The sequence below is a fragment of the Stenella coeruleoalba genome (genome assembly GCF_951394435.1).
Source record: "Stenella coeruleoalba genome assembly, chromosome: 5".
Lineage (NCBI taxonomy): Eukaryota > Metazoa > Chordata > Mammalia > Artiodactyla > Delphinidae > Stenella > Stenella coeruleoalba.
In genome coordinates, this window is record NC_137150.1 from 125,633,496 (window position 1) to 125,777,674 (window position 144,179).

At 38.1% G+C, this 144,179-nt stretch overlaps 3 protein-coding genes across 8 annotated transcripts; 2 read left to right on the top strand and 1 right to left on the bottom strand.

Annotated features, from left to right (window-relative positions):
* Positions 1 to 4,595: 4,595 nt before the first annotated feature.
* On the top strand, positions 4,596 to 72,067 carry JAM2 (junctional adhesion molecule 2). 2 transcript variants are annotated; one of them, XM_079921900.1, is made up of 10 exons: positions 4,596 to 5,088; positions 44,142 to 44,207; positions 50,695 to 50,802; positions 52,217 to 52,369; positions 55,329 to 55,531; positions 59,396 to 59,495; positions 63,692 to 63,799; positions 65,568 to 65,583; positions 68,305 to 68,347; positions 69,929 to 71,935. In XM_079921900.1, the coding sequence occupies exons 1-10, from the start codon at positions 4,866 to 4,868 to the stop codon at positions 69,959 to 69,961; spliced, it is 1,053 nt and encodes a 350-aa protein (XP_079778026.1). In that variant the 5' UTR covers positions 4,596 to 4,865; the 3' UTR covers positions 69,962 to 71,935. The 2 variants fall into 2 exon arrangements, with proteins under 2 accessions (XP_079778026.1, XP_079778027.1); XM_079921901.1 differs by lacking the exon at positions 65,568 to 65,583 and having other exon boundaries at positions 69,929 to 72,067.
* A 5,749-nt stretch (positions 72,068 to 77,816) lies between these two features.
* ATP5PF (ATP synthase peripheral stalk subunit F6) lies at positions 77,817 to 85,032 on the bottom strand. Of its 2 annotated transcripts, none has more exons than XM_079923427.1 (4): positions 84,901 to 85,032; positions 81,285 to 81,461; positions 78,504 to 78,628; positions 77,817 to 78,000 (listed from the first exon to the last, which is right to left on the bottom strand). In XM_079923427.1, the coding sequence occupies exons 2-4, from the start codon at positions 81,446 to 81,448 to the stop codon at positions 77,963 to 77,965; spliced, it is 327 nt and encodes a 108-aa protein (XP_079779553.1). In that variant the 5' UTR covers positions 81,449 to 81,461; positions 84,901 to 85,032; the 3' UTR covers positions 77,817 to 77,962. The 2 variants fall into 2 exon arrangements, with proteins under 2 accessions (XP_079779553.1, XP_079779554.1); XM_079923428.1 differs by lacking the exon at positions 84,901 to 85,032 and adding an exon at positions 84,754 to 84,826.
* Positions 84,878 to 121,132, top strand: GABPA (GA binding protein transcription factor subunit alpha). 4 transcript variants are annotated; one of them, XM_079923424.1, is made up of 10 exons: positions 84,878 to 84,982; positions 92,463 to 92,564; positions 96,029 to 96,173; positions 98,283 to 98,367; positions 100,451 to 100,696; positions 106,164 to 106,358; positions 110,132 to 110,185; positions 111,117 to 111,257; positions 111,500 to 111,692; positions 117,576 to 121,132. In XM_079923424.1, exons 2-10 carry the CDS (start codon positions 92,488 to 92,490, stop codon positions 117,802 to 117,804), a joined length of 1,365 nt encoding a protein of 454 aa, XP_079779550.1. In that variant the 5' UTR covers positions 84,878 to 84,982; positions 92,463 to 92,487; the 3' UTR covers positions 117,805 to 121,132. The 4 variants fall into 4 exon arrangements, with proteins under 4 accessions (XP_079779550.1, XP_079779549.1, XP_079779551.1 ...); XM_079923423.1 differs by lacking the exon at positions 84,878 to 84,982 and adding an exon at positions 85,389 to 85,496; XM_079923425.1 differs by lacking the exon at positions 84,878 to 84,982 and adding an exon at positions 85,402 to 87,746.
* The last annotated feature ends 23,047 nt before the right edge of the window (positions 121,133 to 144,179 follow it).

Sequence of the window (144,179 nt, forward strand, 5' to 3'; positions counted from 1 at the left end):
TACATTTTTTTGCAAATATTTTCTCCCAATCTGTGGCTTCTAATTCTCTTGAAATTGTCCTTCAAAGAGCAGAAGTTTTTAATTTTAAAAACTTTAATGAAGTCTAGTTTATCAATTCTTTCTTGCTTGAATCACGCCTTTGGTATTTTATCTAAAAAGTCACTACCAGGGACTTCCATGGTAGTCCAGTGCTCCCAGTGCAGGGGGCCTGGGTTCAATCTCTGGTCAGAGAACTAGATCCCACATGCTGCAACTAAGGATCTCTCATGCTGCAACTAAGATCTGGCGCATAGTAAACAAAAAAAGTCACCAACAAACCCAAGGTCCTCTAGATTTTGTCCTTTGTTATTGAAGGGGAGCAGAATCTGTCACCCCAAAATATGCCTCTTTGGCAGGAGGATTATTTTAGGCTGATACTTTTAAGAAACAGCAAACATAGGAAAAGCCCTGAAAACTGAGTAGAAGTACAAAAGCTCCTTTTGTAGGAGACATTTATATTTCTAAGGGAAATCTCTATTTGTATGGGTATCTCCCTCTCTGTACCTAGAAGAGAAGGGTGATTCTAAATCTCTGGAAACACTTATTGATGGAGAAGGCAGTGAATTAAATCTGCAGAACAACCTTACCCTTGGTTACTGTGCTTTTGCTGGTCACCTCCCATAACTGGCCTGGGTTGGGGGGTAGGGGGAGACCGCAACATCTTTTGTCTTTAACTACAGACGGCATCTAAGGTGGTGACTTGGGCCATTTTGGAGAGTTATTCAGTGTTCTTGGATATCTCCCTTGAATATAGAAGGTATACAATTTACTAAATGTGTTTGTTTTTCTCCCATTAACCTGTCTTTTCATTACGGAGGGATCTCAGCCAAGAACCTAAAAGGGGAGAGGAAAAATTATTTCTACTTCCCCACATTATCTTCTAGGAGTTTTGTAGTTTTGCAGTTTACATTTAGGTCTGTGATCCGTTTTGAGTTCATTTTTTGTGATAAAAATATAAGGTCTGTGTCTAGATTCACTTTTATTTTTTAACATGGATCTTCTTCCTACCTCTTATTGGATTTATTTCCTTAGATTTACCTCTAGATGAATATTCACTTCTTTTTCTGATTGATCTCATTCATTCACTCTCATGGCTTCTCCCATCTTCTAGAAAGGTTCTCAAATACCAGTCCATTGAATAGTTTCATCAGAGTCAACCAGGGTGCTTCTCAGTAATGCAGTCAGCCCTCTGTATCCACAGGTGTTGCGTCCTCAGATTCAACCAACCACAGATCAAAAATATTCGAAAAAAATTCCAGAAAATTCCAAAAAGCAAAATTTGAATTTGATGCGTGCTGGCAACTGTTTACATAGCGCTTCCATTGTATTAGGTATTATAAATAATCTAGAGGTGACTTAAAGTATATGGGAGGATTGCGCACGTTATATGCAAATACTAATGCCATTTTATATAAGTGACTTGAGCATCCTCAGATTTTGGTATCCATGGGGAGTCCCAAAACCAATCCCCCTCAGACACCAAGGACGAGACTGTACAGCTTCCCAGGTGCCCCTGAGATAGAAACTTCTGGGACTCAGAAAGAGAATCATATTTAAGGATCTCTAGGAGATTCCAAAGAGCAATCTTAGCGATCACTGTTCTAGGGGAAGCTGATGATATTTACATCTACTTCTTTTTTTAAAATAAATTTATTTATTTTATTTATTTATTTTTGGCTGTGTTGAGTCTTCATTGCTGCGTGCGGGCTTTCTCTAGTTGTGGTGAGCGGGGGCTACTCTTCGTGTGGTACGCAGGTGTCTCATTGCAGTGGTTTCTCTCGTTGCAGAGCACGGGCTCTAGGCGCACAGGCTTCAGTAGTTGTGGCACGCAGGCTCAGTAGTTGTGGCTCACGGGCTCTAGAGTGCAGGCTCGGTAGTGGCACTCTGGCTTTGTTGCTCTACGGCATGTGGGATCTTCCTGGACCAGGGCTCCAACCCGGGTCCCCTGCACTGGCAGGCGGATTCTTAACCACTCTACCACCAGGGAAGCCCTACATTTATTTCTTTATCAATTCTGAGGGCTTCCTGAATTCTAGCCCAATTTTTGTAATAGTTGCTGGTCATCTCACTAGATAACCCTTAGTCAACTCAACCCAATCCTGTTGGAACTATGTATGCTGCCTATGTTTCGTTTTCAGGTAATGATGCTATCTATAACCACATATAGCCACCCAGGCTAGAAATCTCCATTACTACAACTCCCCCGCTTTCTCACCTCTATAGCTGACACAATCATCTAGATAGATGACATAGTCCTGCTGTGGAATACCATTGGAATCTACCTGCCTCTTCACTTACTGTGACCATTTACTTCATGCCTCATCTCTTTCTCAGAACACTGCAATGGTTTTCAGACTTGTCTAACATTCTGATTCTCTTATCTCTAAACCATTCTCTACATTTCCATATGAATCATCATTCTAAGGCAACAATGTCTTATAGAACTTTCTGGAATGATGGCAATGCTACATATCTGCATTGTCCAGGAGGACAGACACTACTCGATGTGGCTATTGAGAACTTCAAACGTGACAAGTATGACCGGAGAATTGTATTTTAAATTTAATGGAATTCAAATTTATATAGCCACATGAATCTAGAGGCTACCATAATGGACAGAGCAGTTCTACTGTGGATTATTTTATATCCTACCCTAGTGCTTTCCAAAAGCTCTTTACCTACAGGATAAGGTCTAGAGTCTATAGTATGACATTGAATGACACTCATAATCCAAACGTCTTTTCAGTTTCTGCTACCTCCCCTGCCCCCATTCCACATGTTCTACTCTAGCACTGTAGAAACTTGCTTTTCCTAAACAAGCCATAATTTTTAGATCTCTCAGCTTTTGAGCCTGCTCTTTGCTCTGCCTAGAATGCCCTTCCCTTATTTCCTTCCTTTCAAAAGTTGCCCCAACTTTCCATGCCGATAAAGAGTGTATGGGAGGATGTGTGTAGGTTATATGTCCTGCATGCATCCCCAACATAGGAACCTCCCCTTAGCCTTGACCTTTGACCTTGAACAAGCTGTTTAGCATCTCTCTGCCTGGTTATCTCATCTGTAGAGTGGGGATGATAATATTTTCTCTCTAACAGAGTTGTTGGAGGATTAGATATTGCAGTATTCAGACTCCACTGCTGAGAAAGCACTCAATAAAAAACGTATTATTTTCTGTCCTCCCGTAACACTTATGACGTGGTATTTGAGGCCTTTCCAGGTGGGACTCATTCTCTCTTTCCTCAAGACTGTGAGCTCCTTAGCAGCAAAGACTTGATCTTGTTCATCATTGTCCTCCAGCAGCCGCATATTGTAGCTATTTGACAAATGCCTTGACTGGGGGACAGATAACTGAGTGAATCAATTATTCACATAGGGTGTCACAGAATTTTTTTTAAAAAGTACTCCTTTTGTGTGTGTGTATCTTTAGCAAGGAGCAAAAGAGGCAGATAGTTGGGGCAAGAATGAGAAAAGAGGGTGCCAACAACTTTTCTTGTAAAGCATTAAATCTTTCTTGTTACTCCCAGAAAAACTGGCGTTAAGCCTGTTGTTGAATCTGTATCCTTTCTCCTTGCTTGACTAGAGTATAGCTCTCACATTTTTGCCATTTTGACTTTCCTTTCTGGGTCCTCTGTCCCTCTCCCGCCATGGGCATTAAGCTTCCATCACTGTCACCAAGGAAACAGCAGGGATGCTTATTCCTCACAGCTCTGCATATCTGAACTCTGGTTGCCTTTGTCCACTGAGCTAACTAAATTCTTCGTGTGCACACCACTAAATCAACTGTCTTCTACACAGAACTTTAACATTATTCTACGTTAAAAAAAAAAAAAAAGTGTAACTATTTCTTCTCTTGGGAATGGTCTTTTTCCAGACCTGTCAGTACTGTTGAATGCAGCGGACATTTTCGGTCCCTAGGAGTAAATATAAAAATTGCCTGTTTAGCCCTTGCACTGTGTGCACTGTAAGTGCGGGTCAATTTTAAAGCACTGCAACAGAGCATTCATAATGGGTTTCGCTTTTAAAAGCACTGTAGACCAAAAATAAACCTGACAAAGGGCAGCTGTAGAGTTTTAACATGTGGAAAACTCCACAGGCGGCAGTTATATAACTGGAAAGAAACATGATAAATATTTCACACCGTTAGATGAACTTCTGACACGTGAAAAGCAAAGAACACAAAACACACCTCAACTCTCCAAAGAAGCAGAAAGCTTACACCGAGAAGAGGCCAAGGCGATTGCTAAAATCTGAGTCCTGCCTTCCAGCTCGAGTCTTGATTGCTTTTTCCCCCCTTCGCCTCCAAGGCGGAGCCGGCGAACCCCATCTCCCCGGAGCGCCTACCCCGCAGGTTCGCGGGTTGGCCAGAAATTTTCCAAAGATCTCCACCCTTAGGCTGAAAACCCCCAGAGAAGTTTTGTGCCAAGGTGGGGAAGAGAGGAGTCGGAGCAAGGCAGGCGCAGTCCCCCCTCCTCCGCGCCCCACCCCCAAGCCCTGCGGCCAGCGCCTCCCGCGCCCGGGCTCCTCGCCCTGGGGGACAGCTGGCAGCCCCGCGCCGGACCAGACACAAAGCCGATCAATCCCGGCGGCGCGGGGGCGGGGGCCGCCCGCCCCGCCAGGGCTTCCCTTCCGCCCGTCGCCTCCTCCGGCCCCCTCATTAGGACCCAGCCGATACCTCGTCCGGCTTCCTCGGCCCGCCCCGTCCCAACCTCCCCACACGCCCCACCCCGCGAAAGAAAAAGAACTGTCCAGACCCCCCCAGGTCCCCGGTTAGGCCAGACCCGCCTCTAGGGAGCCGGTTAAGAAGACGCCCCTGGAAGGGGGAAACTGACATGCCATCAGGCCCCGCCCCTCCCCTCCCCTGCAAGAGTGTCTCTGCTCCCGCCCCGAGAAGTTCAGTGCCCCCCCGGGCTGTCTCCCGCGCTTCCGCGCTCCCGCCGCCGGGACCCTCGGCTTCCGAGGAGTCGGCAGCTCCCGACCCCGCGAAGATGGCGAGGAGGAGCCGCCACCGCCTCCTCCTGTTGCTGCTGCGCTACCTGGTGGTCGCCCTGGACTGTAAGTTGCTGGGGTACCGCCACCCTCCCACCCACTCCTGCTGAGACCAGCTCCCCCAAACCTCCAGCCCCTACTACGCTCGGCGCTGGCGGAGGGCTTTCTCTGGGGTCCCGGACGGAAGGTCTGCCGCGGGGCAGCTGACTTGACACCCAGCGAGCCCAGAATTCGAGGGTGCCGTCTGCGGCGGGGGGCCGGAGGTCTTCAGTTTAGTGTAAATCTCATCTGATTTTGTTAGTTCTAGTTAGAGAAAGTTAAGGGTCCACACCAGCAGGTTCTCATCTTGCAAAGTTGGGTTGAGTTTTCAAAGACACGGAAACGTGTATAGAATGCAAAACTCACTAACTCCTTAGAAGATGCTAAGATCCCAAGATGGCATCACTCGGAGGCAGGCGCCGGCCACACGCTTAGCACTAGAGCAGGGGGCACTATTAGAATTGTCATGGCTTTTGAGGGTCCCAATTGTGCCGCTAATGTGCAGTGCACTTTTGGGACGCGTGGTGGGAGGGAATTCCTGGCTGTTGAGCCAGAATTACTTGTATCCTCTCCACCTGTACATCTACATTCAGTTAGAGGAGTCTGGTCTGGGCGCTCCAGCCAGCTGCTGTGTCCTCAGGGTACGTCAACGGGATTGTTAGAAAGATACAGAAGCTCTGATGCAGTAGCGGGAGACGTCCCAAAGCCAACTTCACGGGATGGTTCTAAACAGGATTTTCACGGATTCTGGGCTCATAAGATTTAAAATCCTGGGAATGTTTCCTATTATTTTGTTTTTCTCGCATTAACTTTTTAGAAAAAAATGGAGGAGATTACAATAGATCTTTAGCACACTTAAGAAACGAAGTTTTCCTTTTTCTTTCGTTTTTCCTTTTTTTCTTTTTACTTTCCTTTTATTTATTTTTAATAGAATGCATTATTGTTGTTGCTATTCAAGTTCTGATAATATAATACTTAAAATAACCTGCAGGTTGCGTGTCTAATAGCATAAAACAATGACTCTTTCTCGAGCTCTCATTGCCTGAGTATTGCTCAGCTCAACGTGGTGTGAGTTTTTGTCCCTGAGTGGGGAAAGAAGGTGCAAGTTGTCTCAGTGAAGGGGGCATGTGCTGACCTATATTATAGGAAATCAAACCAAGAAGTCAAGGCTTCACAATAAAAACCATTACGCAATTTTGACATATCAATTGGTATCATGTTGAACACACAGACAAAAAAATCACTAATGCCGAAAGGCAACAAAGAGGCAGACTGGAGGAATTGTAACAAAACTACTGGAAAAGTTATGTATTTCACTGACAGTCTTAAATTTGAAATAAAAAGGACTGACTTTAGTGTAGAATTATCACTAATTAAAAACAGAGAAAATTATTTTACTCTGGTATTCCTACACAGTAATCAAAATAGAAACAATACACCCTAAGTTTGAAACTGTAGCCAAGAATAACCCAGAGGCAAACACAGGCTTAGATGAATAGGCAGAATAAGCGCTTTTTCAAGCTTTGGGTAAAGCTAACACTTTGGCCCTCCTAACCCTGACTCCTACAGGGGATTAATTTGGAAGTGTGCAGGGATCTTTTCTGTATTGTTCCTGGGATGCCAAAAGGTCTGGTATTGCAAGAATGTTTTATTTGCTTTTTTAAAATTTTTATAACAGTTTAGACTTAAAGAAAAATTACAAAGATGGTATAGAGAGTTCCCATATACACCACACCCACTTTCCCCTATTATTAATATTTTACATTAGTGTGATACATTTGTCACAATTAAGGAACCAATACTGATACATTATTATTAACTGAAGTCCATACTTTTTTCAGATTTCCTTCATTCTTCCCTGATGTTCTTTTCTGCTCCAGGATCCCATCCAGGACACCACAGTACATTTAGTAATCCTGTATGTATCCTTAGGCTCCTCTTAGCTGTGACAGTTTCTCAGACTTCCCTTGTTTTGTTATTACCTTGGCAGGTTTGAGGCGTATTGGCAAAATATTTTGTAGAATGTCCCTCAATTGGTATTTCTCTGATATTTTTCTCATGACTAGACTGGGTTTATGGTTTTTTTTGGAGGGCGATCTCCGAGGTGAAGTATCATTTTCATCACATCATATCAAGGGTACATACTGTGACCATGACTTATCACTGTTGATGTTAAGCTTTATCACCTGGTCGGGTAGTGTATGCCAGGTATCTCCATGGGTTACCTTCCCCCCCACTTTCCATACTGTATTTTTTGGAAGGAAATCACTATGTACAACTCACACTTAAGGAAGAAGCGTTATACTCCACCTCCTTGAGAGTGGAGTAGCTCCATAAATTACTTGGAATTTCTCTGCTTGAGAGATGTCTCTCCCCCCACTTCATTCATTCATTCATTCATCTATTTTTTTTTATGTCAGCATAAGCTCATCAATATTTATTTTGCACTTTGGATAACAGTCCAATACTATTTTATTTATTTTAGATTGTCAGCTTTGGCCATTGGGAGTTCTTAAAATTGGTTCCTGTGTCCCTTTGACATCCCCCCATCATTGTGTATATATGTGTGTTTGTTTGTTTGTTTTTGGCACTTCCTTACTTTCTGGTTCCACAAAGTGCTCCAGGCTGATCCTATATATTTTCTGCTCCAGTTCCAGAATCAGCCACTGCTCCAAGGAGCCCTGGTTCCTTTGATTGGAGAATGGTATTAGAAACCAAGATCTGGGCACTAGGTACATTCATTGCTTTTAGGGTGTTGTTGAAAAAACAAGAATGTTCTTCGAGGCTAAGTTTCACCCCACCGTCCTATTTTTGATTTATCCACTCAGGTTTCACATCCAGATCCAAAAACTGTACTGAAGGCTTACCTATGTATCACACTGTTCCTAGGACTTTCCTGTATGTTTTCTCTTTTTAAGTTCTCAACAAATGCATGAGATAGAACATATCTTCAACTTACAGGTAGGGACCCTAAGGCTCAGGAAAGCTAAGTTACTTGTCTGGGCTCACTTATCTAGGCTGGAAAGAGGTGGCACTGGGATTTGAAGATCAGAGACTTTGTTGCATAGATAGCTGGCCTTCACTCTCATTTTTCTGAACACTTAACTCTTTTTATCATCTTCATTCAAGAAAAGACAGTGGATTCCTTATGCTCTAATTATATCTCATCTTCTTGATATTCATCCCAAATACGACTGTACCACTCTTTTGTCTCAATCCTAATATGTATAATATCATGCTCATTCCCATTCTTTCCTTTTACTTCTATCTGTCAATATTCTTTATTTCTTTTTGGTAGTCAGGAGGATTGCTTTTTGTTGTTGTTACTTAAATTATGATTTCAGTGTACCTGTTGATAGATGGACATTTATTTGTGTGTTTAGTTGAATTATATTTTTCTTTCCCACTAAAATAGAAGCTCCATGTGGGAAGAAATTTCTTGATGTTTGCTCACTACTGTATGTCCAGTGCTGAGCAAAGTGCTTGGTTAATAGTACGGGTAAATATACACCTGTCGAAGGGGAAGGGGATAAGGTGGAGTGGGTGGAAGAAATGTATGGATAGAGTTAATGATTGTATTATAAATCATGAAGCCCTAACTTATTCTGCGTAGGTGAGATGTCAGAAAAGGAGTTGAATGTGAATGAGAGCAGTGTGCTGTTCTTGGCAATACACATCTGGTGGCAGCTTGTCCTCAGATCTAGACTGGAACCCAAGCCAGGCAACTTGGCCTGAGTTTGTAATCTCTCATCAACTGTCAAGGACCGTGGAGGCAGAGAGAGGTTTGGATCTTCTGCAGAATTACAAGGTTCTGCCTCTATGATGGAATTGACCCAAAACAGCACTCCAGGAAACCGGTGCCAGGAAAATTCTGCCCTCTGTCAACATTGTTAAGAGCAAAGCATCATAATCAACTAGCTGAAGAGAACTGGTTCCATCTTGACATAGTCAAGATGAATGCAAAGGTCAAATTGTGCTTGCTGGTAGACCTGATAATCATTTTAAGACAGTAACAGACATGACATTAAAAAGGAAGATGTCAAAAGCAAAAATATCAGCATAAAGAGAACAGTGAGTTCCCTATGGCTGAGGACACTCATTTACCCCTCCACATGAGCAGTTCAATGAGAGAAGCCCATGTGTATTTACACACATTTGCTCTGCCCATGGTTTCTATCACACTGTCTTCCTCCAGTGGGCCTCTTTGGTGGAGAAGATGTATTAGACCATAGAGGCAAGAGCCACTGTGTTTGTTAAAGTCAGACCAGCAGAAATCTGTAAAAGCCATTGTTTAAAATAACATTTCTTTACATCCCATAACAATGTAGTGACACCACTGCTGAGCCGATACTACAGGCTACCTGTATTGCCAGATTGATGTTTTTTTAAAAATAAATTTATTTATTTTATTTTTGGATGGGTCTTCGTTGCTGCGCGTGGGCTTTCTCTGGTTGCAGCCAGCAGGGGCTACTCCTCGTTGCGTGCGCGCAGGCTTTTCACTGCAGTGGCTTCTCTTGTTGCGGAGCACGGCCTCTACGCACGCAGGCTTCAGTAGTTGTGGCACGTGGGCTCAGTAGTTGTGGCTCGTGGGCTCTAGAGTGCAGGCTCAGTAGTTGTGTCGCACGGGCTTAGTTGCTCTGCGGCATGTGGGATTTTCCCGGACCGGGGCTCGAACCCCTGCCCCCTGCACTGGCAGGCGGATTCTTAACCACTGCGCCACCAGGGAAGCCCTCCCAGATTGACGTTTCGAGGAAGATGAGGGTGAGTCAGAATCTGGGTCAAGTGCTTTCTTTGGCAAAAAAAGAAAAAGAAAACTTAAAACTGAGCACTACTTTCTTGGAAGGTGTTACTGAGGTTAGAACTCAGGGAAAAAAAGCCCAACTATATTAGTTTCCTATTGTCACAGTAACAAATTACGATAAATTTAATGCCGCACAAATTTATTATCTTAAATTTCTAGAGGTCAGAAGTGTGAAATAGGTCTCACTGGGCTAAAATCGAGGTATGGGAAGGGCAGTGTTCCTTCTGGAGGGTCTAGGGGAGAATCTGTTTCTGTGTGTTTTCCAGCTTCTAGAGGCCAGCCATGGCCCCATTCCTCCAGATGCAAAGCCAGCGATGCCAGGCTGCCATATCTCTGGTTCTCTCTCTTCTGCCTCCCTCTTCCACTTATAAGGACCACTAAAATTGCATCAGGCCCACCTGGGTAATCCAGAATAATCTACTCATCTCAAGATCAGCTGGTTAGCGACTCTAATTCCATCTGCAACCTTATTTCCTATTTACCATGTAAGGTAACATATTTATAGGTTCCTGGAATTAGGATGTGGACACCTTGCCGGGGGTGGGGGGGATTATTTTGCCTACCACAGGAACCAAAATTAGGATGTGGGTAATCGGTGTTGTGGCCAAGAACGTTCTAGAGCCTATGGAGCAACCATAACTCTTCCCTTTAAATTATACTTCATAGTGTTATAGATTTGCATTTTTTGAGCTGTATTTCAGATGGCATAGTGTAGTGGTAAAGAGGACGTACTCTGATGCTGAGCTCTGCTCACTTACTAGCTTTGTGACTTTGTACAAGTTATTTGACTTTTGTGTGGGTTAGTTGACCCATCTGTAATGGTGACAATCCCAATAACAGTACTTACCTCATAGAGGTTTAGGGAGAAAGAAATGTGTTCACATGTATAAAGCATTTAAAAAACTGTTACTGTTATTATTGTTAAAATTTGGGGGCAATGAAGTTAAACATTCATATTATCACTTATAATGGATTTCTGACATTTTTGAGAGTCATAGACAAAGAATAGGCTGTTTCATAAGTACTGTACTAGTTTAAACAGCCTGTTTTATTTACTTTTATTATTTTAAGAGTTTATTTTAGGGAATTCCCTGGCGGTCTAATGGTTAGGACTCCACGCTTCCACTGCAGTGGGCACTGGTTCAATCCCTGGTCGGGAATTAAGATTCCACAAGCCGTGCAGCATGGCCAAAAAGTAAAATAAAATAACTAAAATGTTAGATTAAAAACTTTAAAATGTTAAAAAAGAATTTTTTTAGAATGTGTTTTTTTAAGTTTTATTACAGAATACACACACATACATCTCTATCTATCTATGAAAAGATTATACTCGTAACCAGGTAAAGAAGATGAGGGAGACCATTTCTGATGGCGCCAGCAGCATGCACAGATGTCCCTGGGGGAGAGCGTTCAGGAAGAGGGTGAAGGAATAAAATAAGTTCTTTAAGGCCAGAGTATGGAGAGCAGGGGAGGGTGAGAGGCAGCAGCCAGGCGGTGGAGGGCTTTGTGAGACACAGTTAGGATTTTGAATTTATCCTAAAGTAAGGAGAAGCCATTGAAGGCTTTTAAATGCTGAATATCCGTCAGATTTGCATTTCAAAAAGGGAACCCAGTGGATGGAGGATAGAGAATGGGCAGAATGGGTAGGTGGGAAGTTGGAAGTGGGGAGACCAGTGATTGGAGTGGTCCAGGCAATTACGTCCTAAGTATGTCTTTTATATAGTTTACTGAAATATATACATACACAAACGTATATCATTAAACATATACATATACCCACAGAAAATTGTTTTATTATTTGAAATGTAGTTAATTAATCAGGGATTTGAGAAAAATTGTTCTTTGGTTTTTAAGGATTTTTTTTAAAAAATCATGTATACTGGAGGTGTTTCCAACTTTCTGTTCAGCTCCCAGCATATAAACGTAAAACAGTAGCTCTTTGGGTTACTATTTCTCTTCTTTCAGTGTTGTTCTCTTTTCCAATACCTGAGTTTGTCTTCCATCAGTATTGTTTTAAGTGTTTTTAGAGTTTCACCAAGTTGCCACCCTTTGGAGGGTGACTTGATTAGCTGTGATGGGAAGAAGAGTGGCCTTCTATATTACTAAGGGTATGAGTGTGTGCATGAGAGAGAGAGAGAGAGAGAGAGAGAGAGAGAAAGAGAGAGAGAGAGGATGTGTGTGCTCAAATGAATGCCTGCTGACAGGCCCACAGAACCTTACTGAGGATCTTCAAACCAATGAGTGGGTCAGCAGTGTTCTGCAGTTTGAATTGTTCTTATGTTTTATGAGGAGAGAAGCAGAACACTGTCCTGGACCTACCTAGTCCTGTGAAGTAGGTCAGGAACTGCTCTCTTAAAGGGAACCCTCCTACACTGTTGATGGGAATATAAATTGGTGCAGTCACTATGGAAGCAGTATGGAGGTTCCTTAAAAAACTAAAAATAGACTTACCATATGATCCAGCAATCCCATTCCTGGGCACAGATCCGGAAAAGACAAAACTCTAATTTGAAAAGATACAGGCATCCCAGTGTTCATTGAAGCTCTATTTACAATAGCCAAGACATGGAAGCAACCTAAATGTCCATTGACAGATGAATAGATAAAGAAGATGTGGTAAATATACACAGTGGAATATTACTCAGCCATAAAAAGAATGAAATAATGCAGTAAATCAGACAGAGAAATATAAATAGCATATAATATCACTTATATGTGGAATCTAAAATGAACTTATTTCCAAAACAGAAATAGACTTACAGACATAGAAAACAAACTTGTGGTTACTAAAAAGGAAGGGCGGGGAGGGGTAAATTAGGAGTTTGGGATTAATAGATTCACACTACTATATATAAAATAGATAAACAACAAGGACGTACCATGCAGCACAGGGAACTATATTCAATATCTTATAATAAGCCTATAATGGAAAAGAATCTGAAAAAGAATATATATATATATATATATATATATATATATACTTTGTTGTATACCTGAAACTAACACAACATTGTAAGTCAACTATACTTCAATAAAAAAATAATAATTTAAAAAATATATTTTTCGGAAACAATTTTGAACGGTTCCCGAAGTACAACCACTGAACTGTATAGTGTTCTAAAGGACAGAATTCGACGAGTACTGATTAAACCATAATTTTCCTCCCAGAAATTCTGTAAAACTATTGAAAATAGAGGTAAACACTTCATTTTGCTCTAAGTAAACGGGTCATTCATGCCTGTTCAACTGCGTTCTCCAGGTCTTCAAAGGATCTCCTACTGCTGTTGTTGACATTGCTAACAGCCCACTGGGAAAGAAACTTTGTGGAGAAAAATGTCAAATATTTCCTTCTAGAAACTGGAAGTGGGGAAACGTACAAGAGGGGACTCTATGTGAGTAAATAAAGTGCTCTTGAATGATTTAAAAAAGAAAAAGAGCTACTCTCTTAGCTTTCCACTGTCTGGGCTCCAAAAGCCCTGAGCAAGCATCCTCGTGAGCATAACTGACATGAGTTTTAGTCCTTAACTAAAGAGTCTTGTCTTTCTCTCTCTCTCATGTCATTGGACTCAAGATTTTATTTGTTTCGTTGGATTTTCTATTTTGTTTTAGTCTTCAAAGTGCCTCACAGGGACATTTTGGGACAAATTTGTCTTTATATTTGTACAGAGTGAAGAAGCCTAGCTGGTCTCTCTCCTTTATGCAAGGTGTTTCCGGTTTGCTGGCTCACATCTTGTGAAAAGAGTCACCTGCTGTTTTCAGTTTTAGCTTTTCTCACACTATGAAAACTTGCTCAATACTTTATGATGGACGTGATCAAAGACAAAAATAGATCACTGTTAAATGCATCTACTTACATGTTCAACTAGCATAATTTATGTATATGGTGAATTCGAACATCACAGAAAAGTCATCAAATGAGAACTGTCTCCTTTACAGTCCTCCTGATTTTTATTCCACTCCCACTCTTTTAATCTGATTGTTTAATTGAGGTATAGTTGATGTACAATATTATATAAGTTTCAGATATACGACATTCACAATTTTTAAAGGTTATACTCGGTTTATAGTTATTATACAATATTGGTTATATTCCCTGTGCTGTACAATATATCCTTGTAGCTTGTTTATCGTATGCATAGTAGGTTGTACCTCTTAATCTCCTACCCCTATGTTGTCCCTTTCCCTCACTCCCTCCGCTCGTAACCACTAGTTCATTCTCTATACCTGTGAGTCTGTTTCCTTTTTGTTATATTCACTAGTTTGTTTTATTTTTTAGATTCCACATATAAGTGATATTATACAGTATTTGTCTTTCTCTGATTTATTTCACTAAGCATAATACTCTCCAAGTCCACCCATGTTGTTGCAAATGACAAATTTTCATTCTCTTTTTATGGCTGAGTAATATTGCATTGTGTTTGTGTGTGTGTGTGTGTGTGTGTGTGTATGAGACATCTTCTTTATCCATTCATCTGTTGATAGACACTTAGGTTGCTTCTATATCTTGGCTACTGTAAATAATGCTGCTATGAACATCGGGGTGCATGTATCTTTTTGAATTAGTGTTTTTGTTTTCTTCAGATATATGCCCTGAAATGGAATTGCTGCATCACATGGTAGCTCTGTTTTTAGTTTTTTGAGGAACCCGCATGCTGTTTTTCACAGTGCTTGCACCAATTTACATTCCTACCAATAGTGTATAAGGGTTCTCTTTTCTCTACTTCCTCATCAATGAAGTAGCCCACTCTTAAGTTTCTTGCATGTGATTCCAGAAAAATCATGGGGCGGGGAATGTAGTTCCAGCATATATGAGCATACCTGTATAGTTTCTTTAAAAATAAAAATTACTGTGCTTAATGTTCTGCAACTTCCAACAGATCAAATCATATTGTGTATAATATTCTGTGCTTTCCTACAAAGTATCTATTTTTACCAGTAACTAAAGCCACAACCCAAAGCTGGGTCACCAAACAGGACTCATGATAACATCTTGAAGAGGCCTTTTTAAAACCCTATGCCAAGATGCAGTAGGGACGATCTTCTAGTTAAAACCACTAAATATAAGTAGTGAAACCAAGTGCTATAACAAAACAGAGGGAAATAAACTCCCAAACCAGTGATCAAAACTAGAAAGAGAAAAATTCCAACCGAGACCCAGTGAAAAAATCCAAAGGAGAAAAGAGTAAGGGCCAGAGAGGACAGAGACAGCAGCACCAGCTAGGATTTACAGACAAGTGAAAGCTGCTGCTATTTTTAAAGGAGAGGAAAGAAGTAATGACCATGAATAAAATTGGAACACGTTGAGCTACTGGGAAAGTGCTAAATTTGAAAAGAGAGAATTGTGTTTATATTTTAAAAAAATGCTCTAGAGTCACTTTAAAATAGGAGTGGATTCTAATCAAAAGTAGAATGGACATATGAAATAAACAATGACTCAAGTGTAAATAAACACTGATCTATTCAATCCAATAATTTAATTACTGGTTATTATTATTTAATCCAATAATCTAAACACAGTGAGCTCTGCCATAAAATATATAAAAGTTTTACATAAACTGATTGGAGCTATGGTATCATTGTACTATGACGCCATATAATGCTTTCGGTCCCAGAAGAAGTCAGGTTCTTTTGTGTTTGTGCCGTGTGTGTGTGTGTGTGTGTGTGTGTGTGTGTGTCTGTAAGGGAGTGAACCTCTATGGCATTTTATCTAGATACAATGTTTCTCCTCCCAGCCTCCATCTCTCCTACTGTCATTGTCCTCCTTGTTCAAATGTTCTCCATGTTGCCAAACGCAAGTCCTCTCTGAAGGTCTAAGTCCAAAATCCCTTACCTCTTCTTTTTTTTTTTTTTTTGCGGTACGCGGGCCTCTCACTGTTGTGGCCTCTCCCATTGCGGAGCACAGGCTCCGGACGTGCAGGCTCAGCGGCCATGGCTCATGGGCCCAGCCACTCCGCGGCATGTGGGATCTTCCCGGACCGGGGCACGAACCTGTGTCCCCTGCATCGGCAGGCGGACTCTCAACCACTGCGCCACCAGGGAAGCACTCAAACTTTTTTTTTTGATTCCATATTCTACTTTTTTTTTTTTAAAGAGCATATGCCCCAATGTAAGTTTTTGGTTATAAATTATATACATGTATTTTTGTATCAATATATTACATTAATTATAAAATATACATAAAATAAATATTATATTAGATGCAAACACTAATACCTTTGGGCAGAAATGAAGTGGTGGTAGCCCTATATTACAGAGTTTGATAAAGGCTCTGTAATTAAAACACTGTGGGACTGGTACATGAAGAGACTGACAGACCGATGGAACAGAATATAAAGTCCAGAAATTGGCGCAAGTTCATTTATAAATTTAGGATAGATAGGGATAAAAATAGAGATCTATCTATCTAAACCTACCTTTCTATATGTCTGTATTTATCTATCTATCTATTTATCCACATATAAAATGGTAGCATCTCAAACCATTGAGAATTCTTATTAAATGTTGTTACAACAGTTGTGCAGTGATTTAAGGTAAATTGGATCTGAACCTGATAGTGTACATAGGGATAAAGTCCAAATGAATCAGAGATCTAAATGTAAGTAAGTAAGCAAATAAATAAGACCATTGCCCACAAACAAAACAAAACAAACAAAACAAAACAAACAAAACAAAACAGAACAAAGCATGGTACGTTCTTCTATGAATTAGACTATATATCCAAAGAGCATCTGCATGAAAAAAATAAAACACTATACACAAATCAAAAGATAAATGTCTAATTGGGAAAATATATTTGTAGTTTAATCCTCAACCAAAGAGTATTATCACTGATATAACAAAGAGCCCATAAAAATGGGAAGAGAATAAAAATATAAAGAACAAAATAGAAAAATGGTACATGGGCATGCTAACACACACACACACACACACACACACACACACACACACACACACACACACACACACACACACACACACACACACACACAAGCAAACCCCAGAGAGTTCCCAGAAGAAAAATTCAAATGATTCTTCAAGTATGAAGCTCTTTGGAATTCACTGGCCGTCTAGTGATAGGACTCCTTGCTTTCACTGCCAAGGCTCCAGGGTTCAATCCCTGGTCAGGGAACTAAGATCCCACAAGCTGCGCAGCCAAAAAAAAAAAAAAAAACTGATAAGTATGAAGCTCTGCTCAACATAATTTGAAATGTTAATTATTAAACCTTCACAAAGACTGCATCTCTTGTCTACCAGATTAGCAAAAACATATAACTCATCTGCATGTTCCTTTACTGAGGTTGTATGGAAATAGGCACTTTCACACACTCTTGATGGGCAGTGTAATGAGGTGTCTGCTCTGGAGTGGAATTCAGCAGTGTGTAGAAGAATTACATATCTACCCTTTGACTCATCCACCCCACTACTGGGAGCTTGTTCCAGAGCTGTATAAAACAGGACATGATTCATGCATAATATTATTTATTTCAAAATTATTTATTAAAAAAAGACTGAAAACAATCAAATACCCATCAGTAGGGGGTTGGCTGAATAAATAAAATGGTGTGCAATGTAGTCATGAAAAGGAATGAGGGCAGTCTCCATGTATGGATATAGTAAGTGAAAAAACCAAGGTACAGAACTGTATAGCTTCACATGCTACATTTTTCGTAAGAAAGAAATGCTGGGAAGTTAAATGAAAACTATTCACAATGGGTAGAAGAGACAGGAATAGAACAGATTTCTCTTAATAACTTATTACATAGATTTGATTTTGAAAACTTAAAGGTTTTATTTAAAAGATAAAATTCATTAAAGCATCCATCTGTGAAAATTGAAAACAGATGGAAAGAGATGAACCTACTGTATATCAAATCAGTGATATAACCACATAGAGGAAAGAAGCTCCAGTCTGAGCTTAGAAAATAATATTCCCCTGAATAGTAGGATATACTTTAGGGATGAATAAAGCTACAAATACTTTGTAAACTAAAGTAATTTAAAATAGTGGTTTTGTTCTTTTGAAACTACTTTGTATTACAGGACAATTCAAATCAGTAATTATATCGATATAGAAAGATAAAGATTTTCATTGTAGGAAAAAAGAGATACATGTATAATGTTTTTTAAAAAGGTAAGTTAAAGCCCTATAATGGTATATTTGATTTGAAAAATCACTATGAACTCATGATGCTTTTTTCAGATGCAAGAATCTGAAAAGGAATATATATATACATAAACATATATATGTATATATATATACAGTAACTGAATCACCTTGCTGTATACCTGAAACTAACATTATAAATCAACTATATTTAAATTTTAAAAAATGAAAGAAAAAGAAAAATACAAAAAAAAAAAGAAAGAACGACACATTTTCTGTGTCTGTCTACTAAAAAGGCCTAGATGAAATCACAACCTGTATCAGTCAGCTCTTATGAAGTAACAAAACCCACCCAAATCTCAGTAGTTTGCAACTATATGCATCATTTTTGCTGCTTTTCAATTTTGGTGGCTCCAGGTCAGCTGCAAAATCTCTGCTTTACATGTCTCATTCCTGGCCCCAGGCTGAAAGAGCTGCCCCTATTTGGGAGAGACAGTCCTTGTGGCCAAGGGCAAAGGCAGGAGGCAGAGCTAAGTCATGCAACAGCTCTGAAAGCATCCACTTAACATGATGGATGTCCACTGGTCAAAGCACGTCACATGGCCAGACCTGGAACTGGGGTAGGGGAGTGTATTCTGTCTGCCAGGATGCCCTGGAAATCATGCGATAATAAGTGGGAAGGGAATGAGTAGTTGGGAATAATAATATAATCTATTCTACAACCCCATAAAAATGATCACAAACAGACTGTGATCTAGATACCATTCCACATTAGCAGTGACTCGGGATCTTTGGAGGAGCATCTGATTCCGTGTTTAGAGTTGGGCATATAGGAGTGTGGGACATTTTGTTGCACCAGAAAGCAAGTTAGAACTCTCCGAGCTACTGAGGTTGTGTCTAAAAGACACAGGAATCAACATAAAAGGGCTCCCTTTGGCCAAATTAGAGGCAATTTGAGAATCAAAAAAATTTTTTTAAATATTGAATGCAATTGATTTAAAGATGTTGAATATATTTTTTAATGTATTAATTATGCAGATACCAAAAAGAGAGAGAAAGTCAAATAGAAAAAAAAAAAAAAAAGACACAGTTACCACGCTTTGGTCACCATCTGAACTAAGTCAGTTTCTTCTTACTCTGATATCTGGCAGTCAATAATAAGGCTTTGTCCTGCTTTCCTTTATGTTTGCATATGTAACCACATCCTTAATTGACAAGGAAAAGTTCTTCTTTATAGAATTCAAGCTAATAAATGCGCAAAGATAATAGAAAAAAATAGAATCTAATTATCATTATCCTGAAACTTGTAATTGGCTTAGGATATGATTATTAATGGGTAAAAACAGAAAAAATGTTGATGGGAAACTTTACAATGGAGGGATCAGTCTCTTTATCACCTGAAACCACTATTTAGTCTTAACATCATTAAAAGTGGCACAACCAAACATTCAGTGATATAATAGGAAGCATATAACATTCCCTATGTAGTATTTTTGACCATCCCTCAAAAAAAATAGTGACCTTTCCTTGAATCAACCCTCTAGACAAGCTAACTTCTTTTTGAAGGAGAGTAGATACATAGATTAAATGACCCCACAAGGCCACACACAAACTCAGAAACTGGGCTTTTCTACAGAATAACTGACCAGGTTTCTGCAACAAGTCAATGGCATGAAAGGAAAAAATAAAAGGGAGGAAAGAGCAGGTTAGCTTTAGATTAGAACAAACCAAGACAAAAAGCCTACAAAGCAAATGTAATGTTGAGACATGGTTTGGATCCTGATTCAAATAAAACATCAAGCAAATTGGACTAGGGCTGGATATTAGATTATACCAAGGAAGTATTTTAAATTTTGTTAGTTGTTCTAATGGAGTTGTAGACATATGTCTTCAATTTGAGTTGATACCTACTTAAATATTTAATAAAGAAAAAAATTTTTATATATATGATTTGCTTGAAAATTCCTCAACAACAAAAAGGGGTAGATGAAGTAAATGTGGCAAAGTCTTTATAACTGTTGAATCCAAATGATGAAATATGGGGGTTATTGTTCTGTTCTCTCCACTTTTATGTCTATTTGGAAATTTTTCATAGTAAAAAACTACTTAAACCCATAAATACAAATAAAGAGAAGAATGTGACAAATATATAGAAATTCTAATATTTTTATTCACCCCTCTGGGTTTTCTTATACATTCTACCTTAGAGTCTACTGGTTTAAAGAGAAAATAAAAAGACCAAAGTGAGTCTACATAAGATATCTGAATTGTCTGTTTTCTTAAACTCCACATCTTAGCCAGGGTAGTCAATATAAGAAACCCACATTCTGTTTAAATAGCCCCCTTTTAAATCTAGTTTGTCTCTTTCACACTAATAAAATGCCTTCAGACAAACAAATGAACACCCTGCCACTAACTGGAACTCCATGATCCTGGGTTACACTGCAAAATCTGTTAGTAAATCCACTGCATAACAGCCGTTTTTCTTCATGATGTAGTGTGGATCTTTCGGTTCATTTATTTTGAAAGGAACTTTAATATTTTATTCCCTAAAATGTGAAAGGACCCATTAGATGAGTGCATGTCATATTCATAGACTGATGGCAAGAAAAGATGAATGTAAAAAGTGAGTTGATTAAATTCCTAAATATTTAAAATTTTTTCTCCTGCATTTATTTAATGCAGGCTGACTCAATCAGGCCTTTCTTATCAAGCATCTGGCTCTTCTGAACAACAAAAGAGAACACTTGCAGCCTTCTTATAGGGTAAGGGCATATCCAGCATTTGACATTATCAACTCTTTCAAAATTGCTCATACTTTCTAAAATATTTAATGTTCAAACCCATGTCATTAATAACTTAATGTCAAGTTCCAAATGAGTTCTTTTATTTATTTATTTATTTATTTATGGCTGCATTGGGTCGTTGTTGCTGCGAGCAGGCTTTCTCTAGTTGTGGCACATGGGCTCAGTAGTTGTGGCTCACAGGGTTAGTTGCTCCGTGGCGTGTGGGATCTTCCAGGACCAGGGATCAAACCTGTGTACCCTGCATTGGCAGGAGGATTCTTAACCACTGCGCCACCAAGGATGTCCCCGAAATGAGTTCTTTATATGATTTAATTTCCCATAGTTCCTCAAACCCTGAAGACTCCAAAGCTCTAAAGATTCTCTAGAGAAGACTCTGGTTGTGGGGAAAAAATGGAAGAAATAGAGGCGTTTGGAAGCAACCTAGAGCCTGTGTCAGCAGCTTATGCACACTAGCAATGTAGTCATTTATGTCAGAAGCTATTTTCAACACTTTCCCCCAATGCGCCATGAATTCATGAGCAAGAGAATGTAGATGTTAATAGAGGAAAGAGTTTCACTTCACCTTCCATTCTATTATTTCTTGGTTTTAGAGTGCAAGCAAGATTGCACCACAACCCTCTAATCGATTTTATATTTAGAGTCCTAATTATTTGAACAAACAAGTCATATCTCTCTAGCCTGTACCATTTTACACGTTCAGCTATTTATATGTTTAGTGGTGAGACACCCAAATCTGCTGAGGAATGATGAGAACAGTCAAAACTAGCCTTTTGCATTACATGGGCTAGAATAGCTGAAGAAATGTATTTTTCTAATTATTAGGGGAAAAAAGGACAAGTAATTTTGGAAGTGGGACACAGAGGTACTTTTTAATAAAGCTAAGTTACCTCACCAATGAGTGTGTAGAATAGTAATGTGTTTTTTCCCAGAGGACAGTGGATTCCCATCTTTTACTTGAAGGAATATCCATTACATTTTCCCTGACAGGGTGACTCTGGGGCATTTTCAAACTGACTGGGATGATGGGCAGAATCACCTTCACTTTTTAAATTAATTTTATGAATTATATTTCTAATGTATATTTGACAGTGATACATTATCAAATTTATAGGTTAAATATCCATGTGAAATGTCTCTACTGGATGGTTCAAAGAACCTCCTTATATTTTAAACCATAAATGTCACATTTGTTCACAAAGAAACAAAAAGTATGATGTAAATAAAATGGAGCTTGGGATCCAAGGAACTAAGATTGTGTCAGTTCTGCTCTTAGTAATGATGTGGCTTTAGAAAACGGCTTAATTTTATTCAGGTCTTATTTTCCTTATTTGTAAAATGAGGGAAGAGGTTTGATTTAGTGATGATAATGTTCTTTATAATTTAACGTTTTATATTTTTTAATGGGGGAAATGTACCATACTTAGCCTGTGATGATAAAATTATGTGGAGTTGTGAACATGTTTTAATTCTAAACTGCCTTTTTCAGAGTTCTTATTGGTTAAAACACAGAGTTTGTTTTGAAAAGAAGCAAGACATGGGCTCCAAAAGTGGCTTGGTATTCATGGAGCTCATATCTTCATGTATATTATGTTTAGTTTCTATTTGATGCAGTAGGCAACAGGAAGTTGCTGGAAGTTTTGATGAGTGAAACAATATGCCAGAAAATTGGTATTTGAAGTAAACAATAATTTTGACCCCTACATGTAGGATAGACAGGAGGAAAAAGGTAACTTTAGCCCAGGTATTAGGTAATAGAGTCCAAGATTAAAGTAGCTGTCAAAAAATTTGTTTAAAAAGAGTTAAATCCAGAAGACATTTAAAATAGAAATTGGTAAGTCTTAGTGCTTGATTAAATATAGGGGACATGAAAGAAATCAGAACAATACTTCTAAGTATTGTAAACATGAAGAACCATAGAAATCATAGTATTTAAATGGAAAAGGAGTGATTATTGTCTATAGTTCGGGAGGCAACAAAATAGCCAACTAAAGATGTCTGTATAGACTATTGGAAAGAGGGTGAGAAGTGACTACAAATAGAACTACCATAGGACCCAGCAATCCCACTACTGGGCATATACCCTGAGAAAACCATAATTCAAAAGAGTCATGTACCACAGTGTTCACTGCAGCTCTATTTACAATAGCCAGGACGTGGAAGCAACCTAAGTGTCCATCATCGGATGAATGGATAAAGAAGATGTGGCACATATATACAATGGAATATCACTCAGCCATAGAAGGAAACGAAATTGAGTTATTTATAGTGAGGTGGATGGACCTAGAGTCTGTCATACAGGGTGAAGTAAGTCAGAAAGAGAAAAACAAATACCGTATGCTAACACATATATATGGAATCTAAGAAAAAAAAAAAAAGGTCATGAGGAGCCTAGGGGTAAGATGGGAATAAAGACACAGACCTACTAGAGAATGGACTTGAGGATATGGGGAGGGGGAAGGGTAAGCTGTGACAAAGTGAGAGAGTGGCATGGACATATATACACTACCAAATGTAAAATAGGTAGCTAGTGGGAAGCAGCCGCATAGCACAGGGAGATCAGCTCGGTGCTTTGTGACCACCTAGAGGTGTGGGATAGGGAGGGTGGGAGGGAGGGAGACACAAGAGAGAAGAGATATGGGAACATAGGTATATGTATAACTGATTCACTTTGTTATAAAGCAGAAACTAACACACCATTGTAAAGCAATTATACTCCAATAAAGATGTTTAAAAAAAAAAAAAAAGAATGTAAAGGAGCAGAGACAATGAAGAAAAAGTGCCCAGGGAAATAATAGGCAAGCAACAGAACAGTGTCATGGATGAGGGGAGGAATTTTGCCAAGTCAGTTGTTATCTGGAGGCTAAGAAGGATGAAGAAGGGGAAAGATCAGAGTGAAGTAAGGGCAACCTGAGGGATTAAAAAGTAAAGAAAGAACAAAATTAGCATTTGAATAGAACTCTAGGATTAAAAAAATACTTTCACTGGAATTATGGTATTTAAGTCATGTTAACATCCCTTTGTGGTACCTAGAACTATTTTTATCACGGTTTCATAAATGAGAAACAGAGGCTTAGAATGTCTTTAGGGATACAGTACTTAGAGGCAGGACTTGAAGTTAGAACTGCTGACTCCAAATCTCATTTTTTTTCCTCTGTGGGTGACAAAGTATCAGGAAAGGTAGAAGGCTGAGGAGATTCGGGGGGAAATGAAGATACTCTTTCCTGGTGTTCACTTCAGCAACATGATGCACGAGGCAGGGAGAGAGGGAGCTTCCCTCCGTCTTGTTATGTACAGATTTAGAATCAGCACACAGTGGCCTGCAGGCGCAGTGCAAAAATGACTAATTGTTTCTATTGTAATAAGAAAATAATTTGAATATTCTATTTGGAATGTGGTTCATGGTTTAAATATCTTAATGAGTTAATAAATACTTTTTGATATTTTGTATATTTGCACTGTGGTTGTCTCAACATATATAAATGCCTTCCATGTTCACAACTCAAATTGAATTCAGAGCAATATTAACCCGAAGGGTAACCCATAAGCCTGCAATAAATATTTCATGATCTGAAAATCTTGTTTAAGTAAATGGGAAAAATATCCAAAAATGAGCATATTCAATATCATCAGGGATTTATTATCGAATTTAGTCAACCTAAGAGCATCACAGATCATTTTAAAGGGAAATGGAAAAAGTCCCCCTAATTTCTAGCCTTTTTTCTAAAAGTTAATATTATAAGATCTTTCAGAATGTTGAGTCCAGGATTTCTAATTAGGCTTCGGGCACTTATAGCTTAATTAATATGAGTCTCTGTGTTGTACCTTTTTTTAAAATAAATTTATTTTTATTTATTTTTGGCTGTGTTGGGTCTTTGTTGCTGCGCACGGGCTTTCTCTAGTTGCGGGGAGCGGGGGGCTACTCTTCGTTGTGGAGCGTGGTCTTCTCATTGCGGTGGCTTCTCTTGTTGCAGAGCACGGGCTCTAGGCACGCGGGCTTCAGTAGGTGTGGCTCATGGGCTCTAGAGCGCAGGCTCAGTAGTTGTGGCGCACAGACTTAGTTGTTCCGCGGCACGTGGGATCTTCGCGGACCAGGGCTCGAACCCGTGTCCCCTGCATTGGCAGGCAGATTCTTAACCACTGCGCCACCAGGGAAGCCCTGTGTTATATCTTTGAAGGTGGAGAAAACTGGGTTATGATTTCATAATATGCTTACCTTTTCAAAGATTTTTATTGAAGATGTGGATCAGAGATCTTAAAGATCATTTAAAAGGGTGATAGTACATGCCTGAAAAAGAATAAAATAGTTTTGGGCATACTGTTATTGAGAGATAAGAAGACTTAAGAGACATCAATTATCCCAGTTAAATTCATCAAAATTAGTTAAAGTTTTCGTAGCTGAAAATGTTATCCTTTGAAATACAGCATATTGTGAGTAGGAAGAATTATATTGGGCTTCAATTTGGAGCAGTGAGTAATTCAAAGTTGAAAGAGGTAAGATAGAAAGTAACAAAATTGAAAAGCCTCCAAACTGTGTAAAATAAGTCTTGAATAAATCCTGTATCCTCTCCGGTACCCCATTTGCAGTTTTGTTGTGAGGACAGGTACCACCAGTGTATCATGATACTGATTATAAGTTTCACTCTTGAAAAATTAACTTTATGGTTATGTTACATCAGCTGTATAAGTGGAGAACACTTTCAGTTTATTAAACAAAGCTTCCAAATTTCCGTTAGCTCAGTGTGTGTTCAAGGAATTCAATTGGGAACTAGCCCCAGGAGTGGTGTCCCTGCCCCAGGGGGTGTCATGGAGTTCTGTAGGACCTATTTAATTGTCACAGTGATGGGTGGTTTGTGGGGCAGGAACCAGGCTGATAAACATCTGTGTGCCAAGCCATGCTGCAAAATAATTTCCCTGTGTCCCTCACCTTTCATCCTCCATGACTTTCTCAGATTCCATTGCATGTTCATATAAGTGCAAACTTTTTACCTATGAACACAGTTTTTTTGTTGTTGCACAGCCTTAATATATATCTAAATATACAATTTTCTATTCTAATGTCCACAGTAACCCGGTTCTTTATTTTTCGGTACCATTTGGGATGGCTTCTGGTTTTCTTACTTCTCTTAAATGCAATTTAATGTTATTATTATTTTTTATGAGCTTTTTTTTTTTTTGGCTGCACACCATGGCATGCGGGATCTTAGTTCTACGACCAGGGATCAAACCTGCACCCCCTGCAGTGGAAGCATGGAGTCTTAACCACTGGACCACCAGGGAAGTCTGTTTTATGAGCTTTTTAAGAAATTTTATTTTTTTTAATATTCTACATATAAGGGAGGTCATATGGTATTTGTCTTTCTCTTTCTGACTTATTTCACATAGCATAAGGTCCATTTATGTTGCTGCAAGTGGCAAAATTTCACTCTTTTTTAATGGCTGAATAATATTTATTCAGCTTCTTTATGCATTTGCCCGTCGACAGTAGTTTGCATATCTTGGCTATTGTCAATAAGTGTAGATTAATATCTGACTTCTTCACTGTGTCTTCTAGTGTAGTCATGTACAAGCATTTATAAATTGAAATATATATTATGTTACTATAAATTGTTTTCCTTTTATTTGTCCTTAATATTAAAGGAATATTATATTTATATTTAGTTCATATAAATATTATATTTATATAATATATAAATATATTTATTATATATTATAAATATATAATATATTTATTATAAATATTATATTTAGTTTTCCAAATTCTGTATATATAATATAAATATATAATGTTAATTATCTATAAATTTTGTTTCAGGATAATAAAAGAGGCATCAAAATTTATTATGGGGCTTCCCTGGTGGCGCAGTGGTTGAGAGTCTGCCTGCCGATGCAGGGGACATGAGTTCGTGCCCCGGTCCAGGAAGATCCCACATGCGGCGGAGCGGCTGGGCCCATGAGCCATGGCCGCTGAGCCTGCGCGTCCGGAGCCTGTGCTCCGCAATGGGAGAGGCCACAACAGTGAGAGGCCTGCGTACCGCAAAAAAAAAAAAAAAAACTTTATTATGAAAAGAGATTCTGATAGTGCTGAGAACCAATGAGTTAAAATAAATAAGTGTAAATTACATGTATTTCATCATTGTACTAAATTCTTCAGTTTGTGGCAGCTGAAGGTAGGAAATTTATTATATATTCTATTTTTAGGGAGCCAACTTTTCCCTTTCCAAGGTCCATTTTTAGCTGACATGAGGAAAAAAAGTGAAATGGGAGAAAAATGTTAAAAATAATGACACTACAGAATGCACTGCAGGAAAACCATGTGTGCATATATGCACATTTCACCAAAATATGCTAAAGTAGTTTTTTCCTTTTATATGTAGTGAAGGTATTGCTAGTTTAGAGTTATGCAGTGTCAGTATTTTAGATTTTTGTAAAAAGAGGCTATAAACCTTTAATACAATCAAAAAATGTTAAAATATAACTAAAGCTTAATACTTTATTTTCATTCAGCTAGTTTTATTCATTGGTCTAGTATGTCAGGTATTGTGCTAGATTAAAAATATATATAGTTTAGGGACTTCCCTGGTGGCGCAGTGGTTAAGAATCCACTTGCTAATGCAAGGGACACGGGTTCAAACCCTGGTCTGGGAAGATCCCACATGCTGCAGAACAACTAAGCCTGTGCGCCACAACTACTGAGCCTGCACTCTAGAGCCTGGAAGCCACAACTACTGAAGCCTACGTGCCACAACTACTGAAGCCCACGCGCCTAGAGCCCATGCTTCTCAACAAGAGAAGCCACAAGAAGGAGAAGCCCGTGCACCACAATGAAGAGTAGCCCCTGCTCACCGCAACTAGAGAAAGCCTGCACTCAGCAATGAAGACCCAAAGCAGCCAAAAATAAATAAATAAAATTTAAAAAAATATATATATATAGTTTATAGTATATTTAAAATATGTTCTACATTAGGTATATAGTTTATAGTACATATAAAATACTGCAAAAGAATTTATAATACATCTGATTTGAAGACAAAACATGTTCAGTCTTGTCTACAACAGACATTTAATTATCTCCTTTTGTGTGTTAAGCACAATACAGGTACAGTTCCTAATATCACCATGTGCCAACACTACCCAATGGAAGAATCAGATATGTAAGAGACAGTTTGTAAAAATAAACAAATAAGGGCTCGTAAAAAGTGCTGTGTCATATAGGAGAATGGATGAGTATGTATAGAAGGACAGAGGGGCTGGTGAAGACTTTACCTTTCCTGATATTTCAGCGGTGTGTTGAATTATACAGAGAAATTCAGCATTTCTCAGGAGAGTATTGGGGAGCAGGGATTTGAGGCAGAGAGCCTTTGAGACTGCAAAGGCTTTTGGAGTGAAAAGAGCCCACGTGAGTGGGAGCCCCATGGTGGGTGACTTGAACATAGGGTATGGAGGGGGGCAGTGATTGAGGGGGAGATTGAAAGACAGGAGCTAGTTCTGAAAGGCCATTTGAAGGAATTTGGAATTCATCCTGAAGGCAAAGGGGAAGCCTCTGAAGGAAGCTAAATATGATCAGATTGTGTTTTCAGAATCTAACTCATGTAGGAGGGAGGCAGATGAATTGCAAACTTGTCCACATCTGTATTCGTACTTGGCTATTTCCCTCCTGAATCAAAGGAAGTGGAGTGTCTCCTGTCGAAAGCTAATTCCTTACTTGTGCTCATGATGCTCTTCTTCTAGTCTCATTGGGTCCTTTTCTTCAGCAGTTATTCCCTATCTCATATATCTTCAACTTATCTTCATTATCAACTCTTTTATCACAGGCTATAGACATGTTCAAGTCTGCAATTTCGAGAGGGAAAAAGATCCACCATGATTCTATAGTCAAACATCTTGAATTGATGCTCTACATTTATTTTCTCCATTTTTTACTGACCATTCAACCTGCGGTCAAACTGCCCTTCCCACGCCATTGAAATTGCTATCATTGTATCACCAGTAACTTATTAGTTCCTAAATTCACAGCTTACTTTCATCAAAACCTTACTTGACCTCTGAGACTTCAGACGTTGTTGATACTCCCTTCTTGCAAGTCTGCCCATCTTTGATTTCCATGACATCATTCTTTCCTGGTTTCTCTTACTTCTCTGATTGCCTTTTCTTAATCTTCTACATACTTTTCTCTTGGACTTTTTCTCTCTTATTCTACTATAAATTATATCCCCCCCTTGGAAAGTCACAATAATCCTTAGCATATTAAGAGCTCTGTAAAGTTCTACAGTAGATAACTTTGATTTAACTTGCTAACCCAATGTTTGTCAAATCTTTATGACCATGAAACCTTCATCTTCTATGAAATGCTAAAAGTCAATGGCCAATCTGAGGGATGGGAGACAGAAAAGGAGCATCAGAAAAAAAAAAAACAGGAGGGAAATGGTGTCACAAAAGCCACCAAATGAGCCAAATCATAAAATGCTATTTAATTTTATCAAAGTAGGTTGGAAAGGAAAGTTCCATGGGTAGTCAAAATATCATTCAGAGCTCTCACAGGAGAAGTTCCTAGAGGTGGTAAGACTTAAGAGGGACCTTGAAGATTGGAAAGAATTTTAGTGAAGAATTTTAATGCCCACACCTCCCCTCCAAGTGAAGACTTATGTGAAAATAATAAGGAAGATTAAATTAAACATGTCTTGAAGATATAGACATGGCTCTGAGAAGGGTGTTTGTTAAAGTTTAAAGAGGAGTGGTTGACTTTGTAAGTTTATTCTAGATGAGCTTTCTCAGAACATAAATGATTATGGAACATTTCTTAAAATTACAGTGTATTGCTGAACCTCCAGAAGGAACTCCTAAGATACAAAGAACACTTGTATTGGGCTTCCCTGGTGGTGCAGTGGTTGAGAGTCCGCCTGCCGATTCAGGAGACATGGGTTCGTACCCCGGTCCGGGAAGATTCCATATGCCATGGAGCGGCTGGGCCCTGTGAGCCATGACCGCTGAGCCTGTGCGTCCGGAGCCTGTGCTCCGCAATGGGAGAGGCCACAACAGTGAGAGGCCCATGTACCGCAAAAAAAAAAAAAAAAGAACACTTGTATTAAATTAGACACTCCAAAATTAATTTAGTACTGTAATTCATTATGATGCTTGTATTAGTCAGAATTCTCCAGAGAAACAGAACCAATAGGATATGTGTGTGTACATAGATATAAATATATAGATATCTAGATTTATTTTAAGGAATTGTCTCATGCGATTAAAAAGACAGGCAAGTCCAAAATCTGCAGAGTGGGCCAGCAGGCTGGAGATCAAGGAAGAGCCAACGCTGCAGTTCAAGTTCCAAGGGTGTCTGCTGGCATAATTCCTTCTTGCTTGAGGGAGCTCAGTCTTTTGTTCTATTCAGAACATCTACTGACTAGATGAGGCCCACCCACACTATGGAGGGCAATCTGCTTCACTCAAAGTCTACCAATTTAAATGTTAATCTCATCCAAAAACAGCCTCATGGAAACATCCAGAAAAATGTTTGACCACATATCTGGGCAATGTGGCACAGCCAAGTCAACACAAAATTAACCATCACAATGCTATTTTAAATCATACATCAAAACTTTTAAAAAGCAAGTAATTTTGTTTTAAAAGATAAAACTTCTCACCTTTGTGGTTATTAAAATCAGAAATTTTTATTAAATTTACTTTTAGGTGACAAAGATGTTTTTAAAACAAGAATGGTGATTTATGGCATTTAAAATCACATTTAAGGCAACTACTCAGAAAGATATTTTAGGAGTTGACTCATCATTTTTAGCATCAAATATGTTTAATTTTTTGTTGCAGCATAATATGAAAATTGATTCTCCACAGTGATGCACTAAGTGTTTTTAGTTTCAAATTGGCTGTTTCAAAATTTTTCATTGTTTAATCTTGTGCGTCTCATCCCTTAATTTAAAAAATTAAACATAGCTCTTTATATTCCATTTTCATTTTCTCCATAATTAAATTCATTTCCATTCATTTGGCAAATATTTATTGAGTATCTACTACACATCAAGCATTATTCTTAGCCCTTGGGCTATTGATAAAGAAATAAAGGCCCCTGCCCTCAATACATAAGTACATTATATACTATGTTAGAATGACAGGTTCAATGGAAAAAAGAGAAATCAAAGCAGGATTAAGGGAAGCAGGAGTTTGAAAGGGAAAAGGTCAGGTGCAGGTGAGATTGTGATATTAAACAGGGTCATCAGAGTAGACTTCATCAAGGAGGTATATTTTGAGAATAAACTTGAAAAAGTGAAGGATTTTGTAAACCTCTGAAGGAAGAGGCTTTCAGGGAGAGGAAATAGACAGAGCCTGGCCTGTTTTGAGGAAGAAGAAGGCCATTGTCCCTGGAGCAGAGCTCAGAGGGAAGAGTTAAGAAGGTCTGAAAGGCAATGAGGCCAAATTGTATAGAGCCATCTCGGCCAATGAAGGACTTTTACCCTTACTCTGGTGAAATAAAGAACTAATCCAAGGTGCCACGATCTGATTTAGCATTTCAAAGGATCACCTTAGTGTATGTGTTGAGATTAAATTCTGCAGGAGCAGGATAGCGTAGAAGGCCAGTCAGGAGTTTATTGCAGTGATCCAGGCAAGAGGCAGTGGTGCTCAGATCAGGTGGTAGCAATGGAATTAGTGAGAATGGACAGTTTCTGGATGCATTTTGAAGGTAGAGCTAATAGGGTTTGCTGATGAACTGGATATGGCATGGGTTTGGGGAAGTGGAATCATTAAAGATAACTGCAAGATTTTTGGCCAGAGCAACCAGAATAATCATCTGAGGTGGGGAAAGTGGAGCAGGTTCATAAATAAAGATGAGGTTTGGACGTAGTGTTTGAAATGTCTGTTAAACCTTCAAGGTTGAATAGGCGTTTGGATCTGAGTCCAGAGTTCAGCAGAGACACCTAGACTGGAGCTATGTATTTGGGAGTTGTTAACATCTGGGAGTGTTTAATGCCCTGAGTTTGGTTCACATCATTCAGGAAGGACGTATAGACAGAGAAGAGGAGATGTCCCAGGATAAGATCCATGAGAAGGAAACCTAGACAAGTGTATTGTCCTGGACGTTAAGTGCAAAAAGCATATAAAGGAGAAGGGAATGATGAATTCTGTGAGATTAAGGTAGTTAGGGAAGGTGTCATCATAAATCATGTATTACAAATGACAAAACACAATCCAAAGAGGCTATAACTGTCCCAAGTATGTCAAAGCAAGAATTTAAACCTAGGCCTTCCCTTCTCTAGGCAGCCACTGTAATGAAGAAGTCAAGCTAGTCATTTTAAAAAGGAAGAAAAATAGGAGTTCCCTGGTAGTCTAGTGGTTAGGATTTGACGCTTTCACTGCCATGGCCTGGGTTCAGTCCCTGGTGGGGGAACTGAGATCCCACAAGGCAAGCTGCGCAGCCTAATTAATTAAAAGGGAAGAAAAAGTAATAACTCTAAAAATTCATTCTCTATTTTTATAGTCCATCCTAATACATGATTACTATGGAGTCATTTATGAAACACTAAATCTGCATCAACCCATTGGATAAAAAACAATGTGGAGTGAGGAGAGGGAGAGGAGAAACAAACTGTAGAGATTGGACCCTTGCCAGCATCGAGGCTAAGCAATTACATACTTTAATTTAATCTTTACAACCTGTAAGGAAGGCATTGGTAGCTTCATTTTACCTAAGTGGAAACTAAGGTTTAGAAGATTGAGGCTGTAGCTTGCCCAAGGCGAAGTAACAAATCATTCATAGCAAAGGGTTTCCAACCTAGATAGATCTCATTTCCTCTCTGTCAGTTCTGACTTCCTGAAGACAAAGAATGATTCTCTTTTCATCTGGAATAAAGCCTTAGGTCACATTTCGATCAGACTACCCTTTCTGCACCCATCTGGACCTTAACGTTGCTTTTTGTTTGCCTTTGGATGATATTCAGTCAAAAAGCCAACCTGTGGAAGGTGGTGGTGTTGGTGATACAATACTATTTAGCTCTTTATCCCCATGGGTGAGAAGTCAGTTCTAATATCTCCTCATCAGAAACTTGAAATGCTGAGACTGACTCTACATAATTCAAAATATCTCGCTGATTCTGCCACAAATTCAGTCTTCATCATGCTGTACAGGATGTCAAAGCCATTTCGCTTGAATTATGTTATGGCAATTAGACTTTTTTAAAATTTATTTTTGACTGTGTTGGGCCTTTATTGCTGCACGCGGGCTTTCTCTAGTTGAGGAGAGCGGGGATTACTCTTCATTGCGGTGTGCGGGCTTCTCATTGCGGTGGCTTCTCTTGTTGCAGAGCATGGGCTCCAGGCGTGCGAGCTGCAGTAGTTGTGGCATGCAGCCTCAGTAATTGTGGCTCTCGGGCTCAGTAGTTGTGGCTTGCGGGCTCTAGAGTGCAGCCTCAGTAGTTATGGCACACAGGCTTAGTTGTTCGGCGGCATGTGGGATCTTCCCGGACCAGGGCTCGAACCTGTGTCGCCTGAATTGGCAGGTGGATTCTTTAACCACTGCACCACCAGGGAAGTCCCAGCAATTAGACTTTTGCATGCCGTATTTGGACACAAATACCTGTGTCCATCTTTCTAATACTTGATCTGAATAAGGGTCAAAAATTGGATCTCTAATACTCATTTTACGACCATTCCAGGATGTAGCTCTGTAGGCCCCACTGATTTGAATGCATGCAGATTGTCTTAGTTATGTTGAGCTGCTGTCACAAAAATACCACAGATTGGGTAGCAACAGACATTTATTTCTCATGGTTCTGGAGGCTGAAAGTCCAAGATCAATGTGTTTGAAGATGCGGTGTCTCTGAGAGCCTGCTTCCTTGTTGCAGACTGATACTTTTTTGTTTTGTTTTTTAAACAGCTTTATTGAGATATAATTCACATACCATACAATTCACCCTTTTAAAGTAGATAATTCAGTGTTTTATTTTAACATATTCACAGATTTGTGCAACTGTCACCACTATCCAATTCCAAAAGATTTTCATTACTCCCAAAAGAAACCCCATACCTGTAACAGGCACTCTCCCCAGCCCTTGGCAACTACGTACTGTTTTCTGTCTCTGTGGATTTGCCTATGCTGGAAATTTCATAAAAGTGGAGTCATAATATATGGCCTTTGTGACTGGCTTCTTTCACTTATAATATTTTCAAAGTTTATCCATGTTGTGTCATGTTATCTTAACTTCGTTCCTTTTCATTGCCAAATAATATGCCATTGTATGGCTAGACCTCATTTTATTTATCCATTCATCAGGTGATGGACATTTGGTTTGTTTCAACTTTTTGGATTTTACTAATAATACAGACTGCCAACTCCTCGTATCCTCACATGGTGGAGAGAGAGAGAGTGCTCTCTGGGGTCCCTGTTTTTTTGTTTGTTTGTTTGTTTGTTTTTCTGTACACGGGCCTCTCACTGCTGTGGCCTCTCCTACTGCGGAGCACAGGCTCCGGACACGCAGGCTCAGCGGCCACGGCTCATGGGCCCAGCTGCTCCGCGGCATGTGGGATCTTCCAGGACCGGGGCACGAACCCGTGTCCCCTGCATCGGCAGGCGGACTCTCAACCACTGCGCCACCAGGGAAGCCCTCTGGGGTCCCTTTTATAAGGACACTAATCCCATTCATGAGGGCACGGCATCCTGAAGACCTAATCACCTCCCCCAAACCCTACCTCCTAATACCATCACATTGGGGGTTAGGATTTCAACATATTAATTTTGGGGAGACACAAACATTCAGTCCATAACACAGATGTTCATTAAATCATTTCTTTCAATTGGCTTAGTTGACTGGCCCTAAAAAATGCATTCTGGTGTTAGCTCACAGTTGGATGTGTAGGACCAGTTTTGAAATAAAAGAATGAGTCAGAGAACTGTCTTTAATAAAAGAAAGGGGAAGTTATAGTTCTTGGATTTGAGCACCCTAGAAATCAGGGTAACTAACCCTGAGCAATCTTGCCTGACAGTAGTAAAATATGACAGTTAAGCAACGCCAAGCCATTGTTTCCATGTTCTGCACTTCAAAATAAATGGTTCTTGTTCCTTTGGCTTCCTGAAGATTAATCAAGGAAACATGAAGCAACAATAAACTGGGAAGCTTTCCCTTAGTTTTCAGATCTCTTCTGGAAGCATTTATGGTAATAGAATTTAATTAATAGCACATGTATGAAATGTAAGGGCTAAAACTTTTATGAATCATCATACAGCAGGAGAGATTCAGAACCAGAGTTCAGAATCCAGATTCAGAAGCTTGGTTTTAGCTCTTTGCTCAGAGCTGATCAAAATTCTGGAGAAGTGACTAACAATACGTCTTCTCAAAAATTGTTTACTTGACAATTATATTAGTATGTTTATTGCTGCTGAGAAACGTAACTATCGAATGCTGGTGGTGGGACTTTTAATCTTGAAAAACTATATTGAAGTTTAAGAATTAGCAACTATAATTTTGCATTAAAGGGCAATGAATAATCTTAAATTAAAGTATCATCAAGTTCTCAAAGCCTGATGTACCATCTATATTTTAAGGATGTTCCTGAGACACAACCCAGACTACAAATCAATTAGTGAAGAGAGACACTCAGGTTTATCTCCCATTTTAGTATCTTGGCCATTGTCTGTTTTGATACTTGACATCTTTAGTAACGATTTCTTATTTTACACTAACAGAGTGTTAAGGCCATTGTTTTCTGGCACCTTAATCTTAGGGAGAACGAATTAGGACATAGAATGGTTAATATCCATGCCTTACATTGAGTATGTGATTCCTATTAGCATCAGTGTTGGAAGACAGCATTTCCTCATCTTGTCTGAGAGTCTGCTGGATTTGAGTTGACTGTTGTTGTCTATCTAAAATCTATACTCAATGCCACTGGTGAACAAATTGTGTTTGGCTGAGGTTGTCACTTGGGGAGTGTCAAAGAAAGACCTCAGAATGCTCAAAGGGCTTCTTTCATGTCCTAGTGGTGAGCATCTGGTGAGAAATTCAGCTACTGATGGCTTTCTGATGCTGTTGGCCACCATTAAACATTTGAAGATGTGCTTGAAGAACTTTCTTTGAAATTTTTGAGAATTTATTTTACTGTAAGAAGTTAATTTATTTACTTCATTGCAAATATCACATGAAAAATTGAATCGTCCAGTGGTTTGGGTAACGGAAAACTGTGAAAGTTTCCCTAAATTTACTAACGCATATAGTTTTTTGTTTTTTTTTTTAACATCTTTATTGGGGTATAATTGCTTTACAATGGTGTGTTAGTTTCTGCTTTATAACAAAGTGAATCAGTTACACATATACATATGTTCCCATATCTCTTCCCTCTTGCGTCTCCCTCCCTCCCACCCTCCCTATCCCACCCCTCCAGGCTGTCACAAAGCACCAAGCCAATATCCCTGTGCCATGCGGCTGCTTCCCACTAGCTATCTATCTTACTACGTTTGTTAGTGTGTATATGTCCATGACTCTCTCTCGCCCTGTCACAGCTCACCCTTCCCCCTCCCCATAACCTCAAGTCCGTTCTCTAGGAGGTCTGCGTCTTTATTCCTGCCTTACCCCTAGGTTCTTCATGACATTTTTTTTTCTTAAATTCCATATATATGTGTTAGCATACGGTATTTGTCTTTTTCTTTCTGACTTACTTCACTCTGTATGACAGACTCTAGGTCTATCCACCTCATTACAAATAGCTCAATTTCGTTTCTTTTTATGGCTGAGTAATATTCCATTGTATATATGTGCCACATCTTCTTTATCCATTCATCCGATGATGGGCACTTAGGTTGTTTCCATCTCCGGGCTATTGTAAATAGAGCTGCAATGAACATTTTGGTACATGACTCTTTTTGAATTTCGGTTTTCTCAGGGTATATGCCCAGTAGTGGGATTGCTGGGTCATATGGTAGTTCTATTTGTAGTTTTTTAAGGAACCTCCATACTGTTCTCCATAGTGGCTGAACCAATTCACATTCCCACCAGCAGTGCAAGAGTGTTCCCTTTTCTCCACACCCTCTCCAGCATTTATTGTTTCTAGATTTTTTGATGATGGCCATTCTGACTGGTGTGAGATGATATCTCATTGTAGTTTTGATTTGCATTTCTCTAATGATTAATGATGTTGAGCATTCTTTCATGTGTTTGTTGGCAGTCTGTATATCTTCTTTGGAGAAATGTCTATTTAGGTCTTCTGCCCATTTTTGGATTGGGTTGTTTGTTTTTTTGTTATTGAGCTGCATGAGCTGTTTGTAAATTTTGGAGATTAATCCTTTGTCGGTTACTTCATTTGCAAATATTTTCTCCCATTCTGAGGGTTGTCTTTTGGTCTTGTTTATGGTTTCCTTTGCTGTGCAAAAGCTTTGAAGTTTCATTAGGTCCCATTTGTTTATTTTTGTTTTTATTTCCATTACTCTAGGAGGTGGGTCAGAAAGGATCTTGCTGTGATTTATGTCATAGAGTGTTCTGCCTATGTATTCCTCTAAGAGTTTGATAGTTTCTGGCCTTATATTTAGGTCTTTAATCCATTTTGAGCTTATTTTTGTGTATGGTGTTAGGGAGTGATCTAATCTCATACTTTTACATGTACCTGTCCAGTTTTCCCAGCACCACTTATTGAAGAGGCTGTCCTTTCTCCACTGTACATTCCTGCCACCTTTATCAAAGATAAAGTGTCCATATGTGCCTAACGCATATAGTTTTATGAAAACAACTTATACTTAGTGCCAAAGCATCATTTGTTCTTCTTGTATTCAAATGATTAAAAACTCAGAAAAGGGAAGGAGCATAAAATTTTTGTGCAGTATATAATATACAAATATATACAAATATACAAAGTTTGTATATTTGTACAAAGTTTGTTCAAATTAATTCATTCACCATAAACATCTGTCCATTAACACTTTCTCTGTTAAAATGGCAATTTGTTATAAACTCTCTGAATAATATTTTTACAACCCTAAAGATTGATAGTGGATGTGAAGTTGTCTGCAGAGTGCCTGAGAGTAGCATTGTTTGGTACTGATTTCTCCCAATGCCTTGCACAGATTTGAGAACGGGGGATGAGGGGGTGGGGTGGGAGGAGGTCTGTGGAGCTGGACTAAACGTATCTGTAGGTAGATTCACATCTTGGCTTCCCTGCTTTCTAGTGTTGTGACCTTGAGCAAGGTACTTAACCTCTCTCAATTGTCACATCTGTCAAATAAGGATATTAACAGAGTGGAGTCACATCTTTGTTAGATGCTAGGTTCTTAAGGGGAAAATTTATTCATTGTCAAAATCACCCTTAAATTCTTCAGGTCATCACTAACTCACCAGGACATCAGCCATGGGTAGCTCCAAAGTCAAACACGTCTTTTATTCCTCCTTGCGCTTTGGTGTGGCTCCCCTTTCTCTGAACATAGGATGCCAATGTCTCATTAAGAAGAAGGGCCAGAATGGCCCGAGACTAGAAGAACGTGTCTGTCTGTGTGTCTGTCTCTCTCTCCCTTTCCCTTACTTCCTTCCTCTCCCTCCTCCACCCTCTCCTCTCCCTCCCCTTATTTATTATTTTTTGTTTGCGGTACGCGGCCCTCTCACTGTTGTGGCTTCTCCTGTTGCAGAGCACAGGCTCTGGACGCACAGGCTCAGTGGCCATGGCTCACGGGCTCAGCCACCCTGCGGCATGTGGGATCCTCCCGGACCGGGGCACGAACCCGTGTCCCCTGCATCGGCAAGCGGACTCTAAACCACTGCGCCACAAGGGAAGCCCTCTCCCTCCCCTTCTATGACCTATTATGGTTGAATGACAGATAGTGAGAGAGATGAGTATATTATCTAATATATCCTAATTCCTACCTCATTAGGTTACTTTCTATCCATATAAATATTTATCTGTAATAAATACTGGATGGTATTATTGTTACTGCTAGCCCTATGGATTTTTAAAATATTTGTTACTCTAATAATTGTATATAAGTGATTAAACCACATGGTTAAGGGCTTCCCTGGTGGCGCAGTGGTTAAGAATCCACCTGCCAATGCAGGGGACATGGGTTCAAGCCCTGGTCCAGGAAGATACCACATGCTGTGGAGCAACTAAGCCCTTCTACCACGACTACTGAGCCTGTGCTCTAGAGCCCGCGAGCCACAACTACTGAACCCGAGAGGCACAACTGCTGAGGCCGTGTGCCCCAACTACTGAAGCCTGCACACCTAGAGCCCATGTTCCACAACAAGAGAAGCCACCGCAATGAGAAGCCACTGCAATGAGAAGCCCGCGCACCGCGACAAAGAGTAGCCCCCGCTCGCCGCAACTAGAGAAAGCCCGCATGCAGCAACGAAGACCCAATGCAGCCCCCCAAAAAATAATATAAATAAATTTTTAAAAAGAAAACACATGGCTATTAATTTTTATTTTTGAAAACTTATGAAATAATTTATACCCACAGTTTTTATGACTTGCTTTTATGCACGGTATCTCTCTAATGTACTTAAAAAATTATTTTTATTAGGGTATAGTTGATTTACAATACTGTGTTAGTTTCAGGAGTACAGCAAAGTGAATCAGTTATACATATACGTATATACACTCTTTTTTAGATTCTTTTCCCATATAGGTCATTACAGAGTATTGAGTAGAGTTCCCTGTGGCATACAGTAGGTCCTTACTAGTTAGTTATTAGTCCTTATTTATTTTTGGCTGCATTGGGTCTTCGTTGCTGGACGCGGGATTTCTCTAGTTGTGGCGAGCAGGGGCTACTCTTTGTTGTGGTGCGCGGGCTTCTTACTGTGGTGGCTTCTCTTGTGGAGCACAGGCTCTAGGCGCGCAGGCTTCAGTAGTTGTGGCTCACGGGCTTAGTTGCTCCACGGCATGTGGGATCTTCCCAGACCAGGGCTCGAACCCGTGTCCCCTGCATTGGCAGGCAGATTCTTAACCACTGCGCCACCAGGGAAGTCCTCTCTAATGTATTTTTAAAACAAACAAAACCTCTGTAACATATCAGTTTTTCCTAATCATGTTTTCAATGAAAAGTGTTCACTTAAATAACACTTTTATAGTAAATTTTTAAGTTGTGATAGTGTGAATACATATTTATTCTTAGTCAAACCAAATTATTTTAGACGGGTGATAGACATATAAGAACTTTCATTATTACAGTGGGGGGGAGAAAAGAATCACAAAGGTTTTATTTACTAGGAATTACTTGACTTGGAGATTTAGAAGTTATGGAAACAATCATCTCTTAATCTCATTTTATGAACTGCCAGTGATTTTGGAACACATCCATAGCTATGAAAGACATTTTGTAACTAGGTTTAAAACAATTTTTGACCTTAACCAGCGGTCCTACTTGACAAGTTTTTGTTTATTTTTCTACTTAACTTACTCAAGAAAAGTGAAGAAAGAAAAATCAGTTCAAGAAACCAGCCAGCAGCCTGCCAATGCAAGGGACACAGCTCGAGTCCTGGTCTGGGAAGATCCCACATGCCACGGAGCAACTGAGCCTGTGCGCCACAACTACTGAGGCCGTGTGCCACAATTACTGAAGCCCACGCACCTAGAGCCCATGCTCCGCAACAAGAGAAGCCACCTCAGTGAGAAGCCTGCTCACAGCAACGAAGAGTAGCCCCTGCTCGCCGCAACTAGAGAATGCCCGTGTGCAGCAACGAAGACCCAACACAGCCAAAAATAAATAAATCAAATAAATAAATAAATATATTTAAAAAAAAAAAGAATACGGCCAACAGATCCTATTCCTAACATCTGCTAGTGAAATACTGATACAAAACATTTTGTTTTCATAAATAGAGTTATTGGGTTCAAGTTAGAAAAATAAAACTGAATTTGAAGACTTAGGCTGGAAAACAGTAGAAATCTTATATATTTTTTTTAAGATTTAGAGCTTTCTGTTTAAATAAGTTCAACGTAAGTGACTACACTTTAAAAAATATTTTTACTTAATTAAAGGCAAACCTTGAAGTAAATGGAATTAGAGGAAGCAAGACAGCTAGGAGAAGATGCTTAAAATCATTGAAGGAAATATTCAGCCTACCAAGAAATGCTATCTATTCATTAATTTAATAGTACTAAGCCCCGTTATAATTGTTTTGCCTTCATAGCTTTTGCAATTCAACCAATCCTTTCTTTTTCCTTGTCTGAGACACATTTTTTTTCTATTCAAATATATACATACAAAAGTTATGAGGGAATTAATAAAATTCCTGAAGTTAACAGCTGTTATTTTCCATAGAACTTTAAAAGTGATTATTGAAAATTAAAGAAATAATTCTCAAAGGAAGTTTTAGCAAGTAGAAAACTGGAACTGAGAAAAGGGAAGAGGGACTTCCCTGGTGGCACAGTGGTTAAGAGTCTGCCTGCCAATGCAGGGGACACGGGTTCGATCCCTGGTCCAGGAAGATCCCACATGCCACGGAGCAACTAAGCCCGTGCGCCACAACTACTGAGCCTGCGTGCCACAGCTACTGAAGCCTGCATGCCTAGAACCAGTGCTCTGCAACTGCAACAAGAGAAGACACTGCAGTGAGAAGCCTGTGCACCACAACAAAGAGTAGACCCCACTCGCCACAACTAGAGAAAGCCCGCACGCAGCAACAAAGACCCAACGCAGCCAAAATTAATTAATTATTAATTTTTTTAAAAAAAGGAAAAGGGAAAGATGATTCAATCTGGTCCTAAATCTTCCAGTCTCAGATTGGACTAATGTTTGCCTCAAATGAAAGAAGGCCCAAGACTCCTAAAGAAAATAAGCATTCTCAGTAGGCAATGTGGTGTTTGAAAAGTTCAAAGACATGATGTGAAGGGAACAAAGATTATCTTTTCCTATTTTGCCAACATTGTCCTCTCAACCGGTTTCTAGGGAATATGAATCTTCATTGTTTTGTCTAAAAAGTATACTAAAATAGTTCAAAAGTCATGAGAAATGCCAGTCATAATTGGAACTTCTCTGAGCACACTAATTTACACATTTCTAAAGGAGAAAAGAGACTCTTTCAAAGTGTACTTCGAAAGTTTCACAGAATAGTGGTTTAGAATCAGAATCACAGGAAAAACATTCAGCGATCATGTCATTTAAACGTGGGTGTAATGCACAAGGACCCATGAGACCCTAACTTTTCTCCAGCTCACTTAAGAGGATTCTGGCTTGGCCAGCTTAGTCTCTTCCCTTCCTCTGCTCTCTGAAAATCCAAACCCTCCTTTTGGACTCTACAAAATAAAATTGAGGCAGGAGAGGAGAAGCTGGAAAAGAAAGGCATGAGGGGCTGGTGGGGGGAGCAGTTCAGAGGACTATGGGACATATTCTAGTATGTGACAAAAGTACATGGAAAAGGGAAAATAGAGTATTTTAAAAGACTTCTTGGACCCCTTCATGGTTTTTGAAATATGCAAGCAAAAGAGTTATTTTGAAATTACTCTTTGGTGGCTCCGATACCTCTCTAAGACTGAGCCAAGTGGGTTACTGCTTTATACAAATATATTTACAAGGGCAGTAAAAAGGATCAGTTCAGGCCTACATTCTTCACATAGATTGGCCAATTTCCTTAGTGAAGATGTTTGCAATCTAGAGATATGTAGAACCTGAATATTTAAACAATGTTGAACAGTTGAGCTAGACATTTGAGGTTTATAGTTTTCTGAGATTTTTAATTTCACAATTAGATTTGCTGTCCAGGCTTCCAAGAGAAGAGAGAAAGGAAAAAAGAAAAAATTATCCAGAATAGCATGTATTCTTCAGGAGTGATAGAATCCGGCACAGTGGAAGATTCATTTACATGTCAAGGTACTTATAGATAAATGATTGAAAGATAAGATGCCATGTCATATGAAGCATTTTTCTCTCCTTCACAAAAGTGTAATAAATTATTTCATAGTTAAGAAATTCTGATCTTATAGGAACTTTCCAAATCCTTGAACTCATGGTTCCTTGCCCTCCTTATTATCCTTGTCTATTCCTGGGTTGTCAAACCAGCCTAGCTGTAAGTCTAGAGCAGTGGTTCTCAACCAGGTAGGACTTGCCCATCCTACACTCAGGGGACATTTGGCAATATCTAGGAACATTTTTGGTTGTCATGACTTGGGGTAGGGGGCTAGGGATGCTACTGGCATCTGGTGGGTAGAAGCATGTGATACTGCAAAGCATCCTACAATGCACAGGACAGCCTCCCACAACAAAGAATGATCTAGTCTCAAAGGTCAATAGTGTCAACATTGAGAAAGCTTTATCTAGAGCTTTCCTCTGAGATTACCTTAGTGTCCTACTTCTCCAGTCACAGTCTCTTAGCTTCCACCTTCCTGTTATTCTTCTGAGCCAGTCCTTGCCTTGCTTATTACCACCAATTTCTCAACCTATGCCGTCTTCATTAGACCAGTGGACTTTTCCACCAGGCACCTTTGTTAATCTGCAGTCCTTCCTCATAGTTCAGCTTGGGAGGAACGTGATGTGAGGCCCAGTATAGAACAGTAATAAACAATGTGGGCTTTGGGTATAATTTAGGTAAGTTAAAATCCCAGATCCACCACTTACAACTAATATAACCTTGGCCAAGTTTCTTAGCCTCTCAGTGCGTCAGTTTCCCCACCTGAAAAAAATGTGGATTTCATCAGGTGGGGAAACTGATAATATCGCCACCATCAGTCATCAACATCATCATCATCATATCAGATCCCATTAGGGATTTCAGTCTTATAGATCAGTGATTTTTCCAGGATTGGAAAATCATGGAACTGTTTAGGGGGATAACAAAGGTGTTCTGCTTGCATTTTTTATCAGACCTTTATTACACAAAGTTCATAATCATTATATATTATGTATATACTATGTACATATATACTATGTATATATCATGTACATACCATGTATGTACTATGTACATTTCATAGTAAATACGTTGAATGACTCATTTCTATATGATATAGGTATAGTCAGGGATAAGTTCATAAAGCAATTTATGTCCTTACCTAAAGCACTAAAAATAATTAGCTTTTATTTGCAGGGGGCAATACCTGTGACAGTACTAGATCGCACATTAGGCTGAATTAAGGACATAAACTCTTGTTTAACAGTTGAGCTTGTGAGAGTGTGTTGTCTGAGGGGGCAGCAGGGGGGAGGGGCGCAAATAGATGCATGAGTTCTGCTTTGGGAAATGCTTAAAGGGCAAAACCACAATATAGAAAATGGAAAAAACGTACAGTTTGCCTGAGCTTTTCCTATTTTGATACTTGAAAACTTGTGTGTTATGAATTGTGTGAAACTGTCACCAAACTTCAGGCTAGTTTTCTTTAATATGGCATCCCATTCAAACATGTGAAAATGGCCTTTTGCACTATTTTAATTATCCTGTCTGTTTTAATCTTTCAGATCATAAGGCCTATGGATTCTCTGCCTCAAAAGATCATCAAGTAGTCACAGCAATAGAGTATCAAGGTAGAGTACCTTACTGATTTTCACGGTCCGTATTGTTGAAATAACTCACAGAGATGACACACGTTAGTGCCTTTCTGTTTGTCAGGAACCTCTGTCTCGCTTCACGCTAACTCCCCTGCTGAAATGCTGCTCCCTGCTGCTTCCCCCTTGAGAACCCTTTCTCCACCTCCTCAGTAGAAATTTTGGACATTCCGCGAGAGACCTGATGTACAAAGAATGTCTCATTACATAAAGTATTTGCAACAAATCAAATCTAATTCGTAAAACTGGGAGAAGGAGATCTTGCAAAGTTTCTAGTCAGCTAAATTTGGTAAATGGGAATTAACACTGCAAACCCCACTCTATGTATTTAAGAGAACGTTAATATAGCCTACTGTTGGGGTATCATTTTGCTATTTATTTTAGCCTCTTAAAATATTTATAAGGGAGGAGTTGGTATTTAACAGGTGTAAAGTTTCAGTTTTGCAAGATGAAAAAGTTCTGGAGATTGCTTGCACAACAATGTGAATGTATTTAACACTACTGAACTGTACAGTAAAAATCATTAAGAAGGTAAATTTTAAGTTATGTATATTTTATCACAATTAAAAGTTTTTTAAGGATCTAATAACCAAAAAGAATTATAAGCCTTTATAGATTTACTTCAAATGTTGACTATCTACTACTTCTCTGAAGGGTTTTTACCTAGAACACATTAATAATACTGGGCAACCTGAAAAATTACTGTTTCTTAAATGTGATGCTTCTTTAGACCATAAACATTTAAGAAACTGATTTCAAATGTCTGATCCCTTTTCTTTAGGCATGTCTTAGTTTCCTACAGTTGGAGAGAGATAGGTTTGGAGTAAAGAGAAAAAGATTTAAAAAGGGGGCCTGATGTGAGAAGAATTAAATGTCATGCCTGGCGTAGAGTCATGCCTGGCGTAGAGTAAGTTATATGTAAGTTATATGTAAGTAAGTTATATATGCCTGGCGTAGAGTAAGTTATATGTGCTTGTTAAATAATAATATGCTATAATAAGAATCAGTGAATCAGTCATTCACTTAAATAATTATTTAGGTTATTCAGGTTCTTTGAAGTCCTAATATTTTACATGATTAAGCTAATAAAACACTCTTTATCATGACGTAGCTTTAAATGGGGAGAGGTGGGAAAAAGAAATTAATGATTGGTAGTAATTTGGGACTATGGAGTACTTATAGGGAAGACAAACACGGCTGGGTGAGATGCCAAAAAGGAGACTGGAAAAACCAATGAGTGAGCACAGTGAGAGGACAAGATGGAGCAGGATATCCATGTGGGACAAAGGAAACAAAGTTAATTTCTCTCACTTTTTACTTTTCTGGAGGATCTTACTGTTGGGTCCAGCTGGATACCGTGGATATTCATCCCTGCCTCCCCAGGCCCTACGCCATGATATCTGAATTAGGATGCCAAGAGTATATTCTTTAGTCTTACATTACTTTAAAAAAATGTATTAAGGCGAAATTCACATAACATAAAATTCACGATGTTAAAGTGAACAATTAAGTGTCATTTATTATATCCACAGTGTTGTGTGACCACCACCTCTATCTAGTTTCAAAGCATTTCCAACACTCTAAACTAAAACCCTGTACCATTTTTATATCACTTTAAAATGTGTGTTTTATTTTTTAAATAAATCCTTCTACAGATAGGAAATAGAAAATCCTTCTATGTTTATTGCAATCAAATGTTAGTCTTATTTACTCCCAAGTAAGTATTTTCTATTTTTTTAATCTCGCCTCTGCTCCTTTTAATTAAAAATTACATTTTGATTCTATTTTATATGTGCTCCAATCATTCCAACTTGGCTTTCCATAAAGCAAAAATAAATTTTTCCATAAAGCAAAAATAAATTTCTATCTATTTTCTTCAACATTTCACTTTCCAGAGTGCAGGCTCAGTAGTTGTGGCACATAGGCTTAGTTGCTCTGCAGCATGTGGCATCTTCCCAGACCAGGGCTTGAACCCATGTCTCCTGCATTGGCGGGCAGATTCTTAACCAATGCGCTACCAGGGAAGCCCCCTGTAAATGGCTTTTTTTTTTTTTTTTCATGGCTGAGTAGTTAGTATTCCACTGTATATATGTACCACCTCTTCTTTATCCATTCATCTGTCAATGGACATTTAGGTTGTTTCCATGTCTTGGCTATTGTGAATAGTGCTGCTATGAGCATAGGGGTGCATGTATCTTTTTAAATTATAGTTTTGTCGGGATATATGCCCAGGAATGGGATTGCTGGATCATATGGTAATTCTATTTTTAGTTTTCTGAGGGACCTCCATACTGCTTTCTGTAATGGCTGCACGAGCTTACATTCCCACCAGCAGTGCAAGAGGGTTCCCTTTTCTCCACACCCTCTCCAGCATTTGTTATCTGTAGACATTTTAATGATGGTCATTCTGACCAGTGTGAGGTGATACCTCATTGTAGTTCTGATTTGCATTTCTCTAATGATTAACAATATTGAGCATCTTTCATGTGCCTCTTGGCCATCTGTGTGTCTTCTTTGGAGAAGTGTGTATTTAGGTCTTCTGCCTATTTTTTGATTGGGTTGTTTGTTTTTTTGTTGTTGAGTTGTACTAAAATAGTTTATGATTTGTGTATATGTGTGTTCCCCCCAATTCATTCAGTTTTTTGTCTCTTGTCTCTATGATTTCAAACAATTATGAGTTAATTAATTCCTTCTTTTCAGTACTGCTTTTCTGTATCACCTCCCATAGTGATGCCAAAAGCAGAATGAGCGTAAAGCGAGCGCTGCTCTGCCAGGCTTGTAAGTTACATGAGCAGCCTTATGCAGAGAGCACAGCCCTGAGAGAAATAAATCAGAATTTAATAGCATGCTTTTCTCCACAGAAGTAATAATTTATGGTAATTCTCCAGAACTACTTTGGTAGTATACATTCTCTCCTTGCATTATGTAAGATTTTGATGATTTTTAACTTGAGCACAGAGAATGAAATCAAACAAGAGTCAACAATACAGAATCTTAGAAAAATTAAAATTCACAGTGATTCTAGCTGTGTGATTCCTTAAAGTGATTATTTTGCTACATGTTGAACAAATGCTTTTTCCAAACAAAGAATTATCTTTTCTCAATCCAAACTGGAACAGATATTTTTGGCAATGTAATAATCATCTTAATAGAAAAACTTGGCGCATTTTTCTGTTCTAATATGCCTTGCTTTGAGAAAGTATGATTTATGTCTATATTATTTTCTTTACTGTCTCAAACACAGGAAACACTTTAGCTCAAATCTGAGTAATTTGGGGGTAGATTTATGATGGTATTAAGTATGGATTTCTACCATGCCAAGGCAAGCTTACAACTACAAGTAAGAGAAGTGCCTCATGGGTAAAAGTAATAATAACCATTTATGGAACATGGACTATATACAGAGTACCATGTGCACCCAAGTATGTAAATATATTATCTCATTTAATCTTTACCACAACTTTGCAAGATGAGTAATGTTGTTCTTGTCATTTTACAGATGTGAACACAATCACATCTTTTTTTAAAAGAGTTAAATAATTTGCTCAATATCACACGTCTGGTTTATGGCAGAGGTCTAACTTCAAAGCCTGTGCCTTAAACTACCATATTATGGCATAATAATGCCGAGGGCTAGACACGGAAAATTATGCTGGCCATGAATGTTGAATTTGGGCTGAAAAGAGAGAGGAGAGTCCATGGTAGTTAGCTTCTCAGTTCACTTGGTTCTCTATCCTCAGATGTTGGCCCCATGGTTCAGTAGATTTACTGTTTCTCACAGTTTTTGAGGTCAGGGTGTTCCCCTGCTTGGAACACTCCCAAAGAACCACAAGGCGAAATTCAGATTCCAGGAAATTCAAAAATTCAAATTCCCTCTTTTAAGTCTTTGGTTAATTATCACCTTCTAAATGAGGTGAACTCTGACTACTCTATTCTTTTAAAACTGCACCCCCATTCCCCAGATTCCCAAACTTCCTGTACTCTGATCTACTCTTTATTTTCATAGCACTCATGACCTCTTAACGTACTATATAATTCACTTCGTGATGTTTCTTGTGTGTCTGACCCCCTGTAAATTGTAAGATCCCAAAGGGGAGGGATCTTTGTTTTGCTCACTGCTATAGCTCAAGAACAATGCCAGACACACAGTAAATACTCAATATATTTTGGACAAATTGCATAGACCATTTCTCCACATTTTATATGGTCAATGAGATTGAGGCTGGAGTGGAGTCACTTCACTTAAGAAAACCATTGGTTACATTTTTAACATAATTTCTGCAGAGGTTTTCCATAGAGTAATGAGTATAGAAATCAGGAAGAATTCACCAAAAGGAGTGTGTGTGTGTGTCCAGTTAAATACGTGAAACAATTTGATTATTTGAGTGTAAATTTATTCCTAAGACCTAGGAGTGTGAGCTAAAAATGAGTGTGGGTGTGTGTTTAATTGCTGGAAACTCAACAAAATACGGGAAGGAAACCTATCTAGAGCTCAAGACTCCGGAAGGCCACCACCCATTCTCCTTAATCAACAGAACAGAGCCATGTTTCCTCAGACAAGTCCCTTGGCACACATTTGTCTGTGTAGCATAATTGTAAACATGCCTGTAAAATGATGTCTGTTTGTAACATAAAACTTTTTAAAACTAGGCATCCAAAAAAAAAAAAAAAAAAACCTAGGTATCCTTAAAAACAAATTTTGGATTATTTTTCCTTGTCTTTCTTTTCTCTATCCTACTTCCTATCTTCCATTACCTGTTATTCTATTTCTATATTTTTAGCAATGTGTGTGAAACTAAAAAAAAATTAGAAACTACATTTTAACAGAAAAAACATAATTCTGTCACACAGAAATCATCACTGGGTTAATATTTTCATACATATTCATACAGGCTTTTTGTCCATATCTATGTGTATACTTTTAATAAAACCTGGGATAAATATTATAAGTATTGCTTTCTAATCTACCATGTCATGTAATATCCTGAATTATTTTTTTTTAACGGCATTAAGTCTGCTTAACATCAAAATCAGAGGTATGAGAAGGATTTTAACATAGTTTCTCTTCTAGTCAAAGATACTGTGTTTTTTAGGTCAAACTGTATGCATTGTGGAGGAAAAAAAGTTTCAGAAATATGAAGTTGAGGGAACTCTGCCCAGTACTCTGTAATAACCTATATGGGAAAAGAATCTGAAAAATAATCGATATATGTACATGTATACCTGAATCACTTTGCAGTACACCTGAAACTAACACAACATTGTAAATCAACTATATTCCAATATAAAATAAAAACTTAAAAAAAATATGAAGTTGACACTCCAGAGAGCTGGCTGAAACATACTTTAAAAATAGTTAGAACTAGGGCTTCCCTGGTGGCGCAGTGGTTGAGAGTCCGCCTGCCGATGCAGGGAACACGGGTTCGTGCCCCAGTCCGGGAAGATCCCACATGCTGCAGAGCAGCTGGGCCCGTGAGCCATGGCCACTGAGCCTGCGCATCCAGAGCCTGTGCTCCGCAACGGGAGAGGCCACAACAGTGAGAGGCCCGCGTACCGCAAAAAAAAAAAAAAAATAGTTAGAACTAGAGATTTCCATTTGGCAACTTGAAGTAGTTGGCAGGCAAGCCCTGGGTTTTTCTTCCGTCCGTCATCTTGTTTGGACAGTTAAAGGAGGGGGCTCCTTGGGTAGTTCCAGGAATTCTTTAATGACATAAGTGCAGTAAATTGCCCGTGGTAAAGTAACCTTAGTGAGCTACATTGAGGCGGTTAAACCTGATGCCAAGATGAAATCTTTGAATAATTTTTCTGGATTGAGGTGAGGGGTGGGAGTTAATGATTTATTAGGAGACCATATTGGGTGTGTATTAATGTATTTTCAGAGAAGGTTATCAAAAAAGGGATCTGAGTGAGGATGTAGCGTGTTGAGGGACCATTTGGGGTTCCATAGCATGGCCTGGGCTGGGCTAAGTGCCTTTCTTAGGCAGTAGGGTGAACCATCCACTATTTACCTCCATCCTGGCACTCATCACCTTGGACTGAAATTACACTGTCTTACTTGTCTCTTCTACCAGACTGTAAACTCCTTGAAGACTGAGATGGGGAAGAAAAAGATAAATAATTAATCATAGCTGCCATTTTTAAAGACTTACTATGTCCAGGCATGTGTGCTTTGCATATATTATTGTATATGAAGACTCAACAACTCTATGAGATACTATCTTATTTTACAGATGATAACTGAAGCTCAAGAACTAGGGAAAGTAGCATAGTGTCACAAAATTATTTTGCGAAATAATCATAATGCTTTCAATTCATCTTTGAATTAAGCCAACCTGTTGAGGAAATTTATGAATAAATAAATGAATGAATGTATAAAATAATAATTTAAGGATGTTAAAAATTTATTAAGTAAAATATTATTTCAGAGGGACAATTTTTTAAAAAGTATTTTTATTTATGTTCCTAGAGGTTATTTTAGCCTGTAAATACCCAAAGAAGACCATTTCCTCCAGATTGGAGTGGAAGAAACTGGGGCGCAGTGTCTCCTTTGTCTACTATCAACAGGCTCTTCAAGGTAAGATGCTGGGACTCGATAAGGTGAGAGCAAGAGAGCACCAAATACCCCAGGTCCTTTAATTAACCAATGAGGGCAGGACATGGCTGATGACTGAGAATGTGTTTCTGTAAGTGTGAGATGAAACCAATAGAGACTGAGACCCAAAACACAACAACCACAAAAACAGAGGACAGGGAACAGAAGAAGTTCACCTCCATGGAGGCCCTGGACCCCTCATTTCTCACCTCACTTCTAGAGGATGTAAGATGCAATTGTTCTTGCTGGCCCAGTAGATTAAACTCTTGCGGGAAAGGACGAAAAGATGGTGTGGGGTTGGGATGGAGGGTCACTGCTCAATTGTAGTAACTTTACCCTATTTCCATATCACCATTGAGAAAGCAAGGCCATCACTGAGAAGTTTAGGGAGTTAAGACTTAGGGGAAGGTAAATACAGCTACCCTTATCCAGTGCTTTCTTTTTTACATTTTTTATTGTTATACATTTCTTTATACTCCCTATCCTTCTTGTTGAATATATAGTAAGCTTTTAATTTAAAGGATTGGTAATGATAGATAAAATGCAATGGTGTCTGTGATTTAGTTCAAAATAATCCAGTGGTTAAAGGTGCAGATGTAGTAAGACAGGCGTAGCATTGATTAAAATTACAGTTGGGTGATGGTTTGTTGAGGTTCATTTTACTATACTCTCTAATTTTGTGCATGCTTGAAATTTTCCATTATAATTATTTAAAAAGTTGGAAATATAACTTAAGTATAATAAACAGGTTATTATTTTAAAATATGTTTTACTTTAATTTTAAAGAATTAAACAAGTGAGCAAATGTTTAAAGTTCATAGAAAATTTAAAATATCCCTGTGGTTCTTACCTGTTAAGATAGGATTACGGGCAGCAGAGGCCTAATAGCACAGCTGTTTTTACTTGAATTTTCTGTAATGCTAATCTAATGTGATACAAAACACTATTTTAATTCCGTACAAATCACTATCAAAAACTAATCCAAAGAATGTTTTTAAAGACCCCCTCACCTTCTTTTTTGTGGCAGTATCATGCAAGCCACCACACATAAAGTTACTGTTCCAGCTAGTTAAACTAGGCTCTCCAGTATCTTTTGAAGATGTGAATCTATTTATTCCAGCATACTAGAAAGGGGATGAGGCAGGAATGAGGGTTGAATTCTTTCAAATAAAATATGGGAATACGGAACTGAGTGTTCTTTTGTGAATAGTATGACGTTCTAAAAAAGAAATAGAAGTTTGAAAGAGCAGCACTCATATACAATTTTAAAATTTTTAAATTGAGTTTATTAATAGGAAAATAAATGCAGTGGTTACTGAATGAAGTGACTAGAGAAAGGTAGTATATAGAAAATTATTATATCATTATTAACATCATTGTCCTCTTTTTCTAAAAGGAGATTTTAAAGATCGAGCTGAGATGATAGATTTCAGCATACGGATCAAAAATGTTACGAGAAATGATGCCGGGAAATATCGTTGTGAAGTTAGTGCCCCATCTGAACAAGGTCAAAACCTGGAAGAGGATACACTCACTCTAGAAGTATTAGGTGATGTGCTTGTATCTGTGTGATTACTGTTCCCACCCTCATCCCCATCATCCAACCCTGGAGCAATGAGGCAACTCAGGGCCCCAGCGAGTGAAGTTATAAAGGTGGACCACCAGCACCGCTGTTCCTGCAAAATCTTGGCTATTACTCCTTCTCACCTCGTTGGCTGCTTAAATGTTAATGTTACTAACTTATTATGACAAAATCTCTTTTCAATTAAGATTCAGGTAAACCTTAATGGTCCTCCACCGTACATAGAAGCATTTTCCCTAAGAGTTTATTTTTTAACATCTTTATCGGAGTATAATTGCTTTACAATGGTGTGTTAGTTTCTGCTTTATCAAGAGTTTATTTTTCAATCATTTTCAGCATAGGTAGTAATTCTCTTACCATATAAAATAGTCTCTGGGCTTCCCTGGTGGCGCAGTGGTTGAGAGTCCGCCTGCCGATGCAGGGGAAACGGGTTCGTGCCCCGGTCCGGGAGGATACCACATGCCGCGGAGCGGCTGGGCCCGTGAGCCATGGCCGCTGAGCCTGCGTGTCCGGAGCCTGTGCTCCACAACGGGAGAGGCCACAGCGGTGAGAGGCCCGCATACGGCAAAAAAAAAAAAGCCTCAAATAAGATGATAGAAAAGCAATAAAACAAAAAAAAGTATTGGAATTAGCAGATGCAAGCTACTATATATATATAGAATGAATAAACAACAAAGTCCTACTGTATAGCACAGGGAGCTATATTCAATATCCTGTGATAAAACCATAATGGAAAAGAATATGAAAACCAATGTATATACATGTATAACTGAATCACTTTGCTGTACAGCAGAAATTAACACATTATAAATCAACTATACTTCAATAAAATAATTTTTTTTTAAATGTAGGCTGGGGAAGTATAGACGTTATTTTGGTAAAGAAAGGAAATTAGCATTTATTATGCAGCTAGTATGCATTAGGCTCTTTCACATGTGTAATTTTACTTAATCTTCACTGACAACCTGATTTTTACAGATGAGGAGATAGATGCTAAGTGATTTTCCTAAGGCTGCAGAGCTAGTAAGTATCTGGGCCAGGATTTGGATCCAGATGGGGTTAACTTCAAAGCCAATATATTTAGTTACTCTAAGACTCACTGATAGATAGTAACTGCCCATGATGACAACTGGTGGAGGAAATGATCAGTTCTTCTCCATAGATGTTACTATAAACTACTAAGCAAAGAGAATAAAACGACTCCTCTTCCTTTTTCTACATAGTCCAGGCTCTTTCTAAAATTCTAATGATGTACTTACTGTTATAGAAGAAATTTCATTCAGAAAACCTTGCGGGAGATTCAGCTGGTGTATTAGTCTTCTGCTACATACCAAATGATCACAAACTTAGCAGCTTAAAACAACCACCCATTTATTAGCTCACAGTTCTGTAGATCAGAAGCTCAGCAAAATGTGGCTGGGTTCTCTGCCCAGGATATCACAAGGCTGAGATCGAGGAGTCAGCTGGGCTCAATTATTGACTGGAGGCTCTGGAAGCAAATCTGCCGTCAAGCTTATTTATTCTTGTTGGCAGATTTCAGTTCCTTACGGTTGTAGAACTGAGGTCCCCTTTCCATGCTGGCTATCCGCTGGAGGCCATGCTCAGTTCCCAGAGCCACCACATTCCTTGCCATGGGGCCTCTGTATCTACAACCCAACAAAAGCATGTTGAATCCTTCTTTTGTTTTGAATCTCTGAATTTCCCTTCTGTGACCAGCCAGAGAAAACTACTTTTAAAGAGGTCATGTGGGGACTTCCCTGGTGGTCCAGTGGGTAAGACTCGACGCTTCCAATGCAGGGGGCATGGGTTTGATCCCTGGTCGGTGAACTAGATTCCGCATGCATGCCCGCAACTAAGAAGTCCACAGGCCACAACGAAGATCCTGCATGCCACAAGACCCGGTGCAGCCTAAATAAATAAATAAATAAAATATTAAAAAAAAAAAGAGGTCATGTCATTAGGGCAGACCCATCTAAATAATCTCCCCTACCTTAAAGACAAGAGATTTGGGACCTTAATTACATCTCTAAAATCCCTTCAGAGTAGTACCTACATTTGTGTTTGATTGAATAACTGAGAGAACGTGTACATACACCAGGGCCGGGGAATTGGGGGGACCGTGTTAGAACTCTGCCTACACAGACAGTTCTGGGTTTTCCTGGATTTAAGTAAAGTCTGGTTTACTTTACAAATCCCTGGGACCAGAATAACCTTAATTCAGGTATTCTCTGTCTTGGCCTGAATGGGATTTTAGTTTGAGTACCGATCCTGAAAATATACTCAGGTTTGACTTTGTTGGAATATAGTTGATAATAATACATTAAAATCATTGATGAGGGGAGCAGTAGAGATTGTTTATCTAGAAAAGAATAGCTGTTGTAGTAGCTAATGTAGTGTTTGCAAGTGTAACAGGCAAGCCCTGAACTCTCAGTGAGTGGCTTACATAATAGAAGTTTCTTTCTTATGTAAGTAAAGTCTAAATAATTGGAGACAGAGATAGCAGTGGTGGAACTATATTGCCCTACTTAATGAAATCAGTAGGGACCCAAGCTAATGTAAGCATGACATCTTTGATACATAGCTTTCTGAGGTCACCATGGGTATTGACACCTCCTTGGTAGTGGGAGGGGGAGGGGGAGGGAATGGGTGGAGAATCATACAGGAAGCTTTTATGGATCAGGCATGGGAATAGCATATATGACTTTTCCCCAGATTCCATTGGTCAGAACTCATGTATGTGATCCCATCCGGCTACAAGGGGGCTGACAAATGTGGTCTAGCTGTGTGCCTGTGAGGAAAGGAAGTGGGTCTCTTGAACAAGTAGCCAGTCTCTGTGACAGGTGTCCAATAAATCCATCTTTAGCTGGCTGTTAAAATCCTCATTTAGCTTGTAAATAACCAGTGCCATTTGACTTCCATCCTCCAGTGGCTCCGGCAGTTCCATCATGTGAAGTACCCAGTTCTGCACTGCGTGGAACTGTGGTGGAGTTGCGATGTCAGGACAAAGAAGGCAACCCGGCTCCTGAATACACGTGGTTTAAGGATGGCATCCGTTTGCTAGAGAATCCAAAACTTGGCTCCCCAAGTGCCAACAGCTCATACACAATGAATACAAAATCTGGAACTCTGGTAAGGTCATTTCAAGCATTGGCCTAATAACTGTCTTGCATTTGGAAAAAAAAATATTAGAACTAAAATAATGGAGAGTAGAGGGCTGATACCATTGCTCGTTAAGTAGAGAGAGGAAAGGATAGCAGGGAAGATGGCGGCACTCATACAGAGAAGTGATGGAAAAGGCTGCCACAGGAGAGGAGAAGACAAAACAGAGAACTAGGGAGTTGGACGCAAAAAGGTCTGCACCAGGGGCCTGATGCAGGCCAAGATGGAGTCATGATGATGGATCAGGCCTGGAAAGATACTAGGTGCAGTCTCGTATTTATAATATCAGGGAAATGCATGAAGACTCCCTTGGGAAGGGGACCCTCCTACACTGTTGGTGGGAATGTAAACTGATGCAGCCACTATGGAAAACAGTATGGAGGTTCCTTAAAAAACTAAAAATAGAACTACCATATGATCCTGCAGTCCCACTCCTGGGCATATATCCAGAGAAAACTAATTTGAAAAGATACATGCACCTCAGTGTTCATAGCAGCACTGTTTACAATAACCAAGACATAGAAGCAACCAAAATGTCCATTGACAGATGAAAGGATAAAAAAGATGTGCTGTATATATATATATACACATACATACATACACACATATATATACACACACACATATATATCACATATATTTCATTCTTTTATATTTATATATAAAAGAATGAAATAATGCCATTTGCAGCAACATGGATGGACCTAGAGATCATCATAAGTGAAGTACGTCAGACAGAGAAAGACAAATATCATATGACATCACTTATCTGTGGAATCTAAAATGTGATACAGGGCTTCCCTGGTGGCGCAGTGGGTAAGAATCCGCTTGCCAGTGCAGGAGACACGGGTTCGAGCCCTGGTCCAGGAAGATGCCACATGCTGCAGAGCAACTAAGCCCATGCACCGCAACTACTGAGCCTGTACTCTAGAGCCCGCAAGCCACAACTACTGAAGCCCGCGTGCCGCAACTACTGAAGCCTGCATGCCTAGAGCCAGTGCTCCACAGCAAGAGAAGCCACCACAATGAGAAACCCGCGCACCGCAACGAAGAGTAGCCCCCGCTCACCGCAACCAGAGAAAGCCTGCGCGCAGCAGTGAAGACCCAATGCAGCCAAAACTTAATTAATAAATAAATATTTTTAAAAAAAGGTAAACAAGAAGGTCCTACTGTATAGTGCAGGGAACTATATTCCATATCTTGTAATCAACCATAAGGGAAAAGATTCTGAAAAAGAATAGAGATATACATGTATGTATAACAACACCAGAAAGAAACACAACATTGTAAATCAACTATACTTTAATAAAAAAATTTTTTAAAATAAAAAACTCTCTTGGGGATGCCCTGACCTCAGTACCAGCTGTGTGAGAATAGTGACTCTTGCCAACCTATGATAGGATGTCTGTGTCATTAAACTCTTCCATGACTAGCTCGTCAACAATTGACTTTGTGACTTGAGTATCTATTACTTTAGATTTAGTCCAGATTGTCTGATCGATTGAAAAGCCTTTCTAAGGAATCCTGTTGGAAATCTGTAAATAAGATCTTTAAAGTTAATGATATTTACAAATAAAAGTATTTTTACTGTTTTTGACTCTGACTTTTTAGGGTAGAGGTGGGAGTAAAAAAAAGACAATTAAATTTGAAGCTTTTTTTTTTGATTCAAAGTAATATGTCAGTTTAAAAATGCTGCATTTCCAGCAAGGCAGAATCACTATCACAACCACTATCAAAAGAATCTTAAAGGCTTGGTAATAAAAATTTTAATAAATTTTTAGAGGAGGTATAATATTTCCTTTCATCCCTTCAATCTACAAGTGCATGATAACATTTAAAAACTAGATCCTCTGGTAAGTAATAAAGCATATTGATAAAGTGACTGAAAGATAAACATATCGGTGGATTGATGTGGCTACTCCCTAAGGAAGGGATGCTCTGGCCCTTTCAGCATCAGCAGGCTCAGTCAGCAGGTCCAAGTGATTTTACACTGAGAAATTGGGTAGAAAACCTGCGGTCACACTTGGCTATATTTACTTTTCAAATTTGTGTTTTCTCAGAGCAGGTGATGAAAAGCCCCAAGCCAAGTCTGAAAAGATATAGATTCACTTTCCTCATCTCAACCCTTGAAATATCTGTGATGTCAAAGGGGTGCACCAGGGCAGAACCAGCATGGGTTATTTTCTGAAAAATGAGCAAAACAAAGACTCCAGTGTATGGAAGACAACAGTTTCCTTTTAATCACCAGTTATAATATCCTGGAAGATCATTTTTGGTTTTAGTCTAACTTTTGTTTATACATAACCTTGGCTTTGAGTTCATGGTGAATATCTTTAAAGGAATCTGGCTCTTGGGACTGACGATTCCATAAAGTGAGAATACACAAGGGAATGCTTTCTATTGCACCATGTTGAAGGATACAGAAAGAACAGGTATATGGGTAGTGGGTAGGGAAAAGAGAGGAAAAGGCCTTAAATAGATCAAAACCCTGGCTGTTTTTAGGCACATATATTACATGAGGATACAAGACAATAAGGAAGTGCTCCTTAGAGGTTCATGGCCGCTCTTGGATGCAGTCAGCAGTGACCACTGTGGTACTGAGGGTGTGACAGGAGGATACTGAAGGAATGGGTCTGAGCACCCCTCTCACCCTCCTTAGGTCCTGGCAGGATTCTTGAAGGTGTCCAGAACACACTGAGTTCCCTCCCTCCTACTAACTACCTAACGAACTTCTCTCCTTCTATCCATCTATCTACCCATTGTTTCTTTCCTCCTTTCTACCCACCTGCCTCCCTTCCTTCTTTCTTTCCTTCCTTCCTTCCCTCTTTCCTTCCTTCCTTCCTGAAACTCTCCGAGGTGCTAAACTACTATGAAGCCTGTTAAATCAAAGTCTTGCCTTTCAGTTGCTTTGGCACAGAGTAGACAGAACAAGGGTTGGTTGGACTTTATCTTTTCATAATTTTCACAAATTCTACAACTGATAGAAGTTGTAATCCTATAAATGACATTAAGACTTTCCTAGGCCCTATGCTACTTCCTGTAGTAACTCTGGCTCTTTAGAGAAGTGTTCATTGCTGCTGCTGCAGTGAACTCACTGTGACTTAGAAAACTGTCTTTAAGGCCAAGGAGGCCTTTATTTATAAATGGTGTTTCCTAGGACTTAGAACTACCTACAATAGTTAATACTACCATGTGCTGTAAACTTATAAAAATGCCCACTGTCTTCCTAACTGTACTACTTTTTCAGTATCACACACTAAAAAAGACACTTCCTGTATATATTTAGGTCTTTCTCTGTCAAATTAAACAGAGGCCTAGCTAATTACTCCTTGAAGACATGGCAGATTTCTGAATTCACTGTAAAGATATAAAGTCCTAGGGACTTCCCTGTGGCACAGTGGTTGGGAATCTGCCTGCCAGTTCAGGGGTCATGGGTTTGATCCCTGGTCCGGGAAGATCCCACGTGCCGCAGAGCAACGAAGCCCGTGCACCACAACTAGTGAGCCTGCGCTCTAGAGCCCGCGAGCCACAGCTACTGAGCCCGCTCGACTACAGCCCATGCTCCGCAACAAGAGAAGCAACCGCAATGAGAAGCCTGCGCACTGCAGAGAAGAGTAGCTCCCACTTGCCTCAACTAGAGAAAGCCTGCGTACAGTAACGGAGACCCCACTGCAGCCAAAAATAAAGTAAAATTTTAAAAAAAATGTATAAAGTCCTAAGTCACTGAAAAGGAAAGACCGACTTAATGATAAATTTAAGGAACACAGTTCTTTTGGGAGTCTACTGATAGATTTATTGCTTAAGTAAATATGTATTTTTTTCTTCTACAAATAGCAATTTAATACTGTTTCAAAACTGGACAGTGGAGAATATTCCTGCGAAGCCCGTAATTCTGTTGGACATAGCAGGTGTCCTGGGAAACGAATGCAAGTAGGTAAGCACGAAATATTGGGAGGAACAAATGGTTTAAAATTAGTATGTGCAAATATTTGGGGGTGGAAGGAGCAAGGAGTAAGTAAGAGCTGAGTGATTTGAAGTATAAATGGAAGGGAATGTTTAAAATCAGTTTGACATAATATTACAAAAAGCAAAGATGCTGTTTTAATCCAGCTTCCAAGCAAGACAGGAATATTTATCATTGTATTTTATAGATTTTTGAATTTTTCCAATAATTAATTTTAAAATATGCTCATCTGAGCAATCCTCTTTGAAACAAAAGCTAAGAGTCCTGTAAGTTGCTCAGAGTCAAGAATTCAGAATGGGGGTTCGAATTCCAGCTCTGCCACTTATTAACTACGGGCTCTTCAGCAAGTTAATTAACCTCTGTGCCTCAGTCTCCCCAAAATTGAAGTTATAATACACTGTCCTCATAGAGTTGTTAGGAAGATTAAAATAATTAATATTCAAAAGTGTTAGAATGGCACTGGTGTATTTTGAGCACTATATAGGTACTGGCTATTTTAATTGTTGGTAATTTGTTTCAAACCCCTGAAATAGTATGTTTATACTTATTGAAGAGTAGGCTGTCCAAAAAGACTTTTTTTTTGGCCATGCTGCGCGGCTTGCAGGATCTCAATTCCCCAACCAGGAGCTGAACCCGGGCCACAGTAGTGAAAGCGCCAAGTCCTAGGCCACCAGGGAACTCCCAAGACATGTTGAATATAGTTATGGATCTAGTTTGCTATAAAACATAGCTGCCATATATTATATTCACAAAATAAGTGTCTTAGAGTCGAATAAAATTCAGGCTCAATTATCTTTTCAGATTACATGAGTTTCAGAGCAAACATTGTTTTTCATTTTACTTTTAACAATTTGGTTAAACTCGTTCTTGTATGAAAGCCGTGTTTTGAAAATGGTTGTGTAATAGAGAGGGATGAGCTGGAGATGGCATCCGAGGGGTTAAAGGTCACTCTGGAGGGGGCTGCACCCTAGGTTTCAGGAGCTTGTCCTCAGCTTTGTGGGGTCAGAAATTCATTTTTTCAACACGTCTTGAGCTATGCAGGTACGTGGGCAGTAATTTATATTGTCTGTGTACAGTTAACTCTTAGCATGATATTTTAAAGAAAATATAATCTTATTAGACTTCAGGATATCCTAAAGTATAAGATATTCAATAGTATACTCTAATTTCCACAAGTAAGTTTGAATTTCAGGGTTTTTTTTTAAATTCGGGGACACATACTATCTACCCAACCCACTCAAGTGTTGACATTTAAAGTCAAACATAAGCATTTGCTTAAATTATCAGAAAATATCCCTCTCAATGCCGCTTTGGAGTTATTAGAAAATTCACTATCACATTTTATTTTTTCTTTAAATGATCATGTTTAATTTCAGTGCCTAATTTAGTTTTATCTTAAGAAATAATATAGGTGAAGTCATGGTTTTGACATACTAGTTAAATTTTTCCTAGCATGCAGTGAATAAATACATAACAAACTTTAGATTTCTGTGTTTTGCTAGTAGTATCACTTTAATTTGAACATGATTTCCACATATCTATTCTTTCTGGTATAAGTTGACTTAAAAGTTAGAATTGCTTTGTTTAAAGCTCATCCATTGATCCTCGATGTTTTACATCCTTGGTTTGGAATTCAGATCTTTGGAAATACATAATTCATGAAGTCTCATTTCCAGTTTTCTTTGTGAAGTATCACCAACAACTTGTAACCAAAACCAGATCTGTTTACTGTTCTAAATAAATCCTTTCTGAAGTACAGAAAGAAAGTAAATCATGGGTTTGCTGATTATTCCCAGGCTGCTTTATTGTACAACTCCAGAAAATTCTGCTCACACTTAGCATTTGGTTCCTTTCCTTTTATTTTAGAATAATGATACCCTCCTTTTATTGTGGCTTTTTTATTAAGAAAGAACACACAATATTTTCATACGTGTTATTACATTTTCTCTTTAGTGAGGCATAATAAGGCGGGCATATTACTTGCTCAGAATCTCACAGTAATTACAAATGGGATGAACACAACTTACCTCTAACTTACAAGTCTTCTATCTTCTACTTTTTTGAAGAAAATAAAATAACATTTATACCATGACTTAGTACTTACTGGATAAGACAGTTTTTTTTGTTTAGAATTTGCCTTTAGCTTGAATACTTCATGGATGTCAGATTCATTGACAAACTACAGGACAGTTTTTTGTCAATGAAAATTTCAATCTAAGGGTGATTATAGCCCTTAGGTTAAACCCTTTGTAGGTGTCAAATCATTGACTATTACAAAGAAAATTGTAGGCAGTTTGGTTCTCAGGAGTTTTATTTAGTTATTAATTTAATTTTGCCTTAGATTATGATTATTGTGTAGTTCTTTTTTTCCTCTCTGCTATTTTTTGTCCAAGTGAATAAATAGATGAATCTCCACCTCCCAATACCCAAGCAAATATGAACCGAGTTTATATCAAGCAATAATTAAGGTTTCCTACTCTAGTCAAATTACTCAGCCTTTCGAAAGATTGACCCAGTTTCCTTTTTTAAAAAAAAATCAGTTAATATTTCAGAGGCATCTGGAAAAATTAATAACACTTGGCATTAAGAAAAAAAATTAAGACCAGGAAATTTTACGATAAGCAGACTCATTCAAATAATATTTCTTAAAAAATCATTCCCAAAATGTGCACTGCTTTAAAATATATAAAATTACTAGTGAGAAACTGGTACCTAATATTTTCTCCAAGTTATTTAACCATATGTTAATTAATACTTGCTTTTAAAAAAAGAACCCTTTGTTCCTTTAAAAAGTGTAGGAATTTGCATATTAATCAATACATAAGAAGTGTCTAAATGACAGAAGAGTATGGCTCATGAAATCCTCATGGACAAGATGGAAAGATGTGACCCAAATTGAATGTGTAGATGGATTCACACATGGTTGGATCCCTCACCCAGAGCATGCTAGTAAATTTTGTTATATGAAGAAATATGTCTAATAGCCTGTTAAATAGTTCTTTCCCAAAGTCATGTTTATCATTTTATTAATGACTTGAATGTATTTTTGATGCAGTTCCCAGTTGCAGAAATATTAACCTCAGAAGGTTAATAATCTAATTCTTCGGCAACAGAATCAGTAACTGGAAAAACCTCACAAGTTGGTAACATGGTAGTGATTTTTCAAAGTTAGGTCCAAAAAATGCAGTTATATTGGGTTAGAGGAAAGATGACTTAGTAGTAACAGGAAAAAGCCTGGGGAAGTTTAATTCATTTTTAACTTAATGGGATAACAGTTTAATGGCATATATGTATGTGGGTGTGTTATGTGTGCGTATGTACACACACACACGCACAAGCCCATATAAATTCAAGAAAGAAGATGTTTCTGATACTTAGTTTTATAGAACAACAGTGGCATGGACTTTCTTTGGGGTTGAATGAATTTTCCGTATTTGTGAAATTGACCCAGATGACGATATAGAGGAATTTTAAGGAAAATTTGAGGGGAGTGTTGTAGTAGAATACTTGAACTCACTGAATTTCAAAGCTCACTTCCAATCTGATATTTAATCATATGGATTATTGCGTCTCCAAATGCATGCAAGAGAATACCATACATTTTATTTCTGGATCATAGAACTTTTTAAAATTTCAGATTCTTGCAAGACTTAGCTCTGCTAATATTTTCAATCAATTTTGAACCGTATCCGTGGAAGTGAGTTAGTGGAACAGGCTTAAAAAGCATGAAACTATCTGTATTTATGGTATAGCTACAAAGGGGAGCTTTTATTTGTTTTGTTTTAATTTATTTATTTTTGGCTGTGTTGGGTCTTCGTTGCTGTGTGCGGGCTTTCTCTAGTTGCGGCAAGCAGAAGCTACTCTTCAATGCAGTGTGCAGGCTTCTCATTGCGGTGGCTTCTCTTGTTGTGGAGCACGGGCTCTAGGCGCACGGGCTTCAGTAGTTGTGGCACGTGGGCTTAGTAGTTGTGGCTTAGTTGCTCCGTGGCATGTGGGATCTTCCTGGACCAGGGCTCGAACCTGTGTCCCCCGCACTGGTAGGCGGATTCTTAACCACTGGGCCACCAGGGAAGTCCGAGGGGAGTTTTTTGAGCTTTTTCGATTTAATAACTACATCGGTCCATCTTTTTGACATGAATTCATGCATGGTTTATTTTGCATTCCAGATGATCTCAACATAAGTGGCATAATAGCAGCTGTAGTAGTTGTGGCCTTAGTGATTTCTGTCTGTGGCCTTGGCGTGTGCTATGCTCAGAGGAAAGGCTACTTTTCAAGTAAGTGAATTTCACTCTTTGCCAGACAACTTCCTGTGGATATAGTTTTCTTCTGAGACACTGTTTCTCCTAAGATGTTCTAACAGACTCTGGAGAATATTTTTCGTTAATTTTCCTGCCGTAGAAAATGTCCAAGATGACATGAAGGTGAGTCATGAAGCATCCCGGCGAATATAGGGAGGAAAGGCAGAGGTGTCTCATCGCAACATTCCAGGAATCATCACAGAATATGTGAGAGGCACCGGGGAGGGGCATAGCGCAGCAATACCGAGAGATGTGCAATGTGGATGGATATTTATAGCACATGTACATGTATTTAAGATCCTTTTATTTTAAGTAAGGGATCGTATATCTCAAGATGAAAATTAATTTCTAGTTTTATGATAAGAAATTTCATTGGAATAAATCTGTGAAATGTTTTATCAGTATAGAACAGTGGAATGTTGAATGTCAAATTTAGCACAACTGTATTTAGAAGACAATTGTTCAATTAAAAACTAGAAACCTATTGTATTATAGTTGCTTCTGAGGTTTTTAATTCTTCAAGTTTAGGTCTGTTGGAACTCGCGTTTGGTGATACAATAGGTTTGATGTAAATGGATAAGATTTTTAAATGTTTTACTCTCTTAATGCATTTCTTTACTTCCAGTCTTCAAAATTATCTGAGACCTTCAAAGTTGCACAACTCCATCAAGTCCACTAAAATTAGTGTATAAAGTAGAATTTTTAAGGATAATACATTTATAGCATGAACAAATTTTAGACCTGCTGTTTTTATAGTGAACATTAATTTTGAAATTTAGGTTTAAAAAATATCTTATATCAAAATAAAACTTAAATGTAAAGGGGGTTTCTAATAATACCTATAAATAGGTATTGTAAAATGTTTCCATGAATGTGGTTTCAAGGATATTCCCTGTAATTAAGAATAACTGCTCTGTGAATGAATAGTAGCTGTTGTGTGGTGCTCCTATCCAGTCCAGTGTAATGTAATCCGGCTGAGTCCCCCTGCTGGTCAACAGTGGAAGTACAGACAGATAAGGTTGCTCATTCAAAATTCTTGTCTTTTCTCTCTACCTGCAAAGAATACCTGTCTGAGTGTTTTTATTAAAGACTTGGTAAACGGTTTTTCTTAAAATGCTGAATTAATTAAAGATTTTACGTGAATATTATTAGTTCATTAGCTAAGAATGTTACTCCCGTTTTCATCTAGCAGAAAATCTATCTAAGAGAACCATTTTCTTGAACTTGCATTTCAGACAGGGGCTGGCAAACTATGACCCATGGACCAAATCTGGTCTGCCACTTGATTTTCTATGGCCCACGAGCTAAGAATGGTTTTTACATATAAACATTGCAGTCTATTTGATAATAGGGAACCCTAACATTGAACCCCCAAATAAGAGAAATGTTATCCCTCCAAAGATTTCCATTCTTCTAATTAGTAGACCTGTATTACAAGACTTTGATTACTATGATTATATTTTTAATTCATTGATAAAAATTTTTGAAAATTTGTTTTCTCTTTTGTTATGTAAGTACTTACTTAATATCCTCGATTTTACCTCTTTGCCCACAAAGCCTAAAATATTTGCCATGTGGACCTTTACAGAAAAAGTTTGCCAACGTTTGATTTAGGAGGTATACAATGTCAGCAAGTGAGAATCAAAACTGAGAAAAAGGAATTAAGCTCAAACTCATTTTTATATGAATCTGTATCATACCCTATTAATTCTTGCATTAATGATATATACTTGTTCTTTTGTAGAAGAAACCTCCTTCCAGTAAGTATACTTTCTTAATGCATGCCTTCCCCCATATCAACTACTTTTTTGTTTATCATCCGTTTAAAGTCAAAAGTGGGAAGTTGGGTTGTTTGTGCGGGTTTAATTCTATGGGCGGTGACTCGAATTCATCAAGGAACACATCCCACCTCATGCCTCATGCCAACTTGTCAACGATGTTTAGTTACCTAGAGAAGAAATATAGTCGCTAATTTGACTTTGTAGGCATTTCCATAGTACTACTTGAAAAACTTTTTCTGTGATTTTCTAAATTTAAAATGTTCAAATAAATTTTTCCCTAAAAGTCATTTTACATTTCATTGAATACCAAATATATGTCCAACCCTGTTCTAGGGACTGATAACAGAGCAGTGAATAAAATAGACCAAAAAACTCCTCTGCCCCATGGAGCTTGCATTCTAGTAGAGTAAGGCAGAAAGTAAACAATTACATGAGCACAACAGTATGTCAGATTGTGATAAGTATTATGGAGAAAGATAAAGCAGGTAAGAGAACAGAGAATGCACAGGGGAGGAGTGGAGATTGCCCTTGTAAATAGGTGGTTAGAGAGGGCCTCACTGATGAGGGGACGTCTGAGGGAGTGAGATATGCAGATAAGCAGAGGGGAGAGAACAAAGGGAAAGATCTCGAAGCTAGGCGTGCCTGGAGTATCTGAGGAACAACAAGGGGACCGGTGTGGTTGGAACAGAGTGAGAACAATGCAGGGAGGAGATGAGTGAACACAAATAGTGTAGTGGGGGCCAGATTATATGGAGTCTGTTCCAGGCAGTTGTGAGGAGTTTGGCTTTGGTTCTGAGTAAGATGGGACATCATTGGAGGTTCTTGAACAGAGGGGTAGCATCTCATTTAATTCTTAGAAGCTCACGCTGACTGCTGTGTTGAGAATAAACTGTAAGGTGACAGAGGGTGGAGGAAGCAGGGAGAACAGTTAGGAAACTATTAACTAATCTAGACAAAAGAAAATGGCGGCTGGTCCCAAAGTGATGGTGTCAGAAATGTTGAGATAGGATTCTGGATATATTTTGAACAGTTTGCTGGTTGATTGGATGTGGGCTGTGAGAAGAAGAGAGAAATCAAAGATGGTTCCAAGGCTCTGGGAAAGATGAAGTTACCATTTACTGAAGTGTGAAAGGTTTCAGGAGGAGCATGTTTGAGAGTGGTGGTGGAGGTAGGTAGAGAGGTCTGTCTGGAGTGCTTTGAAATTTTAATATTTGAGATGCCTATTATACTGCCAAGTAGAGATAATTAGTGAGTAACTGAATATATGAATCTGGAGTTTGGGGAAACATCTTAACTAGAGTTAGAAATTTAGGAGTCATTGGTACATGAGATCTGGATGAGATCACCAGAGTCTCCAGTGTATTTGCAGTTGATTTGTGCCTGTCCTTGTATGTATGGAAATGGCAGACCCAACCTCGACTCTATGGGCGTTCCCCTCTACTCTCAGCTGCCATGCTTTGGAGACTGTCATCTCCTAAGTCGTTTGAAGACCAAGAAGATGCCATTGATTTCCTGTTCCTAGACTTGCTCCTCAATCATGGTCTCTGAGCCTCATAATATCCCAGTGCAAGTCCAGGATGAGGTCCAAGTTAACAGGACTAGCAGTAGCCAGGTCAGGAGTGAGTTCTGAAAAGCAGGGTAGCCTGATGGTGGTATGGCCAATCCCCCATCGCACTCCAGGCAATTGTGAGGATTCCCACTTTTATTGAGTAAGATGGAAAGTGATTGGAGGGAGGGTTATGAACAGAGAAGAGACATCATCTTATATATGGAGAAAGGCTGGCAATGCTAGGGTGAGGGAGGTTATTCTTTCATTCAGTCCCTATTACTGTCTCTATTAACCCAGGGAGGCAGTATCTTTATTCCTATACACACCTCCCGTTTGTCAAATCCATGCTCCTCAAAATTTGTTGGACAATGAATTGGATGTTGTATTAGTCTGCTAGGGCTGCCTTAAAAGTGCCATCAACTGGTGGCTTAAACAACAGAAATTTATTTTCTCATAGTTCTGGAGGCTAGAAGTCCAGGCCTCTTTCTTTGACTTAAAGGTGGTGTTCTCCCTGTCCTCACACGATCTTATGTTTAAACATCCCTGTTTATGTCTGAATTTCCTGTTCTTATAAGGATATCAGTCATATTGGATTAGGACCCACCCTAATTACTTCATTTTAATTTAATTACCTCTTTAAAGACCCTGTCTCTAAATATGGTCACATTCTGAGGTACTGGGGGGTTGGGACTTGAACCTGTGAATGTTTGGTGGGGACATAGTTCAGCCCATAACAGGTAACTGGAACCGTAGTCACCACATAAAACTTTCCTTCCATGGAAAAAATGAAATTTGAGATTATAATGATTAAACTTTCAAAATAGTAAATGTCAATGAGTTGAGTTAAAAGTTAGTAAGTCTCTGGTTTGCATATTCTGCAAAAGTCGTTAGTATCTAGCCCTAGGCTACAAGTAGACACACAGGGCTTCACACATACAGATATTTTGTTACATGGTTTTCTCTATGAATATTGTCTATAAATATAAGAAATTCAGTTAGGATTTCTGGGGGCTTTTGTACCTTTTTTACTAAGATAAATGTTCATCTTCCTGTTGAGAAAATGTGTGGAGGTAACATTAACTAAGAGGATATATGTTTTAGAATTGGAAGCAATAATATAGTAAATGCTGTCTTTTATGTTCCACAAACAGGAAGAGTAGTTCTGCATCTAAAGCCACTGCAATGAGTGAAAATGTGAGTATTTTTAAAGCATATTTCACTTTTAATATACCTTGTACTAGTGTCTACCGCTGGTCTTTAGAAGGAGCTAAATAAACGTTAGCTCCCATCCCCTGTCTGGGAAGGCAGCATTTGTAGAGCAGTGGGGCTTCACCATCCCATTATTTTCTCTCATTGTGTTTTCTATTATTAGTCGGCCTCCTTAGTATCATTAGATCTGGCATTATCAGCTCCATTTTATAGATGAAGAAATTAGGACACACATTCTCACAGTATTACAATGGCCAAGCTGGGACCCAGGTACCTTGATTCTTGTCAGCTTGACCAAGCAGATCACTTCCAGAAGATCTGTGGTTCCAGGACTCTCCTGTGGTTATTCAAAGCACTTGGAAATTTTAGGGATATGGAATATGCTCTGCTTTTGCAGAAAGAAACATTTCAGAAATCCTTGAAAAGATGCAAGAATTACCTAATTCAGATTGTTAAGGGAACATAATTTAGATGCTTGGACCCTTGTGTACTTTTGCATTTGTAAGCACTACATTGAAGCAGTAAATACCATCATTGCTCAGATTTTGTAGCTCTTTGGATGGTTATTCAGCCTTCTGGACTATTTTTCAGCAATACAGTGAGGGAAGGGAGGTTCCCGATGTTTTTAGAAGTCTAAGCCCTTTCTTGAGAAATGGAGCGCTACTTCCCTGAATTCCTTAGTACTCTGTGGCAGGGATTTGCTTAGATTTCCTTTCAGTAGAGCTTGGGTGGGGCGTGTATTTTAAACACTTAAGTGACTCTGATAGACACTAACCTTTAAGACCTACATACTGTTCCATAGACTTTTTTTTCCGCCAAAAATTAAAAAATTGTCTACTCCACAATCTATCATGGAAATCACTTTATTTTGTGGTTTACAATACCAAAGCATATTGTTCATCAATTAGCAGACAAGCAACATGTTAACTCTATATTTGCTCCTATAATTTGTAGAAAATACTCCTTTGAGTGCGGAGTAAAATAATCTCACCTGACCAAATAGGAAGAGACACTTTGTGGCTGAGTCGGAAGAACAAAAGCTTTGCTCTTTTTCTTTGTCTTCTGCTTGGTTGCCCTGGTCAGCCAAGAGCAAGAGTGTCCAATTTGAATTCTGCCCCAGAGCAGGGTTTCTCAACATTGGCACTACTGTCATGTTCTCCTAATTCTTATATAACAATTTATATAAGAAATGACAATTTCTTCTAAGGCTTATATAACGAATTTTTTATAATTTCACATAATTCTTTCTTGTCCTGTATGTTGTAGGATGCTTAGGACCACCTGACCTCTACCTGCTAGATGCCAGTAGCATCCCCCCAGCAAACAGGACTTCTCCTGTTCTAATTCCCACTCCTACTTCTTTGCTCTTTAGGCAAAGATTCAAGGATTTGTCTCCTGGTATTTAATTATTTAGTTCCCCATAAAATAGATTTAATTAAATATACGCTGGTTTGTACCTGCAAGATTCTCATAGTGGATGTATCTTTGTATTCATAAGATTTCTATATTTCTTTAAATGTTAAGTAATACATCATATTTAAACTTGTTTTTTCTTTCTTCTCCTAGGATTTCAAGCACACAAAATCCTTTATAATTTAAAAGAATTCCACCTTTGCGATGCACCAAAACCCCAGTTGTTGCACTATTAAAAGATTATAAAACTCTGCTTTGTCTTACATTTGCCAAGAGGTACATGAGGAGGTGAAATTGGTGTTTCAGTATAATCTTTATGACTGCTACATCACTTGAAATTTTTATTTTACACAAATAGTTTTGTCAGCAGCTAAAATACAGTCTGGCTTCTTGTGTCTGGACAAAGTTAAAGGAGTCAAAATACTTTGTAATATTCTGGGGCTTGTGAAATGTTAAATATCGTAACTTCTAGAGTAAGTTACTAAAAATATATCATACTGGTTGTGAAATTAATCCACAGAGCGTGAAAATGTAAGCTGTATGCACCCTCTGTGCAAGAGTCTGATTTAGAGGGTTCAGAAAATACTCTGACAGATGCAAAAGGAACCTCTGGTCTCGTTATTCTGTTGCTCATTTATCACTAATATATTCACAGAAAGGAAGTGGCAGGAAGGGTCTTACACCCAAGGATTTGCACTTTTTGTTTACTTTCATGTCTGAGAACCAAAATCAACATGAAGAAAAATACCTAATGACCAGAGCTCACTCACCTGGTGTGTGCCGTTGATTTCTTCATTAAACATCAGTCTGAGAGTTAAACACAAACCCAAGTGTCTTATTTCACCCCCAGAGCTGCTTGTTGCTATTTCCCTCCCCTAAGACCCCTTTGAAGAGGATTGGTGACTTTGACATCAGAACTCGCCATTGGAACCAACACACATAACCCTACAGATACTTGTCCCTGCGTGATGGTGACTTCACATCTCTCTGTCTCTAAAATTCGTGCAGTGAAATGTTGCATTGGGCCGAGTCCCTTGCTGTTACGGCCAGTGGTTTTCCAACCCTGCTTATGGCAAAGTCAGGGATATGGAGGGGAGGACAGGTTGCCCGACAAGTAAAATGAGATGAAACGGCTCAGGGTGGCTCCTGGCACCTGGTGCTACGCTTGATACATAGAAAACACAGGAGAAATGAACTGAAAAATGGGTCCGATCATCTGGTTTCTAAACTGATAGATCACAAAGACCTCCAGCTAGTGTTACAAAGTGAAAATTCCAATGATCCATGTAACAGGGAGAGTAATTAGACTGTGTTAAAAGCATAATCATCCAGAAATTATTTTGATTATTCGTTTCATATTGAAAAGACAATATGGCTAGGGCATTTCCAGTTCCAGGCAAATCTAGACGAAAAGGTCCCTCACTAACTTTGACAACTTTGAACACGGTTAAACTGCTTTTAAAGGAGTCCACTCTTTTTGCCCAATAGGCAGAGCAAATCGCCAGGATTTGGACAGTTGGATTAAGTACTCACCAAGTGCCGAATATGTGCCTGGACACCAGGTCACTGGGAAGATGCCTGTTGTCACACTGCCCCCACTTGTCTGTGACATTCAGTGATTCTCACCAGACCTCTTCCAACAGTTTCTGTAAAGGGCCAGGTAGTAGATATTTTAAGACATGTAGGCCATATGGTCCCTGCCATAACTGCCTGTACTGTACTCAACTCTGCCATTTTTCATGTCATGGTATTGTAGCATGAAAGCAGCCACAGACAATACTTTTAAAATAGTCATGTTTGTGTTCTTAAAACAGGAGGCACAGACAGGATCTGGTCCACATGCATAGTTTCCCAACTCTTGGTGATGAAGCATGAAAAGAAAAAAAAACAAAAAACTATCATTATAATTCTTAGAGCATTTTGATTTTGTTTTCATGAAGTAAAATTGTGTTTTATAAAGGTTAGGGTGTTAGTATCTTTAATAGCAAGTTTTAATTATCATTGTAACCAGATTTAATTTATTTTTACTCGGGGGTTTAACCTAACTAAATCTGGAACAACTGTTTTTCAATACAGCCTTGAAAAAAACTTCATCTCACAGGTGGTTTTGTCTGATTAAAGTCTACATTAATAAAAATAGCTGAACGTGTTCAATTTTTTAGTCCCATTTAATGGTGCAGGGGAAGAGTCATTCACCTATTGTTATTCAAATGAAACCCAGGAAACTAGTCCCTCTTACTGTCTGTAGCTACAAGGCTAATGCTTTAGCTGCCTAAGATGAGAATCTCATCTCTCAGCCTGGGTGCCTGCCAACCTTTCCAATGCTGAAAAAATGCTCTGAAAGTAAAATGTCACAACGATTTATTGAACACTTTATATATGTCGTGGAAGTGGGGGGTGGATGGAGTTGAGGCTGTATAAAATCTCAAATTCGCCTCAACGATTGTATAAAGAGGGCAATGTCGTCATTTTACAGATGAGGAAACTGAGATGAACTGAGTCAGTGACTGCCAAGTTTACAAAGCTGACAAGTGAAGAGGCAGTGTCTATGTGACCCAGGTCTATCCGATGCAGGATGTTTTACACAAGATGTTTTTTCTCTGCCCCCAACATTCCTTCCTTTGAAATTCTCAAATTCTTCTCTCCTAGGACAGCTTCCCTTCACCCTGCCTAGTCTCACAGCCTGTGATACTTTCTGCCTTCCCTTTGCCCCTACCCCAGGTAAATGCCATGGTGGATCATTTCATCCCCTTGCCACAGATACCCAAATCTTTAATCTTATTTTTTTCAAGATTGAAGCTAACCACGATTTAAATTTAACCACCATTTAAATTATATTCTCTACCACTACCACCCTCCCTATCTCCATTTTCAACCTCCCATTTATTCACAGACTCCATCATTCATTGGCACGATTGTCACTACTTTTTATCTCCGGCTACTATCTCACACCTTTTGTCTTCTGCTACCTTCCTCCCTCAAGTACCCCCTCTCTTAGTAGCATTTTTTTTTTATATAATAACAAATGTTTTTGTTAGTTTTACTTTTTAGTTTCTAATTTCTTTTTTTTTTAAACATCTTTATTGGAGTATAATTGCTTTACAATGGTGTGTTAGTTTCTGCTTATAACAAAGTGAATCAGTTATACATATACATATGTTCCCATATCTCTTCCCTCTTGCGTCTCCCTCCCTCTCACCCTCCCTATCCCACCCTTCTAGGTGGTCACAAACCACCTAGCTGATCTCCCTGTGCTATGTGGCTACTTCCCACTAGCTATCTATTTCACGTTTGGTAATCCCACTACTGGGCATATACCCTGAGAAAACCGTAATTCAAAAAGAGTCATGTACCACAATGTTCATTGCAGCTCTATTTACAATAGCCAGGACATGGAAGCAACCTAAGTGTCCATCAACAGATGAATGTATAAAGAAGATGTGGCACATATATACAATGAAATATTACTCAGCCATAAAAAGAAACGAAATTGTTATTTGTAGTGAGCTGGATGGACCTAGAGTCTGTCATACAGAGTGAGGTAAGTCAGAAAGAGAAAAACAAATACCGTATGCTAACACATATATATGGAATCTAAGAAAAAAAAAAAAAGTCATGAATAACCTAGGGGTAAGACGGGAATAAAGACACAAACCTACTAGAGAATGGACTTGAGGATATAGGGAGGTGGAAGGGTAAACTGGGACAAAGTGAGAGCGTGGCATGGACACATATACACTTGGTAGCACTTTTAATCTCTCCTGTCCTGAAGGCTCCTTTGCCCTCTAGTCTCCCCCTCACACACCCCATCAGTCTAGCAGTTACTGCCAGATTACTCTCTTGAACAGTCAACTCCCTTCTCCCTTTTCTCCCATCCCCTTGCTGAAAACCTTTCACTCTTTTCCTTTACATAGTCTCTCACCAAGGTCTAAACATTTTACCCTGAAATTCAGGGCCTCCCCCCACGTACACACGTTGTCATATTGTCACACCTACCTGTTCAGCCACATGTTCAAACTGAACTAAGGTCATTGTATCTCAACGACCCTTTTTTTCTTCTCCTTTACCTGGAAAGCTGATTCTCCTAATCACAAGATATGTAGATTCTAGTTACTCTTCAGGACATCTTTCAAATTCCACCTTCTCTATGCAGCCTTCCCTCTTCTCCCTTCTGGAAGAAGTTTCTTTCTTCTCTGAATTTCCATAGCACTTGGTTTTCTTATGGCACTTGTTGGTTTTATATTTCTTAATACAGTTATGTATGTACATCTCTGGCATCACCACCAATCTATTAATAGAACCACTTTGAGAAAAGAGCCACGTTTTACATACATATTTATAAGCCCCAAATTATTTAACTGTATCTAATGTGTAGTCAGTATCCAGTAAGTGCTAAATGAATTTTTTAAGATCAAAAGAGCACTTGTGAAAGGGCAATTTAAAGAGTATTTATTGATAAAATTTCTCCATAGATTTAGAATATTAATACTGTATTTTGCAATGTTATTATAATCCAGTTCATTTGTTATGCAGAGTCACACAAATTAATGCTCCATGAATTCAGGCTGGACAGACATGACTTTTATTCTACTCCTATTAGTTATTAGGCATCCATTTCCACACAGTCCTTAAAAAGATCTTAAAATATTTTTCTACTTTAAAGTAAGACATACTAGAGTATGTCTTTATACTTTTTACTAAGAAAATGTCAAAACAAATGAATAGTGTGTCAACAAAGGACTTGTTTAACTTCTTTAAGACTGAGGGCAGATGGTTTTAAAGCTCCATTTTATGATGTTTTCAACACTGAATGTGCTACACAGAAGTGCTTCTTAAAGATGGTATAAAAACTGAGATTTCTTTATGACCTGTAGTTAGATTCCTAAAGTTGCCCCCTGCCATTTAACTTTTCATTCTCAAGCTTCCTTTCCTTCCAAATATTTAACTACCATGAATTATACTGAAGTTGCTGTAGGTCAAGAAACCTAGTTTTCTAAATTTTAGGATAACATATAGCAAAAAGAATTAGAAAAAGTTTTATATGTAAAGACATATTCATGTAACAGAATGTCGACTGGGATTTTTCCTGTTGCCTGAAGGCTGACAAGTACCTCACTTTCTAAAGAAACCCATAACTAATTTGGGTATAAATACCTGCTTTGATGTTCATGAAGAGACAGTTGTGCTACCCTGAAATTATTACCCTGGTCGTCTCTCCTTTACCCCACCACACAAAATCCATAAACTAAAGTGTGTAGGGATGGATTGGGGGTGGGGAGCAATGGAGAGAGACAGAATGAATTGTCCAAGTCGTGTGAGTTTGCCAAAGTTGTGAGTTCTACTTCCCAACTCACCCCCCAAGGCAAGTAAAGAGAATTTTAAAGAGAATCACCTGCAACAATTGAAGGCACATGCCAAGAAGCAAAGAGCTATTTGAGCAGAGTGAAAAGAGAGTTGGAAAAAGATATCAAGGTAGAGAGCAGGGGAAATGGTGAAGCACCTATCTTCCCATTGTGTCTCAGGGCAAGGATGTGTGAGTTTCCTGTGGTCAAGTAGGCATCTTTGAAAGTAGCTGGCCTTGAGCCTTCTTGCCAGTGTCTGAGAGCAAACATCTGAAATAAGAGTCTGTGAACTGGACCATTGAGGTGGGAGCTGAGGGGAGTTTGGAAGAGATGGGTCGGACCTCCCATTTAAGGTAATCTGCATAATAGGAAACTTTATAGCCCACAGAGCTTTCCAAGAACTCATACATTAAGAATCTAACCAGAGTAAGCATTTATAAGCCTGCCACACCAAGGGTAGCAACAATCAGAAACAAAAATTCTACACTAAATGGATTTAAGTAAAAATCGCCTACAACGGAAGCCCTCTTTGGTTATTGCTATTTTTATTAAAGGGAGTACTAGACACGTAACAGGCAGGCACATGTCCATTTCCAGTTCCTGTACCTTTCCTCAACTCAAATATGCCCTTATAAGAACACCAGTCTTCTTATAAGGACACCTGTCAGACTGGACTCAAGCCCACTCTAACAACCTCATTTTAACTTAATCCCATTTAAGGGTCCCAATCCCCAAATACAATCATATTGGGAGGTTCTGAGAGTTAGGGCTTCCACATAGGAGTTTTAGGGGAACACGATTCAGCCCACACCACCAGGCAAGGGAGAAAAATGCCATTTTAAACAGCTAAAAGCCTAGAAAGTTGAGGTCATTTGTAATAACATATAAGGTGGTCCCAAATGCTAAGTGCAGGACCACTTTCTTGTAGGCTGAAGTAACAGATAAAGGCTGGAGTTTGCAAATTTGGGGCAGCCTTACCAGAAAGCTGAAGGGGCTATGAGGAAGAAGGGGCAATGGTTAACATCCATGACTCAAAGCACCACTACAGCATTCAGTTGGAAAAAAAACAAGAGCACTTCTCTGGTCAAAATTTAGCTAAATGCATAGCCCTAAGATATAGGGCATGAGTAGGATGCTTAACACAGTATCCCTGCAGAAAGCCACAAATAGAGTCCTTCTGTTTACATAATGAAGAGATTGGGATGTTCAAGCAAACTCCAAGTAGTTGCGAGACAGACAAAAAAAAATTATGAATAGGTGTGAGATTATAAAAGGTAAAATTCAACTCAACTCTGAATTGGGGAGGGAAACATGAACGGAAAGGGTCAGCCCCATCTCCACCTAGACTGGCAGGGTCGCTGTTGACCCCAGGCTGCTTGCTTGCCACAGGAAGGTGGAGTAGAGCCACTTCAGGGGAGGGGAGGTTAGACAAAGGAACAGATCAATGAGGCTTCCTTGGTTACCTTTAATGGTGCCATAATGAAACATCGAATTCTGTTTCAACGTCTACAACTATTTAAAAGTAGTCCAACTGACCCATCATTGCTTAGCTTCATTTGAAGAAAACTGGGCAGTTTCTTCCTACTACTTTACCCTCCCCAATTCCATCTCTTCACATCTTACTAATCACACCTATATCATTAGGAAATATTTGTGGATCTTTTGAAAAGTATTCCTCACCAGGTTGAGACTTCAGCTAGTATGGCATGCCATAGTAAAAATCTATTTCTCTTTTGAAGTGAGCTAACCTCATAAGAAAGGCTGTATTTTTGACTTCACATTTTTGAAGAAAATCTCTAAAGCTTTACTAAAGACAGGTATTTACTGACATAAGTCAGAGAGATTGTCAGATAGAAAAAGGCACAACTGCTTTTCCTGTTTTTAAAAAAGAATAATTAAAAATAAAACCATCTACTCTCTGAAATTTTGATGTGCTTGCTCTGCCACTTCTCTGGCACATCATATCTGCTGGACCTTCCATCAGCTGGGCAAACACCACCACAGAGCTTAATATATATATATATTTTTTGCAGTACGCAGCCCTCTCACTGTTGTGGCCTCTCCCGTTGCGGAGCACAGGCTCCGGACGCCCAGGCTCAGCGGCCAGGGCTCACGGGCCCAGCCGCTCCGCAGCATGTGGGATCTTCCCGGACCGGGGCATGAACCCACGTCCCCTGCATCGGCAGGCGGACTCTCAACCACTGCGCCACCAGGGAAGCCCTACAGCTTAATATTTTAAAGGAAATTCCTTTGTAGAACCCTCCCCTCTCTGGCTCCCAGCTCCCCCTGATCTATCCATATAGCCCCATAAAAGACACTGTGATCATTACACTGCAAGGGAAGAGGAGGGACCTGAGTTACTGGGATAATAAAAGCATTTAACATATGAGGAGATGGAAGTTAAAACACAATGGATGTTCCTGGACATATTCACAATCACACTTGAGTTTCCTGAAAAAGCTATGAAAAAGGATTTATGAACCATTTCTTCATATTCTGGGAACGGGTATAACATTCTCCGCAGCAAACATTCCTTAAGTCAGGTGGCTCCCCTCCAGCAGTAAGTCTCCGCAACAAAAAGGACACCCCTGCACTCAGAAGAATCTGGCAAGTAGTACCCAATTAATCCAAGGTCTCCATCTGCTTTGATATAACCAAATGGGAGGATCTAAAAACACAGAATTCAATACACTCAAGTGTACACCCAACACCACCAAATAATTTATTTTGAAATCAGAATTAAAAGAACATATGACAGTTGTGAAATGTATGTTTATGCTGTTACTTCTGATCAGTTATACAATTAATCTAGGACAAATTACCAGATAAATTTTACATTATTTCTTCAGGACTGTGGTTTCTCGACGACTTCAAACTTGGGATCTAAGAGGAAAAAAAGGTTCAAGCTTAGCCATACTGCAATAAAGTTCATCTTCTAGAAAGTTTTAATATTTAACTCATCAATCTTCTGATTTTTTTAAAGAAACATCTACATGGAAATATAACAACTGCTTAAGATTTATTCAGGACTTACAGTGAGCCAGGCTCTCTATGTCATTTAACTATAACTATCATTATGAGGAAAACAGCATAATTCTCCCCAAATGTCAGATGAGAAAGAGGGACCAATTAATCCAAAAATCACAAAATCACACAGCTCATAAGTGATATTGTCAGGAGTTTGATTTTAGATCCCTGCCGTTTAACCTCTATGCTATGTGATCTCCTACCCCAATGGCATTTATTCCAGAGCTTCCCATGCACATGTCACTGTTCTAATAAATTCACACGTAATTGTCATTTAATCCTCTACACAACCCAAGTATAAATATTCTCCACTTAAAATGATCTCCCACAACAATGAATCTGTGATTAAAAAGACTTACCTTCAAATGTGAAGTTAGGGAACGTATTCATGTCTGCTTTACCATACATTTGCTTAAGCTTAAAAAGCTCCCTGTCTAGTTCTTGCTGATACTCTGGGCCAACATCAACAGGTCCTCCAGATGTCCTGTTGTGTAAACGACCAAGTTGAAAACAGATTTTAATCATTAGTTTACAAAAACAAAATTAAGTTTCATAGATCTTCTATATGTAGGGAAAAGCAGACTTTTCTGAAAGATAACAAGCAGTTCCACTTGAATTTCAGCTCAAACTATTTTAACTATTACGAGGTTTCACATAAATGAAGCAACTTCAAACAAACCTCTAACATTCAACGTCTGTCAGTATCAAGGATACTTATTAAAAGTCAACCTCTCAGGGTCTAAGCAGCAATAAGGTATAACGGCCAAGTCTGCGGGGTCTGGGGTGAATGACTGCTTCCGTTTCAGCATCAGCTCTACAATTCAGTAACTGTGTGAACTAGAGCAAACCGTGTGAACTAAACTCTACATCTACAACTCAAAGTCTTACCTGATGGTGGCGTTGAGGGAAAGAGAGATTGTGTACATGTACCACTCAGCATAGTGCCTGGCACACAGTGAGCACTCAGTTATCTACTATCACTATGATTTAGATTAACCACCACTGGACGGCATTCAAAAACTTTAAGTCTCTATAACAGGGGCCTAACAAAGAAGCAAATTACTTCCTACCCCCAGAGGTTTTGCCATTTAGAAGAAAAAAATAACATGTTTATAAACAATTATGCTGTAAGGGAGTTAGGTGATAACCTACAAAGACACGGTTTAACAAAAAGCTACTTGAATTGAGGGATCACTTTTGCTAAGCTGAACAGGGAAATTTCATTTTAAAAAGGTGGCATTTGTGACAAACTATGCATTTGGGTCAGATTTTAATTTGAGACATTCTAAGACTGAAAAAGCAAGGATGAGGAGGTGGTAAAGCACTGGCTGTATGTGGGGAACACTAAACAGCCTAGAGGGAAAAGCCAGCGGGACCCAGATCACAGGAGGCTGAGAATGTTAAGCCTGGGACTTTGTATTTTGTTTGCTAAGCAATAAAATGACAAAATTAGAGCTGTGCTTTGGAAAGATAAATATAGCATCATGGACCAGCAGTGTTTACACAAATTCTGTTTGTCAGAATGTTACTGCCCACTTATCAATGAATATAATAAAAAAATCTATAAGTGAAAATTCTATCAAGGCTAATATTTTCACCCATGCCTATGATAAAAGCATAGGATCTTATTTATGCTACAGATTTTCCACAAAAAATACTGAGCCAGCTCTAATTTAAGAACTTGTTAATGATGTTTCTTGCTATGGACCCAATGTTCTTCTACATCAGCATGTGCAACAGAACCTTCTGTGATAATAGAAATGCTCTATGTATGTGCTGTCTAATATGGTAACCAGTAGCCATATCTGGTATTGAGCAATAGAAATGTGACTAAGGCAACTGAGGAACTGAACTTCTATTTACACTTCATTAGAATTTGAATAGTCACATGTGATTAATAGCTATAGAGATATACAGTTCAGTTCTAGATAGAGCCTTCAACCAGATACTTTGATGACTGTTGTCCAGCTCTGGGATCCACAAGCTTTTAGAAACATTCACTCTTCCAAGCCGCCTTCCAAAATGCACCAGCTAGAAAGGAGCATTTCTTCCTATGAGTTCTCCAAACACTGAATGTGTCACTATCTTAGCATCTAACCTATTTAAACTTATATTGTATTTACTTGCTTAGAAACTTTCTACCCCATCAGACTTTAAGAGTATTGTGTAGGGATTCCCTGGTGGCGCAGTGGTTGAGAGTCCGCCTGCCGATGCAGGGGACACGGGTTCATGCCCCAGTGTGGGAAGATCCCACATGCCGCAGAACGGCTAGGCCCGTGAGCCATGGCCGCTGAGCCTGTGCGTCCGGAGCCTGTGCACTGCAACGGGAGATGCCACATCAGTGAGAGGCCGTGAACCGCAAAAAAAAAAAGAATATTGTGTAAATGCAAAGTGGCTTCTTTCTTTGTAGCCCACCACTGTTAATAGTCCAGCACTTTGCACATGGTAGACAACCAAATAAAACAAAACTCTGAATTGATCTGTATCACTTTTCCGAAGATTTGGGCGTTGAACTTCATACTAAGGTCATCATTCATCTCCAAAACTGTGTGGTTCTATTATTATGTTGCTCCTGGACTTGCTTTATGTCATGAAGCAGGAGTCTTTTGATATTCCCAGAAATATGTAAATATGGAAGTAGCATTAAAGAAAAAATGTTGTGTCTATACATTTCCCCCAAATCATGATGTCACAAAAAGGGCACTGAATTGGGAGTTAGAATATTTTGATTATGTTTTCCCCACAATTAGTTTTATGACCTTAGGCTAATCAATGTCTAAGGGGCTTAGTTTTTCTCAAGTATGGTTCCTAAATGATTTCCAAGATCCCATGTACTTGTATGAATTGATTCTAGTTTATAATAAATGACACTATAGTAGGGATATATCTAAAATGACACTAGATTTAATGGGATTCTCCCTTGGAACCCATATAAGGAAGAGAAAATTTGGGACTTAAAAAAAAAAAAATCAAGATTCTCATCTTCTTCTTTGGAGCAGGTAATGAACCTTTATGATAGAGATCAGCTCAGTGAAGGTCTTAGACACTTTCAAACGCCAAGTAATTTTTTATTACCATCTCAAAACTTACATACTTTGAATATTCACACGTACACCATAGTTGATTATCTACCCACTTACTGTCGCTTAGTTCTATATTCTCTAATCTTGTCCACGAAGAGTTTCTGGACAGGATCGAGTTCCTTATTAAATGCCACTGCCGTAAAACCGATGTTCCTCCTCAAAGAGACCGAGACTGCAGACTGAATGACAGAGGTCAACCTGAAGAGCCTCTGAAGAATCATGGTGATTCTGTTACTGGAAACAAGCACCAGAATGTGAAGATACTTTAAAATAGATATAATTGTAAAACACCTATTAATATGTTATAGTGGGCATCTAATTCTACTAATTGCTACAGAACTTAAATCATACCAGAATTCAGTAAACACTAAGAACAGTCACCTGACCATAGCTCCCTTCCCCTCTCTACCCCACACTGCAAGTTTTTTGCTTCTTAACCAAAAGGCCCTGGAACCTAGCAGCAGTTAGGAACCACTCAGGCCTGCGTGTGGCTCCACTAGGGTCAGACGCAGAAAGCAAGCTCAGAATCTGGGATGGCATGTTTTCTTCTCCATGAATTTATTAGTCTTGGCTGCCCACCCTCAGCAGAAAAAGAATAATACTGATACCCAAATTAACGTACCAGGTTTCCCTGACTCCCTCAAAAGGCAAAAAGGGAGCTGTGCAGGGAGCCTGGAGACAGTTGCCTGAGCCTCAGTTTCTACTTCCCGGGCCCACAGGGAAAGAAACTGCTCTGCTTGTTACAACTGCAGGATTCTAGACATTCAAGGACACTGTAAAAACCAAATCTAAGTCCAAAAGAACCAGCAAGGAAGACAGCAACTAGTCCAAGGGAGCCCACCAACAAGAGAGGAAAAATCAAGCAGTACAATCTAATCAGTGAAATAGAATTTGTGAAGGAGAAGAAAGTCTGAACTTTTAAAATAAGGACTTAAAGACTTCTAAGTCCTAGACTTCCTGAAGCTAAAATACATGGTCATCTAACTAAAAAATTACAGTATATAAATTAGAGGATGATCTCAGTTGAGACCTCATTTAGTGTCCTGAAAAGATCAAATGCAAAAAAAAAAAAAATTGTATGCAAACAGAAATTCCAAAAGAAAAGAAATAAATAGGGAGACCATAAATAATTAGAAAAAACTGCCCAAGATGAAGAAAGGCTGATTAAACTGAAAGGGCTTACCAAACCCTTCTGGAATGATGATAAAGATTCACACCTCAATACAGCCTGGTAAAATTTCTGAACCTTAAAGTGAAAACCCAACATGCTAACATGTTTCCCATGCCACCCCCCCCAAATTACCTAATAACAGCAATAACAATAAGCATCATCTCACTGACACTGGACTACTATTGAATTATAATACTACTGCTCAAAGTGTGGTCTGGGGACCAGCGGTAGTATTGCCTTACTGGTCTATAGTAATACCAAAATTGGCAATAAGCATTTAGAAACTTTTACAGCAAACTGACAGAGTAATTCATATCTGTTGAATTTAATAATACAAAAAGAGTTCATATTTTGTGTGTCTTCATTGTTTTGTCTTTCATCTACTAATTTTTCCAGTAATTCATTTTTACTGTATTCTTCAAAAATATCCACACGGGTTGAGGGGAAAATGGCCCTTTACTAATGAGAGTTGGAAAGCACTAAGCTAGACGACAATGGAGTAGCACAGCAGTTCTCAAATACAGGTGGCGGTATCCCCCAGGAGATATCTGGCAATGTCTGAAGACATTTTTGGTTGTCTTGATAGCGGCGAGTGTTACTGGCCTCTAGAGGATAAAAACCAGGATGCTGCCAAACATCCTATAACAACAACAACAATAACAACAATAGCCTGCCCACAACAAAGAAATATCTGGTCGAAAATGTCAATAGTGCTAAGGTTGAGAAGCCCTGAAATTGCACATAAAAACCACCAAAAGAAATCCTACAATCAACCAAATATCCTTCACCTGCCAGCATGAAAGAAAACTATTTGAAGAAATTAAAGATTTCATCATACATCACTCTTATACCTCATCAGAGGAAAAAAAGGGGGGAGGGGAGACTCCAAGCAAACAACAAATGACCTTAAGGTGCCACTTAATAGCATTCTCATTTTACACAGAAACTGAGGCTTAGCGGTAAGTACCTGATCCCAGGTTACACAGTAGAATTTGACAGAACACAAACATATTTTTCAAATTGTGCAGTTCAGTGTATATTTTCCCCTTTGGCAACGTAAAAACACACAACACTCTGCAACGTGGTCACCTAACACTTGTTCAGCCCTAGGTATTTTGCAAAGTACTTCTAGACATATTCTCTCCTTGTACCCTTATGGCAATACTGTGAAGAAACAGAGAAAGGTGTTCTTATCCCTCCTTTACAGATAAGAAAATGTTTAAGAAAAGTGATTAAATTATTCATATTCCCACAATTAATTTGCTCTAAGTCTAACACTGCAAAGATCATGTTACTCCTACTGCAACATGGGTAAAACCCATTTTCATTTTTTCTATTTCTATCATCTAAGTACGAATGATTCCCAAATCACACTTCTAATTTTGGTCTTTTTCCTGAACTCCAAACCTATACATTCGACAGCTCTCATCCTTTCCTAAGTCCTACCGGGCCCTCAAATTCAACTTATCTAAAAAATGAACACATAATCTCACTATCAAAACTTGCTCCTTTTCCTTTATTCCGTTTCATTTTTTTCCCCACTGATTAAAGATCTAGTGAGAAAGATACATGTTATTACACAAATAGGTATAAAATACCAACTATGATTAAGTTCTCTATTCGAGTACTATGAGGGGCCACGCCAGCCTATGATAGGGATTTGACACACTCAGAAAGACTGGGGAAGGCAACAGCAAGAAAAGGGTACAGCGTAAGAGGCGGCCTTGTGCTGAGAGGGAGCACGGTTCTCCCGTTTACAATGATGACTGACCAGCCTTTCGCTGCGATTTCGGCGCATGTTCATTGCTGAAGTCAATCCACAACTCGCCTGACTTAACCGGCTCTCTTTTTCCCTCCTGGAATCCGTGATGTAAAACAAAGCTGCTTAACCAAGTTTTAGCACCACCAACGTTTTTAGGTGGGTTGCAAACTTTTAAGATTACTATTATCCTTTCCCCTCTTACGTTCTACTTTTAAATGCTGTAGTTCAGAACAATCGCCCGCGCGCCAGGGCTGAGCAGGCCTGGCTGCAGACCGGCCCCGCGGGCATGACCTTGGCTGCCCCAGCCGGGCGGCGGGTCCATGAAGCGCCGGCCCCCCTGCCTCCCACGCCACCCTGAGCGTCAGGCTGGCCCTGAGAGCGGTATTATCAGGGCTACCTACTGAGTCTACCGCAAACTTCAAGGCCTAAAGGCGCCGAGGTCAGCAATGACTCCGGGCCAGACCGTGAAGGTGTCCAGGATACAGGCGGCTCTCTTTCAGAAGGGCAGAGGTGACAGGCATCCCAGACCTCGTGAAGAAACCCAGAATGCTCGTCCCTAGAGGCCAAGTGAGTTCAGTTACCCTCCCAGTCACCTTGCACTCGGTGCCGAGCTGCCAGAGCTACCACCGCCACCGCCGCCGCCGCCGCCACCGTTTTACTTCCGGCCCTGGCTCCGCCCCCCCCGCCTAACCGCCATCGCAATGCATTATGGGCCGCCGTTTCAGTCGGTCGACACTCACCGGACAGGAAGCGTCTCGGAGACAGTCGGCGACCGGACGGCTCTAGGTGAGACAGAAGCCAAACAGGAGGAGGAAGTGGAGGGTAAGTGCTTCCGGGTCCCCTGGCGACGCCTCCGCCATCTTTCCTTCTCCCAAGTTGACCTGCTCTCTTTTTCCCTCTCGGAAACCTTGTTTTGTACGCATGCGCACTTGGACTGGCCTTTCCCCTAGTTCAATCCCCACCGCCCCGAGTCAGCGTCCTCTTCCTTGGGGTGGTTGAGGTGTACGACTGTGCAGGCAAAGTGACAGAGCGTAAAACAAAGCGGATTGAGGCGTTGGGCTCCCTTGTGCCTCGTGAGCCTCCGTTGCCTCGGGCGTTCGTTTCGCGCAACCTGCTGGGAGTTGTAGTCCCGGACCCGGGGGTGCCTGGGAGGTGGGAGGGGGGGGTTGGAGTTTCTCTGCGCCGTTTTCGCGGGAAGGGCCCAGGGGCCTCTCACTTCGAGTCGCTGGAGCTGCGGGTCTTACCGGGAGAGACGCCGCACGTGGAGCCCGCGGCGCTGCGGTTTTCAGCCGGCTCTGGACTGCGGGCGGGGGCGACGGGGCCGAATCCAGAGCGGGTGAGTGCGGCCGCTGGGGAGGAGGGGAGCGCGGGTCCGCGCGGGCCGGCTTCGTTCCGGGGCCTTCTCCCCCACAGCGGCCCCCCCGCGGCCGCCTCTGTGTTTTGTTTCCGCTGGTCCCCGGCGCTGTGACTCCCATTTCCGTTCGTGGAGACTTGAGGGAGCCGGGTGGGGAGGGGCGGGGGAGGCTGTGCGGGGAGCGGAGGGGAGGGGCGGGGGGCGCGCGGCGCGGGACTCTGCTAAGCCGCGCGCACTCGGGGCCCCGGTCGTTCGTGTCACCCTTCGCCGCCCCCTTCCCTCACTATCCCCTGCTCGACTGTCCGCCGTGGTCCGCATTCGTCGCGGTCGGGATCTGATCCTGACGCCCCGGGGATTTCAGAGGAACATGCAAAACCATCCTCCTTGCCAACTCAGCGATTCGCCTTCACTTCGTATCCAGTTGTCTTTCTAGAATTCTTACAGTTGCATCAAAGCCATCTATTAATGTATATGGTGTCCGTTGGGTTTCCTTTAAAAACGAGGAAGTGTGAGGCAAGGGGAAAATGATGGGTTAATGTAGCTTGTCAGCTTTTTTAGTTTTTTCGTGGACTGGAAGATACGCCCGCGCGTGTTTGTATTTAGGAACCCTAGTTTGGTTAGGTTAACATCAGAGAGGACAACGCCTAATGTTGCACTGCAAGATGACGAGTAGTGATTTAGAAATACGCGCAGTAGGTCTGAGTCGTGAGAGGAGCAAAGTTTTAGAAAGGTCCACTTAAGCAAAGTGAAGAACTGGACAGTGATAACGTTCTTAGGTACTTTGTTGTCTTAAATATCAAAAGAAACTGGTCCAACTCGTTCGGAACTACTTAAAGGGAATAATAATCTCTCTCTCTTAGGGTTTGATCCAAGCTTTCCAAACTTATTTATTTTTAAACATATTCTGACACTAGGTGGACTTAAGCAGTTTTTACGTGGATTGCGTCTACAGGACCAATGCCATGAGGGGTGTATAGTCTTGAAGTAAGAAAATAATGAGCTAGGTGTTTCGTTGAGGCAAGTCATGAGAGCATGTGGAGGCTGAATACCAAATTAAAACTGTTGACTTTAATCTTCCTCCAGCTTTTATTTATGAAACTTCAAGTTTACAGGAAAATTGAAAAAATTATACAATGAAATTATACAAGGAACACCTTCACCCCCAGGGTCACCAAGTGTTAACCTTTCTCCACTCTTGCTTTCTTTCTCCATGTGTATCCACACAGATGTATGTGTGTTACTTTTTCTTAGCTATTGACTTTATCTTTAAGAAACAAAAATGTCTTTTAATTTACTCAGGATACTTAACAGTATTTTTTAGCTCGAGAGAATGTGCAGTTATCTGGTAGGTACTCCCAGATTGCACTTGTATTTATGTATCCTTTATTTATTTATTATCCTTTATTTATTTATTGTCCTTTACTGGGAAAAATTGGCCTAAACTCTGTAAACTAATAATGTGTTCCAGTGAAGAATAATCCTCAAATTTATCTGTGACTCTAAAAGAGAATGATAAACATAACTGTATTTTAAAGAATAGTAGCCTTTCCTGGAATTGTTAGTTAAATATAAATTTAGTTTGTATTCATTTTGTGAAGTGTTCTGAACCCAGGTTAGATTTAATCTAGGAGAAACCAGGGTGTCAAGGGGTAACTTTTCCTAGGGGGAAGGGCCCAAAGTAATGCTCTCTTCTCCATTTTCTTACGTATTGATATAGAATCCTGGGGAATTGTTTCCAGAAAAAGAGCTAAGACCCACTCAAGCAGTGATATCAAAGATTTGGACAGTTTCCCAAATCTCTCCATTGCTTCTTTAGCTTAAATTTAGAGAATTGAGAAAGAGGAAGATCAATTCAGGGACTGTAAGTAGCATGATTTTTTCCAAAAGCATATTGGATTCTTTTTTTTTTTTTTTCTTTATTTGGCACCTTCTAGAGACTGATCTGTGACTTTTTTGGAAGATCACAGGGTAAATTTCTTAACAATCCTCTGTCTTAGTGCTTATACTCAGAGGTACCAAAGGTGTCCCTGCTGATAAGCCCTCAGGGCCATTTCTCAGCCTCTGGTTGTTACCAGAAAACTGGGTTCATCTCTTGGTGGGTGGCAAGACAAAAGACACAACCAAGCCAAAGATCAGAAGAAGAAAGGGTGTACTACTTGCAGCAAGGAGAATACCAGGATCTTCCCAAAGCGGTATCCTGAACAGCAAAATTGATGACCTTTTAAGCTAAGGGTACTTGCATATTCATGAAGGGTCTTGGGTGGTGCATGCCTATTCATGAAGGGGCTTCAGCAGGAGAATTCAGCATAGAATTGGGGCAAAGGTTGACAGCATCCATGCTTTAGTTGATTGAAGTCACAAGGGTCAGAAAAGGTCAACATTATCATCCCTTAGGTTACAGTTGATCTGGTGGTTGAGCGAGGGGGGGGGGGTTAAATTCTGGAAAACAGCTTAAGAAAGTGCTTCAGGCTAATCTTTACCATGGAAACAGAACTGGGAGTCTTTATAACTGATTTATTATCTTTGCTATTGTTACTCCTTAAGAGCATTATTACTGAGACCTGTTCAAGGGTAATCATTGTGGCCAGGCTTAGATTCCCAAATGGCTTAGGCCAAAAATGGCTTCTCATGTCAAGAAAGCCATGCCTGGTCCTTCTTCTCTGGGTACCGCCTACCCTATCTGCTTACAGTTACTGCTTCTTAGGCTTTCTGTTTTTCCAAAGTTCCTAGAAAATTCACTTGTTTTCTAATCTTTTTTTTAAAGTTGGTTATGGAGATGGGAGTGGATGTCCTTGTAGGCCCTGAAAATACAACATAAATGATCCTTTTAAGTGCTGTCCTGCTAAAAACCTTATTCTGGTTCTTACTTTTTTTGTACAGTTTTTATGATTTTTGCGTGTATGTGTGTGTACGTTACCTCCTTGTTTCTAACAGCTACTGTAGTTCCATAGTGTGTACTTCTTTCACATTTTCTTGTATCCGCAGTACTCTCTTACCATGGATATTGGCTTCAGCTTTCAGCTATCTCCAGCAAAGCTGCCCTTAACATCCTATTATCAGTCATCGTGAGAATGTCTCTGGAATGCTTATCTGAGGGCAAGATTGCTGGGTCATAGGTATAAGCACTTTATTTGAGCAAGTGCTGCTAGATTTTTCTCCAAAATAGTCCTGTCTATACTCTATCAATAGTCCTGTCTATATTCTATGCCCCCATGTCCCTGCTAACTCTTTTCAGTATTCAACGTTCTAATCTTTGCCATATATGCACAGTATAAAGTGAATAATTTGAATGTGAGCATTTCTTCATGTCCGTAGCCATTTTGGTTTCTCTTTATGTGAGTTTCCTTTTTCTGTGCTTTACTGACTTTTCTAATTTGTCCTGACTTTTGGGGGGGTGTTATCAACTTGCAGGAGTTCACTGTGAATTCCAATTATTAGTCCCTTGTCATGTGTGGATATTGGAAATATCTGTTTCTACTCTGTAGCCTGTCAGTTAAACATAACTCTTAATTTTTATGTAAGGAAATCTATCAATTTTTTTCCTTATGGTTTATGTTTTTGAAATTATGTTTAAGAAATCTTTTCTATCATTAGACCACAAAAAAATTCCCACCATTTTCTTCTGTTAGCTTCATAGATTTACCTTTCACATGGAAGCCTTTTAGGCTTCTGGAGTCAGTTATACAGTGTGTAATAGTTGTTATAACATTCACTTATCCAACACATTTTAATAGAGTGCCTACAAAGGGAGAGGCAGTTCAAAGTTCTTTGTATATATCTGTGAACAAATACCCCTTCCCAGGTGAGCTTGTGTTGTCCTACAAGGATAGGCCTTATTGGGTCACCAGCTCCTGTTTTGCTCTAGTGCTCAGGATGAATTCCACAGTTTTACACATAGTATCTGTTAAGAAATAGGCTTTATGGGGAAAGGGAAGACTTACTAGGCCAGGGTCAGCAAGAAAAGAAAACAAAAGCCCTTCATTCTTTCATCATCCCAACCAAAATCTGCTGGGGCCTAGGCATTCTGCTGGATGTGCATGATGTGTATCTATTTCAGTGGAGAGCCCCACCCTCTTATTATGCTTTCTTATTGTAGAGGAGCTGTGAGAGCAACCTTAATAATGTGGGGAAAGTCAGATCATTTTTGTACTAGGCAGTCTAGATTTGGATGCCAGCGATTTATAGAATAAGTTGTCAGAAAACCAGCTCCCCAGCATTTGGAGATGTTTGGACCTGAGGAGAGTTACAATCCTTTTTAAAGTGGGAAAGAAGACTGTGTTAGTTTCCCAGAGCTACTGTAACAAATTACTACAAACTTAGTGGCTTGAAAACAATTTATTATCATACATTTCTTGAAGTCAGAAGTCTGAAATGGGTCTTCCTGGGCTAAAATCAGATGTTGGCAGAGTTGCACGTCTTCTGGAGGCTCTAGGGGAGAATCTGTTTCCTTTTTCCAGGTTTTAGAGGCTGCCTGCGTTCCTTGGTTTGTGGCTCCTTTCTTTCATCTTCAAAGCCAGTCACAGCCAGCCAGTCAAGTCCTTCTCACTTTGAATCACTCTGGATCTCTTCACATTCCCTCTTTCCCTCTTAAGGGTACTGTGATTTCCTTGGACTCACCTAGATAAGCCAGGATAATCTCTGTATTTGAAGGTCAGTTTATTAGTAAACTTAATTCCCCTTGGCCATGTGATTTAGCATAATCACAGGTTCTGGGTTGTTATTGTGCCTACCACAAAGACCTTGGTCCCTTGAGAAGTTGGGACCTGGGGAAGCCCCTCCCACCTCCAGTAGCTAGGGGAAGTCCGTAGGCCAGGCAAACCAACTTAAGTTCCTGGGGTCACTTTTGGACAGTTTTGGTTTTTGCACCCTGGCAGTGATCCAACGGAGAAAGAAAGACAATAAATGTAGTAAATTATTAGTATGTTAGAGAATGAGTGCTGTGGACAAGAAGAAAGATGTAAGGACAAGTAAGGAGGCCAGTGTGGGAGAGGGAGTCAGAGCAGTAGTAGAATGGGGATGGGGAGTAGATCACGTAGGACCTTGTTGGCCATTGTGAAGTCTTTAGTTTTTTTTTTACTGTGAATGGTATCAAAGGAGTGCTGTGATGTAACTTCAGTTTTAAAAAGGATCACACTGGCAGTTGTATTGACTGAGAACAGACTGCAGGGGGGCAAGGGCACCAACACAGGGAAACGTGTTAGGAAGAGGCTATTCCAGGTAAGAGATGGTGGAGGCTCTTGTTCTAGTGTATATTTGCAGTATAGAGCATGTACTTCAGTTGATAGACCTAAAGCATGACATTATGGAGCCACAGGCAGTTTAGCCTCACTAACCTCTGGATAGTTTTCTTATGAGGGTGGACTCAAAATAAGATTGTTCTGTGTAAAGCATTTGAATGTGGTGCCTGATACTCAGTAAATAATGGTTATTATTAATAGGAATGAATATTTGAATTCTTCATTTTGTCAAATCTTTAAAGTGGGAGCATGGACTCCTTTATAAACATTAAAGTACCAAATTTAGAGGACCATTCCTTGCAAGTCAGAGAGTCGAAGGCACTTAGAAGTACTTTTTTAGATGTAGTAGTAAACTTAGAAAACTCTATTCTGGACTGAGAATATATATTGAGTCCAGAGACAGATTCACTGACCTACAGTGAGGTCCTAACAGCCTGAAACATTAACACCTTGGAAATGGTCATAAAGAAATACCAATATATGCAGCTATTTTATGCATTACTTAGCATTTTTTTAATTATAATGTTTTAGTATCAAGAGTACAAATGGTACAAAATGGCACATAATGTATCAATGGTACAAAAATCAATGGAAGTTTAATGTAGCAGGTAATAATTTTACACGAGAGAATTAAAAACTGAAGTAATGGTTTATTTAAAATGTATAAAACCACATCTGAAAAACAATCATAAAAAATTCTAGTGTTGGGACTTCCCTGGTGGCATAGTGGTTAAGAATCCACCTGCCAGTGCAGGGGACACAGGTTCGATCCTCGATCCCTGGTCCAGGAAGATCCCACATGCTGCGGAGCAGCTGAGCCCGTGCGCCACAACTACTGAGCCCACATGCCACAACTACCGAAGCCCACGCACCTAGAGCCTGTGCTCCACAACAAGAGAAGCCACCACAATGAGAAGCCCATGCATTACAACGAAGAGTAGCCCCCACTTGCCCCAACTAGAGAAAGCTGGCGCTCAGCAGCAAAGATCCAACGCAGCCAAAAAAAATAAATAAATAAAATTCTAGTGTGTAATCAGGGCAATAATGCACATATCTATAATGATTTTGTTACTTTATTTTGCTGTTTGAGAATATTGTACTGGCATTTATAAGAAATGTAACACAAAGCTGGGATTAACTTTTATATTATTCTGTCAGTATAATGGTTTGCAATAAATTCTGCTAAGAAGGTACAGCTTTTAGCTGAACCATTGTAAATTGTTCATCTCCATGTTGTTTTTTGTTTGGCCACACCATGCATCATGAGGGATCTTAGCTCCCTGACCAGGGATGGAACCCATGCCCTCTGCAGTGGAAGTGCAGAGTCCAAACCACTGGACTGCCAGGGAATTTCTATGTTGATTTTTAAGCTGCAGGTTTGAATCTGTTATTAAGACTGAATTGCTGTAATATAGTTGACATGCCTTCACTTAATTTTGAAGTAACCTGAATTAATTTATTGGCTGAGATTGGGCTGAAAACATCCCAGTAAATCCAAGGGAATGATAATGATGTCATGTCAGGCTAATAAACACCATTTAAACAAAAACTAGTTTATAAATATTAGTTGTGGATTTTCTTTTATATGTGAAGATTACTTCCTCCTCTTCTGCTTATCCTCCACTTTTATTTGAATTGGGTCTTTACTTCTTGTATACCGTGTCTGCTTATGCAGATAATTTCAGAATGTCTTTCATTTTAACTTTTGTAGGGTCAGCTTTTGAAATACTTCAATCATGACGAAAAGAGAAGCAGAGGAGCTGATAGAAATTGAGATTGATGGAACAGAGAAACCAGAGTGCACAGAAGAAAGGTTGGTATTTTTTTAATTTACCACTTTTTATATTATCAACATGCCTAATTAAGAATGAAGCCAAGGGCTTCCCTGGTGGCGCAGTGGTTGAGAGTTTGCCTGCCGATCCAGGGGACACGGGTTCGTGCCCTGGTTCGGGAAGATCCCACATGAGAGGCCACAACAGTGAGAGGCCTGCGTACCGCAAAAAAAAAAAAAAAAAAAAAAAAATCACGCTAAGTTCTTTTGGGGGCCTTTTTTTTTTTTCCAACTGACCTCAGCATTTTGGGGGATAATGTATTGCCTTTTTCCTCAGACTTACTGGGTTTGTTGGTTTTGTAGCTGGGAGGAAAAGATAGTTTTAAAGACAGTAATAAGCATAGCTGATAATGATCAAGCAATTGATTGTGATGGTTTTTTCCCCCTCAGGCACTGTTTGATTCTTTTTCCTTTTGTCAGTGCTGATTACTTTTATTTCAGTAAGAGTTTAATCCACAGCCTGAACTAATTCAACAAATAACAGCTGTCTGGAGTACATGAATAAATGAGACTGTAACTTGCCCTTGTAGAGACTACCTTGTATTTGAGGAAACATACATCTGTATGAGCCATCACAGTACTAAGCATTTAGAGAAGTGAAAGGTGTTAGTTTTTGGAATAGTAATAGAATATTACTTACTCCATTAAGGAAGGAGGGCAGTGGTAATGAGTTCTGAATCCAAGGAGAGAATATGGGTAAAAAATAGGGATTTGGGAGTCAAGAAGGTTGAGGAGGGTAATGGCTAATAGTCCTACTTTACTCTGTAAAGCAGGAGATAATAAACTGAAAGTAAAAGGACCTCAAGGGTAGCAGAAAACTGACATAGAGTAACGAAGGTTCAGAACAACTATGATGGGAATGGAGAAGATCACTAAAGTTGAGTAGGATGCTGAGTGTTGAGAGTGCAGCTGAGGTTAAAGACCTTAAATTTTTTAAAATTGTATTTTATTGTGGTAAGTATATTTAACACAAGATCTACCCTCAATAAATTTTTAAGTGTACAATACAGTATTGTCAACTGCAGGCATAATGTTGTGCAATGGATCTCTACAACTTATTTGTCTTGCATAATTGAGATTTCATGCCAGTTAATTAGCAACTCCCCCATTTTTTCTGCGGTTACTTATGCCACCTCTTCTGCTCAGAAGAGACGTTTGGCTCTAGCTCAAAAGAGAAACCCCAGTTTAGTGTCCTCCGTCCTGTCCTCCCCCACCATGCCCTGGTACAGAAACATTTTCCTGACAGAAAAGGTCTAAAATACCTTGACATGGCTGCCTGGGAGACCTTAAATTTTTAATGGAGCTTTTCAACATGTTCGATTATGCTATTTTCTCCAACGGAAGAAACAATAGGCTGCATGTCTTTCTTAATTTTCATACATGTGCACATATAAATGTTTAGGTTGTGTGTGTATACGTACATACATACATTTATTTATTTATTTATGTAGCACATTACCCCAGAACTTTGCAGCTTAAAGCACCCAACTGTTATTATCGCACGAAGTTTCTCAGAATCCGGAACCTGGGGACAGTTTAGCTGGATGGCTTTGGCTCAGGGTACTTTGTGAGCTTGCAGTGAAGCTGTTCGTCTGGGCTACAGTCATCTGAAGAGCTGACTGAGGCTGGCATATCTGTTTCTGAGATCACTCATAAGACTGGTGACAGGACCATTCGCTTCCTCACCACATGGGCTTCTTTCCGTGCAGGGCTGCTCATGACATGGTGGCTGGCTTTCCCTAACGCAGATGGTCTGAGAGAGAGCCTTGGCCACAGTGTCTTATTTTTAAATAACCTAATCTAAGAAGCAGTACATATATTACTCTTAGTCCTTGGTCCTTTGGTCACACAGTCCAACCTTGGTACAATTCGGGAGGGAACTATGAAAAGATGTGAATATTAGGAGGTAAGAATCATTTGGGCTATCTTGGAGACTGACATGCACGTATTTGTTTTTATATATACATACATACAAATGGTCCACAAAGTCTGAAGTTTTTACTGTTTGACCCCTTACAGAAAACCTTTGCTGATGTCTCATGTAAGATATTGGTAGTTACTGTGGTTGATAGTTACTGTTGACCTGGGGAGTAGCTATGTAAAGGAAGCAGTTATAGCTAGCTGTCTAGTTGTAGCAGATTGCTATGCAGAAATTTAGGTCCAGTGATGTGAGATCATCCACACTTTCTCAAGGGAAATTGGTAATCAGGTTTTTTATATGGATCTCCCAAGGTTTAAATGGTGGCAACAGAATATTAAAAAGTGTTTTAAATGTTGAGCTCATGTAAAATAGGTCTTTAAAAATCTGTGTTAAAGTGACATTTTAAAGATTATTGTTATGAAAAAAAGAAAAATATAGCCCACTCTGCTATAGCTGAAGAATTAGTAAAAATACTCACTTAGCCAAAAGACCCAATTATTTTACCTTAACAAATAGTAATAAGAATATGTTTACTATTATTTTAAAATAATCTTGTTTTTTTCAGTCATGACTGTTCTCTTTTATAAATTTTAAAAGGTTTAGGAATTTAGGCTGAATACGTTCAGTGAATATCATGTGTGTATTGCGTTATACTTGGAATTTATGTGAAAATGGAACTTGACAAATTTTAAATACATACTGTTTTTGACAACTGCAAATGAGATTTAAACCATATATAAATTAAACATGTCATGAAACTTGATTGAATTCTAGGTTTATCAATTCAGCAAATACTAATTGGTACCTATTTTCTGTTTGGCCTCAAATAAGGATTCACAAAAGATACATAGAATTACGTACCAGAGATTTTACCTCAAGGAACTTTGTAGAATTCAAAGTATGAAATAATAATGCAAAAGAGCCCTTAGAGAGTTTTAAAGGAAAATTATAATTTTTTAAGGTGGATCTAGACTGATTATAACCAGTAGTTTTCAGATTAGATTAAATGAAAATATTTTTGATAACTTATATTTTCATGTCTTATAATTTACATTATTAAATTGTATTAATCTTGGAAAGAGAAATTGACTAGTAGAGATGGCATACAAGTTTTGAAGAGGCTTTATATATTCCTTTCTGAGCCTAAAATTCTTCAAAATAACTTGGAAATATAATATAAATGCAAATGTTTCTCCTTAAATATTGTATATGCAATATTTGTATGTGTATACACACATGCATACACATGTATGTATATAATATGGTGTATTTGAAAAGGTGCCTTAAATTTCAAGCTAGCATTTCTCTGTGCGATGTGATTCAGTATTAAGCTTGACAACACTAGCTGTTGATGAGCCTACCACTGTGAAAGGTGTCTGTGCAGAAAGGAGTTTCAAAGGCCAGAAATGTGTTTTGGTGTTGAATTTTGTTTTCACCATATCATTGCATTAATATCCAGGGTAAGAATGTAATTGTTAACCATTATATTCTTTAACACTGGATCCTTTAACATTGTATTCTTTAGCATTGTTGAACAAACCTACACTCCAGCTGAATGTGTAAGCCAGGCCATAGACATCAATGAGCCAATAGGCAATTTAAAGAAACTACTAGAACCAAGACTGCAGTGTTCTTTGGATGCTCATGAAATTTGCCTGCAAGATATCCAGGTATTATTTTTTTCTTTTTTGAGATTTGTATTTCAGCATTTATATCTGCATTAGAAATGTTTTGTTGTTGTTGGCCTTTTCTCTCTAGCTGTGACCTTTTTCTCCATTTGACCTATATTATTATAAAATGTAAGCATTTAGAAGTAAAAAGAATTCTTTCAGAAAAATTTCCTCCACTTAAAATTATTTTTAAAAGATTGAGTAATAAATCAAACATTCTTTTTTTTACTTTGACAAATATAAAATGAGAAGTTTAAATACATTTTAATCAGAGCTTAAAACGTAGAGTAGTGAGAAACACATTGACCTTGGAAGCTGAAGAAGTGTGTCCTCACACCCTGTTTCTAACTTTTAACTTCTTTGTGCATCAGTTTCCTCATCTTTTAAAGATAGTTTGACCAAATGATTTTATATTCCCTTCCATCTTTATTTGCTCCAGCAGTAAATTTTGGATAAGCTACAAAGGGATACATTGGAATGTGAACCCAGGCCTGTGTGACTCTAAAACTCTTCACTTGTTTGAGGCTGACTTTTTAATAAAGTTTTTATTGAATAATTCATTGTCACTGGACTTGACCTGTTTTTTTCTCATATGTAAAATTAAGGGACTCAATCTCTTACTTGTTTTTTAGCTCTGATATTTGTTGCTGCTCTTACAATACCTGACCTAAGCAAAACGAAAGTAACACCTGCAAAGTACCCAGCCTATCATAGGATCTCAATATATATTGGTAGAATAAATGGAAATATGCATAATTTATAGTATCATAGAATTCAGAGCTGGCCTTGCATCTAGGACATTTTGGATTTCTTCCTGTCCCCCTCCCCCTTCTCCTCCTCAAAAAGGATCTGAGGATAGTAACTTCTGTTCTCCATGTCAATTAATGCAAATATACAGTTGGAGTCAGAATGCTTGCTGCTTGTGGTAATGCTTTTGTATTTTCAGATGAGTGCTGACTTCAGAGCTGATGAACAACAGTTGAGTTGTACTTCTCTAAGGAATATGACCTGAGATCAAATATCATGCTTGAGTTTTGTCCTTGTGCCAGCTCTTAACTGAACTAGCTAGAGTGTCCAGTACCTGAGAGCCCTCTTCAGAGTTATACAGGCTTTAGCTTCTAGTAGATAATACCAGTGTCTACTGGAGAGGGGAGAAATCTTGCTATGAGGAGAATTTTTAACAAAATGTCAGGCAGATACTGTTGTCTTAAGGAGTGAAGCTGCCACGTTTGACCTGTCCAAGTGTAGGGTTACAAAGTTTGTCTTGTCTCTGTTTAAGTTAGATGCATAGTCACTTAAGATTTTAGGCTTTATGTGTATGATGTTTTTAATATTAGAAAATATGTTTGTACCATGACTACAGTATTGGCTGAATTCTTGGGAATGAGAGTGGGAGGAGCTTTGTACCTCCAGCTGTATGATATGCAGACACAGAGATACACATTACTCAAAATAATTACAACAGAAGGCTGTTTATAAATGGATGACAAAATGTCTAGAAGTCAGAATTACTTTTTGCCATTTGTGTGAAATGTACTCAAAAGCACTGATACTGAAAGGTACTGAAAGGATACAGAATTATGATTAAAGATATTCACAGCTAGGTCAAGTAGTAAGGTTATAAGTCCTTTAACTTCATTAACTTTATGATCAAAAATTTAGAGTTAACCCTGATCTTAAATGTGTATCATTGATTAAAAGGGAGATAATGGCAAGAATTACATAAATAAATTTATATAAATTGTCCCCACTAATAAAACACCCTTGCTTATTCATGGCAGATAAATAGCATTATCTTCTACTTTAAATACTTTTACAGAAAAAATAATTGCCTTTGGCATTATTTAAAATTCTAAACTAGACTCCAGAGCTAGAGAAAACCACCACTTACAGTAAATCCTGTCGTCTGTGTTGTCCTTAATTGCTACCACAGTGGTTAAGTTATTTTCAGTTTTGGCAAAGAATTAAATGATGGGACAACTTGAATAATTAAACGTGTTCTGTAACTTAATTAGTATGCCTCAGTAATTAAGTCCTGTTTGGCACATCCATTTATATTAAACAAGATGACTGAGCTAAAATAATCTTAATCATTTTATCCATGTTTAGCTGGATCCAGAACGAAGTTTATTTGACCAAGGAGTAAAGACAGACGGAACTGTACAGCTTAGTGTACAGGTAATTTCTTACCAAGGTAAGTTACTTTTAATGTTGTTACTTAAAAGTTTAGCTCATGTTTTTCTAATATGGGAACTCAATTTTATAAGTTTTAGATGGTTGTCTAAATTAGTTAATGTGATGTTATAGCCAAATATTCATGCTTTTGATTTAATTGTTTTATCTGTCAGGATGAAGCAGATAGTATAACACATTCTACCTACTTTAATCAGGAAAGGGTATATTACAGGGTAGTAAATAACAGGATCACAGGGAGGGCTGAAAGAACAGGTTCTAGTTGACTGTCTAAGAATGCCTCAGCCACGCTGTAGAACTGGACTGCCAAGGAAGCTGCTGCTCTGCCGGGATCTGGAAAATGCCAAATCTGAAAGCCACAACTATAGCTGTCGATTTGGAACCATGCTGCCTTTTCAGTGATTCACATTAGCCAAAAAATGGATGCCGTGTGCTTGCTTGTCCCCTCTTAACTCATCTCCAAATGGAACGCTCATGGCAGTGAATCTAGAACCTAAATCACATCTGCAGCCGTAGCTGCAAGGACATGTATAGTCTCTGCAGTTTAGCACAGAGAGAGGAATTTGCAAAGGATGTGATGTGACCCAGTCAGCCATATCCATCACAGTATTTTACTAATCTGTGTAAATATACAAGTTAGAAAATTAGGAAACCATTTTTGGTGGGTTGAATTTTAGTTTTTTTAAATGTGGCTTTTTGAGATTTCTAACCAGTTTTAGACTAATTTTCATCTCTGAACATATTGTATTGCTTACAATTATATTTCACAAACCAAAGTTTTCTTCACATTATGAAAATGGTAACTACCTACTTATGATCCTTAATTTCCCCAGGATTTACTATTGTTGGGAATAGGAAAGAAAATCAATCTTTGTTTTTTATCTTTAAAAGTTTAGTGACCTCTCAGTATAGGTGTGTTTAAGAAGAGTTGACTTGATGCAATTTGAATGGAGGATTAGGGGATAATTTTTAGGAAAAATCTTCTTCAAAAATTATAATTTGTTTCCTCATGTATATTTGAAAGAACTGACTTCTGTTTACACTACCTGATGAATTATAGCTGTATATTTTCTTGTAATAATGATTTTCCTGATTGAACTTCAGAATATTGAAATTGAGTTTTGTTTTTTCTTGCAAATACACTTTGATTAAATTTTTGATATAGATTGTAACTGAATCAGTGAGCAAACAGTAGCTGTTAAGTAGTATGATAGTTTTTTGCAGCTGTATTTTTAATATAAGTGAGATTATTTCATAAAGGGCTAGTTTATTCTATTTTGAATATCTTAAGTATTTGGGTTTTTCTTCATTCAATTGAAAATGAAAATCAGAATTTAATGATGTGAATTTAATGTAACAAGCTTAGTGTCTGTTCATTTTTAATACATGTACTTTGTCTTCTAAAAAGAAAAGGAGTCAGTAAATAATTTTAATTTTTTCAACTTCTCAGGATAAGTAGCTACTCATTTATACTCTCCATAGTGTAGTTTTAATTTTCTATTCCATAGTGGTACTTTTTTTCCTAATGTTTGTAGGTGGTGTGTGTGTGTGCTTGCATGCATCTGTGTGTGTATATATGCATGGTGGTGGTGGTATTCTTAAATTATTTTAGACTTACAGAAGAGTTGCAAGTGTAGTAAAAGAATTCCTGGATATCCTTCACCCAGATTCCCCAAATGTTAACTTTTACTATGTTTGCTTTATTCTCTCTCTCCCTCATTCCCACATTATTTTTTTGACCTGGTTAAGAATGAGATGTAGACATTATTCCTTCCTATCTCTAAATACATTAGTGTGTTTTCCGAAAGCAAGAAATTCTTTTGCATGACCACAGTTCAGTTATCAAAATGAGGAAATTAATATTGGTACAATACTGTTATCTAATCTATCAAAGTTCTGCTGAATTGTTGTTTTTCTCATTTAATAGAAATCTGTTTAAATTCTCTAGACATAATGCTAAAAATATTTAAAATGGAGCCTTGCTCTACCGTTTGAGAACATATAAACTCAACTAAATTTTTATTTGTTAGAGACTTTCGTGTTTTCACTTAGATATACTTGTTTTCTTTTTAATCACTGGTAAGGAATTGAACCAAAGCTAAACATCCTGGAAATTGTTAAACCTGCGGAAACAGTTGAAGTAGTTATTGATCCAGATGCCCACCATGCCGAAGCAGAAGCACATCTTGTTGAGGAAGCTCAAGTGATAACTCTTGATGGCACAAAACACATTACAACCATTTCAGATGAAACCTCAGAACAAGTGACAAGATGGGCTGCTGCTCTGGAAGGTTATAGGAAAGAGCAAGAACGTCTTGGGATACCCTATGGTAATAAAATGCATAATAATTATGTTAGGTAGAATAATAAGAATTAAGCTTGACATGAAAGACAGTAGGGTGAGTAGATTATCTATCTTAAATGTAGAATTTTTAGGAAATATATTGATTTTCTTTGGTTTTGTTTTTGTTTTTTTTGGACTTTAACATATGATGGTGCTGGGAATACAAAGATACAAAGAAAAAAATCTGCCCTTAGGGCATTCACAATGTAGTTGACGAGAGAGAAGATAAATGAAAAAAGATAATTGCTATAAACGTAACATGTTTTTAAGCTGTCAATAACTGGTATAAAGAAACATACTCTTAGAATCTCAAAAGGATCATAGTGGTCTGGGGGAAAATTGGGGAAGAGTTTATTATAGACAAGGAAACTGCTAGACATTGCCGACAGGAAATGTTTGTGCAAAGCTGAGAAGTGTGAGTAGTGAGAAGATGCATTGGGTAAGGAGTTATTCTGTAGCATTGTAGAACTGTTTTTGTTTTTTTTTTTTGTGGTACGCGGGCCTCTCACTGTCGTGGCCTCCCCCGTTGCGGAGCACAGGCTCCGGACGCGCATGCTCAGCGGCCATGGCTCACAGGCCCAGCCGCTCCGCGGCATGTGGGATCTTCCCTGACAGGGGCACGAACCCGTGTCCCCTGCATTGGCAGGCGGACTCTCAACCACTGCGCCACCAGGGAAGCCCTGTTGAACTGTTTTTGATTGATGGAAGTGACAGTTGTAAATGAATGTGGCAGTGGTATATGGCATAAGTTGGAGCAGGTAGTTTGGGTGTGACTAGGTGATAATATTTAGGTTAGCCTAGACCAGGTGATTTCTGTGGGAGCAGAAAGGAGGAGATGAATCAAAATAATGATGGGACTGAGCAACTGATTGATGGATTGTGTGAACGTAGAGAGGGGAGATTCAAGTATTGATCTAACTTCTCAAGCTTGGGTGACTAGGCAATAATAATATAAGAATTGGTTACATCTTCATTACATATTTCCTGAGCCAGGCACCATGTTAAATTCTGGGCTTTCAGTAGTGCACAGGAAAGATAGTCCATGCCTTCTAAACCTTAGTGGGGAAGGTAGGAAAGTCTGGTATTGGAAAGATTTTTCAAGGGAAAGTGTTGATTGTACTTGATTTTCAAGTAATAGTACAAATTCAACTGGAGGTCACCAGAAAGTAGTTTCAGGTGCACAAAATTTGGACTGGAGATAAAGATGTTATCTGGGACTCAGTCACATTGAATTTGTTAAAGTCATACAAGTAGATGCAGTCTCTGACGGAGAGAGATAAAATGGAAGAGAACATAATGCTGGACCTTGTCAACATTTAGGGTTGAGGAACAGGAAGTGGGGGAAAGCTTTAACAGATAGAAGGAAAATAAGAACCGTATATAGTGCTGATGAAATTGGGGAAGAGTTTTAGATGGTCACAAGTCTTGACACTGCTGAGAAAGTCAAAGAATGCTGACTGAGTAATATCTATTACATTTGGTCATTAGAGGCTCATTGGTAGATTTAGATAAAAGCAGCTGCTGAGTTGGAGCGACAAAGGTGAATTATAAGAACTAAATAAACATTGTAGAAATGGAGAAAATTGAGTATGAATTGGGGGGGCGCAGGTGGGAAGAATGCTGGGGTAATAAATAAATAATATTGAAGGTTCAAGAGTTGGTGGTGACCTGAGTGTATTTGTAGATAAATGGTGTGGAACTAGTGGGAGAAGGAAAGATTAAAGAAGCAAGGATAGGAGTTATTCATAACAAGATAAAAGAGTCCAGTTTGAAGGATGAGACCTAAGCCATTCCTCAAAGAATAAGAAAGCTGTTAAGACCAAGTCTAGTGGCAGTGTGGATCTTTTCATTTGCTGTCAATTTCGGGTTTTCTGTGTAGCATCTCAGTCTGGCCCTGCGCTGCCCAGTGCCGTGGTCACCAGTCCCATGTGAGCACCTGAAATATGCCTGGTCTGAATTGAGATATGCTGTAAGAGTAAAACACCCAGTACAAAAGGAAAAGAATGTACAATCTTATAAATTTTTTACCTAGATTACATGTTGAAATGAAAACATTTGGATGTATTAAGTGAAATTATTATCAAAACGAATTTCACCTGTTTCTTTACCTTTTAATGTAGCCATTAGAAAATTTTAAAGTTACATAGTGGCCTGCATTATGTTGGACAGTGCTGATCTACACAATTTCTGCCTTCAGTACTGGGGAGTTTTCCTTCATTATTATTTTGATAATAACCTTCTGTGTTTCTCTGTTCTTTTTCTAGAACTCCTATCAAATCTCCTGGGTTGATCCTCTACATCTTTTTTCTTCCTTATTTTTCATCTTCATATCTATTTGTACTACTTGCTGCCAAATTTTCTTGTCTTTTTTTTTAATTATATATTGTTTATTCATTTATTTATTTATTTATGGCTGCATTGGGTCTTCGTTGCTGAGTGCGGGCTTTTCTCTAGTTGCGGCAAGTAGGGGCCACTCTTCGTTGCGGTGCGTGGGCTTCAGTTAGTTGTGGCGCACAGGCTCAGTAGTTGTGGCTCACGGGCTCAATAATTGTGGCTCACGGGCTTAGTTGCTCCGCGGCATGTGGGGTCTTCTCGGACCAGGGCTCGAACCCATGTCCCCTGCATTGGCAGGAGGATTCTTAACCACTGCACCACCAAGGAAGTCCCTTTCTTTTCTTTATATTGCAACCTGATTTTTAGTTTCAATTTACAAGGGCTATTTATTTTGGTTGTTACCTTTCCATAGCATTCTGATCTTATATTACAGATATCATGTTTTCTCTCCTCTCTATGTTGATTACAGTGAAGTGGAGGTTTATTATTTTTTTGTTGTTGTTTGCAGTTTGTTATTGCATTATTTCTGCTTCCTCTGGGTTCTGTTTTTCTGTTTATTTTTGGTCATCTAGTGGTTTCCTTTTCGTCTCTCAAATATCTGATTATTTTTGACCATCTGTTCATATTTAAGAGTGAATAACTTTAAAGCTAATTAGTTTGAAGTCTGGAAGGAGTTTGTTGACTATGCTGGTGAAATGGGGTGTTGGTCATTTTATTAAAAGATTTTCAAGTGTCAGCATGTATAGATCTTTTTCCTGGGTCTCCCAACTTCTCTGGAAAATTGGCCAAACACGTGTCAGGAGTAGAAGGTTGGGGTGAGGATTTAGGGTTGATGTGTGTGTGTAAATGTTGCATTCTGGAAGTGGAAAGGGAAGTGGAGTGGGTGGAGAGGGTCTCACTCTTCGGTTTGTAGACCGGTCTAAAGTGTTCCTGGTGCCTACGTGGTGGGGAGATGCTTCCATTTCTGTCGTTTCCCACTCATGTTCCTGTGAGTTTACATCTTTCAGAAGTTTCTTTAGCATCATTTTACTAAGGACTTAGAGAAAAGAGGCAGGGAGAACATGCATGGCAATTAGTTATGTTAAACTAGAAGACCTGATATTATTTAAGAAAACAAGGCAGACTAACTATTTTCCCCTAACATGTTTTTTTTTTTTTTTTTTTGCGGTACGCGGGCCTCTCACTGCTGTGGCCTCTCCCGTTGCGGAGCACAGGCTCCGGACGCGCATGCTCAGCGGCCATGGCTCACGGGCCCAGCCGCTCCGCGGCATGTGGGGTCTTTCCGGACTGGGGCACGAACCCGTGTCCCCTGCATCGGCAGGCGGACTCCCAACCACCGCGCCACCAGGGAAGCCCCTCCTCTAACTTTTTGATCCTGATACTTTTTTGTTCATGTTTACATAAAATGTGCTTACTTGAACTTTGAAGTGTGTTTCAGGATAGCTTTTCTAACTTTCCAGAACTCCTTCTGTTTGTTGTTTTGGAGTAGTATTAAAAAATAGAGCCTCTTGCTTTCTCAGTTCCTGTCAGTTCCTTGACTTCACTTTTATCTGGACCTCCTCTCTCCCTTTCCTTCGTGTTTCGTTGCTACTCAATTTCAGTTCCACTCCCACCGGTTTCTCTTTATTGTGGTCTTCTCCTCTGGAAGTGATCCTTGGCTTAGTTTGAAAATTTCACAGGTGCTTCACTGCTCCATCCCCTTTAAAGCTGACCATGGACCTTTGTATTCCTCTGCTACTGGGTTGGGCAAAACTGTGCTTTCAAAGAATACTTCCTGGCTGTGTTCAGTTTTTCGCATGCTCGGGATGGAGAGTGAGATGTTCCTTTGCTTCCCTCTGCTTTCTCCTGCACAGATGCTGATACCATACAGCTCTTGTGACTGTTACTGCTTTGTCTTCACCTGCATGTATTTTGGGTTCCATGGGGATATCATGTCACCTGGTTTAATTGTAAATGTCCATGGATTTTTGGTTTTGCTCTCTAGTTGCTTTTAGTGGTGGGTTTTGTTTTGCTTTATGTGTGCATTCAGAGAAATTTTAAAACTTTGCTGCCATCTTCTTAGAATCTTCCTTCCTTAACTTCCTTGTGAAAAAAATCAAACAAAAAATCAATTCTGTGGCTTGCAATCCTGTATTATGTTTGATTCATTTTTACTGTAAATTGGCTCTTGATAAGTACCTGAGTGTTATTTTTCCTCACTTATTTTCTTATTGAATAGCATGCATCTTGGGGGCATATAATCAATACCATTTGGATAGATGACCTTCTCCGTGCAGAAATACCTATACCAAAATTAATTCAGCTAGTATTTATTAAAATTCTGTGAGTAGAAATTCTGTTACATGCCAGGGATACAATCATGAACTATTTACACATGTTGACCATCTTTTTTATTTGTGAATTCATTCAGTAGTAAAAAAGGATGAAGAAAATGAAACTATTTGGATTCACCTTTTATAGATTTAACAAATGTACGCACAAAGCGCCGTGGTAAGCTCTGAAGATTCAGTGGTTTACAAGACACAGTCCTTATATTTAAGACCTCAAGGTTTTATGGGGGGACAGCTGAGTAGACATGCAATTAGCGTGTTGTATTGTAAGTGCTACCATAAGGGTAAGTGCAGGAACAACTAGCTTTTTACAAGAAGTAAAAGTGAGGAAAGAGTACGTTCATATTTTGGAGAATATGTCTCCCCAGAAACCCCTTATAATTTTATTTTTTCAGTGCATCAAATCATACACTACTACAAAATAATTTTTTAAAACTTGTTTAATTTACTCCATTTTCTACAAGGTAATCATGTATTTTATTCTTCCATTTGGCCCACTGGAGAGCAGTTTTGCATTTTGTTTTTCTTGGTAAAATTCCAGACTAACTGATGTAGAAATAAGTGAATCCATCAAAAATTTAGATTAAGAAATTGAAAAGGAGCTAAGGAGAAAATAGAGCATAAGAATCTTTTTTATTTCATATAATGAGTTTATTTACTTCACTTACTTATAAAAAAAAGAAACCTGTCTGGATTTTATCTGCGTGTTTGTGTGTGTTTACAAGTTAACTGTAAATTTATATAATATCTAAGATGCAACTAGGCCAATGGTAATATTTTTCTCTTTAGATCCCATACAGTGGTCCACAGACCAAGTCCTGCATTGGGTGGTTTGGGTAATGAAGGAATTCAGCATGACCGATATAGACCTCACTACGCTGAATATTTCCGGAAGAGAACTCTGTAGTCTCAACCAAGAAGATTTTTTTCAGCGGGTTCCTCGGGGAGAAATTCTCTGGAGTCATCTGGAACTTCTTCGAAAATGTATAAAATTGAAATTATTGTCTATTTGCATTGTAGCTTAAGTTTAGTTTTATTTCTTTATAACTTTGTTTTCATCTAAATTGTTCATTGATAATAGCAATAATAATTAACATTTATTAATTGTGTAAGGTTGTACTGAGAGCTTTATATGTATTATCTCATTTGATCTCGTACTAATGCCACAGATCATTACTTTCCTTATCTCTTCAGATACAAATCTGAGGCTTAGAGAGCCCCTACAAGGTTATAGAACCTAGGGTGAGGCAGAGCCAGGCTCCAAACCCAGGCAGACTAACCCTAGAATCCAAGTTCTGAAGTAAGATTCTATGCCCTGCATTTAGCTCTGTTCATATATTCTAGTTGTTGACTTCTGTTTCATCAGTCAGTCCTGTCCTTTATGCTCATCTTCTAGAAATTTAAGGTTATTTGTTCACAGGTGGCTTCCCTCGCATTCCCTTCATTATTGGGATTAAATCTTTTAAAATATCTTTTAATTGAATGGGATCTTAAGGGAGAAAGGGGAAGTGTAAGTATGCAACACACCATCTTGAATTGGAAGCCACAGATTATAGTGTTACCATGTTGCTTGACAGACATTATTATGATTAAGGCTGTCCAACAAAAAGAGCTCAAATAGACGTAAATTATTTTGCTTGAATTTTAATCCATCTTATATTTCAGTGACTGTTAAAATATCTTAGCAGTAACCCATTCCCTGACACTGTTAAATAAATCAGGAATGCTAGCCAAACCCATATAGTTTTCAGAATGTGTGAATAGGACACTCTGACTTTGTTTTATAACGGTTATGGATGAAAATGTAACTGGTAGCATTTCATCCTACTGTGTACCCAGTAAGGGGACAGATCTGGTAGAGGGATTTTTCACAATCATTTAATGCTTAGGGTTTTCATCTGCTGTTGAATAAGAAATGAGCTCTGTAGAGAAGCTTTCCTTCATTGTTTTTATTGGTAATATCTCTCTTGTGTTGGTTCTCTTAAATATCAGGAGGAGAAAAATATTTAAAAGACTTATTACATTCATTATATTTACACGGTTTATTTCCAGTTTCAGTTCCTATTAGATAAATAAGTTGAATGTTCTGGTTGAAAGTTTATCCTTGGCTTCGCAGGTTTTCTTCTCTGCAGAGCTTTTCAGCTGAGTAAGGTAAATTCCTGAATTGTTTCAGGTTTTTAACATGTAAGTTATGTTTACAGAAACATTTTCTTGTAGGGACTCTCGAGAATAGAACAAGGGCAGTGTTTAGACTACAGTTTAGTTTTTCTCAAATTCATGGTTTTCGCTCTGTCTCCCAGGTCAGCACTTTTTGGTTGTTTCTCTCTGGTTCTCCCAGTGCTTCTCAAATGTTAAAGCTCATTCGGAGACTTTTCCTAGTACAGGGGGCAGAGAAATCTTGTGTATCTTTCCATCTCCTTGCAGTCAGTGGTAGAATGGGTCTTCTTCAGAAGAGCTCTGCTCTGGAATTGTTTTGTTTTCAAAAGTAACAAAGCCCCAGAGCCTAGATGAGTATCTTAGGGAATTCCTTGCTTATCTGGCCGTGGTTCTTTGCCTGGTGAGGAAATCCCATCTGGTTTGGGAATCTAATTCTCAGAATCTGGGAATGGATAGGGTGGTGTGTAAGGCTATTTCTGGCAGACTTTCTATAATTCACAAGCCTTACCTCTCAGAACAGGCTCCTTTGGGCACAGTCTAGTTCTCTGGCCCCTCCTGTAGAGTGAAGTCTACAGCATATTTCTGAAAGGCATTTATTAACCCAGCATTTTTATCTTTTCCTCAATGATCTATCAAGGAGACACAGTACTGAACAGATAGAGCTCCATCTTTACATATTTGTGTTAGTTTTCCCACCTGAGCCACCAGCTTCCTGCAGCTTCCCTTCTTGTGAAACTTCATCCAAGTCCTACAATACATGGGGAAGATAATTAGGAAATGTTCCAGTAGTACCAGCTCTATGATGTCCTTCTTCATATGAATATGTCTTCTGCCACCAAAGGCACAAAGCTCTCAGTTTGCTGAGGGTCTTATTTAGAAAAAAGAATTGCCTTATACCTTTAGTGTCCAAAGTTTCTTCATAAAATGCCTCCATAGGCTCAGAGCTTTGCCCCTTAGGGCTCTGCTTCCTTCATGTATGACCAGGATTTGAGGGCTATAGAGGAATATGATATTTAGAGTGCCTGTATGGTCTTGGACCAGCCTTTCCAAAGCCCCTCTCTTTTTGTGTTCTGCCTTGTTATCTTGAGAGTTCCCCAGGAAACAAACCAAACTCCACTCTGAAAATCAGGGCTGAGAAGCTGATCTTACAGATCAGTAATGCCTGTGCCGTGTGGTGGTGACTCCCTTTCGCCTCTTTTTGGTCTAGGGCACTGTGTTTATTTACAGTCACGAATGGAACAATTTCATTCCAATAGCACTTTGCCTTTTCAAGTTACTTTTGTAAAATCTGCGGGAAAATATACCACAAATATAAAGCATGCATTTTTCTTCAAGAGGGACAGTGGTTCTTGGGGAGAAGGCTCAGAACTAGGAATGTGGATAAAAGAATAGTGTCTTCAATTTACTGAAAAGTTAACTATGTTTCAGGCATTGTGCTTCTTAAAAATATTTTCCTTTAATCCTTACAACCACCTCATACAGTGGTAGGTGGGGGTATCTCATTTCAATATGAAGAAATCAGTGGTGAAGTTGGTTGAATAATTTACCACAGTCACACAGCCAGTAAGTGAGTGCTAAGATCAGAACCCAGATCTGAGGCTAGTTCCATGTAATTGTTTAAACTCCCAAACTCAGGACCCCCAAAGAAAGCTCCCATCTGACAAGTAGGATTCAGATCTCTTTTTAGCTTCCCAGTCCTCTCCAGCTCTGTGTCTTTAGTTGGATCCTGGCATGGCATCCTAAGTAGAACTGTGTTGGGAGCCCAGGCCCCAGGACTCACTCAGTACACAGATGACTGCTGGTAGGTGCTATTTCAGTTCAAGAGAGAAGCATCCAGTCTATGATGGGCACTAAATAGGCTGAAGGAATATAGACTGGGAAGTGAAACTCTTGTCTGAGAGGTAAAGAATACCATTTAAGTAGGGAATAGCAACAGATGAGTAATGAATGGTTCTCCAAAGGGTCACTAGGACCTTTTACACTGTAACTCATGTCGAGAGCTGTATTTGTAGACATGTTAAATTATTTAGTTCAGTTGTGACACTGAGGACAGCTACAATTCCACTGAAAATTTGGCTGTCTTTAAGAAGAAGCATTCTAAAGTTAAAGCCGTTTTATTAAAAAATGGATGTTAGTTAAGTAAATTATGACACTCTCTCAGATCATCTTGAAGAGAAAGAGCCTTTTTGATGAAGAAAGTGTATCTAAATAATTTCATTGTGATGTATATTCTCATCTTTGATCTGATCTTTAAGATTTCCTATTTTATATAAAACATAGATAAATAGATTTAGAATAGGTATTTACATTTAGAAAACCCTGGTTCTCTGAATAACTTTTCTGAACATGAAAAGAATTTGGAACTTTCCTTCTACTTCTCTTAAAAATATCTTTTCCCTGTAAAATGATGATCAAGGATCTTTTTAAGTTATTATGCCAATAAGTTTCAGTTGTTTGATGTTTTGCTTTTTTGTTTGCTTGGTTTTTGTTTTAGTTGTGGAGTTTTTTTTTTGTTTTTTTTTTTGTTTTGAATTTTACTGGATTGGAGTTTGCATTTCTGGTTTAAGTGAAAACAAAAAATTTTTGTGTGTGTTCTTCAGATGTATTGGCAAGCCAAGAACAACAGATGAATGAGATAGTTACAATTGATCAACGTGAGTATTCATGTGCCCATAATGTGTGGCCCATTTATCAATAAGAAACGTTTTCTTTATTTAGTACTGCAAGGTAGTAAAAAGAAAAACTAATTTTTAAATTTCATATGAAGTATTTTAGATATACAAAGAAATAATAAAGTATAACCAACATCTGTGTATACCATAAGAGATAAAACTTTATATATCAGGTCTACCTGTTGTAGATCCCATTTTAAATGACTATCCTGAACTTGATGTTTATTATTCTATGCATATTTTATCTTTTTACCAACTTACGTAACCATAAACACTTTAGGGCATTGTTGATTACATGTCTGAACTTTTGGGGAAAAATGGTGCTATACTGTGCATATCCTTTTGTAACTCGCTTTTTTGTTTAACATTTATGAGACCCATGTTGATAAATGTAGCTCAATTTTATTTTCACTGCTGTATATTATTTTTAAAACTTTGTGAACATCATTGAATGAATATTGTAAGAATGCTTGTGAGATTCTCTGGTTGTAATATCATGGGGTTTCTACCCTTTCAACCTTACTAGGTAAGACCAAAGTTTTTCTCAAAGGGGGTATGTTTGTACTCTTATCAGCGGTGGAACGTGAATTCTCATTTGTCCACATTCTCCAAAATTTGATAAACCATTTTTTATGATCAAATATTTTAAAAAATAGATTTTTTAAAATAACTTTAATGTATCACTAGATTTATCACATCATTAAGTTTTTCCAAAATAAGGAAACCAACTTTTATTCGCTATGTTAAGATTCACAAACTGTAATACAGACATCATACCTTATCCTCTGAACTTGTGCTGAGGTAATTAGACGGGCATTAGTTAAACTAATTGCATTTTATTTCTTTCAGTAATTTTTTTCACTGTTTGTATTGGAAGGAGAAAAAAAATTTTTTTCCTTGTCTTGCTTTGCAGCTGTGCAAATTATTCCAGCATCAGTGCAGTCTGCTACACCAACAGCCATTAAAGCTATAAATAGTAGTGCAAAGGCAGCTAAAGTACAAAGAGCTCCAAGGATTTCAGGAGAAGATAGAAGTTCACCTGGGAACAGAACAGGTATTTTTGCATTATCATCTGGTATTTATAAAATTTGTCGAATTATGTATATTTCGTTTTATTTCACAGTATGAAAATGTGAATATGGACTGTTTCTCTGGCGATACTTAAACAGCATTTGTAAAAAAAATTTGTGTTTTTAGTATGGCTGAGGTATGCACCAGAAGACCTGTGTGTTGTCTTTTGCCTTCTGTTAATCCGTAGCATTGTGGTCAATATTTGTCATTCTTGTCAATTTTTAGGAAACAACGGCCAAATCCAACTGTGGCAGTTTTTGCTAGAACTTCTTACTGACAAGGATGCTCGAGACTGCATTTCTTGGGTTGGTGATGAAGGAGAATTTAAGCTAAATCAGCCCGAACTGGTTGCACAAAAATGGGGACAACGTAAAAATAAACCTACAATGAACTATGAGAAACTTAGTCGTGCATTAAGGTAAGAATTTATTACTTTTCTTTAAGTATCAAACCTTTCTAAAAAATAGCTAAGAAAAAAATAGAATAAGAATTCTAGTGTAAACACTGTTATGTAATGATGTTAAAATACTTGTTTATAAAATGTTTTCTTTATATAAATAAAACTAAAATTTTTCACATTTATGTTAAAAATTACTTCTTAAAAAGATTTTTAGTAATAATTTGAGGTACGTAGAGTTTTTTGAAAGATGATTCTAAGATTTTTATCTGATTTAAAAGCATGTACTATGTTTAAAACCAACATATCTAATCTTTGAGGTTTCTGTTATTTACATAACAGATGCTGTCGTTTGGTATAGGTGAACTGAATGAGTGTAAATTCTAGCAAATACGTAGATATTGTCAATTTTTATAATTAGATGCAAAATGTCAACCCATTTCCCTGTTTTTCCTTCCCCCACAATATGCCAAAATCTGAATATCCAAACTTTACATCAGTTAAATTGGAGTAGAATAATTATTTATAATTTCTCGTAAGTGGTATGAAAGTTTTTGACATAATTACTGTCATAAATTATGCTTACTACAGCGATAGAAATTCAGTATGTACACTTAAGTATCTGAGAAGTAGGATATATAGGAATTGTGTCTATATTTTTGGAAGAGTGAATTTGGTAAAGCAGTTCTACAGTTTACCTCTGTATTCCTAAATAACATGCTTTTACTGCTACTTTATGTTTCACTGGAGCATTGTTTGTGAATTTCACACAGAGATTACGATTTACCTCTCATCATTAACACACATACCCTTCCCATCCCTTCATCCAAGTGTAATATAATTATGTGGAAGTGTTGATTAGATCAGTATTCATTGTTACAGGATCATGGCATGTAAGTACCATTACATAGTTTATCATGATTATTTTTCTTTTCCAGAATGACCATTTGTTTTCCTTAGCATACATAAGTAACTACAGTGCTTTATTTTCAATGTACTTATCACTTATTCAGTCTCAAACACTTTGCCAACTATCTAAAGATCCTTTCTGTATAATCAGTTTTGACAGTTGATGTGATTGTGTACATACAAGTCCCCTCAAAATTACAGATGAATTATTAGAATTAATAGTTAAGATGTCACTTCTCCCCAGATTGGTCTAACTTTCAATGCAGTAACCGCCTGAATAAATGTTTTCATAGAACTTGACAAGATAATTGTAAAATTTATATAGGAATATAAGGTATCGCAATAACCAGGACACCTGAAGAAGATTAATTAACAAAGTGGGAAGACTTGCTCTACAGGATATTGAGACTCACTGTAAAGCTACAACAACAGTAAGACAGTGATCTATTTGCTTAGGATAGACAAATAGACCAAGGATTAGAGTAGCTAGCCCGAATAGAACCAAGAATGTAGGAACATTTGATTTAAAGATGGCAGTGGGGAAAAGACCTACTTTTCAATCAGTAGTGCTGGGACAGTTGACTATCCATATTGACCCCTTCCTCATAGCATACTAAAAATCAATTCTATGTCGCTTGTAGCTCTAAATGTGAAAGTAAAATAGGGAGGCATCTAGAAATACCTACTTGACTTCAGTAGATGAGGAAAGACATTAACAGAGCCAAAAGCACTAACATAATGGAAAAGATCAATAAATTGGACTACATTTAAATTTAAAACTTCCGGTCATCAGAAACCATCATTAGGAGGGTGAAAGTCAAGCCACACATATCTGACGTAAGACTCTTACCTGGAATATGTAAAGAACTCTTACAAATCCATAGGAGAATTAGGAAAAATGGGCAAGAAACTTAAGCAGACATATTAGACTAGAGATTGTCCAAATGGCCGATGAACATATGCAGTGGTGCACAACCTCATTAGTAATCAGGGAAATGTATTTTATTTATTTATTTATTTATTTATTTATTTTTATTTATTGGCTGCGTTGGGTCTTTGTTGCTGTGCGCGGGCTTTCTCTAGTTGTGGCAAACGGGCTACTCTTCGTTGCGGTACACGGGCTTCTCATTGCGGTGGCTTCCCTTGTTGCGGAGCACGGGCTCTAGGCGCACAAGCTTCAGTAGTTGTGGCACGCGGGCTCAGTAGTTGCAGCACACGGGCTTAGTTGCTCCGTGGCATGTGGGGTCTTCCCGGACCAGGGCTTGAACCTGTGTCCCTTGCGTTGGCAGGCGGATTCTTAACCACTGCACCACCGGGGAAGTCCAGGGAAATGTATTTTAAAACCACAATAAAATGGTACAGTGTACATCCCAGAGTGGCTAAAATTAAAATAATTGCTTTTAAAATTAAAACCAAGTGTTGGTGAGGATATGGAGCAGTGGGAATGCTTCTACACTTTTGGTAGGAATGTAAACTGTGACCGATAACCCAGTAGTTTGTCTTCTAAGGATGTACCAGACAAAAATGTACATATATGTTCACATGGATGCTTATAACAGCATTATATATAACATCCCCAAACCAGAAACCACCCAGGTATCTATCAACAGTAGAGTGAATAAGTAAACTATAATATACAAAGGGAATACTGTGTATCCATTAAAAATGCACTGATATGGGTGAATGTCACAAACATAATATTCAGTGAAAAAAATCCAGACCCAAAAGAGTACATACTGGATTTATACAGTAGAGTTTTAAAAAAAACCAGCAAAACTAAATTACAGCATTTATGGATGCATGTTTGGGTGATAAGACTATAAAAAGAAGCAATGGAATTATTATCATGAAACAGGATTGTGTAACCTTTTGGAGCAAGGGAGGAGTGATGATGGGGAGGCGCCGCAGAGGAGCTCTAGGGTGCTGACAGTGTTCTGTGTCCTGACCTGAGTAGTTAACAGGTGACTGTTTGCTTTGTAATAAATCACTGAGCTGTTCGCTTTTGTGTCCTTTCTGTTTGTGTAATATATTTCCCAATTTAAAAGTTTTTTAAAAATACAAGTAAAAAAAGGGGGTGGGGAGAAAAGAAATCATATCCATGAAAATACAGGCATCGAGGCTTCCCTGGTGGCACAGTGGTTAAGAATCCACCTGCCAATGCAGGGGACACAGGTTCGAGCCCTGGTTCGGGAAGATCCCAAATGCCACGGAGCAGCCAAGTCTGTGTGCCACAACTACTGAGCCTGTGCTCTAGAGCCCGCGAGCCACAACTACTGAGCCCATGTGCCACAACTACTGAAGCCCACGCACCTAGACCCCGTGCTCCACAACAAGAGAAGCCACCTTAATGAGAGGCCTGCGCACCGCAATGAAAAGTAGCTCCGCTCGCTGCAGCTAAAAAGAAAGCCTGTGCGCAGCAACAAAGACCCAACACAGCCATAAATGAATGAATGAAAGAAAATACAGGCATTGTGTACCTTTCTACTTTCTTCATTTTAGGGGGGAAACAGTGAGTGCTGTTATATGTGGTCATATGACGCATCTACTAGATTGGAGGAAGTATTAAGTAAAATTGTTAATTTAAATGAGAACGTATGTGTATGACATTTTATAACATCTTACCAAGAAACATACGATTATACCAGCTCCAGTTTTGTTTTAGAAATGTAAAACCACTTTCCCTCTTCATTTTCCTTTTTTCCCAAGTGTCTTATTTGTTACAGCCTTACATATTATGTCGAAATTTTCTTAAGAAATTGAAATGCCTACAGCATTTTAACTGGATGACAAGCATTGGTGGTTTGTGGGCTGAGATCTAAATTCTGTATTAATGTAATTGACAAAAAAGGAGACAGGAGACTATGCCCAGTGTGTTATATCTCTCACTGGGAAAGTGAACATAACCATTATACTTTAGCTGTTCTAGAATTAGGGAAAGATGACATAATTTCCTGCATGTAGTCTTTTCATTAATGGATTTTTGGTTAAACTGAGTGATTTTTATAATAAAATCCTGCTAAATGTGATCGTTTGTACCACTGGTACTTTTGCAAATAGCTGTTGCTTTTGTAACAGCTCTTCATCAAATGGTGCAAATGGGCAATGCAGTTTTAAAATAAAGGCTCCAAAATCTGCCAGCCCAGAAAAGTTTCGACTTACCTTTTTTTTCCTATTATTGGAATTGGCAGTGCATAGGGGTAAATAAAGTCTGTTTTCCAAAGTATAAATCCAACTGTTTTATATCCATAGAAAACAGCAGTAAACCAGACTTCTAGAGTGATTTCCCCAAATGTACCTGTGCAGGTTAAGAAACATTGTTTCTTTATGATGTCCTCTTTTATGTTTTTCTGTATCCTCTCTCTTTTTTTTTTTCAAGTCCTTTTGCTTACTCTTTTGAGGCTCCCTATTGGTTTGGAGAATTTCTCTGTAAGGGGAGAGCCTTAACATATTAAAATGATAAAGATGAAAGCATAGCTACATAGTAAAGGATTTTGTACGAGACAGAGAGGAAATGGACATTCCAACAATCCAAAGAATATGTGTATTAAATTTTTATTCATATTATATGAATAAAGCTATATATCAATATAGCTTCTATTTTCTAGAGGGCTATATGTGGCAGTCATTGTGTGCTAAGCACTTTACAAAGATAATCCTTTCAATCTTCAACAATTCTATTAGTGTTAATACTGTTTTTAATGTCATTTTATAAATGAGGAATAAAAGCTTAGAGAAAATATGCCTTCCCTGTGGTCACAAAGGGTAATAAGTTGAGATGTTAGGTTTTGAATCTCGGCGTTCTGATTCAGAGCCCTTATTCTTAGGCTCTATTACTGCTCCCAAGGTTTTTTGTTTTGCTTAGTAATGTTTATTTTTAAATCAGTGTTTCATCGTAATTTTTGAAAATATGTTTTGAAGATTTAGTACATAAAATTTGAGTGCTTAGCATTGAAATTTTAGTTAATGTTCTGAAGTTTCCTTGGATAATAACATTAAATATTTTATATAGACTCAGTGTTAATTGCTATTGTGGTAGATACAATACTAGTCTTCTTATGGAATAATCTGTGAAATATTGTAAGAAGTCCAAATTTTTAAATTTTATTTATTTATTTATTTACATCTTTATTGCAGTATAATTGCTTTACAATGGTGTGTTAGTTTCTGCTGTATAACAAAGTGAATCAGCCATACATAAACATATATCCCCATATCTCTCCCCTCTTACATCTCCCTCCTACCCTCCCTATCCCACCCCTCTAGGTGGTCACAAAGCACTGAGCTGATCTCCCTGTGCTATGCAGCTGCTTCCCATTAGCTATCTATTTTACATTTGGTAGTGTACATACGTCCATGCCACTCTGTCACTTCGTCCCAGCTTACCTTTCCCCCTCCCCGTGTCCTCAAGTTCATTCTCTACGTCTGCATCTTTACTCCTGTCCTGCCTCTAAGTTCTTCAGAACCATTTTTTTTTTAGATTCCATATATATGTGTTAGCATACGGTATTTGTTTTTCTCTTTCTGACTTACTTCACTCTGTATGACAGTCTCTAGGTCCATCCACCTCACTACAAATAACTCAATTTTGTTTCTTTTTATGGCTGAGTAATATTCCATTGTATATATGTGCCACATCTTCTTTATCCATTCATCTGTCAGTGGACACTTCCATGTCCTGGCTGTTGTAAATAGAGCTGCAATGAACATTGTGGTACATGATTCTTTTTGATTTATGGTTTTCTCAGGGTATATGCCCAGTAGTGGGATTGCTGGGTTGTATGGTAGTTCTGTTTCAAATTTTATTTTCTGTTTTGTTTGTTTTGGTTTTGGCCGCACCACACAGCCTGTGGGATCTTAGTTCTGCAACCGGGGATCGAACCCGGGTCCACGGCAGTGAAAGCCCACGTCCTAATCACTGGACCACCAGGAAATTCCCAAGAAGTCCAAATTTAAAATTTTTTTATATAGTCCTAATGTGTTTTCTCTTTTTTAAAGGTATTATTATGATGGGGACATGATTTGTAAAGTTCAAGGCAAGAGATTTGTATACAAGTTTGTCTGTGACTTGAAGACTCTTATTGGATACAGTGCAGCAGAGTTGAACCGTTTGGTCACAGAATGTGAACAGAAGAAACTTGCAAAGATGCAACTCCATGGAATTGCCCAGCCAGTCACAGCAGTAGCCCTGGCTACTGCGTCTCTGCAAACAGAAAAGGATAATTGAGCCCAGGACCTTTTGGGAGTCCAAGGTCTTTCTTAAATGTTAGAGCAAGTATTGCTCTTACCTTTATTACTGAATTTGAATCTTCTTTTATTTCTAGACTGTACAATCTGATGCATGATTTTTTTATAAATATTTCATACTCTTGTGAATTTGGATCTTTTTACTTTGAGCATATATTTTAGAAAATGTGTATGTTAAACGATCACCACAATGTCTTTAGGCAGGTTCATTGTGGGATAGTTTGTTAACAGTCAAGAAAGCTAAACTGGTCAGTATTAATGTCTAGCCCAACCAAAAATAGCCAGTAGCTATTGATGAAAAATAAATGAAAGTATCTCCAGGAAACAGTCTGGCTTAACTATTTTTTGAAAATATAACTGTTTCCCCTCTCTGCTGCTTTAGATGTTGCTTTACATAGAACCAGAAAATGGAATTTTTCACAGCTGAAGCATGTATGCCTGTTTCATCTAATCAAGCAGAGCTAAAATAGTCATATCAAATAAAATTATAATATTAATAAATTACTAAACTAAGAGCATCACGTTATTAATTTATATATTTGCAAGCAAAGGACAGTAGAAGACTGGCAGAGGAATAGTGCTGAAGAAAGAGATCCAGGTTTAAATCTGGCTTTACTCAAGCCAGTTTTAAGGATTTACTGTATAGCTATTTCATAATGTCAGGCCAAGAATTTAAATTATTATAAGAGAGGCATTAAATTCTAATAAACCAACTATTACAAAAATTCTCAAATGATCTCTGCTTTCCCTATCAGAGATTTAAAAAACTGAAAAAGTGTACCTCAACCTGAAAATAAAAGTTTGGTTTAGTTTGGTTTGGTATGGCTTTCTTTTTTTTTTTTTTTTAATTACCCTGTAGTGCTGGTTTATTATACAAAGCAGCTTATATAAGTCCTGGGTTTCTGATGAAGTGAAGACTTTAAATCAGTCAGTAGTACTTTACCTTTCAAGACATTAGTAAATTACTTGCAAATAGTTTTAAAAGGACATTTTGAACTCCAGTGTAGGCAGTCTTTTCTTAAAACAAAATTTCCCATTTATTTAATTTTTTCCTTTGAATATTATATATGAGTGTACAGATATCTATATACATGTCCAGTTGACCATCTTATACATATATACATGTACACACATATAAATGAAGACATAATATTCAAAGCAAAGATATTTCAAAAGGTGATAACTCATTTAAAAAATTCTTTAAAAATTAAATAACTCTTACATACGTAAAACTCCTTACTTACCACAAGCCAACACTAAACAGAAATGGCTAGAAATGTCTTTCTTTTTTTCTTGCTTGCTGTGCTTGGTTTCCTTGCTTTTTTTCTTTTTGTTTTAAGGTATTACGCACGAATCATGATATGAGATACTGGCAAATAATCCTCTTATAGCAGAAGATTGATTCTCAAATATTACTTTATGTATCTTCTCCCTCATCATCGCCTTTAAATCCATCCCTCTAAACAGCTTAATAAGAGCTCAATACTTTTGACTAACTAGGAGGAAAGTGCCATGCTAATGCAGTCAAAGAGGCACTGTTAGCAGTTGCTGCCACTAGTAGCAAATAGTGGTTTGGAGAGAACCATAGGGACAGGGATCTTAGGAACAAGGAGTAGAGGAGGGCGTCTGTGACCTCCTTTTCTGGTAACCTCACATCATAATATTAAGTGTTATGCTGTACGACTGCAACATGTAATGTCAGGTCATTTATGTTTTTATTATGTCTATGTCTAAGTCCTTTAAGACCCTGCAGTAGAATCTAAAAAGAATAAAATCTGTAATTTCCATTTTTACGTTTTTATAAACACATACAGAGTAGACTGACAAATTATTAGTTTAATTTGGATGCTGTGATTGCAAGGATATCTGAATAGAATAGCAATATGAAATAATATATAGAAGCTCTAGTTCAGATAACAGCTAAAAAGAAGGTTTGCACCATCCTCTTATGGCCTGGGAAGTTGACAAGTCACTTACAGTTTTAAAATAATAATAATAAAATTTACTCTTCTGGTATATTTTTCAAGAGCTTAAAATTATTGACTTTTTGATTTAAAATACTTTGGGGGAGACACGTTAAAGTTTTAGCCAGGATGACAGATTTCCGTTATGTCTCAACTGTATGTATATATATTTTTAAGACAAGGAACACCCATATTTCTTCTAGATCCCTAAAATCAAACTATTATTTCTTTTTTCCTTATGTGTTCCTCAGATACTTTTTTTTAAAGAACCGCATTCTATCCATTTTCTTCCTTTTGCAGTTTTTATTTTATTCCTCATCATTTGAACAGAGACAGTTCTCATACATGATCAGGTGCTGTTTCTTTTTTCTTCTTTGCCTCTCACCATTGTTTTATGCACCATAAGTAATGAGATTAATTTCCCCAGTTGACTCAAGAAACTTCTGTTACTTTGTCTCAACTTATAAATAAACTATTTCCGTTGTCCTTATTGAGGTTGCAGTTATCAGAAGCCAAGTAGTTTTTTCTTTTGTTGAAAGATAACTTGTGTTCTGAAAGAAAATATAATTTGCTCTGCTTTTATGAATAAATTTTCCAGAGAAGAATTTACAGTATATTCAAAAGGGAGAAAGATAAAATTATTGGCCATCTTCCATACCATGTAAGTACAAAAATAATGAAGTGTGTTCATTTTTGTTTTAAAACTTTTTTTCCACATGAGATTCTCATTGAGCCAACTTTCATACATATCTTGCTGGCCTTAAGTTTAGAAATTTGTGTTGGCATCAGAAAATCCAACAAATTAGGCAGAATTACTCTGTGGTTGATTGTCACATGAATCGACTCATCACATTTATTTTTGTGTCAGTCTGTGTCAGTTAATTAGGAAAAATTGTTTAGTTGTTTCTCTCCCCTGAATAAATGGTGAAATTCAACTATGATATTTCTTTAAAGGATTGTGCCTCCGAATATTTTAGGTGAGGTCTGCTGTTTTACATATTCATCATTTTATGCTACTGCCTTTTAAAAAGAACTAATGTATCTTTGAAATAGCACAAAAATGTTTTAAAATTCATAATTTCAAAACAACATGTGACTAACTTAATGTCTTCATATCTAGAGGGTATAAAAATATTGATATTTCAGTGATATTTCACTTGCTGCCAGAAAAAAATATTCTCAATCTTTTGTAAGAGGGAAGAGGATTTTTGCATACATTTTTACTCTTTAAATAAAGACACTTGTACTGTCATAACAACAATTATGTATTTGTGGCTTTTTTTTTGTAATTTTACATAAGACAGTTATTTTCTATTTTTACTCAGATAAAAAATATTTGTGCATAAAATGTAAAAATAGTAAAATGAGAAAAATAAAACTATTATACAGTATATTTCTGTTTTTTAGAATTTTTTTCCCCATCATACAGATAGTCTCAAATTCCTGGGATATTAGGTTAGATGAAAATATGACAGTTCACATCTAGTATATAATTCCCATATACTTTTTTAAAAACTATCAATTTGGGAAGAACAAATTCCACTGAACTAAAATTAGGTGTTAGAGAGTTTAGTCTTTTTAAGAAAATAAATGAAAACCCCATCCACAAAGCCGAACTGTTTCAGAATAGCAACAGAAGAAAGGTAACACTGAGTACTTGTCAAAAGGCAAGTCGATGATCGCTAAAATAGAAATTCTTAGTAAAGTTTGTGGGTTTTTTGGTTTGTTTTGTTTTAAATTATGAAAAATGACCTCTCCCTGTTGTCTGAGAAACCAGGACCAGAGTATAGAGGGGTCAAAGGGAACAGAAGAAAAACCTGACTTACGCTTTTGTTTATGGTCAAGCAGTGATCACATTTTGACTGACATGCTTTAAAAAGAAACAGTTTGAGTGAAATAAACTGCTTTTCACACTGTCTAATTTTATCTAGTTTGAAGTGATGAAAATCATCAGTTAGGAAATTAGTGAAGTATATTTGTTCTCCCAAGACACTTTTTTTGTGTACAACTTTAAAGCTTAATTTGCAAGCTAATAAGCACATGTTTAAAAAGATTTTTACTACTGGCAAACTGATTTAGAACACGACTTTTAAAATTTCTGTGGTCTGAAGGATGACTTTTTTATTTCCAGTTTGTCACAGACTAAAACTTTTATAAAATAAAAAGTGAATTAATGTGGGGAGGAGGAAATGGGGAGTTGTTTAGTGGGTAGAAAATTTCAGTTTTACATGATGAAAAAGTTCTGGAGATTGGTTCAGCAATGAATATACTTAACACTACTGAATTGTACACTTAGGCATGGGTAAGATGATAAATTTTATGGTATGTGTATTTTGCCACAATTAAAGCTTATTTTAAAAAAATCAGTTACTAGGAGAATTTAAAAATTCAATTAACTCACCAAATTAACAACACAGAGGGAAAAAAACATCATCTCAGTAGATGCAGGAAAAGTATACAGTGAAATTCAACATCCGTTCATGATGAAATCTCTGGGCCGACTAGAATTAGAAGGGAACTTCCTTAACCTGATAAAGAGTATGAAAAACCTACAGCTAGCATCATGCACAGTGGTTTGTTTTCCATCTAAGATTTGGGGAAAAGCAAAGAAATATCTGCTGTCACCATTTCTAGTCAACACTATACTGAAGACTACCTGGAAATAAGGTAAGAAAAAAAGAGGCATATGTATTGTAGGAAATAAAACTTCAGAATACATCAAATACGTTGAAAATCCTAAAGAATAGATTTTTTTTAAAAAAATCTGCTAGAATTAGTGAGTTTAGGGAGATAAGACACAAGGTCAGTATACAAAACTCAATGTTATTTCTATATGCTAGCAACAAATAATTGGATATTGAAATTTAAAGCTACCATTTACAATAGTATTAAAAAGCATGAATTAATTAGGGAAAAATGTAGCAAAATTTGTGTAAGAGTGGTCCAATGAAAACCACAGAAATTGCTAAGAAATGTGGGGAAAAAAGGATACATACCATAATGGTCAATTGGAAGACTCAGTTTTGTAAATGTTGATTGTCTCTAAATCCATAATCAACTCGAAGTTCTGGCAGTGTTTTTTGTAAACAAGCTGATTATAAAATCTGTATGTAAATGCAAATGACCCAGAATAGCCAAAATAATTTGAAAAAAAAAATTAGAGAACTTGCACTGTCTATATAAAGCTTTGCTATTCTTATACAGCAAGATGTATTGAGATAAGGATAGATACGGACTAGTGAACAGAATAGTCCAGAGATAGACTCACACATATATAGCTAATTGGGTTTTGACAACGGTGCAAGGTACCTGAATAGGGAAAGGATAGTCTTTTCAACAAATGTTATGAAAACTGGATATATTTATGGAGAAAAGTGAACCTCAGTCCTTACCTCATATCACACATAAAAATTGGATGGCTAAAAATGGATCATCAACCTAAACATAAAAAGTCTCAAACTTCTTGAAACTAATATCGTCAATCAACTATACCTCAATTTAAAAGTTTAAAACCTCTCAAACTTATAAAACAACAAAATTTTCATGACCTTGGCATAGTCAAAGACTTCTTAATAAAGCAGAATCATAAAGAAAAAAAATCAGTAAAATAGACTTCAAATCTTTTGAAAGCTCTGTTCTTTGAAAGACACTTCAAAAGTAAAAGGCAAAACAGGTTGGGGAAAAATACTTGCAATACACTTATCTTACAAAGTTCTTATTTCAGAGATATATATGGATCTCTTAATAAGACCATCCAGTAATATACGGTCAAAGTATTTGAACAGACATTTCACAAAAGATGTACAATAAGTCTATGGAAAACTGCTCAGCATTATCAGTCATCAGGAAACACAAAATCACAATTCAGTACCACCAAATATTCCTTATAACTGCTAAAAGTTAAATGCCTCACAACACCAAGTGCTGGTGATGACATGGAACAAATGGAAATCATTCATGTCGCTGGTGAAAATGTAAAATAATAGCACGCTACGTTGGTAAAGTTAAACACATTTTTGTCACAACCCAGCAATTCCAATCCAAGGCTTTTACCCAAGAGAAATAAAACATATCTACTGAAAGACTTGTACACTAACGTTTATAGCAGCTTTATTCATAATGGTCCCAAACTGTAAACAATACAAATGTTCATCAGCAGGTGACTGAACAAGCAAACTGTGGAATACTCGTGCAATGGAAATACCACTCAGCAATAAAAAATAATGAGCTACTGCTTCACCAAGAACCCTAGAAAAGGCACATTTAAGTGTAAGAACAGAAGGCAGATCCCTGGTCACCTAGGGCTGGGGCTGGGGGATGATTTTCTGCATTGGGCACAATAAAATTTTGAGGGGTGATGAGCCTCTTCTACGTTATGCTACAATTACATGGGTGGACAAATTTGCCAAAATTAAATGTACTTGTAAAACTGAGAGCATGAGGCTATGTAAATTGCACCTCAGTAAAGTTAAAAACTGAATTACTAGAAAGATGAAATGAGAAAGACAAAAATACCCACTTTTTAAAATTTATCAAGTTCAACAGACATAGATTACTCTGTCAAATTGCTGTAGTTTCAATGTCTGTCCTTATCTTCCTGTGGACAGATAACAAGAGCTCACTGACTGATACTCATCAGCAGACCACACTGATTTTTAGAATATTTTGTCATTAGGTGATGAGCATCACTTTTAACTGAATGATTATGGCAATGTCACTAGTGTATGGAAATGTCTCTGTAATCTGAGGAAAGCATTTTCTGATATCTGCTAACAAGGTAATTGATCTTGGGGTCTGTACTTCATGGCACAACTAACACCCAATTAACACCTATGCTATCTTTAGGTGTCACAGTAACTATATATGAATGGAATAGAACAACTCTTCAATTCACTTGCTTAGAAATCTATGCAAAAAAATTGTTCTTATATTCTCCATACTAAATGAAAAGTGGTTGGTTTTACTTTATGGATAAAAGGATATGGTACACATTGCATTAGTACATCCATCAACATTACTGTGTAGTTGAACCAGAATGTTCGCTTGGCTTAGTGATTAAAGGAAAAAGGTATGCATTAAGAACCCCATAGTAGGATTCTTGTCTTCAGCTCTTAGATTATAAAATGGAGAGGATATTTTATTTTAAAGAAAATTCTTTAGCTGTGAATATCTACCCTGTTGGTCTGAAATTCATTAAGTGATTAAACAAATACAGAGTACCTAACTGTACAGAATATACAAGGCAGCATGTCAAGGAAGGAGCCAGAAGAACTAGGTTATAGTCCCAGGTTTGCCGCTGACTAGATATGAAACTGAGGGCAAGTCGTTTAGCCTCTCTGCTCTTGCATATCCTCCTGTCTAAGCTAGGATAATTGATACATTTGTCTACAGTGCAGGTGTATGGAGTGGATTAAATGGAATCATGTAGGTGAAAGCATTGCATCTTACAATTATGTAACACTAAACAAGCACAAAGGTCTGGAAAAGAAAATTATCCTCCAAAGAATACTGTTTTCTATTGTTGAAATTAGTGCTTATCTCATTTAATGATAAGATACAATATTGTAAAATGACAAAATGCTGTAAAAATGGTAAAATATTGTTGAATGGCTGAATGAATGACTAAATGAATAATGGCTAATTCTGATCACTTAGCACAATACCTTCTAGGTCCATCCACGATGTTGCAAATGACAAGATTTTATTCTTTTTTATGGCTGAATAATATTCCACTGTGTATCTTCTTCATCTTGACTATTGTAAATAATGCTGCAATGAACATGGAGTGCAGATATCTTTTAGAATTAGTGCTTTTGTTTTCTTCAGAAAAATACCCAGAAGTAGAATTTCTGTGTTGTATGGTAGTCTTATTTTTAATTTTTTAAGGAACATCTGTACTGTTTTCCACAGTGGCTGCAGCAATTTACATTCCCGCTAACAGTGTACGAGGGTTCCCTTTTTTTCACATCCTCACCGACACCAGTTATCTGTTGTCTTTTAGATAACTGCCATTCTGATAGGTGTGAGGTGATACCTCATTGTGGTTTTGATTTGCATTCATCGTGAATGGCATCTTATATCACTTATTTTATAGACAAAGAATAAGTATTATATTTGAGAACTCCTTTTTTTCCTATGTTTTTTTAGGATATAATTGAAATTTGGATCTGCTGAAACACATTATTGTCAGCATCAATATTGCATAGGGAAATAGATAAAAAAAAGAAATTGATTAAAAATATCAGAGGGGGAGGACGAGGGGAAGACGGCGGAAGAGTAAGACGCGGAGATCACCTTCCTCCCCAGATACACCAGAAATACATCCACACGTAGAACAACTCCTGAAAATATCAGAGGGACTTCCCTGGTGGCACAGTGGTTAAGGCTCCATGCTCCCAATGCAGGGGGCCTGGGTTTGATCCCCAGACAGGGAACTAGATCCCACATGCATGCTGCAACTAAGGAGCCTGGCTGCCGCAACTAAGACCCTGCACAACCAAATAAATAAGTAAATAAATAAAATAAATATTTAAAAAAGAAAAAGAAAAATTGGTCTCACACCACATTCCTTATAAAAAAATATTAGAAATATCTTATTGATCACATATTTTTATCCACTTGATAGGGTAATTATGTCAATTTTTTGATTCTAAAAATATATATTGAAATATTTTCTCTTTCTGACATGAAAACAATAAAATTTGTGTGGATTTTTTTTTCTTTTTTAAGAAACATACCATGGTAGTAAAGTGCATGCTCATATTTCAGTAAATAGGAGACACAGGGAAAACAGTTTTTCACCACTTCAATGCTTAATTCTTTTCCATAATATATTTGATTTTTATATGCCTTTTAAAATCAGTCTGAGAACTAACATTGTAGAAACTATTTTGCATTCAAGTATTTTCTCCTAAATGGAATTTAGGTTGTTGCACTGATTGACTCCAAATCTCATTATGAACACACAGCAACTAATACCAATGGTTTAGGTTTGAAAAAGTGAAGGGCATAAGATTATCTGTGGCATTTTGATTTTATTTATTTTTCTGTTGAAGCTATCACATTTAATACACTTTGCTGTAAACTTTATATGATGTAGACATTTTATGAAATATTGATACTTTTTTTGTTTCTAACAAAGAGCAGTTTAGATAAATGAATGACTCAATAGTTTGCAAAAAATTTTAACATGCTAGGGAAGAACTTTTCAAAGTAGAAGAAAGGAAGTGAGCATTCTCAGAAGGCATTACTAAATGTACCATGTTACTACTCTAGATTGATATACCTTAATCATAAAATTTGATTTAAAATGACCCCAGAAATGACAGAAATCAGCTGTGTCACATACTAAATTTTGACTCCAAGTTATTAGAAATAACAAACTAAATTATACCTACTTTAGAATTCATTGAAATCCTGAAAATGCTGAAAATTTTAAAAAAAAATTTAAAGATGTTTGAAAGAAATTAGTATAAACAGAAAAATGCCCACATGAAATGCTGAAATGTGAAAAAAATGATAAAATGTAATTTTCTGAATATAAGACTAAACACCCTGTGATCCTTAATATTACACATCCATTGATACTTTTTATTGTTCGTCAAGGAAAGCACTTAATACATATTATTAAGACAAAATAAAAACTAATCAAATGCAACTTTGCAGATATTTTCAAAATCGATAAAATCTAATACCAAAAATAAATAAGCTTTTAATAAATCTATCAGTTTAGGGCACTGAATATTAGTAAATTATTTTATTTAAGGAATCTAGAACCAGTTAGTGTGTAATACATGGATACATTTAAGTTACTTCTTGACTACAGGACTTGTCAATACAAATGAAATGCTCTTTTCAATAGAACTAATGTATTATGAACACTTCTTCATTTTTTGAAAGCATCGAACTCAACAGTGTGCAATGCTCTGTTCATTTGTTCTCAGCTTTTAATTCGTGAATGAGCCACCTGGTGATCCTGTTAAAATATAGATTCCAATTCATTAGGTCTGCGGTGGCACCTGAGATTCTACATTTCTGACAAGCTCCCAGAGGATGCTAATGCTACTAGTCTGGGATGACACTCAGTGTAACAAGGCTGTAAAGAATAGAAAATATCCAGAATGAAATTAACAATGAATGTGTTTAGATTTCTCTGTTTTCACTGGCTTCAATTCTTTTTTTTTTAACATCTTTACTGGAGTATAATTGCTTTACAATGGTGTGTTAGTTTCTGCTTTATAACAAAGTGACTCAGCTATACATATACACATATCCCCATATCTCTTCCCTCTTGCGTCTCCCTCCCTCCCACCCTCCCCATCCCACCCTTCTAGGTGGTCACAAAGCACCAAGCTGATCTCCCTGTGCAATGTGGCTGCTTCCCACTAGATGTCAATTTTACATTTGGTAGTGTATATATGTCCATGTCACTCTCCCACTTTGTCCCAGCTTACCCTTCCCCATCCCTGTGTCCTCAAGTCCATTCTCTGGTAGGTCTGCTTCTTTATTCCCATCCTGCCCCTAGGCTCGTCATAACCATTTTTTTTCTAGATTCCATATATATGTGTTAGAATACAGTATTTGTTTTTCTCCTTCTGACTTACTTCACTCTGTATGGCAGACTCTAGGTCCATCCACCTCACTACAAATAACTCAATTTCGCTTCTTTTTATGGCTGAGTAATATTCCATTGTATATATGTGCCACATCTTCTTTATCCATTAATTGTCGATGGACACGTAGGTTGATTCCATGTCCTGGCTATTGTAAATAGAGCTGCAATGAACATTTTGGTACATGACTCTTTTTGAATTATGATTTTCTCAGGGTATATGCCCAGTAGTGGAATGGCTGGGTCATATGGTAGTTCTATTTTTAATTTTTTAAGGAACCTCCATACTGTTCTCCATAGTGGCTGTATCAATTTACATTCCCACCAGCAGTGCAAGAGGGTTCCCTTTTCTCCACACTGTCTCCAGCATTTATTGTTTGTAGATTTTTTTGTGATGGCCATTCTGTCCAGTGTGAGGTGATACCTCATTGTAGTTTGGATTTGTATTTCTTTAATGATTAGTGATGTTGAGCATACTTTCATGTGTTTGTTGGCAATCTGTGTATCTTCTTTGGAGAAATGTCTATTTGGGTCTTCTGCCCATGTTTGGATTGGGTTGTTTTTTTGATATTGAGCTGCATGAGCTGCTTGTATATTTTGGAGTTTAATACTTTGTCCATTGCTTCATTGGCAAATATTTTCTCCCATTCTGAGGGTTGTCTTTTGGTCTTGTTTATGGTTTCCTTTGTTGTGCAAAAGCTTTGAAGTTTCATTAGGTCCCATTTGTTTATCTTTGTTTTTATTTCCATTTCTCTAGAATCTTTCTGTGATTTACGTCATAGAGTGTTCTGCCTATGTTTTCCTCTAAAAGTTTTATAGTGTCTGGCCTGACATTTAGGACTTTACTCCATTTTGAGTGTATTTTTGTGTATGGTATTATGGAGTGTTCTAATTTCATACTTTTACGTGTACCTGTCCAGTTTTCCCAGCACCACTTATCAAAGATGCTGTCTTTTCTCCATTGTATATTCTTGCCTCCTTTATCAAAGATAAGGTGACCATATGTGTGTGGATTTATCTCTGAGCTTTCTTTCCTGTTTCATTGATCTATATTTCTGTTTTTATGTCAGTACCATACTGTCTTGATTACTGTAGCTTTGTAGTATAGTCTGAAGTCAGGGAGCCTGATTCCTCCAGCTCTGCTTTTCTTTCTCAAGATTGCTTTGGCTATTCGGGGTCTTTTGTGTTTCCATACAAATTGTGAAATTTTTTGTTCTCGTTCTGTAAAAAATGCCAGTGGTAGTTTCATAGGGATTACATGGAATCTGTAGATTGCTATGGAAATATAGTCATTTTCACAATGTTGATTCTTCCAATCCAAGAACATGGTATATCTCTCCATCTGTTTTTATCATCTTTAATTTCTTTCATCAGTGTCCTATAATTTTCTGCATACAGGTCTTTTGTCTCCTTAGATAGGTTTATTTCTAGGTATTTTATTCTTTTTGTTGCAGTGGTAAATGGGAGTGTTTCCTTAACTTCACTTTCAGATTTTTCATCACTGGTGTATAGGGATGCAAGAGATTTCTGTGCATTAATTTTGTATCCTGCTACTTTACCAAATTCATTGATTAGCTCTTATAGTTTTCTGGTAGCATGTTTAGGATTCTCTATGTATAGCATCATGTCATCTGCAAGCAGTGACAGCTTTACTTCTTCTCTTCCGATTTGGATTCCTTTTATTTCTTTTTCTTCTCTGATTGCTGTGGCTAAAACTTCCAAAACAATGTTGAATAATAGTGGTGAGAGTGGGCAACCTTGTCTTGTTCCTGATCTTAGTGGAAATGGTTTCAGTTTTCACCACTGAGAACAATGTTGGCTGTGGGTTTGTCATATATAGCCTTTATTATGCTGAGAAAAGTTCCCTCTATGCCTACTTTCTGGAGGGTTTTTATCATAAATGTGTGTTTAATTTTGTCAAAAGCTTTTTCTGCATCTATTGAGTCGATTATATGGATTTTATTCTTCAGTTTGGCAATATGGTGTATCTTATTGATTGATTTGCATATACTGAAGAATCCTTGCATTCCTGGGATAAACCCAGGAATTTATGGGTTTATCCTTTTAATGTGCTGTTGGATTCTGTTATGATCCTTTTAATGTGCTGTTGGATTCTGTTTGGTAGTATTTTGTTGAGGATTTTTGCAGCTACGTTCATCAGTGTTATTGGCCTGTAGTTTTCTTTCTTTGTGACATCTTTGTCTTGTTTTGGTATCAGGGTGATGGTGACCTTGGAGAATGAGTTTGGGAGTGTTCCTCCCTCTGCTATATTTTGGAAGAGTTTGAGAAGGATGGTTGTTAGCTTTTCTCTAAATGCTTGATAGAATTCGCCTGTGAAGCCATCTGGTCCTGGGCTTTTGTTTGTTGGAAGATTTTTAATCAGTTTCAATTTCAGTCCTTGAGATTGGTCTGTTTATATTTTCTATTTCTTCCTGGTTCAGTTTTGGAAAGTTGTGCTTTTCTAAGAATTTGTCTATTTCTTCCAGGTTGTCCATTTTATTGGCATATAGTTGCTTGTAGTAATCTCTCATGATCCTTTGTATTTCTGCAGTGTCAGTTCATTTCTGACATATTTCTTAATTTCTAATTCTGTTGATTTGAGTCTTCTTTTTTTTCTTGAAGAGGCTGGCTAATGGTTTATCAATTTTGTTTATCTTCTGAAAGAACCAGCTTTTAGTTTTATTCATCTTTCCTATTGTTTCCTTCATTTTTCTCCATTTATTTCTGATCTGATCTTTATGATTTCTTTCCTTCCGCTAACTTTGGGGTTTTTTTGTTCTTCTTTCTCTAATTGCTTTAGGTGTGTTAGTTTGTTTATTTGAGATGTTTCTTGTTTCTTAAGGTAGGATTGTATTTCTATAAACTTCCCTCTTAGAACTGCTTTTGCTGCATCCCATAGGTTTTAGGTCGTCGTGTTTTCATTGTCATTTGTTTCTAGGTATTTTTTGATTTCCTCTTTGATTTCTTCAGTGATCTCTTGGTTATTAAGTAGTGTATTGTTTATCCTCCATGTGTTTGTATTTTTAACAGATTTTTTCCTGTAATTGATATCTAGTCTCATAGCATTGTGGTTGGAAAAGATACCTGATACGATTTCAATTTTCTTAAATTTATTAAGGCTTGATTTGTGACTCAAGATATGATCTATCCTGGAGAATGTTCCATGAACACTTGGGAAGAAAGTGTATTCTGTTGTTTCTGGATGGAATACCCTATAAATTTCAATTAAGTCCATCTTCTTTAACGTATCATTTAAAGCTTGTGTTTCCTTAGTTATTTTCTTTTTGGATGATCTGTCCATTGCATTTTACTTTTTAAGTGAAGATTTTTGGTGCAGAATTCCAGAAATGGCAGAATTACCCTCCAGTTAAGATATTATTCAAGGATTCAAAAGTCGTACTAACCTTTCTTGTTCTATAAGCTGAAAAATAGCAGCTGTCAGGCAGAATTCTCATGACAAGTTCTTGTCAAATTCTCAGTACTGAAGCAGAGAAATGAACCATTGAAGAGCAGTAAGCTTCGAAAGAATTTAGCAAACAGGAAGTCAAAATCTTGCAGAGGTGAAATCATTCACCTGGGTGGATTTACAGCTGAAACATTCCATGATATGTATTTGATAAACTTTTGTGCTGCTGGGGGAGAAAAAAATCTTCCTCATATTTATTTCTTGTGAAGAAAATTAGCTTATTTCATCCCTGTTGAGAAACAATGCTATGTATTTTTGCAAAGGTAAATCAAAGTAAGGTGGTCTTCTACATTTTCACTTCGTCTGTGAAGATACCAGAGTTTCCTGTGGCTATTTGATTTTCAAGTCATTGGCAATATCTTTGAAACACGATCATCTCAGGTGTTCTTGAATCAGCCTGTGGGACCTACTGAGAGTAAATTAGACACATCCTGGAAGCTGGATGTACTCTTTCTGAAAGTCAGTGATTATCTCAGCTTACTAAATAGCGTCCTAGAAATCTGAGGGAATTGTGCTTCGGCCATCTCTACTCCAGACACAGTATACTGGTTTCCTGAAGTAAATCTTTCTGTATTTTCTCCATTTCCCAAAAGTTGATAGCTAGAATGTCAGCTTGGTGTCTCATTGTGGTGAAGTATGAATAGGGACTATATTTCACCCTGTTGCCTCTGATTGAAATGTTTCTTCTCTTTATTCTTCCTTTTCCTCCCATTTCTCTGCCTGTCAAAAATCTTATCATCCTTTTTTGTCCTGAATCAAGTATCCCTTCCTTCTTGAACACACACACTTTCCTTGGCATTACACAAACCTGATCTTCCCACCTCAATGGCACCTACTTTCTGGGCTCAGTACTGGGCCCCCTTTCTTCCTCCAACTTCACATTAGGTGACTATAACTTTTCAAATCATACATGTGATTGATTGCAAATCTTAATATCTAGCCTTGACTTCACCCAGAATCCAAGAATAATATATCCATAATAATATAACAATATCCAAGACAACTGTTTATAAAGATACATAATAAGACAGTAAATATGTAGAAGGTGGTACTTTTAAGTACTTTTAAGTTTCTAACCCACTTTTGTTCTTCCTAGATTTCTCTTCTCAGTAAATAGCTCCCCACCCACCCAACTGCTCAAGAGAAAGGACTTAAAATTTTCCTTGATTCCTCCATTTTCCTCATCCTTACATCCAATCTATCAGTAAATATTCTATCACTAATATCTGTCATTAATCCATCTCCTCACCTCCATCTACGCTACTACTAACCCATTGTCAAGCCCAGAGTACTCATGAGGATTTCTGGAAGAGCCTCTTTTAATATGGTGAGTTATATTGACTAATTTTAAAATGTTAAACCGACCTGGCTTTCTTAGAATTAGCCCTGCTTGGTCCTGATGTATTATTGCTTTAACATATTGCTGTATTTTGTTTACTAGTATTCTGCTGAGGGTTTGTTTGGGTATTTTTTTTTTCTGTTTTCTTAGGGATATTGGCCTGTACTGTTCTTTTCTTATCAGGCTTTGATATTGGGCTAATACTGACCCCATAAAATTTCTGGATAATATTGGTATTATTTCTTCCTTAAATATTTGGTAGAATTCACCACTGAAACCATCTTGGTCTGGAGTTTTCTTTGTGAGAAGACTTTTTTTAATAACAAATTCAATTTTCCTAAATACATACAGGAAAATTAAGATTTTTAAATATCATTTTAGGTCAGTTTGGATACGTTGATTTTTTTTCCCCAAGAAATTTGTCCATTTCACCTACGCTGTCATTTACTGACATAAAGTTGCTATTATCCTTTGAATGTCTACAGAATCTATAGCAATACCTTGCTTTCATTCTTGATATTGATAACTTGCTATTTTCTTGTCTTTCTTGATTGGTCTTTTTTTTTTTCGCCGTACGCGGGCCTCTCACTGTTGTGGCCTCTCCCATTGCAGAGCACAGGCTCTGGATGCGCAGGCCCAGCGGCCATGGCTCACAGGCCCAGCCGCTCCACAGCATGTGGGATCTTCCCGGACCGGGGCACGAACCCATGTCTGCTGCATTGGCAGGCGGACTCTCAACCACTGTGCCACCAGGGAAGCCCCTCTTGATTGCTCTTGCTAGGAGTCTATCAATTTGTTAATCTTTTCAAAGACTCGATTTTTGTCTTGGTTAATTTTTCTACTCTTTTTTTTCTACTTTATTGATTTATGCTCTTATCTTTATTGCTTTCCTTCTTGTTTGAGTTTAATATAATCATAATTTTCTGGCTTCTTAAGGGGAAAACTTATGTTATTGATTTTACACATTTAAAATTTTTTACCGTATATGGAGTTTCCTTAAAAAACTAAAAATAGAATTACCATATGACCCAGCAATCGCACTACTGGGCATATACCCTGAGAAAACCATAATTCAAAAAGAGTCATGTACCAAAACGTTCATTGCAGCTCTATTTACAATAGCCAGGACATGGAAGCAACCTAAATGTCCATCGACAGATGAATGGATAAAGAAGATGTGGCACATATAAACAATAGAATATTACTCAGACATAAAAAGAAATGAAACTGAGTTATTTGTAGTGAGGTGGATGGACCTAGAGTCTGTCATACAGAGTGAAGTGAGCCAGAAAGAGAAAAACAAATACCGTATGCTAACACATATATATGGAATCTAAGAAAAAAAAAAAAGGTCATGAAGAACCTAGGGGTAAGACGGGAATAAAGACACAGACCTACGAGAGAATGGCCTTGATGATATGGGGAGGGCGGAAAGGTAAGCTGTGACAAAGTGAGAGAGTGTCATGGACATATATACACTACCAAGCATAAAATAGATAGCTAGTGGGAAGCAGCTGCGTAGCACAGGGAAATCAGCTCGGTGGTTTGTGACCACCTAGAGAGGTGGCATAGGGAGGGTGGGGGGGGAGGGAGATGCAAGAGGGAAGAGATATGGGAACATATGTATATGTATAACTGATCCACTTTGTTATAAAGCAGAAACACACCATTGTAAAGCAATTTTACTCCAATAAAGATGTTAAAAAAATTTTTTTACTGTAAAAATTTAAAGCTGTGCATTTCTTCTAAACACAGCTTTAGCTGCATCACACAAATTTTAGAATGTTGTATTTTCATTATACTTCAAATATATTTTAAATTCTCTTATGATCTCCTGTTTTGCACCCTTGAATTATTTCAAAATATGTTGTTTAATTTCAAATATTAATCACAGTGTTTTTATAATTGTAAAAAGTTAGGAATAACCCAAATTTCTCACAAGAGGGTATCGTTTGAGTTTATTATGGAAACCCATAAAAATTCAATCTATTAAAAATGATATTGCATATTAAGCAACAGAGCATATAAGCAACGTTTTATTAAGGGAAAAACAGGTTATGACATAGTATTCAAAATTTCACTTTGAGGTGTACATACATCTGTATCTATACATGTAAATTGCATGTATTTATGTGGCATTTACACCACAGCTAACTTATAAGAAATGTGGATGCTGTTCCTTAACAGACATTTTTATTCTCTTCAGAATATTCATGACTTTGGATACATGAAGGAAAGCCCAGAACTGAATTTAAAGGTAAGGTTTGGGGAGGCCTAAGTTGTTCTGTACAAGAAAGTAAGATTTTCTTGTCATTGTTTTTGACCCAGAAACTAAGAGAAAAGAGGAGAGCTGACAAACGTGTCTGTAAGACCTGTGTTGCAGAATCCTTTAGCAAAATTAATACCAAATATGGAATTTTAAGATGTTGGCATTGCTATAATAGATAGAAAGGTGATAGAGATAGAGATGTCAATCTAGATCTCTCTGTCTATATGTATATATATCCTCCTCTATCGCCTTCCTGCACCTGCACAATCTCTGCTTCACATACAAATGAACTGAATAGTAGATTTGGAAGCAATTAACTGAGAAACATGACTAAATCTGAGGAGTAAAAAGCCTCTGGGCTGACATTGTGTTTGTGTGTGCATACATTTGAGTATATTGTATATGACTTTTAAAGAATTAGAAGGTAATTCACTAAAATATAAATGTTTGTTATCTATCTCTAGGTACTAGAATTATGATTTGGGGCTTTTTTTAACTGTATATTCCAAATTTTCTATAATAAAACCATATGGCTGTAGTGATACTTCCATTTACGGTCAAGGGGGAATAACAGGGTGCTATGGTCTGAATGATTGTGTCCCACCAAAATTCACATGTTGAAATTCTAATGCCTAATGTGACAGTGTTAGGAGGTGGGGCCTTAGGGAGGTGAGTCGGTCATGAGGACAGAGCCCTCATGAATGAAATTCATCCCCTTATAATATAAGAGGCCTGAGAGAGCTCCTGCCCCTTCCACCACATGAGGTACTGTAAGAAGTCTGCAGCTCAGAAGAGGGTCCTCCCTCGGCCACACTGGCACCCTGATCTTGGATTTCGAGCCTCCAGAACTGTGAGAATAAATATCTGTTGTTTATAAGCCCCCCAGTCTGTGGTAGTGTTATGGTAGCCTGAACGGGCTAAGACATGGGGACTGGATTTACCCTCCTTCCTCAAACAAATGTAAAGCCATAAAAAAAATATGAGACAACATTTTCCAGACCTTGGACATCAAGCAGCACCAGACGGCGATCATAAGAGGGGGAAACAAATGAGGTAAGCCCTGTGATTGCCCCAGCATACGGCCTGGAATGAGATTCCAGCATGCAGCATGCGGGCGACGGAACTGGGGAGATGCCACTGGGAGGCCAAGACAGGTAGGGTTTGCAGAACGGGGTCCCGGAGGGAAGAGGGCTACGTAGAGCCAGAGCTTGGGAGACGCGTAAGGGGTTCCCTGGGAGTCTTCTGCTGAGTGCTGATCTGTACAGATAAGTGAGGACACTACCCAAGGCTGAGGTAAGAGCCACCTGTCAGGAGCACAGGGACCAATGCTCAGAGCTCCCCCAGGGCTGGAAGAGTTGTTTCCACCAGCCAAAGAAGAAAACTTTGCAATTCATGAGGCATTTACTAGGGTACTCAGAAGACTAGGGACTAAAAGCTGCTTTGGTCCCACCTAACAAATTTTTAAAAACAAGCTTAGTCCCAGAACAAAGCTTCAAAGTCCTTATAAAATAAAAAAATAAAATATAATATAGTATTTCTTATTTGCATTATTAAAAAAAAAACTCTTATTCTTCAAATTCCAACTAAGATGCTGATTCTCTTCTTCTAAACTCTTAGAGCATTCTTTTATGGCAATTGACACACCCTATATTTTATGGGTTTTGTCCAATTTTATTGTAAGTGGGTTTTGTCTAGTTGTACTGTAAATTCCCAGGAGGCAGAGCACCCAAGAATTATGCATATTTGTAACTATCTTGCATTGTTGTTGCCTTACATATAATCTGATTTCAAAAGATTTATTTTCCTAGGAAATGAATGAGTACTCCAATAAATGTATCCAAAAGTATTAAGTATTAATTGGCTGTTAATTTGTATGATGAATTTATTTAGAAATCTACTTTTTAAAAAATGTAAAGGCTAGTAGTGTAGAAAGTGATGAATTTGGGGGTTTCTGTGATGCTTAGAGGTTCCAGTTCCAACTTTTTCCAGTTGATGTCACTATGGCAAAGGTATATCAAACATCTGGCATAAAGCAGTAGAGAGAGGAAATACAAATCTAATAATATGACTGAATCAGGAGGAAACGTATTTTGGGAGATGTTGCTAAAATGTGAATGGGGAACAAGGCAAAACATCAGAATTCAATTCTTGGGAACCAGTGGCTACGTGAATGCATTTATCTGATCTTATAAGAGTCAGTAAAAAAGTAAACAAACAAGTCTATAACGAGTTGGGAAGCTGCTGAAATTGCTGCTCTTTGCAAAGACACAGCAGGTAAATCTCCCGGTGATCTGAACTGCCATGATGCCTTGAGGGAGCCGATGACAGCCTTAGCCTGGCTTCTAGGCTCTTTAGAATGTAGTAAATGGACCCTTTGAGGCTAAATTTCTGGCAATGGGCAGGTGTGCTGCCTCCCTCAGCACAGGAAGTCAGGACAGATAACAGAGGAAGTCCAAAGCAAGGACAATGTTGTTTATTAAAAGGAGTGGTAATGGCTCAGAGTATCTGAAAATTAACAGAAGTTGAAATTAAAACATCCACTTGGGCACGTTAGGCTCCAAAGTAAATAATAAGTCCTTGAGTTTCAGCAGCTGTTTAGGGCTTCCTCTATCTTGTAGTGTTAGTTTAAATGGCAAGGTAAAGGAATTTAAGTAACTAAAACACTTCATCCACAAGTATATACTGGATGTTTCTCTGAAATGGGAAAATTGATCTGTTTTCAGATATTACTCAGCTGTGCAGGGATGCAAACAGACGAATTCATTAGCACTCTCCACAGAGCATACCGTGATACAAGTGAGAAGCGCTCAAGCTGAGGTTACGCAAATGTTTTCTGTTATGAAACCTTGACTCTATGGGACCACAATTTTCAAGGAGAATCTCATTTCGGACCATTTCCTGTTGTCACACTTGATGTGAAAGGTGATTTTTCTAATTAAGATACTAATAAGCTGCTTTTACCTTGTTTCAAAGAAAAACTCCTCTTGGTTTTTTGGTTTTGTTTTTCCTCTGCCTAAAAGTAGGAAGCCAAAGCTGTTTAAAATTCAATTTTCCACATCAAGATACTGAGTGCTCCCAGTGAAGAAAAAGTTTTTGTGAAGTCTAAGGAATTTCAAGGCAAGACCGTGTGATGTCATCCGTGTTAAAGCTGTAACTAAGCACATCAACTAAGAATTGCTGTTTCTGTTTTAGACCTATGAACCGGTAATAGTGATGAGCATGGAGGATATTTATTTGGAATTCTGCTGGAGAAAGTCAGAATTGTGCAGCCTGACTTTCACATGGCCATCCACAGCTTTAGATGCTGAAGTACTCTATCAGTGAGAGTCATGGTGCCCAGAGAGGGGCCTCAGGCCGGGTTTTATGGGGAAGGTATCAGGCCCAAGATGGAAAAATGGGGAAGATCAGTCTCTTGATGCTCTCGTGTTTCAGAAACAGGCACTGAAACCATGAAATGGGTTTTAAAGATACAGAGAGGACCTGGGTTTCCGTGGCCTTGACCAGGACTTGGTTACAAATGGGCCTTGAATGGGATTCCTGGACTAGGTGGCTAGGAAGACACAGCTGGTTCCTAGAAAGCATCTGAGAAATACCTTCATCCCACAGAGGAGGCAGAGAGAGAAACCCCTTGGAGTGGAACACTAATAATGACCAGGGTAAAACAGAGCACAGAAAAAAGAGAGAGGAAATGTTGATTCTCGTTCACAGAATAAAATCTAGAAAGGAAAATGGTCTTTGTGAAGCAAATTCTGCCAAAATACATCTTGTTTTTCAAGTTTGGGTTTAGAATTAACAGGAAGACAGTTGCTGGTTTGTCTGGTAGGTGTGTGTTGAAGCATTTTCTTCATCTAGAATTTCCCCAGTGATCTTTCTGGGAATTTTTTCTGTATCCCAAGGTTTCAACAAATATTGATTAAATGTCTATTCTATGCTAAGAGATACAAAAGAAGCATTTGTCATCCCTTTGTAAGGCAAATAAATTGAGATGAGATTCCTAAGATTTGGGGATTTCATGGAAGGGTAAAATTACATAGACAATACAAGCAAGAATATACTATTTTCCTAGGGCTGCCGTAACAAGGTACCACAGACTGGATGGCTTAAAAAACAGAAATTTATTTTCTTACAGTTCTGGACGCTAACAGTCCAAGATCAAGGTGTTAATGGTGTTGGTTCTTTCAGAGGCCTCTCTCTTTGGCCTTCTTCTCCGTGTGTCCGCATGTGGTCTTCTCTCTGTGTGTGTCTGTGCCCCAATCTCTTTTATAAGGACACCAGCCATATTGCATTAGAGTCCACCTTAATGACCTCATTTTAACTTAATTACCTCTTTAAAGACCCTATGCTGAAGTACTAGAGGTTAGGACTTCAACATATGAATTTGGGAGGGACCCGATTCAGCTCATAGGAAAAACCAACAGCAACAAACCAACAACCCTAAATGGATGACACATAGCTTCAAACTTTTTATTTTGCCAAATCAGAAGTTTAAAAAAGCAACATATGATGCCACTATAATTTAATAAAAGAAATGATTTATTAACAGAAAACAAGAAGTAATAAGGCTATAATCAAGGAACAAAGGAATATCCTGTAAACTAAATGCGTTTAACCTTTTAAACGTCTTATAGATTATAGTCCTTGTTTTTAGAACAAGTGAAATCTTGAAGTCTTTATTAGTGACTGGGGCCGTTCTGCTAAAATACGAGGACAACATTATTGTAACTTGATGCCCAAACTGAAATTTGGTTCCAGCATTTTCAAAACCTTAATCATCCTGGTGAAAACCTTGCAGGAAGTGAAGACCTGAATATATCCCGAGGCCTCTTGTTTTGGGGAAACCACCAGAAGAGATTATTTGGCGATGCATATATTAAGCAGATTCCTTAAACCTGAAGAGGAGATCCTAAAGAGGTAGAGAGGTCTATGTAATAATAATCGAAAGAAAAAGAGAGAGAGAAAGAGAGGAGTGAAGGCAGGGTGGCATTTGTAGAGTGTATCATATTTCTCTGTATGAATTTAAACTGCCCTATGCCTTTGATCTGCCACTCTCTTTTATGGAGATGGTGTGTATGTGTGTGTGTGTGTGTGTGTGTGTGTGTGTGTGTTGTTGCTGTTCTTATTGTTGTTCCTGTTGTTTGAGAAGTTGTTCATAAGGGATTGGGAGCTGAGACTTGATGTTGTTGGAAATTATGTGAAGCCCGATCTTCATCTCACACAAAGAGGGAACTAGACCACTCAGATGGAATTCAGCCCCGACTGTGCTGTTGATTTCCTGCTTGTGGAGCTATTAAAACAGAATCATCCCTATTTGGAGAAAGGTTCTGGTATTTTACTAATGTGTTCTGATGTAGTTTCCTACTGAGGCCCAATAACAAATTCAAAGCCCTGTAGGCAAGTCTTTTGTTGAACAAAGGGGCTATTCCTACCACCAATTATCCCAGGAAGAAATGTATTCTAAAAAAGGAAATTAGGACTAATCATACAGTCCTTAGATTAGCTTAGAAGGAGGTGGATGGACCCTGGTTCTGTTGTGTAGATCTTCTGCTGGTAGGATAGGACAGTAATGTCAGGAGACAAGCTCAAGGGTACTCTCATTGGAGGGTAAAGTACCCTCTACCCCCATGCAGTTTAGGACAAGGTACCCGGTCAGGATGACTCTTGTCTGAAGAGCTCTGAGAGCAGCAGTATCCATTGATAGCAAAAATAAAACTGCTTGTCTATTACATTGAAATTACTTTCTGTAACCTTTGAGTCCTGATTAAAAAGTCTTATTAAGGAGTGTGCTCTGTCTCATATGTGCTTTGAGCAAGTAAAGAGTTGGTTCCATGTTGGGCCCAGGTGTGAAGGATTTGCAATGTTTAGACAAGATAATATACTGATCCTGATGTAATTTAAAACCTATATTTTGTTCATCATGGATTTTTTTTGCATACATTTAAAAAGATATTGCATTAAAATATTATTTACCCCAATCTCTGAGTTTTTGGTAAATTTTGCACCTTAGTATCAGTTCTGAATTCTTTCAACTCTAAAATTCCAGGGTCTGTTTTACAATGAGACAAGGAGTTTTAAGTTTCCAAGTTCACAGAAAATGGAACAAGGGATACAACAATAATGTTTTATATCACAGTAGGAAAAAGCTTAACAAAGCACATAAAAGTATTTCATGACTGTAAGAGCCGTTGGCATATATATTAAAAACCTTCTCAGTAAATGGTAATTAACAGTGAGTCCAGAAGAAAGAAGAGAGAGGAAGGGAAAAACTACAGCCTTGGGATGGCGATGGCAAGTCTAAATATGACAATCACACAGAGATCACTGGTAGCATAAGATTCTTGGCCTGAAACTGTACATTCTAATATGATGTGTTTATGCTTATTTTTGGATATGGTATGAGGGCAAGTTGAAAATATTTCTACCCACACTTGTAATAAATCATTACTGTGGAACTGTTATGTCACATTCACAGCACTTTCTTGAGTTTAGAAAAATGTAAGCATTACAATTAAATATCTGGAAGACGAAGACTTCTGATTCCAGCTCCAAAATGTAGAGCAGTTGGAATTTACCACTCCTGTCCTCACAATAAGAAAAAGCTGAACAAATTGAAAATCTATGACTTTTCTTGGACCCATCAGAGAGTTGAAATTACAGGATGAAGTGCCATCTGAAACCTGGCAAAACAAGTGAATTCAGAGAGCCAATATCTGCTCAGCTCCACTCAAATAGAAGTCAGTAGAGCTATAAAGTGGTAGGAACACACTTAACTGGTAATTTTGATGAACTGCTGGAGACTTCATTTGGGTGAACTTGAGAGTTAAAAACTCCTGGGGTCCAGTCTAAGGGGAACTCCATCTTTTCTTGGATTTTTCCAAGAATTTCATCAGGTTCTCATGATGAATAGCCAAGAAAGATCCCTTCCTGGTTCTGGTAGAGAGAAAGAGTAACTGTTAGGAAACATGCCCAGAACATTCTCCATAACAAAAGAGACTCTTTAGTGGACAAGACTTTATCTCAACCGAGATAGGGCATTTCTCCCACTCCAGCCCCCCTCTACCCTTCTCACTTAAGAAGGAAGACAAGATCAGAAAGTCATAGCCCAGGGACATAGGCTCCACAGAAGTACTGGGATTTATTCTGAGTATAGAAAATGTATCATCCCTCACACCTTACCACCACACCAACAGTGCTCCACTATAATAGCAGTGGATTGCTGTCACAATGATTTTTATTCCTAGAATTTCCTTTTGATTCCTTTCTTAGAAAATACATAAGCTGCAAGCTGCAGACTCTCTCTGAGGCGTTCTTAAGGAAACACAAAGTCAACAGGAGAGACGAAAACAAGGACACTAGAGGAATCTGAAGTCTTTGGTATGGACAGTTACACACAGCACAATTCCTAGTCAGATTAACATACAAACTCACTCCAAAACCCTATACCCTCAGCTCATATTACCTGATACATCATGTCTGGCTTTCAACAGAAAAATTTCCAGATATGCTAAAGGCAAAAAAAAAAAAAAAAAAAAGGAAAAGAGGAAAGAAAAGAAAGAAAACCACAAAGTCTGAAAGAGAAAGCAAACATCAAAACTAGACTCAGTTATGATACAACTTTTGGAATTATCAGAGAGGGAATTTAAAATAACCATGGCTAATATGTTAAAGGATCTAATACAATAACAGATGGGAAATATAGGCAGAGAGATGGAAACTTTAAGAATGAATCAATAGGAAATGTTAGAAATCAAAAGCACTGTAACAGAAACGCACAGTGCTTTTGATGTGCTCATCAGTAGGCTGGACATGGCTGAGGAAAGAATCAGTGAGCTTGAAGATTTGTCAATAAAAACTTCCCAAACTGAAATACAAAGAGAAAAAAAGAATGAATAAAATGCAACAGAACATCCAGCAAAGGTGGAACAATTTCAAAAGATATAACTTACCCATAATTAGAATAACAGGAGATGAATGAGGATAAAGCAGGAGAAATATTTGAAGTATTTATAGCTGAGAATTTCCCCAAATTAATGACAGGCACAAAACTATAGATCAAGAAAGCTCAGAGAACACCAGCTAGATAAATACCAAAAAATTTATACATAGGCATATCATATTCAAACAGAAGAAAATCAAAGACAGAGAGAAAATCTTAAGTTTCAGAGTAGAAAAAAAATCCTTACAGGTAGGGAAACAAAAACAAGAATTACAATGAACGTCTCATCAGAAAACATGCAAGCAAGAAGAGAGTGGAGTGAAATACTTAAGCATTGAAAGAAAAAAAAAAAAACCCACCAACCTAGAATTCTATATCCCACAAAATTATCTTTAAAAATAAAGGAGAAATAGTCTTTCTGAGATGAACACAAATTGAGTGGATTCATTGCCAGCAGACATGTCCTATAAAAAATGTTTAAAGAAGTTCTTCAAGGAGATGGAAAATGATATAAGTCAGAAACTCAGATCTACATAAAGCAAGGAAGATTGTTGGAGAAGGAATAAAGTAAAATAAAATTTTTATTTTTCTTATTCTCATTGAGCTAAAAGAAATTATTTAAGTAACAATGTTGTGAGCGATTATACATATAAGTGAAATGAATGACAGAAATATCATAAGGGATGAGAAGGAGGAATTGGGAATACTCTGTTATAAAGTATCTGTGCTGTATGTTAAGTGGTATATAATGTAATTTAAAGGTTGACAGATTA

Excerpts from the sequence above, each read along its gene's own strand:
- GABPA (XM_079923424.1), top strand. The coding sequence starts at position 92,488 with ATGACGAAAAGAGAAGCAGAGGAGCTGATAGAAATTGAGATTGATGGA. Across the intron at positions 98,368-100,450 it reads ACAGGTAATTTCTTACCAAG|GAATTGAACCAAAGCTAAAC; the intron begins GTAAGTTACTTT and ends ATCACTGGTAAG. Across the intron at positions 111,693-117,575 it reads AAACTTAGTCGTGCATTAAG|GTATTATTATGATGGGGACA; the intron begins GTAAGAATTTAT and ends TCTTTTTTAAAG.
- JAM2 (XM_079921900.1), top strand. The coding sequence starts at position 4,866 with ATGCCATCAGGCCCCGCCCCTCCCCTCCCCTGCAAGAGTGTCTCTGCT. Across the intron at positions 5,089-44,141 it reads CCTGGTGGTCGCCCTGGACT|ATCATAAGGCCTATGGATTC; the intron begins GTAAGTTGCTGG and ends TTAATCTTTCAG. Across the intron at positions 50,803-52,216 it reads CTATCAACAGGCTCTTCAAG|GAGATTTTAAAGATCGAGCT; the intron begins GTAAGATGCTGG and ends TTTTTCTAAAAG.
- ATP5PF (XM_079923427.1), bottom strand. The coding sequence starts at position 81,448 with ATGATTCTTCAGAGGCTCTTCAGGTTGACCTCTGTCATTCAGTCTGCA. Across the intron at positions 78,629-81,284 it reads GAATATAGAACTAAGCGACA|GACATCTGGAGGACCTGTTG; the intron begins GTAAGTGGGTAG and ends TTTACACAACAG. Across the intron at positions 78,001-78,503 it reads CCCTAACTTCACATTTGAAG|ATCCCAAGTTTGAAGTCGTC; the intron begins GTAAGTCTTTTT and ends TTTTCCTCTTAG.